This window comes from Cyanistes caeruleus, chromosome 5 (genome assembly GCF_971803275.1).
Source record: "Cyanistes caeruleus chromosome 5, bCyaCae1.hap1.1, whole genome shotgun sequence".
Lineage (NCBI taxonomy): Eukaryota > Metazoa > Chordata > Aves > Passeriformes > Paridae > Cyanistes > Cyanistes caeruleus.
Genome location: NC_141705.1, coordinates 30,903,947 through 31,048,125, shown reverse-complemented (window position 1 = coordinate 31,048,125; position 144,179 = coordinate 30,903,947). Strand labels below are relative to the sequence as shown.

The window sequence follows — 144,179 nt, the reverse complement described above, 5'->3', positions numbered from 1 at the left end:
AGAGTTGGTCATGTTGTCTAGCCAAGTAACAAAGTTCTGGCAGCTGCACCATAACCTCAATAGGATTATACTTGGTACAGCTGAAACAGAAGAAATCACATTGACCTCAATACCAGGCATGGAGCTGACCTCTGTCAGCACAGGGGCAAACTACCTCTGTTGGTAACCTCTCCCTGATGATAAATCAGTTTTGCTAACCTTGCATCTGCAGCCAAAAACAAGCCCCAAACAAACAAACAACCAACCCCATGGTAATATGATATAAATAGACCTTATATTTCAGCACCAGATGTAGAATATCATGTACACATCAGGTTGAATGGGGTTTCTGTAAACCTAAATGAAAAAAGTACATATCCAGTCCAACTTACACAACAAAGGTAGCTGAACCTACCTTTCAGTTAAAGGTGTTAACTGAAAAAAATAATTAATCTGAAACCCTTCCAGCTGCTTAGTCTGTGTTTGCCTAAAGAATTTTAGTGCTTGATCACACATAGAAGTGTTTAAAATCAACTGCTTCTATCTTCTCTCATTTTAGAGAGCAGGGGTTCTTAGGAGAGGGTAGAGTCCAAATGAAGCATTGAAGGACTTTTTTGGAATTCCAGCAATGGAAAAGATGAGTCCTCCCCCACCAAGAAAACCCAACCCACCACCCAGGCCAAAACCCAAACAACCAAATTTAAGTCCCCAACTCAAGCACAGATGAGCTTTATATATATATATACTCTGATATAATCAAGACCTGAATTTTTAAGAAGACCAGTAGTCTAATAGCTGGTCTTCAAAAAAGCATATCCATCTATACAACCTGGCACTGTATTAGGAAATTTATAAAATTAATAGAATAAGCTGAAAATTTTTATTTCAAGAAGTCTGCCTCTTCATTAAAAGAAAAAAAAAAAAGTATAGAACATGAAACTTTTTACACATACTGGTCAGTTATTACCACAAAGCTACTTAGAAGCTATAGAAGTCACTATCTAAATGCTGTAAATACCTTTGCTGATTACTTTCAGTTGCTGTTCGGGAAAAAAAAAAAAAAAGAAAATATTAAGAAACTTGCAGCATGCTTGTCATCCAAATTTAAGTGATGTTCATTTGCATACTTTATCCATTCTTAAAAAACAAAGTAAGAAGTTACAGTTTTTTCTATCATTTAAGGCAGAAACCTTGGTTACCCCACCAGTGACTTCAGGAGGGCTACATTTGGAAAGAACTCTGGATTTGTTTAGTAGCAGCATTTGTATTATAGTCCCAAGCATTACTTAACTATGCATATTAGATGTAATAAACATGTTAACTTGTTCATTCAGTAAGCAAACATTTTTTGCTTTGTTAACAGTTTGTGTTCTGTTATCCTGAGGAATTCCTAGTAACACTTGTCTTTCTGAAACAAAGGTCTGTTATTGTTTCTCAGGAGTGGAATTGTGGTATTTAAGGCAGCTCAGAGATGTGACTAGAAGAAAAACTGCCAACACCAAGGGGGACAAGTCCTTACTGACCTTGCAAAACTGAACTGTGATGCAAAGCATTGAATTGACACTGCAAAGTTTCTACTGCCCTAGGAAAGCAAGCCTCACCAGGGAAACAGAATGGACATTGCCACCCCAGCACTGGATGCCTACTCTTGGCAGCATTTTCTGTCACTAACCTAGACTTGCTGACCATGTCTGACTGCTGGAAAGACATGAAGTATCTATGTTATAAAAGAAAAGTGGATGGCGTGAAAAGAAGTAGGAAAGAGATAAGATCAAAAGCAAATTGGATATTGCTAATGACAAAATTAAAGATGAAAAAAAAACTATATGAGAAAGGGGAAAACACCCAAAAAAATGACTTAAAAGAGACAGCAAATAGAGCATATGAGTGTCACTACCAACTGGCAGCAGATAACTAGAAAAAGCAATGTCTCTAAAAACTTTAAAATGCAGAATCTTGCAAAAAGAATAAATAGCTGAGCTTGACAGACACATTAGTAAGATAAATTATTAATTATTTGAAATACTCACCTCTTTTGGGTCACTAACAGCACAGCATCATTTAAACAAGTCTTTGAAACAAACCTTTGATTCAGTAAATTATTCAATCAAAACCAGTCTGAGGAACAACTTTATTGAAACTGTATTTTTATGCTCAGTTCTGTTCAACAATTGGCAAAATTCAGCATCTCCTCTAGATATTTTCCCTTCTCCCAAACAGCTTACCATTTAATACTGGAAGTTATTAATTTCTGAAATAATGTTCATTGCCATCAACATCTCAGTTTTTATCAGAGCCCTGAATTTGTGCTATAACTTGATCTTCTAAGTTCTCTTCCTTGAGTCAAGTCTTTGTCGGACTACCCATAGTCTCTCAGGGCACAAAATGAAGTCCACGGTTCACCTGTGACAAAAAGAATGATTTCATTAGTCTCAATTCATAAGAGGAGTTTCATTCATTAGATAAAACAATCTTTACTAGAGCATTTAATATTATAATTTTAAAACTAAAAAACAAAACATCATCAAGAACAGTATTTTTCTGAAAAGGCTGATGATATCTCCAATCTGGATATCAAAAGACAGCTCCATCCTTATTTAAAAATTTTTATTCTAGAAAATGCAGTAAGAGAGGAGCACTCTACAACTAGATTCCTACACTGCTTAAATCAAAACCAAGGGCCAGTTTTAAAAGCCTCCAAAATTAAATTCTCACTGATAGATTCCCAACCCTAATTCTGGAACAGCTGTACTATTCAGCAAAGAATGGGGGAAAAAAATAAAAAATAAGTAGCTGTGTTACTTAGTTCTTTCAAGAGTGACTTTACTGATCTTAAGAGATTTTAGAGAGATTACCCTTACTCAAGATTACCCTTGAGTTCATTGTATTCTTTTGAGCACTCACAGAGCTGTCTTCACAGAACTCTTGGGATCTAAAGCAGGTGAGGCAGATTGAGCACAGAACATGGGGGCTTTTTCCCTTTGTCATTGCCATCTCATTCAGAAAAGCAGTTACCACACATAGGTAAGTTTAAGCATGTGTGCAGTCCCAGTGAAATTAGCTGTATCTTGTTGCCCTGGGGCCTCAGCAATGTCAAACTTCCTCTATGCCTTCTTCACTAGTAACAAAGTTTTAGCAACAAAACATTTGGGCCAAGGAAGTGGAAAACTAGAAAAAAGTACAAAAACCCAAATACACCTATCACAGAACAGAGATCAGCGAGAAGCGGGTGAATGCAGCTTTCTGCCCTGGTTTGGTAGGTGCTAGTCACCAGCTTGGGCACCAGTCCCTGGATTCTCCCAACCCAGGCCAAGAGTTAGCAGACAGGACAGTGTTAGCACACAGGAGTGAGGGTGAGACTGCTGGGCCTCCCTTCTCACACTGGACTCTGTTGGAGGGGGTAGCCAGGGAACCTCTGGACCTCAGCACACGAAGAACCCAGAAAAAAAGCAACCCGCCAGGCCAAGAGAACAGTTTCAAAAGGAAGAGAAAGAAGAGCAAGAGGTGTAATACCATTCAAGAAAACTTTCTTCATTGACCTTAAGAATGGTCCAGCCCTGCAATCACTGAGTACCCAAATCCGCCTGTCACCAAAAAGAACGGGTGTGTGTTGACATTTTAATGTCACTACCAGAAAACTAATCTCCACAGTCCAAGACTTAGAACTGCTCCCTCACCTTGTTCTTGATGCATTGTTTTTCTTGGTGTGGGTAACAACAAAGGCATAAGGATACCAGCAATCACCACATTTGAGTGGACTATTACACAAATCACTTAAACGAGCTCCTCGGTTTTCTGAGATGCTCTGATTTGATGTTGACAGTTTCAAATAAAAATTCCACTTGTTAAAAGTACCAAGAGTTTTTTAATACACCTTCCCTATGGGTAGTAATTGCATCTTCCCAGGGTGGATCTGCTGAATGATCTATGAATATTTATAATGGTAAATGAGACAAGGATTTACACAAAACTTCTTTCTGAAACAATCTGTTCTCATTCTTTTTAAAAACTAGTTATTAAAGAAAGCACAACAGTTTAAGGTTCAAGCTGCATGAATATGCTACTGAGATATGGTCATTAAAATCCTTATGCCTTGAATGTTTCCCTTGAACTTTGTTTCAAAGTTAAAAGATTACAGATATCATAAACCAAATTCAGTCTTTGTGTAGGTCAGCTTTAAATTGCAGCTATTCCCATCAGGACTGAATTGGTGTCAGGCAACTCTTGGATTACAAGCCACCATAAAAGAAATAACAGACCAGAACTATTAAACTTATTACAAGTCAAGTACATTAAATAAAAGAGGATCCTACCAGTTGCATCATCAGCTTCTGTGTCTAGAAGAGCATCTATTGAAGCCATGCTTGTGCCTATGAAGGAGTCTGTGGTATCAGACACTCCTCGCTTGCTGAGACCAACTTCTTTGAGTTACTGACTCCTCTGCTTTGATCAGTGTCTTTTACTAACCTTCTGACTGTCAGGAAGGTTACACCACTTGTTGAGAAGGTTTTTCTAGGCCTTCCTACTATTCCCCAATGCACTTTTTAAATCGTAAGTCCACAGGTTCAATTTGTAGTATCTTCCAATAGATATGTATATAATAGGGAGTAGGACAGAGATGCAAGATGTTTTCCCCCACCAAATCCACCTTTTTGTGAAAGAGTTATATACTCCTTATTTCTGTTAGTCCTCTCTTGCAAAGAGGGAAGAAAATCTTCAGTGAGATACATTTTCTTCAGGAGGCATCTTCTGTTCCTCCCTGACCTTTTTCCAGTGGAATTTTCATCCTGTGTCCTTTTTCCTCAATTAATGTGCCAGCAAGACTTAATATAAGTTGTTGCAAAAGTAGAAGTTTCTTTCTTATTACATTTCTGTAAAAACTCATAACTGCCTTTGGCATTACCAAGTTACAAATTAGTTGTATAAAGGTATGTATAAATCAGATTATTGTTAATGTCTCTTCCTGAATAATCTGCATTAGGATAAACAAGACTTGGGAGACTTTAGTCTTCAAACTTACAAATTATAGGCCAGGGTCTTCTAAATACTTATTCCCTGTTACAAATTTATTTGTCTGAGTAACCCCTTCCTAACTGAAGGCCCAATTTAATAGTGGTGCTCACATAAATAAAGTTATGCAAACACTTAGAACACCTTTTTAAAACTCGTGTTATTTCCAAAGAGTCCTTTAAATCCATTTACTAACCCCTCTCCCCCATATTTTAAAGAAAAAAAAAACCCAACAAACTCAAACTTAAGAACTTTAAAAGGTTGCTCCTATTTTTCTCCTAAACCAAGACTAGAAACTATTTAGCACATTGCACCAAGTGTCTATTTGTTTTAATTAATCCTTAATTTCAGAGAGTCAAGCAGTATCTAGTTCATGTTCCAGTCTCAAACAACTTATGTTCAGAAGAATGCTCTATTTGCCTAGCTGTTGCCAGTTTATTGCAGTTCTTAACAGTCACTATGACAGAAAAGGCAAGAACAAGAAATGCAGTAAGAGTGAGCAAGTGAGCACGTGTTGAGATTCAGGAGGGATTACACGGTATCTACAGCAGAGAGTATGCACATACATAGAACCAAGGATTCAGTTTTGTCTCCAGAAAACAGACACCACGTTTATTTCAGACTTTACCAGACTTGTCCATATTGCAAACTACCCACAGAAGTGCTAAAGCACAGATTTATTAATTCGGGAGGAGGAGGAGGAGAATATCACCCATTCCCCTAGAATAACCCAAGTAACATGCCTGTCTCAACCCTTTCTCCCTCCACCTACAAATCGTCCAGGGAACAAGGGTAGTCAAGTGCTCACTGGGACTTGTGGAGTTGGAGTCTCCTCTCAATTACACGCTATTGCACGTGCTACCCTGCCGGCTCCCGTCAATGAAATTTCTGCCAATGAAAGCAGGAAGATACTACAGCTTTCAGAATTTACCTCATTGGCAACTGTAGGGAGGAAAAAATTAAAATCTGTTACTCTTCATTTTGATCTCGTGTGTGGCACTCCACTATGGCAGAATGAAACTGAAGCAGACAATCCACTTGAATTACCTGAATTAACCTTAGAAAGATAAGCATGCCACTGCTTGCCAGAGTCCAACCCAAGATACCTTCCTCAGGCTAGCTCAGAGCAAAGCCCAGGCTCAAAATTCACCCCCTCAGATGAATTTTAAACCACTGACTAATGAACTGAGTGCAGTAGTAATGAAGACCCTGACAGCCCAATTGTGGAAAAAAATAAAAGCAGCTTCTCAGTTGTCAGTGAGTGAAATTCTGCTTTCATTACCAATACAGCTCTCTTCCCATGCTCCTGTATTTTTTTCAATGAAAGATGCATAGGGCTTGGAGTGCACATATTTGGTACACGTGCACAGCAGCTGGTCTGACATGATAAAGCAGAATGAATCTGAAGAAGTTCCTGCCTGTCTGACCAATAATCCATGAACTAAGAGGGATTTACTCAATAGACCAGCACAGATTCTATCCTGTCAAAATTAGAGATTTTTTTTTTTTTAAGTGCCTAAAGCTGTTTTCTGTTAGATGTTTTCCATTCCCCAAAGACCTAGACGGTAAGTAGGAGGTGAACAAAGGTGGGGGAGGGAATTGTCTGAATCCTGCAATGTTTATAACTTCGTATTCGCTTGATTTGAAGCTCCAACCATAGAATTTGTTACTGGAGACATTTCTGTAACTCAAAGAAAATCAATCAGAAGAACAGCATCCAGCATGCACAGACACACACTGTATGCCAAGGCAGCAGCATCCCCGGTACCGTGTCTGAATTTCATTCTTAAATACGGACTTACTTGCCATTCCCTTTTGCTAGGTGGGAACTGCCGAGAGCTAAAAATAACACCAGGATTCAGTGGCGGGAGCTAAAAATACCCTTTCCCGCTCGATTACCGACTCGGCAGGAAAGACGGAGCTCTTGGCATCTGTCACAGCCGATAACCGCCAGCTGGGGACGGAGGCAAAGAGCCCAGCGCCGGAGTTGGGCGCTCGGGGAAAGTTTCAGCGGCAGACGAAGAGGCCGCGGCGCCGCATCCCGGGGCCACGGGACCCCCGCCCACCCCAGCCCGGGCGGCGCCCCCGGGCCTCCCCGCCGCCCCTTACCCGCGTTTCGCAGCTTCTTGTTGCGGTAGACGGAGAGGATGACCAGGAGGTTGCCCAGCAGGTCCACCGCGATGGTGAAGATGAGGATGGCAGCCAAAGCGGAGGTCACCCAGGGCTGGCGGCGCGGGGCGCCCTCGGCCGGCGGGTCCCGCGGGAGGACGGAGCTGTTCAGCTCGCTCTCGTTCACTCTCATCCTGCCGCCGCCTCCCAGGGCGCAACCGGGTACCGGCGGAGCGGGCGCGCTCGCCAGCGCTGCCTCCGGCGGGGGCGGCTCGGGTCAGCTCGGGGCGGGGGTCGCGGCCGCCCTGCGCCGCGGGGCTGCCCGCCCTAGGGCGGAGCGGGGCCGGCGGGAGCGGGCGCGCCTCCCATGGCGGCCGGCGCCGCCACTCCAGGCAGGAAGTTTCCCCGAAGTGTGCATGTGCCGCGGCGGGACACTTTTATAGCCCGCCCGCGCCGCCGCCCCGCCCGCCGCCACCGCTGCCGCCAGGTGACACCGAGCCGCCCCCGCGCCGGCACGTGCGCGGCCGCGGCCCCAGCTGCCGCCGCGGCGCCACAGCGCCCCCCCGCGGCGGCCGCGCCGCCCCATTCACAGCGCGCTCCGCTTCCCCATTCATGCTCCCGGCCGCTCCATTCAGCGCCGGCCGCTCCATTCACCGGCGGAGGCGCGGCAGGGATCCACGGGGGTTGCTGTCTGCGGTTGGGCGGTTTGCGGCGCTCGGCGCTATTTTTAGCCCTCCTGGTTAACGCCGGCTCTTAATTAGGCGCCCGCCGAACTCCCTTCCCCTCCTCCCCCTCCTTTATTTAACATCGCACCCGCACGGTAACGTGAGCGCGGCGAGAAACCTCCCATCGGGGAGCGGGTCGGGGCTGCTATAAAAAGCTCCTCGCGAAGGAGGCTGGCTGGCTGGGCAGGGGGGGCGTCTGAGGACCCGCGTCCCGGGAGCACCACGTGCCGCCGCAGCGAGGGGGCGGCGGGGGGGACACGGCAGCCCCCCCTTCCTCCCCTGCAGCCCTGCTTCCTCCCCCGCAGCCCGGGCAGCGGGGGCGATCCGCACGGCGAAGACACAGGGAGAGGCAGCGGGGATGCCCTGTGCCACCCCTACGAGCCCTGCGAGGTCTGGCTCCCCCGTTCCCCAAAAGCAGCGTTTGCTTCAGACAAAGGAGGGAACGGGGAGCCATTGCCCAGCCGTGAGGAGGACCCGGTTGACTGAACAGGGTATCCCTTCACCCTCTCGTGCGGTGGGCGCTCTGGTAAATAAATAAAAACAACAACAACAAAAAAAGGCGCTTTCTTCTGATTGAACCTTCTCGCTCGCGTGGTATAGAGCTGTTGAAAATCTCTGAGCAAAGCGGGCGTGGGAATCACTCTGCCATTCAGGATAAGGGGCCGCGAGTGCGGATGGCACCGCGCGCTGTTCTCCGCTGAGCGCAGCGCTGGGGGCCAGGATACCCTGCGCACCCTCCGCCCTCCCGGCCGGAGCGCCCGTGGGGGTCCCGCGACTGGAGGGGAGGGGAAGCGGGGAGTCCGCCGAGGGAGCGCGGGGCTCCTCCAGGCGGGGCGCAGCCTGTGCCGGGCGCTGCGGAGCGCGGGCCGTGCCTTGCGCGGGGCGGGAGGGGCCGGCGTCGCGCAGCCTGTGCCGGGCCGCCCGGGCTGGCGGTGTGCGGTGGCGGCCGAGGCGGGGGATAACCAAAGCCCCCGCTGTGAGCAGCGGTTACGTAAGGCGGCGGCTGTGCCAGGACAGCGCGGGAGCGGCCGGCCCGCAGCCGCGGAGGGGCGCGGACAGGCAGGGCGGCGGCGGCGGCGGCACCCCCGACCGGGCGGGCGCCGCAGTCCCGACCTGCACGGCTGAGCGCCGGGGAAACCCCGAGCTTCCCGTTCACGCACGGTTTTCTTACACCACCGCGGGCAGCGGAGCGAGGAGCAGCGCCGCTCGGCTTCCCGCTTGTCTTTCGTGGGGGAAACGCTGATTTATTTGATCACTTATTGACTAACTAAATGCTCAATATTCCGGCAGCGTGTTTTCCCGCCGCCCCGATAAACAGCAGAGCCGGGGAGATGTGTCGGCACTACAGAGCATTCCTTCCAGTGTTCCCGAGGAGGGCAAAGCCCATCCACGGCTGGAGATGGAGAGCAGCAGCCCGCGCTACGGGAGGAGGTTGCGGGAGGAACCCCTGAGCGCGGCGCCGCAGCTGCTGGCCAGGGGGTGGTGGTGAGCACGTCCCGACATCCACATCCACCCACAGCAGCCCCCGCCCTCATCCTCCCCGGCAGCCTAGTGCATGTGTCCGTGTAGGTGCATAACAAGTAGGTTATCAAGCTGTGGGAGAAGATTAAAAATAGGAGGAGCCAGTATCAGGGGGATATCAGATCAAGGGCAGATGCACGTGGAGACAGGCAGAACCGCCTGGCCCTCAGCAGACCTCCACGGGTGTTTCACTGGACAGGCAGGGGCTGGCTGCCCAGAGAGAGCTGTGAAGTTTCACAAGGTCAGGTATTTTTAACCAGGAGGTAGAGCAACGATGAGGATCAGCCCAGAATTTTGCTTCAAAGAAAGGGAATCTGGTCCATGTAGGACCTGCTGTTATTTGTCTCATTCCTGGGGTGTTCAGTGACATATTTGTAATGTAGACCCACAGGGGAATGGAGATATCACTCCATCCATTCCATTTTAGCCTTGTGACAAGAGCGTACTCTGGAGCAAGGCTGCTTATGTGGCGAGAGCAATGCTTAGGGAAGGGAGCACTTCTTGAAAAGGGGACTGAAGATGACTTACCATAAAACCTTGTGTGAAAGATAAGGGTGACCCAAGCGCCTGCAAGGGCCATGGCACATTGAGAACAGCCTTGTGCTGCTGCTCTGTGTTTTGGATTTGGTTCCTGTAGAGTGGGAGACGGGCATCAGGATGAGGGGCAGGCTCCTGCAAGAGCCACCTTCCCATTCCCCACCAGGGAGTGGGACAACCTTCTCTTTCCTCCCTCTCACCTTGACAGAGATGCCTCATACTAGAAAACGCTGCTCTTTAAGGTTTTGCATGTGTTTACTCACATTCTGGAGTTAGACGCTCTAAGATGCCACCCAAAACAAGCAAGCTGAGAAAACTGCAGAGGAGCAGATCTAAAACATCAGGCTTCTTCACACTGATCAACATTCAGAGTCAGTCAGCCAGTCAGATGTTTGGTACATCCTCTGAGGCTGGTCTTTCTGCACTCACATTTTCTACACTTTTTCTACATATGCATTTTTAAAGTACAGCTGAGTGAAGTTAAATGATGCTTTACATGAAAGCAGCATAAGATAAGATCAAGGCACAAGAACAAGCAAATCACTTGGGCCAGCCACTCCATATTATAATAGTTTAAATCAGAGTTGACTTCACTGTAATGAGCAGTGTTGGCAGAGATCTTATTACATGAAGAAACACAGAACTGATCTGTCATAGAAGAGTCCTGATTTAGTTTTGCTTGAGTTAATGTTTGGGACGTGCCTGTTGCTCATTCTGTCTCCAGCCAAGTTTCCTGGCTGATCTTGGAATGATGTTGTAGGTTTGGTTTTGGTCCTGTCTCCTGTTGATGCAACCTGGCCTCTCTGGATCAGTGCTAAGCCTAGGTCTTCTTTTTGTCCTGTCTAGGGCTATCAGTTGTCAGCATGAGTCTGCTGTCAGCATCTGGCTCTGCCTGCTGCTCTTAGGTTCTGTGAGACTGTGGTCTGGTTGGTGTGGGCACTGCCTGGGCTCAGGTTTTCCTTGGCTCCTGGTTTGCCTTTCCTGTGGAGAAGTTCTTAAAACTACACAGCAATGACATTAGATGAGTTGAGGGAGCACTGTCCATCTGAAAAGATAGATGGAAATATAGAAAACATGAGAAGAAATCAACAATTCAGCTGGTTCTCTGAGTCAGTGAATGGAGACTGCCTGGTAGATGGGACTGAGATGGTCAGTAACAGGGGCAAGTACTGAGAGCATGCTGGTGTGGGTGCCTGGCAGAAAATGGAATGGGAGGGCAAAAGGCAGAACATTTATCTCCTCTTGGAGGAGTTTTCACCACGGTTTTCTTCCATCAGAGGAAATAGCTGTGGAGTCTGATGGCAGATAAGGTATCTTGGAAGGGGCTGGCTTGAATACCAATATGAGAGGAAGGCCTTGGAGGGCTGTACTGGAACAGGGAGGTAAGTAAGCTGTGGTGCCTGTGGCAGTGAAGCAGCAGCTTCTGATATCCTGTATGTTTTGGTGCCCTTCTCTCCTTCAGAGAAGCCCGGGAGCTGCATGAAATATATAAATGCAGACTATTCTGCTCAGTCACAATAGGTGTTTCTGTAGTGAAAAGCTGAAACTATCTGAGAGGTGGAAAAAAATGAGGTAAGCCTACTGGCAGTATGTTTCTGTGCTGAGCAGTAGTGTGGAGAGTAGGAGCAGCTGCTCACTTGAATGCTTAGCATTAATTAAGTGGGTGCAGAATCTGTCTGGTGCCATTCCTTACTATTTTGAGACCTTCCTAATTCCCCTGTAATGCTGAAGAAAGTTATGATGCTGATGGTTCTTGAGCACTCTAGGAAAGAAAGGAAACCCAGAGCTCCTCTCCACTGTGGTGCTCAGAGACATTTTCACCATTACATTTGCCAGCCTCTTGGGCTGCTCTCCTGGCACACTGACACAGTCATTTAATTCTCCCCATAAACCTCCCTTAACAGCTGTTGCTCAGTACACAAATCTTGCTGATACATCTACGGGGCAATTCCACTTCCTCAACAGTTAAACTGCTGTGGCAGCAGGTTTGTTGCAGCTCATCCCGTGGCAGGAGGCATCTACTCTTCATTACATCAGACCATTGGTTGTGATGCTGCGCTACAAAAAATCCCTAGCTGTTATTCCTTCTGTCTTTTAGAGGAGTGATTCAGAGTGCTGAAATTTTGCCATGTTTTATTTTGTGATGTGCAGCTTTCTTTCCCTGACAAGTCTTTTATTTCAGTGGTTTTTTTTCTTAGTTACAATCTGTGGCATCTCCTACCTACATGTTATAAGTCATAAAACAGCTCTGTAAATCGCATCCTCTCTGTGAGTATCGGGTTTGGGCAGATGATGTAAGAGATTGATGGGAAATGTGCCAGCTCTTTAATTCTTCATTCAGCGCTGCCTTAGAGCACAGTTTTTGTATTCAGAGAGTGCTGTTATGACAATTCTTGGGCAACACAGTCTGCTTTTGCTTCTGGCTTTGGGGTTTCTAAGGTGAGACACCATTCACCACATGGCCAGGACAGGGAATTTAATTTAGAAATGAAACTACATCCTAGGACTCTTCTCTGCATTAATACTCTCCTCTCCTCCAATATGAAATGTCCTTAAAAGGAAGAAATACTAGCTTCTCACTATAGAATGGCATATTATATAATTGTTAAAGCATTCTTCAGGGTGATTAGAAAATTATCTTTGAAACTTTGCAAGCAGAAAAGATAACTAATCTCAGCTTATCTGTATTTTAGGATAAGAAATTGAAATGCTGTATATTGTAATTGACTGTTTCAAACATGCTACCTCATAATTTTGATTTTAAAGATTAATTTGGAGCTAATTTTGAAGTTGGGGAGATGAGATGGGGTAAGGTTCAGGGCTATAAATCCTGATCAGAAACTGGTACTTTTTGAAGCCCACAGTCACACACCACTATTGCTGAGATAGGTGAGCTAATACTCAGCTTTGTCTTCAGGGGCTCCAAGAATTCTAAATCAGTGCATCTAGTGGTAGATCACACTAAGAGACCTACCTTGCTACATACAGAGGGAGGTTGCTTGCCTCAGACTGTTTTTGTGGTCTATTTGTTTGCCATGTCCATTTTTCTGTCCTGTGATTCTCCAGGATATTGGTCCCCAGCAACAGCTTTTGAGAGCTTATTGACGTAGGTTGTTCCACAATGTGAGCAGTCCAGTAACAAGCGAGGCTGCTAGAGAGAGAGAGAGAGCACTCTGGATTACCACATGTGTGTGCACCGAGGAAACAGAACTGTCCTATTCCTTGTGGTTGCCTTCTGCTTCCTCCAAGTCTGCATTTAAAATGTTAGGAGTAAGGATTTTCACAGTGCTAGCATTTTAGTGTCATGACAACATGTCACTCTTCTGCCCTGCCCTCTGAGCACAGTTCCACAGTTCGTGGTAGATACCATTTACGTGCTGAACTATAGAGGTTTAAATACTCCTGCAATAAAATAAAAGCTCTGCCAGAAGCCAGAATGTACCTGCACATTCAGATTGTTAGCTGGTATTCTTTTCTTGCAAGGCTGCAGCCTGTTTTTATGCTTTTTTATTAAGCAAACTCAGAAATTGCACAGATTCCAGCCCACCCATTTCTCTGGTGTTCTCACTGCTCTGACCAAATTCAGCCTGTCTGCTTAACATTTGAATTTGGTTTGTATTTTTTTTTTTCTATACAGCAATCTATTACAGTCAGGGAAATAGCAAAATAGCATATTCCTTTAACAGAGCATAGAGAATGGTTTAAAATAGAAATAACATTCACTTTCTTGTATATTTTTATATTCACCTTTGAATATTCTGCTGGTTTGTGTTTATTTTTTTTCTCCTTGGCAGCGACTTTAAAACCTTTCAATATCTCCTTGTATTCTTTTTTATGACTCTTTTGTCAGTCTGAGTGAATGTTTTCTTTGGCTTTCCTTTTGTTTAAATATGGGGAATAGAGGGAACATGTCTTGAATTGAAATCACTGAACTGGAAAGGGACTACAAAAAGAATTGACTGTAGTAAGGCTTAAGTATTAAAATCCAGCCAGTGCAGTTCTTACCAAGTGTAGAAAAGCACAAAAATGCCCACAGCCTCAGAGAATGCATGGAAAAGTTACAATGGAAATGGTTAAAATGAACGGGAAAAATTGAAATTGGTAGTCTTAAAACTGGTAGCCTTTGACATGAGGCTAGATGAGAATGAGCCAAGGGAGGGGTGGGGTGCTGAGTCTGGAGGATAGGAAGAGGGTAAAATTCTTAAAATGGAGAAGCATGGGATTGTTGTGTGTAGTCAATATTCTGGTTTTAGGCTGCTATTAATGAACTGAAATCAGTGGAATAAAACTTGATTGAAGCAGTGATGACACAATTCCATGTTGTAATGCTAAGGAGCACTTCACAATGGGACCTTTAAGAAATGTGGAATCATTTGCAATCAGAATTGATGGGAAAACACAAAGATTTAATCTGAATTGAAGTCCTCAGATGCTGTACTAACTATTGAATGGTTTTGTTACTATAGAATCTCACCAAAAAAAAAAAGACTCAGCAACATAGCTGCTTCTAATTTTTTATTCAGCAAATATGGGTTGAGCCATTTTCTTCAATTAGAGTATCATCAGCAAATCAAGGAAGAGATTTTTAGACAGTTTGCCTTGTCTGCAGTGTTTCTAGAAATCTTTTCAGGCTTGAGTCTACAAATAACAACTTCTAGGGGCCTTTTCATTTGTTTGTTTCTGTTTGCAAACACCCCCTTCTTCCCCTGTACGCGCATACACACACACACACACACACATATAGAGACATCCCCACAGTATTCCCAGGGTAGGCTTGGATACGGTTTGTAGATGATAATAGGGTTCATGACAGTGATTTATTTACCTTCCCTGTTTGCCTGTGAAAATTACAAAACTTCCACTAAATCATCCAGGTGACATGCCACTGTGAGCAGTTTCTAAACTTGAATTTTAGAAGGGGAAAATGTTCATGAAGAAATAGAGGCTAGAAAGGCCAAATAAGTAATTTTTCTGAGCTGGCAATTGTGTTCTCCTCAGCAGTTCTTTATATTAATTTTCCTTACTTCTTTCAACAGGTTATTTCATACTTTGTCTAGTTTATTTTTATTTTCTACTCTTTTTGTTTCACTAATAAACAAAAATGGATTTGGTGACAGTTTCTGCTGTACCCTTTTAACTCCCTCTCTGTGTGATGCACTAGAGTTCATCCATATTAGTATTAGTAACTCCTCAGGTAGTTAAGAGTTGTGTCAATATAAAACCTAGTCACAAAATAAACCATGAGTTCAACAAAGGTTACTTAATCTACCCAGGGATCTCAAAGTCACCGAATGTGATGCTTTCCTCAAAGACTGAACAAGTGACACATCACAGGTTCTTTAGAAAGGATTGAACATTTAGTATTGCTCAGTAATCAAAAAACACTTTTGTGTTTGCAATACAGTGCTCTTCAAAGAGACAAGTAACAGCTCTGAGGAATGTTTCCTCTATGTGGAAGAGGTCCAGTGCATCCAGGGAATAGAAATGCCGTCTCTATTACTCTTGTACCTGTATATATATTTCAGAGGCAATGAGGCGTGAGAGGGCAATTCTGCCTTCAGAGGAAGAACTCGCTATTTTTTTTTTTGAAACTGCAACCAGGATACCTGCTATGTTGAGATAGTTAATATTATTCAGAACATGTAAGACATGTCTCGTTTCCTGTATCTGCTCAGGGAAAATCTGGAGTGGTGATGGGAGGCTGTGAAATATTATTGAAGTCAGTGGTCAGCACTACATCACTCTGTCACTTGGTGCAGCTTGTTGCAGGTAACATGACCTGTGTCTTTGATTCCTCACACGTCCTACTCGGGGCTGATTCTCTTCATTTCATCTGCTGGTTTTGCATCCTCATGTCAAGATATTTGTGTGGGCTTGCGCTTATCTAACACTTAATAATCTTGCAGCTTTTTTTAGTATTTGTGTTATCTCCCTCTGCACATCCCATCCTCTTGCTGAGAAATCCAGTTTGTCTGACTTAGTCACAATCCTCATGCTCAGCCACAGAATTTCTCTTCAGTTCTGAGGCAGTTTCACCCTAACATTTAATTTCTGCACTTACAGATTTCATTTCACTTCTTTCTATCCTTGAATCCTCAGCCTGGGACAATAAGACAAAGGTATTTATTATTTTGTGCTCTCTATTTTTTTCAGAGCAAGCTCTTTCTTGGTAATTGCTCCCTTCTTTCAGCAAGAAACCTCCCATGTCTCTCAGAAAAGATGAAGAAAAATGGGAAGACAGTAGAACAGAATAAAATAAATCTGGTGATTAATCATTAAATAAGCACTCCTTGTAGTACACACACGCACTTAGGGGACACCATTTATATTTATTGGCTTAGAAATCTGGCATCATCAATCCGTGGTTAATTTCTGAAAATAAAAATTCTCATTTTGCTGAAACTGTTTTGCATTCTAAAACAAAATGAAAAAAAAGTGACAATATGCAAATCAAAAGTGCATGAGAAGACAGCGTGCATAATGAAAGAGTCAAAAGTAATATAAAAATCTTTACTCCTTAAGAATTGTGATGATTACCATAAAGTGTATTTATTCTCACTAGTTTATTAAAAAAAAGTGCCCAGTTACCTTCTAATCATGAAAACGCTAGAAAATATTCACAAGAGTATAATTATTTATATGCACCAGGCTTCTGGACTAAATTCTCTTAAACTTTTATATGTAATTCTTATAAAATAAGAATTTATAATATTTGTAACTCATCTTGTAATTTAATACCTATTAGTCCGACATGATCAAATGATGTTTTTTTATGGCTCTTGAAAAACAGGCATGAACAGTTACCTCACTCTTGCTGGAAAACCTCAAAGTTATGAAAAAACGTAGGGAAGTACTTAAATTCAGGGTATGCATGTAAATAAAGTGCTAATGGAGGATTTCTTTAGTAATTTTCTTCACTTTGAGGGTAGTGAGGCACTGGCAGAGGATGCCCAGGGAAGTTGTGGACACTCCATCCCTGGAAGTGCTCAAGGCCAGGCTGGATGAGCAACCTGGTCTAGTGGAAGGTGTCCCTGCTCATGGTGGGGAATTGGAACTGGATGATCTTTATGGTCCCTGCCAACCCAAAGAATTCTATGATTCTGTGATGAACTGGGTGAAGCATTTGATCAGTTTGGTGTTGGCAATTTCATCTCATCTAAATTTTTTACCTTCTGGGACTTCAACTATGAAAAATTCTGCAGCAGTAACCTATGTATGAAAGTGCAGACATGTTCAAAAGTCATCTATGCTAGGCAAAGTTATATATTAGCCAGCAATTTTTAGTACCATCCCTTTCAATTGTGTTGATTAGGTGAGTGATTAATTTCAGCAGTGTTTTGCTACAAGGTCTGCTGAAGACATGTTGTCTCTGAAGTTTGAATTTTCTGTCTTTGATAAAATCTCTAGAACTTTTTATATAACTTTGATCTCCATTATGAAAAGACATACTCCTTTTAGGCTTGATTTTAAATCTAAATATAGTAAAACATCATATCAAGTTGCCACGTGTTTTTTATGTGATCTGGGACATAGAATAAAGGCTGTCATTTTGATACTGTGCATTGACTTTGTTGAATTTATCTGAATAATTACTGAAATTGTTACAGTGATCCATTTCAGGGAAGCTTTTTTGATTTAGAATTTCATAGCAGATTCTGGCTATATTTATATCACTGTGATGTCTCAGACAGGTGCACATATCCTTTGGATTTATTTGGAACAAGGGTGTAATTCCATTGCTGAAAATGTTGACCAGCATTTTGACTCTGATTCCTGTGATATTCCCCTGTTTGTGTGAGGAAGTGGTCTACAGCCTGTTGTAAGAGATAAATCCCAGTAATGCTAATCATATTTATTGCTTCTTCAAGAGAGGAGGAAACAGTGGAGCTGTTAATAAGAAAGATTTCCAAAATTGTATATTCTTTAATAATATATTAAGTAGGAGGGGAATACAAAATATCATCTCAGTGATATTAAACACTGAAGGTTTTTCTAAACTCCAGCAGCTGTGACATCATATAAACATATCATCTCCTAAAAAAGACTGATTTTCCTTATCTTTATTCTATCTGACTGATAAATTTTCACCATTCAGTGTTTTATATGAAATAAACTAGTGCTTTTCATCTAGTTAATGGATCAAAACAATGTTCAAAGAAGAAAAACTCCTTTTATTAGCATTTTGTAGCACATTCAGCTGACACAATAAGAAAGCAATGGAGGTGGAAAATGACTTGCTCTTTTATCTGTGAGTGTAGCTCAAGGTTACAGCTAGCATGTCTGAGTGGAAGTTATTAATATTTTTAATTAGTCTGTTGAGAAGTTTTCTATTCTATAGCTAGTGACCCAACAATTTATTTGCAGACTGAATCCACTTGAAATCATCTTTGGTGAACAACTATCTGACTAATAAAGAATACAGATACAATACTTAAAATGTTTTAATTGAGATGGTTGAACTTGGAGCTATTTTGTTATAACTGAAGAACTCTTGTGATTTTATGGAGGAGAAGTAATCTAAATGCCAACTCCTGAGTTTTTTACTTTTCAAATTATGTGGGATAATTTGAACTCAATGCTATTTTTCTTGGCAAGATTTATGTAGCATTATTGACTGGTTTTGTTCAATTAGAATACATTTTTAAATGTATTTCTGGAGGAAATTACCTAAAATAAACACCAGCAAAAAAGCTGTCTGCTGAATAAAGCCAAATAAACAAAATAAATGGTACAAAACCTTCCAGTACGTGTTTGGAGATTTGTTTGGATTTTTTTTTTCCTTTTTCTTTTTTTTCTTTTCTGAGAGAAGTTTTTAAAAGGTTTTGTCGGGTTTTTTTTTGTTTTGTATCACAATTTTAAAGTCTTTCACGATGTGTTCATTTATCTATGAATATGAACTCTAGGAGCTTCTTTCACTGCTATTAACTATCCCTTCTATTTTTGTCCATAATTTTTCAGGTGCTGTAGATTTTTCCTTATATGAGAAAATGGATTGCCAGGTTGCCCTATCAAACAGAAATATATCTGTCATTTTGCCTGCCATGTGAATTGTTAGTTATGAAGAACTGTCTCTCCTATCATACAAGAGGATTTATTTGTATCTCTTGCTTTGATTCTCTCCAGACATTTAGGCCCTGGTCTCAGTGGTATTTCTTGGGATCAGCATGTGCTTTATAATGGGTTTTATTTGCCTGTAACAAAATATCCCAGATAAGAGAATGAACAAAAAAAACATATAATCTTTTATAACTACCTCTCAGTATAGAGAGAAGATCCGTAGTTAGGAAAACGATGGTCTTTCTTTCTCTTGCTGATAAACCTCCTGAAATAATTTGTAAGTTATATAATAGGTTGAAGGTCCTCTTTTTAACATGTACATTCTTACTAAGAACAACAATGTTCACTAAGTTATGGGCTGAGATTTTTCTATTATTTATTATTTTACCTTAATTTGATATAGCCCTGTGGTCTCCAAGTAAAACAAGCGTTAGGCTTTGTTTATGGTGCATTTGTCTTATGCACTGTTAGTAAATTTTTTGTCAGTGCTACTAAAGCCTCAAGAATCACTAAGAAAATTCACCATGTAGTGCTTAGCTATCTTACTGTAGGGAGTGCCAGATCTTTTGATATTTAAAAATTTTTAAGGATTAAACCAAAGAAACAGTGGAAACAGATCTGTAATTTAAAAGATTAATGAAATCCTTGGCACAGTTGTGGATTTCCTTAATTCATTGTTGGATGCCTGTTGCATGTAGGCAACAGGTATATTGAGAGTAAAAGAAAATGAAATGTGTTTGATTTCACACTGTTTTGTTTTTTTTATTTTAGTGAGTTTTGTCATCTATTATGTGAGTTCTTCAAGGGAAAACTCCTTTCCAAATTTTGCTGTCAACCTTTAGGTGATTACTAGAATTGTTTTTAGGTGTGTTCCATCGTCATCCATTTTTTTAAAGGCAAATAAAAATATAGGCAGTAGCAGAAGGAGAACATTTTTATTTAAATATTTTTGAATCTGAAAGTTTGAGTTAAGTGTAATCTGTTTCCAATCTAGTGAAGTCTGCATAAAAAAATACCAGTAAACCTGATGGAATTCATCACTACATCACAGAAGTGAGGCTAAAACATGGGTGGCCCTTAAGGAAGAGAGCAGAGCCATTCTGCCCCACTGTGTTCTTCCCCATATGGATTTTACAGCAATGACAAGCACTGAATGTAAGGTGCACTCCTACCATGCAGCACAGAAACAAGAAATAGAAAACTCTTGGGAAAACAGCACAAAATTAAATTGTTAGGCTTTCCTCACAGGCATACATGCCTACTGATGAGTCCAGAGAGAATCTGTGCCTTTACTCTGTGCATGGGAAAAACAGCCTAGATTTAGAGGACTGCCTAGTGAAGTCATGTGTGTGTTTTTCCAGTATTGTAAGACATATTCCAATGTGTGATCAAACTCCACACATGGGAGCAGGTTGGGTTTTTTTCCTTTCTTTTTTTATTTTTATTGAGTTGCCAGCTGTTTAATGTATCTTTTCTGTGTGACTGTTCAGGTTAGCCTGCATTTGCATGACCATGTCAGTGAGGCATTGCCTTTAATGAACATGCATTGTGAGCTGTAGTTGCACGACACTGACCTATTTCAGAGCAAAGCTGGAGGACACAAGCCAGAAAATATGTTGCCATTGAAGTGCAAGGTGAACTTCAGTGTAGTGGAATTAAAACTTAGAATGAAGATGATAACACGTATTCCCAGTCTGCTGAAAAGCCAAGGAAGCATAAATACTGTCTGCAATGGGTACTGCAGAAGGCTGGGGGAGGAAGGGCTTGTTAATGTTTTGTGTATGTTTGTTTTTCTACAAATTCCATCCTGGATTTGGACATTAAGAACACAGTGGGATTTGAACATATCAGCAAACAGAAGGGATCCCTGGGGTCGTGCAGAACAAGGTGTGGACCCTGGTATTGATTTGAGATTGGGGTTGGAGGAGTTGCTGTGCCCTGCAGATACAGCCAGGGTCAAGGCACAGGCAACCCTGAGACCCTGCACTGCTGGGTCAGTGTAAAACCTGGAGCCTTCCCCTGTTAATGAGGAAAATAGTGTTTATGGAGCTCCACAGGGGAGCTGTGGGATTGCATGGGAGCTCTGAGAGAGACCCTGAACTCCACAACCGTATCCTTCCTGTGAGAAGTGATTGAGCCCACACTGAAGCAATGGTCTCCCCATTCTAGGAGAGGATGTCTGAATTTTGTCAAGATTTCTTGAGGAGGGCATGTTTTGTTCTTAAATGAAATTTTGTGTGAAAGTAGAAACCCGGCATTTCCAGATGCTTTTCTTGTGCTTTTAGGCAAGGTCTGTTCTAGACCCAGATGCCAGAGCCTGGAAGTTTTTCTTGAGTTTTCTCATTTCCTGCATGGAGTTGATGGATGTGAGAAAGAGCCAAATCAAGGTAAATTCTCTTTTTAAGATCCTTTCAGCTTTTTGAAGTCTGTCAGGAGAGGCAGGTTAAAAAATCTGGGAAAGCTTTTTTCTCACATGAACCCTTTGTCCCTCTGTCATATTCTTTGTGTTTCCGTTTGAAATCACTCTGACATACAATAATTTTCTTTTGGGAGACAAATACTCTTTTCAAATGGGTATGAGAAAGAGAGTGCTCAATAATGTAACAAAACCTTCTTTGTCATTGGCTAGACAAGATCCAGCTCTTTCTTCCTTTCTTCTATTACTCCTTTCTGATCACTATAGCCTCTTCAGACTTGCCAGCTGTGCTACATATTCCTGTTGTGTTTGAATGAGTGTGAAGCTACGCTCAGTAAAACCAATATGGTTTAGGTGACTGGACCTTAAGGTGACTTTTCCATGGACACTGCTACTGGGAGAACCTACTCTAAAAGCATAGGAAGCAGATCTGCTGTCAAAATATGCAATTCCTGTCATGCTTCAAGGAGCAAGATCTGTTTGGGCAGGAGTGGTGTTGGAGACCCTGGCACAACTTCATCAGGGAGTCAGTCCATTGTCCTGATGTCAGCATTGCAAGGGAAATCACCCACTGAGGTAGAAGAGGAAGGACAAGCCCTGTATAGATATCACGTCCTCTTTGGTCTTTCTGCTTTTTCTGTTCTATTATTCCTAACACCTATCCTGTTACTTTAGTTAAAAGCAAATGAAGTAATCAATCATCATGAAGTTCATCTTCTGTGTGATGATTTATGGCTTTTATAGCAATTAGATGTCCTTGTTACCATTGTGAGAGCCTTGTCATGGCTCTTCCTTAGTAAGCTAGTTGTGTTCTGGTTTTGACTAGAGTGAAGGATTTTTCAAATGGAATTTGGATTTAAAGTGGCATTTGGGTACACTGGGAACATGGACCTTATAATCCTCTTCTCTAAGGCCCCTCTTGCACTTTGGGAACTGAAAAACAAAGAATTAGATAGCTGAGTTGGAGAAGAAAATCCTGTGCTCTATGAGAGGCAGTTTAAATACCAGAGGCATTTATGCATCTCACTCTGGACAGATATTATATTTATGCATTTCTTAAGACCTGGAGAAAGGAAAAAAAAATAGAAGAAAAGGTAGATGAATCAAGGAAAATAACTTCCTGCTTAAACCAAGAAAACAGCTGAACCAGGGAAATGAACCCTAATATAATATATATTTAATTGTAAGGGAAGAATTTTCCATCTCTTATTACCCTGGATGTTTTTAGCCTTGCATTTTTCTCCAGGGCTAAGAAAGAAATTTTAAAGTACACCAGATGAACCTTAAAGCTTGGATCAATACACATAAAAGAATTCTTAAGAAAAATTCTTAAACTGAGCCTTAGCCCTATTATGGCATGTACTAGAAGACACACTTTTTCTTGGAGAGATGAAGCAACCGATGATTTGCAGATGCTGTGTGTAAGGAGAAAGAAGATATGGTCTTCCACAGTAGAAGAGTGGGACAAAGACTGCTCAGTAGTTACAAGTTAGGAGGAATGAGTGCTTGAAACAAGTTAGATGTGGGGTGGAGAAGAGAATGTGTCTTTTCTGATCAAATATTAATGAGAGGTGAAAAACCTCAGTGGGTTATAGAATCATACCAATGCTTCACTGGTTTAGGGAGCGGCCAAAACACAATATTGCTCTTCATAAAGAGAAATGGGAATTAACTTATTGCCCTCTAATACCCTCATTTGTTCAGCCCTTTGAAGTACTTGTTTTTTGTGGGCAAGTTCAGCTGCTGTCTCACATGGACTCCTTGGTTTGGTTCTCAAGCAGAAGTAGTGTCAGTGTAGTGGAGAGGTGGGGAGCTGGATTTCTCAGGGGCAGGTGAAGGAAAGGGCAGCAGAGCTGGCCAGTGCTGGCCAGGACAGACTGTTGGTACCCCAGCACAGTGCACTGCACATCTGGTCTTGATTCCATTGTCTGAACACAATCAGAACTGGGTTTGATTTTTTTTTTTTGGTAGGTGGGGTTTTTGTGGGTTTTTGTCTTGTTTGGGTAATTTTTACATTTTGCTTTTCTTGTTTTGTTTTGTTGTTGTTGTTGTTTATAATTTGATTACTTGGTTTTTTTTTGGCTGGCTTTTTGCTTGTTTGCATGTTTTTGTTGGTTTTTGTTTTTTTTTCCCCTTTGGTTTATTTTGGTTTTAGTTTTTTTTATTTGGGGGATTTTTGTGAGTTATGGATTTTTTTTTTGGTGGCTTTGAGGTGTCCTTGAAAATGTAGCATCCATGTATCTTGCAAGACTGTGTCCTAGAATAGTTCTGTATCCTTTCTTACAGGCAAAGCCCTTTGGGCACAACTTAACTGTAAAGAAGTTACATAATAGTGAAAAGCTTAAAAAAAAAAGGATGTTTTCCCCCAGTTGATGTAGTTGTCCCTTGCAACCACGTATTATTAAGTGTTGGTGGGTGCTCTAGAAACTTATCCCATTTTCCTGTCTTTTTCTATTGATTTAACTGTGTTTTTAATGGACTGTCTTATTACTGTAGCCTTTTGTCCACATCCATCTTTGTATTTGCTTTTCAAGGTAATTTTCTCTCTCTCTAAATATGTATTCACTGTGCACCCGTAAGGATGCTGTTACAATACAGTAAACAGATATCCTTCATGGTGGAACAGAGTATTAACAATTACAGCAATTACAGCAAAGAGCTGATGAAAGCCTGAGGTGCCTCTCGCTCAGCAATGCAGCATGTTTAGAAAGTGATATGGACAAACAAACTATTTACAGACCAAAGAAATGCCCTCATACACACACACACACAAATATGGATGGGCAAGAAAAGATCTCCAGAAAGATTTTGTGTATTTTTCTCTCTTCTAAATTAAGCAACAACTTCAGAGCACATACTATACAAATACTATATTGTTTACAACTATTATTTTGCTATTTCAGGAAAGCTGTTCTTCGTTTAGTGTCATGTACAACTGTACAGCATATCTGGTGTGAAAGAAAATGTACTGTTGAAACCAATGAGCTGTATATTTTAGAAGCTGAATCAGTCACAAGAGAGTTGGTGTTAAGATTTTTGAGGTTTATTTGCTGGCTGACAGAACTGGAAAACTGTGAACTTTCAACCTGGTTGTAAGAGTCAGTATCTATGGTGGTGGGTAAGCAAGGGCAAAAGTGAACAATTTAAGAAAGGGAATTCTAAACAAACAAATATGTACGTAAAAAAAAAAAAAAAAAAAAAAAAAAAAAAAAAAAAAAGCTGTTATTGCTGGCCCAAATGCAATTATCCGCAGTTAATGTAGGAAGAGAATTTCTTTAACAAGCTAGATGAGTATAACTAGGGGATTTACCAGGGGGTAAATCTTCAAGGATAATGTGGTGTTGCTTATTGTTCTGTGAAGACTGCAAATACACAGTGGCGAGAAGGATGTGTTCAAGCTGGAGATTAGCCAGAGTGGGAATTTGAACAGTGGGGTCATGGCTGAAGGGAATGCATAGAGGTTTTAAGCAAGCTGCAGTGCATATATTTGGAAGGGAATTAGTCTGTCTCATTCTGACATCAGCTTCTGTCTATTTAGATGACTAATAAAGCAAAGGGCTACACTTTTATCTTACAGTTGTTTCTGAGCTGCTTGTGAACAATCCTAATTGTAAAAGGCCTGTTATTTCTTCCCTTTGTAAATGAGTCCACAAACTCCTGAAATCCTTGTTTGCCTTTCCTGTCCCCCCATCCAGATTGTCATGTGAATTTTCTTCAGATCCTTGCTGAAAATTTACTCCAATGAAGCTTTGCATTAAGTACTGCACGTTGATATGAAGGGGTTAATAAGAGTGTCTGTCCCCAGTGTCCTGCATTGCCCCTGAGGGTTGGGCAGGATCAAGGAGAACATGTGGGAAGGTTGGCACAGCCTTCATTTGGGAAGAGGCAGAGAGGAGAAGTTTTGTTGTGGCTAATGCCTCCAGCAGAGGTGAGCTGCAAAAGGGCTGCTTGTCTGGCTGGAGCTGTGTGGGATGTGGGAGTCCTGCAAAGAGCTGAGCTGCTTTGTGGGCTGACTTGAAGGGACATGAGCCCGTATGAGAGGCCAGACTGACCAAGGGATAAAAATCTCTTTATTGTAATCCAGTTTCCTGAAAGGAAAGTGGAGAAGATGTGTGTAAAATTAATCTGATGAAAGAACAGATATTGGTCAGGTCTCACTGTGATTTCCTTGTATTTGTTTTATTATTGTACTGGAGAAGAAAATTCACCACATTTTTTGATTTTGTTTACTGATGCAGATTCTGGACTGACTACTGCTCCTTCTAATGCCCACCTCCAGTCAGTTTGCAGCTGTCAGGACTGTGTGGCAATTTTATAGAAGACAAATCTTTACTAATTTGCTTTTCAGTTTAGATCCTTGTTACCTCAGAGGAATAATATGATCACTTTTTTCACCCTTACTGATGCCTGGTTGTTTAAAATGGGAGAAGGGACCCTTCTCTGCAGCTTAAACCAGAAGTTTGCTGGTATGTGAACAGCAACATGCACTGAAGTTCAAACCAAACAATGTTCTTTAATCCTAGTTCTTGTGAGTACTGTCTTGGGTATTTCTCCTACCCAAGCAACAGTGAGCACCAGAAATGTAGTCCAAAAGGCTGGGTGCAGGCTCCTTCAGCCTGAGAGGCTAGCAATTCATTTGGGCAAGCTCTGAAGTTAATAGTATAACCAGAATAGCAGAGATGTCTTTGAATAGGTCCTTTAAGCACAAGAAACCAGGCTGGTATTGTGATCACAAGCTGAAGAGAAATTGCAGTCATTTTAAAATCCATTTATATTTTCATTTGAGCTAGAAATAAATACTTTTTTTAGATGCTTCAGAGAATAATTATGAGTCAGGTTCAGGTTGAGGTTCCCTTACTGTCTTGCTGCTTTAGTAATACGAACAATCATAAAGGTAGTATTGCTGTAGGTGTGTCAGACTAGGTGATGATTTCTCAGCTGTACAGTTTGATGCCATCCTAAGATCTGAAAGACAATGGTCCCCTGGGTTTATTTTGTCTGTCCAGTGTCATTCAGCATAATATCCTACATTTTGGCTATGACTGAAGCTTGCACACACATTACTTTAAAGTCTTTATGTGCTTGTTTATTCCAGGGATGAGTTTCCCTCTATAATTTGTATACTGGGAAGCCGTGACAATATCCAGTTTCACTAATTCAGGCTGGCATGCCATCTGCACTATCTAAAGGTCAGTTCAAGTATTGTAATTCTGTGGCTTCTTAATAAGCAGCATTGTGCTACACTGGTTCCATTCCCTGATAACAGCAGCAGTAATCTAAATCCTGTGCCAAAAAGTGGAAAAAAAAAAGACATTTCTCGCCTGGAAGAAACCTATATGTCATCTATTTCAGGAGCTGTTCCCGCATTTTTGACCACTCAGTTTCCTTGCTCTGAGGTTTTTCCTTGATGCGGATGCATGGATGGCTTCCCAAGCTCATGTCTGGATTCTAACAGCTAACAGCGGCACCTTGTGACCGCCAGAAGAGTTTTTGGCACTCAGGGTCTCCATCTGAGCAGTGCCCCCAAGCTGCTGCTGCACAGAGAGCAGGATGAGCTCTGGGACATGGCTCTTCTTGCTATTTGCAATATCCACAGCTGAGTTAGGGGCAGCAGTATGGTCAGAGTGAGAAGGGAAAGGGAAGGCAAGGGATTATGCCAATGTCAGACCACCAGCTGTTCCCTGCATGCTGATCTGCTCTGGAAAAAAAACCCCTAAAGGTAGAGTTAGGGAAGTGAAATACCTAAAGGAGAGACAGAACTGGAATTCTGGAGGGGAGAAATGTGAGCAGAAGTGTCATAGAATGGTTTGGTTTGGTTTGGAAGGGAGCTTAAAGATATCTAGTTTTAACCTCCCTTCCATGGGCAGGAAATCTTCCACTGGACTAGGTTACACAGAGCACCATCCAGCCTGTTCTTCAGTACTTCCAACCTCTCTGGGCAGCCTGTTCCAGTGTATCACCATCCTCACAGGAAATTTCTTACTAATATCTAGTGTAAATAATATCCTCCTTCAGACTTACTTCCTTCTATGATTATCTAGTGTCACAAAGAGAAATGTTTTGGAAGGCAGTGACTGGCCAGCAGCAAGGGCTACTTTGGTGTTCTGATCCCTCCATGAGAGTGCACTGTTAGTGTCACACCTAGAACTGAACTCTTGAAAAATACCCAAGATTCCTATTGGGCTCTTTTGTTGGTGGGTTTCCTGGTCAAGTAGTGTACTTTGTAGCAGTTCTGTATCAAAGGAAGATGGGAAATGTTCCATCTTACCAAGTGCAACAAATATTTTTCCACATACTGTGTGTTTTGTGCTGCGAGAGATGCTTCTGAAATGCTCAAGAGGCAGCAGTAGCAATAGATCACAGAAGAACTGGAATTTGAAAAGGTAGGAAGGTCTTTGGGCGTGAGTGCCAGTGTTAGGGATGCCAGTGGTTTCCAAACCTGTGCTGTTAGAGCTGCTCCATTATCCTGTGTGGCTGTTGTGTGTTGATCTGCACTTGTCACATCATTCCTTTGAATGAAAGTGGAGCTGAAATATGAAGATGTTGATGGATAAGATCTTGGTTGAGTCATAAGTGTATCTAACATCGTAGTTATTTGTTGTTAGTATAGAATAGAATGTATATTTGACTTTTTGTAAATCCCAATGAAAGGACACTTCACTGAGTTTGGATTAATTTCTGCTATGTAGAAATAAAAATACTTAGAAAGAATATTAGGGGGAAGAAAACTCTTCCTTTCACTTATGATGCTCTCTGAAAGGGGGAGCAAACATATTTCAATTTTATTTTGTGCGTCCTCATAGTCCATATGCTTTTGAGAGACTAAATTTCATTACTAACTTCAGGCTGTAGTTTGATATCAGCTTCACCAGGGTTTTTTGCCCATGTAAAATTTTATATTTAAAATTAAACAAAGGAGGGATAGCAAAAGGGGTTTAGATTAGAGCTCTGAAGTACTAACAGAGGCTTTCAATTACAACCAATACTTTGCTGCCTATGAATTTCTTTCAAGACTTGACACTGCAAATTAACACATTGAGGAAACCATGCCAGAGTGCTTCAGCAGCAGTGATTTCTGATGGAGGAAATAACATTTCTTCAGTGTTGGGTTGCCTTAAAAAAGCACAGAAGGAACTTCATAGTAGGACACAGCTGACAGCACTGCCATATAGTAACAGAGATGAAGAACAGTTTCAGAAACAGGGCAGTAAAAATAACTTCTCCCTCGTTCAGACACCAAACTGAAAACTTCCTTCAGTACAGCTGTATGAAAGCTCCTGTATCTTGCTGAAATGAACACTGGAAAAAAAAAAAACCCAAAACACCCTTGGGTTAAATGAACTTTCAGTCCATCTTGAAAACATTTTTTTTCATTTATTTAACAGAACAGTGAAGGAGCATTACTAAAATAATTCATAAAAATTGGGAGAAGGCACTACAGCTACAACTGCTTTATTGACTGTTCCAAATTGCTAAAATGGTTTTCTTTCTTGTGGGAAATCTTGGTAAAAAACCCTGGTTTACACACAGGACACTTTTCTACCCCCTTTCTTTTTTTTTTTTCCTAGAACTGGCTGCTGTGTAAGCCTGTCTTTCAGGAAATACTAATCTGATAATGTTTAGGCAGTCATTCTAATCTATTATTTCTACCTGAATCTGAACTTCTGTCCCTGTTCCATAACTGTCTGGTTGACAGCAGAAATAAGTAGCTTTTGTCCCCTGATGTTGATTGTACTCCTAATGTCACAGTGCCCATGGGAGGTCTGCTTTTTTTGTTAGATAAGACCAAGCTGTTTGGTTGAATATTTTTGCTAATGGTCATGTTGGCAGGTGCTCTTTTGTCTCTTATGTTTGGGAACAAGGAAAACATTAAAAGATTGTACAGCGAATGTGCAAATGCCCCAACTGGTGCCATGTGATATGATTCAGTTCTCATTTTACAAGCAGTGGACCGTATTGATGGTTTAACAATCTCAGTTTAACAGTCTCAATTGTCTTAATTTCTAGCTGTTGCTTCTGCTGTTAGTATTTTCATTCTTTCTTAAAAGAATGTGCATCTGAGAGGAGCTGCTACTTGGTTCATCTTGCTCCATATCCTGTCTTTGCCAGTTTTAATCATGTGGTCCTGGAGAGGTTTTAGTTGGTAGCGACTCTGAAGACCTGGGTCTCTAATCCTTAAGTGATTTTGAATTGTTGAGCCAGTGCCATATTGACTTTGATACTGTTCATTCCCGTTCACTAATATCATTTTATTGTGTTATTTACATCTTAAGCCATTTGGAAAGCAGTGAAACATCTCAGCTTTTCCCACAGTGGACACAGATCCAGTGGGGAAGATATCTTGAATCTCATTAGTCTTGAATTCTCCAAGGTTCCTGTTACACCTTGGTCTTCCACTAGTTTCATATTTATAGTTTCTCTGGCAGAACTTTCTGCTTTTAATGTATTTTAAAATAATCTTTAATTTTTGATGTCTGCAAATTGGTCCTCAAACACTTCTGGGTTATCTTACCTGCTAGAGTTTGCTCCTTCTTATCCTCATCTTTGTATGATTTCCACCTCCTGGAGTTCATAGCCTTCCTTGCTTTCCCTTTTGTCTTTCAACTCTTGCTGAAATAAATGGTACAAACTTGCCAATATGACATCTTTGTACACTCTGTGCTCCATTCTAAGAATTGCCTTTTTAGCTCTTTGGCTCTCTTTAAAAAGTTTGTTCACTTCTGTGTTGTTTAGATGGTTTTGATCATGGAAGTTGCAAGATTTGGCTATTGATGCTCCTTCAAAGCTTCATTTTTAAACTCTTTTGTTAAATACTATTTCTTCAGCAGTGTCAGTAGTCAGACACTGATTTGGCTCTTAGGGGCTGTTTTCTGCAGTGAAGGAGCTGCTGACAAGGCTGAAAGGTGTGGCACATTGTGTGGGTGGGCATGAAATAGCCACACAGGTGGGAACAGGAGAGATCATGGGGACCCTGCTGATCCTGAGGCAACCTACCGTACAGTTAAGCTTGTGGTAAATGAACAATATAAGGGAAATATGGAGAAATAAAATCATTAATTTTGTATTGTCCTGAGAAATTCTGTTCAGAGGATTCCTTCTTAAATTTTGTCGTCTCCTTTGAGAATCTGTATGTGCATTTGTTAATGGATATCAACAGATCTAGCCACTCTCAGTTGCAAAGCCCACTTAAACATAGTATAGGAGTGAAATATTTTTCAACTTTTTACACCAGTCCCTGGATGGAACCTTTCATACTGAGAACATCTTTTTAACTCTGTAAAGAGATGGACAAAACCTGTTTGTTACAAGCTTTCCTTTAGACTCTTACCCTCTTGTGAGAGGTCAGCTAAATTAGACACTCCTGAGTCTTTTTCATGAAGATCATTCTTTTCTGTATAGGCCACTAAAATGGATTGAGTCGGACAAATTTTTGGCAGGGTGGTTAAAGAAAATATGAATATGGGGAAAGATATTTCCCAAGTAAACTGAAACAAAGAGCCACAAACAAATATTCTAAACCTCAGGGGTGCTTAAAGTAACATGCTTCACTCCAGATACAGTAGTTATTTAAAATACAGCATAACTGTACATTTTCCTTGTTTGAGAGGTGACTCAGTAATATCTGAATTCAGATACAGCTGGAGCTGAATGTCAGTCCCTTAATGCAAGACCTTTTCTCCACTTGTTTCAACAATGAGTGTGAATACCATTGCCTTCTGGAGATACAAATCCAGCCCTCCCTCCTGTGTGCTTGTGCTGTGGGGCAAAGTGGCTGCAGGCTGTTTAGCAGGACTTTGGCAACAGAATTTATTAACCTCAAATAGAGCTGAAGAAATGGAAGGGAAATGAGCTGCTGTCCCTGTGGGACTGAGAAGGCTTAATTTTGAGTCTGCCTCACTTCCTCATAGTGTTAAAATATTGATTGTGGGATTTTTAGGGTGACCAGTAGAAAACCAAGGGCAGCAATAGTGATGCATATGGATTCTAGTAGCCTTTTTATGAATTGAAATATTTTCCTTTTAGGAAGGCTATTGAGGACAACTTAGAAAGGTTTGCTATCTCCCAAGTAAGATGGGACTTCTTGAGGAACACAGATTCACACCTAGCTCTTGGGAAAGCTTCCACACTAAGGAAGAATTAGCCTGCACTGAATCAGAGGAAGCCTCTAGGCTATGAATTTAAGTGTCTAAAATACTTAAGACATGGCCTACTAAAAGACTTTGAAACTGTTATTAAGATATATTTTCTTGGACTTCAAGCAAAACCTCTCTCTCCTGCAGCTGCTCTCTACTTTTAGTAGCTGTCTTCCTCTAATTTTCAAAATTCCTCACGTTTTGCTTCAATGCATACCTGATGCCAAGCTGGTAAGTTCCTGCTGTTGTTGGCTGTTGTTTGTGTGGTTTTGGTGTTAGTGGTTTCTTTTTCTGCAGTTGTTTTGTTGCTTTTGTTTTCTTGGGACATCAGGTGCATCTTTTGTCTTTATCTTTTCTGTTGCCCGGGTTAGATGGCTTTCTGGCTTCCTCAGCCTTCTCCAGCTCTTGAGGTGGGCAATCAGTGAAAGATGTGGATTTAAACACTTTAGGTGTCTAATCCAACTCAGGCAAAGTGAACTTTGTTCTCACTCTTTCTAGGTGTTTCTGAACAGCTACACTAAGTTTTTGGTGGTGAGTTCTGTGAAATTTTAGCGGAACCGAACAGTGTTTGGCTTTAAACCAAAAAAAGCCCAGTGCATACAATCAGGCTCCAGTTGTCAGGCTTATTATATTTTTAGCCTTTTTCTCTGTGAGTTGAGGTATTTTTTCCCCAGTGAAAGTCAAAGCAGAAGTTTCTGTTACCTAAATGGCCATCATGAGGTATTAGTTGTTTAAACAGGAGGCCCTTGAACTTTTATGCTATAAATTACTGTCAGTGCCTCAAGTTCTCTAGAAAAAGATGAAATTACAAAATAAACTTTTTGATGCAGCAGCATAATCTTTCCCTACGTATTTCTTCAAAGTTAAATTCAAGCTCTGAAAGCAATTCATCTTGCTTAGCATGTTTTCCAATTGGGACCCTGGGGATTAAGGATGGAATGACTCATTCACATAATTGGGCTTCTCAGTGCTTTTCCTCACATTGAAGGTTTCAACTCAAAGCGGATAAGAATATAAGAAACTGAGAAATGACCATCTGTGGCAAAAAGTCTAGAAAGGCCTATGGCTCAGCTTTGATAATGCTGAATGAGACTGTTTGCTCTTGTTCTAAGGTCATGTTCTAACTGAGAGCCTTGACTCTTGGGTGACTGCTTCCAGTGCCTAACTTTTTTGTGTGTGGAGTTCTAGATGTGTGTTACCAGGTTTAGCAATGGATATTGGGCATTGGCAATTAATAAGCTTTTGATTCTCAGCAATTTTTTTCCTTACATGAGGGGAAATAACTGTAATTATCTCTTAAACATTTTCCTGTAAGATCAAAGCAAAGATCCCATTTTCCTGCTTTGCAATTGCACTGGATATTGCACTATGCTTCTCTGATTTTCATTCTCCCCCAGTGCAGCTGTGGAAGAAAGAATAATGCTGCCAAAATTTTTCTGCTTCAGCATGCTTGTTTTAATGGGGACTTCATCTATTTAGTATTTTTATGAAGGCTTGTGGGGCTTGAAAGCCATTTAATGCTAAAAATTGGCAAGAGCTATGAAAAGAAACTGAGACAACCTTGGTTGCCTGATGTGGGGAATGTGTGCAGAGCTTTCAGTGAAACATGTAGATTCCTTGTGTGGAGCCTGTGGGTACCTTGGTGTGGATGTTCACTGCTGATGTGTGCATAGCTGTGATCCAGACAGTGCTTCTGAATCATAGAATCATAGAATGATTTGGGCTGGAAGACAGATAAAAGATTATCTAGTTGCAAGCCCTTGCCATGGGCTGAGACTAGAACCGGTCGCTCAGAGCCCCCTCCAGTCTGGCTTTGAACACAGCCAGACATGAGGTATCCACAACTTCTCTGGCAACCCCTTCTGTTATCATCTTCACAGTAGAAAAAACTGTTTTCTAATAACTCATCTAAACCTACTCTCAGTTTGAAGCCATTCCCTCTTACTCTGTCACTACAGGCTCTTTTAAATATTCTCTCTCCATCCTTCTCGTAGGCTCCCTTCAGGTACTGGGAGGTCACAACTGGGTCACCCCAAAGCCTTGTCTTTTACAGATTAAACAATCCAAATTCTCTCAGCCTTATGTCAAAGAAGAGGTGCTGTATCCCTCTGATCAACTTGGTGGCCTCCTCTGGACTTCCTCCAACAGGTCGATGTCCTCCATGTGTTTTGGGTCCCAGAGCTGGACACAGGTGGGGTCTCAGCAGAGCAGAGCAGAGGTGCAGAATCCCCTCCCTCCCCTGCTGCCCACGCTGCTTTGAATGCAGCCCAGGACCTGTTGGCTCTCTGGGCTGGGAGTGGCTCATATCATAGCTTCTTATTCACCAGGACTCCCAAGTCCTTCTTGGCAGGGCTGCTCTTGATCTGTTCATCTCCACCCAGCCTGTGTGGATACTGGGGATTGCCCCAACCCAAGCACAGCACCTTGCACTTGGTCTTGTTAAACCTCATAAAATTCCCATGGAGCCTCTTCTGGAGCTTGTCCAGGTCCCTCTGGATGGCATCCCATCCTTCAGGTGTGCCAATAGCACCACACAGCTTGGTGTCATCTGCAAATGTGCTGAGGGTGCACTTGGTCCCTTCATCTATGTAATGAAGATATTAAATTAATAGTAGTTTAAAAATATATTAATTATTTAAAAGTTAAGTACTATTAAATGTGAAGTATTACATTATTATTTATTACTTAAATATTAAATAGCACTGGTCACAGTATGGATCCCTGAGGGACACTGCTTCTGATGTCCACCATGACTCTGAGCTGTTGACCATTACCCTCTGGATGGGACCGTTCAACCAACTCCTTATCCACCTAGCAGCCCAGCCATCAAATCCATCCCTCACCAATGTAGAGAAAGATTTTGTGGGAGACCCTGTCAAAGGCTTTACGGAAGTCCAGATAAATTACATCTGTAGCCCTTGCCTTGTCCATTGATATAGTCACTCCAGCACAGAAGGATGAGTAAAAGGCTGAGTTACTCAAGAGCTTTTTTATCTCAGTCTCCAATGGAAAGCTCTTTTCCTACATCTCTCAAGAGGATGAATGTTAGGATGGGACTGGAGGAGCAAAGCCCCTCCAACTCTAAGTAAAGATCAAGTTCATGATCTTCTCAGGAGCCTGAATGTATGTAAGTCTGTGGGACTCAATAAGGTACATGGCAGAGTCCTGAGGGAATTGGCTCATGTAGCTGCCAAGGCACTCTCCATGATATTTAAAAAGTCATTGCAGACAGGTGAAGTCCCAGGTGACTGGAAAAGGGAAACAATAGTGCCTAGCTTTAGAAAGAGTAGAAAGAAGGACCCTGGGAATTACCAACCTGTCAGCCTCACGTCTGTGTCTGGGAAGGTGATGGAAGAGATCATCCTAGAAACTGTGCTAAAGGCACATGGAAGTGATTCAAGGCAATCAGCATGGCTTCTCCAGGGGCAAGGCTGAGTCACGAGTCATGCAAGGCACCTTGTGAACCCCACTTATTCAGCACTGGTCTATCTGCAGACAGGTGTCAGTCATGACCCCTTCATACAACACGGACTAATTCCTGCAGCTGTCTTCCTTCAAGGGCTTTACTGGTAGATTCAAGGTGGAAGTAGAGCATTTCTTCTTGCCCCTCTACTCCAAAATGGAGCTTAGAGACAGATTTCATACCTTCTTTGGCTTGAGTGGGTTCAGGTTTGTACCCCTTGGGCAGTGCAAGAGCTCTCCTCAGATGTGGTTTCTTGTTTCATGAAGGACATGGGTAGAACAGGGAATCGTGGAAAAACAATCTGATTAAATATCCTTGGAAAAGGGGCCCAAATCTGGTACTCTGGTCACGTTCCTTCTACTAAGCATATATGCCTACATCTTGGATTTCTCAGACCAGGTGTGTTAAATACTGAGTGAAAGAGGTTTCATAGGGTTGTCTATTGTTGCTTCTGCCTCAATTACTCTTAATCAGGTAGAACTGTAGTTTGTACTCTGCTTCAAGGCTAAGTGACAATTCATTCACTCAAAATATTAAATGGACAAAACAGCAATGAGCTTGACTCAAATCTGCTCAATAAAACTTTAAATTCTACTATCTCCTAAGTATTTTAAAGTAGAAATAAAAAATACTTCCATGGGGGACTTAACTACAGTTCAGCAAAGGGCCAGCAAGATGATTAAGAGACTGAGGCTGCTTTCATATTAGAGGCTGAGAGAACTGAGGCTGATCAATCTCAGGAAAAAAGAGGGCTCAGTGGGGAACTTGATGATGTTTATAAATACCTGATGTGAAGCTGTAAAGACAGACAGGCTCTTCTCAGTGGTACCCTTTGGCATGGTAAAAGGAACGGGCACAAATTGAAACACATGAAAGTACATCTCAATATAAACCTCTTGCTGTGACAACATGAGGACAGATGAACACTGGAATAGTGAATGTGTGACTGAAATTCCTTATTTTAAAATGTTTGTTTTGTAAAATAAATCACATGGCCAATGCTTCTGAAGGTGCTGGACTGCTGTTGAGTCGAACAGCAATACTCTGCTGTATCAGTTTTAATTGGGTTTAAAATGTCACCAGCTTCATCTGGTGTATTGCTGTAGCTCTGTGTGGGAAAATAGGTTTGATTGCACTTACTGGACCTGCATTAGGTAATCAGAGCTCCCCACAAAGGGAGCATTTGTCCAACATATCCTTGCTTTACACACCAAGAGCAAGGCTGTTGAAAGCTGTGGGGTTGAAAATGCCTGCTATTTCCATAAGTGAGTGTTATGATGCAGCCTTGTTTTCTGCTGTGAAGTATAACCTCGGTGTTGCATGTTGCCTAGCAGCAGTTCTTGTGAAGAGGTAAAAAATACGTACACATATATACATTCTAATCCTTTCAACAAAGCATTCTCTTACACCTACATGGAATCTCATTGTAGAATAATGAGACATTGTTCCTTTTCAGTTTGATGTTCTATATTAGCCTTCAGTTCACAGCACTACAAATAAAAGTATATTTAAGTGTTGATATTCCTGTCCTTCACACCTCTCAATTTTAAAAATCTTCTTCAAGCTTTCTTCTGCAAATGAGTAACTTTAGAAAATGTATTTGTAGGGCAGGTTTTCATCTTTTCTGGGAATCCTTATCAACTGAGAAATGATGCAAATTTGTGCAGCATCTTCCTCTTGCTGACTCCTGAGACTCATTCCTACTGACTAGCAGGTATTATGGAATCTTGAGCAGAACTTCCACTAAGCTTAACCATCCTTGCTCAAGATGGGCCTTAGACACTGATGTGAACTACTACAGTGTGTGACACCCTCTGCTCACAGTTCTGTAAGATTCCTCTAAAGCTATTAATTAAGAAAATTATAACAGCCTGTTGTACAAAAGGCTCTTAGTTATCAGGGTGAATAGTGCAGTGCACAACCAGAATGTGGGTTTAAACCTATTGATTTTCCAGTTCTTTTACATAAGTCATGAGATTCTTAACCTGCATATGGGCAAATTAACACAGGGATGTCAGTGCCTGGCTGTGTCCTGTAATCCACCCAATTTCCATTATACAGCAGCCAAGCTGGGAGTTGTTCCATTTTGTATATAAATAGCACTCCAAATGCAGTACCCTGTTCCCCTAGATGGTAGAAGGCTGAGGCTTAGCTCTCATGACAGAGAGAATCTAATATTGTATATTTCTAGGCTACAGAACTTTATGACAGTAGGAACAAAATGGAGGTGGAGCTGAAAGGATTCCAGGCTATATTAAAAATTCACTAATGTGCCAAGAAATCTGTTCTGAACTTAAAAAGCAACCCTCAAGCAAGAGGCAAAGACAGTTACATTATTCCTTTAGCCTACCATCAGGCCAAATTTATGCTAGAGAACTCTCTTAAGGGCTTTGTTCTTTTTCTAGTCAGAAAAGCAGCTGGATAATACACAGGAAAACTGTACTCCACCTTCACTTCTTCAAGGTAAACTTCTAGTGCAAACTTAATGTAAGAAGTTGCAATTGAAACATAATTTCAGGAAACCACCAACTATTTAGCACAGTCAGATAGTGGCACGACCATTTCAGCATGCAGGTGCACAATCAAGGGGTAACTAGTCAATAAAGTAAGCATTCAGGTGATAAAGGAGAGGAGAAACTGCTTTAAAGATCTTGGGTGATTTTTTTTTTTGGTATATATTTCTGTGACTTGAGAAAAAAAAAAAATACTCAGCAATTTAAACAGCTGATATTGTATGTTTAAAGAAAAATGCAAACTACCGAGAAGGCTACTGCAGTTTGAATACCCATCAATCTTTATTCAGACTGGCCCGATTACTTTTAAAAACACCATTAAGCAGACACACACTGCCATCTCGTGAGCATCTCTAACACAGCTGCAGGCTGACTTCGGAGGAGAGGAAAATGAATTGCTTGGAGCAAGTAACTTAATACAGTACAAAACATATACAGACTTAAAAAAATGCTGCACTGAATGCTTTGTCAATGGTATATTATATAATAGAGATACACAGAGCAAAGCTAAAGTATTTTATTAATAATTTATTGTCAGTAAGAAAGACTGGCTAATGGTAATTTTCAGTAAAAACCTTTACAAGACCATTGGATCACAAATATACAGACACTATAAAAACTGTGTCATGGTGGTTTTGGTTCTAAACTGGTATCCAGAGGGTCCCCAACACACTTTCCAAGAAGGGAAAAAAAAAAATGTTTACAGTTCTAAAATACAGCAACCCATTTAAGACATTTCCATATAGCTGACCCAGAAAAATATCAGACCTAACGTATGTACAATTGAAATTGTGTCAATATGTTGAATGTTTTACAATGAAATGTCAAACCTTAGTTTTCAGGGGAATACATACAGTGATGCCCTGATTATAAGTCAGGGTGCTCATTTTTAATGGCACACTAACATCACTAGTTTCAGTGGAAAACAAATTCACAAAATATCTACAAAATCTAGTTAAAACTATTAAAATCAAAACTGTACATAAAATTTACAAAAAGTAGGAGAAAATTAATTGCATTAGAACTATATAAATATATGCATCATGCTAACATGGAGAAGTGGTATGTGATTTTTTTAAACATAGAACAATGTAAGTACATAAAGGATGTTCAGAAATGGCACAGCCAATGGATATCTTGGAACTTTCCAAATACAGTAGGTCAGGAAATGGAAAGAGGTTCATTTAGTGAAATGAATTGCATGATTCAATGCTGCCATGCCAGTTTAGCTCACTGAAACAAAAGCATTCACCGTGGCTGGAAAAAAAAAAGAAAAAATAAAAAAGCTCTTGAAAATTGTTTTAGATTTGATAAAGTTTGTTAGAGTCCAGGCACTTTTGTTGAGTGTGTCAGACTTCTGTATGTTGCTGGGAATCAAGTGGAGGAATTTTCACATCTTCGAAGTGGCCATCGTCTCCACTCTCATAGTCACTCATCATGACTTCAGACTCCATCTCACAGCATGCCGACACATCCGAGCAGGAGGCTGTGGAAGCGTACACAGACATGGACATGTTGTCTACAGCGGGTGCTTCAAAGTCCTGGCTGAACCCCAGTGAGTACGGAGCGTACGGTTCTCTGTAGCTGCCGCTGCCGCCACTGGGTGTAGTCTGAGGTTCTGACATGTCTGCAGGGTAGTGATGGGGAAGGTACTGATTAAGGTTAAATCTCTGCCTGCTCCTTGTAGAAGAACCCAAGCTACCTACGGCTGGCATGTCTCTGGGTGGCTGTATTGACTCAAACTGGTCGCTGTATTCAGGTGGTAAGGGTGGAAGCTCATCAGGTGCAGGGAAGTCATCAGGTGGAGGTGGAAAATCACTTTCTATGTCATAACCACCGGGGTAATAGTCTGTATCGATGGCATTTGGATCTGTGTAGAGGGGAGCTGACTCCTCAACCACTTCGTAATTTGGATACTCTTGGATACCTGGCAACTGAACACTTGGCATCCAGTCTGATGTATCCCAGTGATAACCTGAGAAGTTATATTAATAAAAAAAAAAAAAAGCATAGTATTACTATCTTGTATTCAGGTTATTCTGAACTGAGAAATCAACACACATATTAAGACAATGCAATCACTGTGATTAGGACACTACTTGTTAATCAGCAGTTTGCCCTGGTTGCACAGAAGACATTCAACACGACTTTATGCCATGCATGAGATAGTGCATCATTCACACTTGAACTTTTACATTTTCTCAGGCATCACCCTAACGTGGGAAGAGCTGTAGTCACCTATGGAACGTGCTGTCACAATACATAGCTGTTCGCTGGATAGCAAAGAAACAACACCCTACCTGGTGCAGCTAAACACTTAATTGATCCTGAGTAATTAGTTAGGGTGATAACAACAGTCTATTTTTTGTAAGAATATACTTAGCATATATAACCCACGACTTTCTTACATAAAAGAAGCAAATCAGCATCTATTTACCAACATCTATTTGGTAAAGTATTCAGACCATTTAAAGTGACTTTGCCACTCAAGCAAATTATAAAGTTAGTTTCACAAAATGCTGTTAGCTCTACAGGAACACCTCTGATAAAAAATTTTTGTTATTAGTAAAGACATTCCACATTCAGCTACAAGAACAAAACAGGAAAATCAAGCTTAATCATGCAAAAATGACTTGATCCTCTCTTGCAAACTCTGTCTGATGGAAACTAGATGTAAGCCTAAACTAACTAAAACCCAGTAATTTCTCTCATCTGAACACCAATAAAAATACACTGTTGTAATATAGTGCAAATCTAGTAAAGAGAAATCACTGCAGATGAATGCATAGCAAGCAACTGATAGTAAGTCTGTGTTAAAACAAAATATTAACAGAAATATTTTGGTGAACATCAATGAACTGCATGCAGAAGTCACCTCTTGAATTGCTGAGGTCAGGAACAGCAAAAGATTCTTTAGGTGGCAGAATAAGAAGAAAAAGGAGAAAACATCTGTAGTTAGGAATCAAATAGTAGAACCAATATGAAGACAAACAATGACTAGTCACTATGACATTCATGCTGCTTTTTTAGCAATACTGAAGTTGGTTCTCTTTAGAATTTTCTCCTGGGCTCCTTATTTGTTAAGACTTGAACTGCAGGAATTAATGTGCAGCCCATCTGGGACACACACGTCTTGTGGTAAAATCTGCAGTCTGGAGTTTACTGAAATCCTTGCGTCAGTATATTCAGGATTTCTGCTAGCCAGGGTAACAGGACTTGATCTGATTTCTTTCTTTCCTTGTATCTACCCTTGTGTTGTGATACAGGGCTCCATCTATTGGCACTTACACTTTGAACTGTCTTTGAGTATCAAGGTAACCCTTCCTTTAGTGTCTGGCTTTCAAACGTAAAGCACTGGGAAACCTGCTTCCCTTCGTGCAGCAATTCCAACAACTCACGCTCTGCAGAGAACTGCCCTGTGTTATCTGACAAATATTAAACCTTTCTTCAGGAATCTATATTCCCTATTAAAGTCTGTAAGGATGAGTGATGCCTATCCCAATAGCGGAATCTTCTCCTAAGAATTCATACTTTCATCTGTAAGAAGACTGAAGGGACAGAGGTTGACTCTTCAGAGAGATGTTCCTGTTTTTTTAAGCTTGCCTAGCCCAGACAAGAAAAATACTGTTCAGACTAATGGAGATGTCAGTCTGAGCTCTGAGACTCTCAAAACATCTCTGGCCTCAACTACAGGAGAAGGCTCTGATCACTACTCTGCTTAGAAGACAACACTCCTTATTTTTCCTAGGAAATTGGGTGCAAAACTAAAGCCAATAGGCTTTATAATTTAGAGCACTTTTACCAAGGATTGGAGGGATCTTGGTTTTCCTCTTCTGAGGCAAAAACCCTTTAACATAATGGCAGAAACAGAAACTAGAACTGGATGTGTCCATCATTATGTGACAATCTGCTAGACTGGAGCTGTATTTTCTCTTGCATTCGGCACTGCTGATTTGCATCAAGCTACAACCTGAGGAGCAGGGCAGAGAATACAGCCTAAACTGTCCTGTGATGAGATTAGCTACAGTTCATGCTCCCAGGATGCCTGTTGGACAGAAGCACTTGCGGAGACTAAAGGTAAGCACCATCTGTCCCAGAACATGACCTAGCTGCACACTTGAGTAAGGATCTCTGCTGCTTGAACCTCCTGAGGGTTCTCAAAAGCAGAAGTCTTTCCCTAAGATGCTTTGAAAGAAGAAATGCTTATTAAGAGCAGAAACTTTCAGATGTTAAGAATCAGCTGACCAGGGAATATTTGATCTCTCTACAACTGCAAAGCATAAAATGTTTGTATTTATCTTATGGTGGTAACACCAAACAATATTTTTACCTTTAAGTTGAGATCTACATCTATAATTTTTAGATTCTGTCAAAATATTAAAGAAAATCTGAATCAGTTATTAAATATTTCCCCTGGTAGATGTGGCCTCTTTTAGTCTTGTAATTCTCCCATTCCCAAGTATGGTACATTGCAATTTTTCTGCACTGAGGACTACTGTCCGTAGGTACACATTAATGAAATGGCACCCTCATTAATGAAATACTCTCAAGTATTTGGAAGCCCATTTGTCTACTTTCTTTTGTGTGTCTGCATAAATTAAAAAGGGTGTACTTCAGATAACAAACCAAAGTGAAACTTTAGCTACTATAATCGATTTTATGATCTTAACAATAGCTTCATTTTAAATAGGACTTAGTAAAAAATGTTATGCTTTCTAGTCTGTATCTAGAAATAAGAAGCATAGGCTGGATATTATTTCATAAGAAACCTCTGCAAACTCATGGTCATGGAGTGAATCATCTGCCTTTTACTGGAACTTAAAGTACTATTTAGTTAATTAAAACAATAGTTAGCATTTGTATAGACTCACTGGCACTTTTATCACTACTATTATATTGTAAAGAGTTTGTGTTTCCCAGAGTGGTTAGTTCTTAAACGTTAGCAGAAATGAAATAAAATACCACTGAAAATGCCTCCCTTGCCTCTTTCTAACTTCCAAATCAATACTACACACACAAATATATGTGTGTACCTATATCCAAAAATACAAAATTTACAAAAATACCAAAGTTTTAGGTACTGTTGTAAGGCTGCAAAGTAACAAACTACTTAAACTGAGGAGGGTGTGTATGGCTGTATATCTCAGCTGCAGACAAAAATAATTTTTTTTCTGCTTAAGAACAGATTGATCTGAAGACCAAGGAAGTGAGTACTGATAGCAGACCATTTTGATTCTGCTCAGCTGGACAAGGTATCAACAGGTGTGGGTGGGAGAAGAAAAGGAAGCAGAGGCTGCTGCTGTTTCATCTGCAGTACTGCATGTATTTGCCTTTGTTGTCTCAATTCTGCTGGCAGCTTTAGTATGAATATTTTCAGAAGAGAGTAAGCACTGAGATGTTTTTATGCCAATCCTTTTTTCCCCCCAAGAAAAACAAGACTTTGAAACCTGTTCATAAGGCATCTACAGCTACGCAAGAAGATATTAACAGATATACAATATAAATATATTTTTGTTATAACTTGTCAGAAAGTCTAAGAAAATAATATTTTATAACTTGCATCTGGCTAGGACTACATTACTAGAAGACAATGTAAGAAGACAAACGTGCATTATGCTGCCAAAGCAGTAAATAAATATGAAAACATGTATATACCTTCTTTTTCCACCGAGTCAACAACAGCATTGACAAGGTGTATTACAGTCACTACGGAAGCTTGTAAAAGGTATAAAAGGAGCAAATTAAAACAAACCTATAGTTAGTATCACTTTAAACAGCAGACAGATACACATAAAAACCCCCATCAACACTGTGAAATTGCAGTTTGTTACTATTTTATAGAGCAAGATTATTGGTGTACATACACATTTACTCTCAATCTAGAGAGTAGCTGCATGTAATACATAAAACACATATCTAAAGCTCAATTTTATTCTTGCTAAACATACAAAAGTAACTACTTATGAAGTACATTTTGCATGAGCACAAGGCTGCTTAAGTTGTGTTAGAATTTCTGAAATGTAGCCTAAATATACTCATTTGCATAATACTTTATCTGCAACAAACTAGACTTTTCTAAAGGTTTGTGTTGGGTAAATTAAGGATTATTGCATTAGACTTCTCCTTTAAAAATGTCAACTATGTTGCCTCCCTACCAATGAAAGATATGGGAAAGAAATTTTCCCGGAAATGAACAAAAAAGGATAGAATATGAAAAATACCTACTGAAAATTTCTGCTACTGATCTACTTAAGTTTTGTATGAAGTAGAGATATCACAGTAGGAATACCAAATTCAGGCTGTTACATGCTTATTTTTTTCAAAAAAACAAACAAATGAATGTATTTTTTATGTCTTCCCTTTCCCTCAAGACAGTTTTGGAAAGGAGAAGGATTTATTCTTATAGGCTAAAATGAAACAAGCACATGCAACTTGTTTGCACAGCTCAGGGATTAAATATCAAGCTAATAAATTCTGAATCTACCGAAATAGAAGGAAGGAATGGTATCTATGATGCTACAGCTATTTCTCTTAAAATGATGTATGAATGAGTACTCAATACATGACAGGAAATGGGAAAAAGGATATACTAAACATATAGAGACAGTGAGGACGGGAGAACAACATGTACAACACGACACTTAAAACCACAGGAGAAAAGTTGGAAGCTGGTATCAATAACTACTGATAAAATGATGAAGACTGTAAGCATACCATTTTACTTTCACCAATCATTAAACCAGATAGGTTTTTTATCATGCTGTTAATAACAAATCACTCTACTTCATTAAGAAGCAGAATGTTCTTTATTCCTAAGCTAAAGGAATTTCAAGTTCTTTTTTACCAGGCAGAGACAAAAGCAGAAAGTGGAATAAAGAGTCAAAGCACACCTTAACTTAGCAAATTAAGTTATGTGTGGACAACTGTGGCTTTGTCCAATCAGTATGACATGTTTGTGAGTATATAGATGCATTCATATCAACTATAAAAGCATCTGTCATCACAATGGAAAGGACATCCAATTAATAATAATCAAACCCACAAATACGTATGCTGATCATATTTTGATGGACTTGAGGTGTGATCAAAATATTTATATTTTTATATTGGCTTTTTTCAATGTATGAAATGTTTTTATGAATTCATTTCAATCATGGTGAAAGCCAAATATACTGCTCTATTATAACAAAATTCTTTATTGTGCAGTTTCCTTCATTACTAAAGTAATCAAACTTACAAGCAGTCCCTTAAACTCTGCTCTCACTCAGAACTGATCTGATCCATATGGGAGCTGAGGTCGCAGCAAGAAAAAGAGAAGGAAACAAATGAAACTGTAACACCAGAAAGCTTTTTACTGACAGCTGAACAGCAAAGTGAAAGTTATATTTGTGCAGAGGCCATTTTTTAAATTCACTGTATTCTTGCATAGGGTGATTTCTAAGGATAACCTAGAAGAGTTTACCAAATTCTAATGTTTTAAACACAAAGCTCTGAGCAACTTGAGTTTCATTTCCACTGTAATACTCTGATAGCAGAATGATTATATATAACTTTAAGGTAAAGTAATTAACAGTTGGTGTAGAGATAGGTAAAATATTTTTTAAAAATTAACAGATCTGGATATTAACATAAGTAAATACAAATATATATTAAATAAGCTACTATTTAATATATATTTAATATATGTAAACCCTATTGTTACTAAGAGATACAGATGCAAAGACAGAACAAATGAACATCAGCAGCAGTACAGAATGACTGCATTTCACGTACCATTGTCATCACATGATTCAGACTGGAAGGAGCTGAGAGACTGCACCTCAGACATGCTTTCTCTAGCACTGTAAGGATGGGAGTTCTTTTCATCCAGAGGCTTCTTGGAAAGGCAGGGGTCAAGATCCACTACTTTAGCTGAAAGAAGAAGTTTCAAGTGAGACAATGAATAGATTCTAGATTAAAGAATCAACACAATTTGAAGTTGAGATCTGCACATTTTTACAGAAATTAGTATAGCATGAAGGCTGGCCAGAGACAAAACCCAGTGAAGTCATAATGCCTTTTGTACTCTACGAGGTATAGACAGAGTGTTTGTACTCTTATTAAAATTGTAGCAGCACACACGTTTAACAGGAAAGTAAAAAATAAGAACATCTCTTACTGTCATAGTCAAAATCCCAGCTGGGTTTCTGTATTGAATCACTGTCCGAAGGCGAGTTGGAGGGAGGTGGAGGTGGCAAATTTGGTGCAACACTGCAAACAGCTACAGCTTTCCGGTGACCATGTACAGAATCTGGGTTAAAAGTACTAAACTCGGGGTGCTCAGGGATAGCAGACCCTTCAAAAGAATTCCTGTCAAGGTTGTTCCTGGAGTCGCTTGGAATGCTTGGAGTGTACGAAATGGGACGAACAGGAACCTGTGGTGGGATGTCAGAATAGATGTTCTTATTCAGTTTTGCATCAAAACACGGTCTTTGCAAGAAGGCTGTCGTAGCTCCCAGTTGCTTGTCTTCGGGTTCTGGCTGGTGCTTCTTCTTTCTACCAACCACTTTGCGGCAAACAACAAAAATCACAACTAACAAGAAGATTCCTGCGATGAAAACAATAATCCCAATCACTTCAGCTAAGCTAATGTTCCAAGATGTTGAAACATATTTATTAAGAACAATGTCTGTGCAGTGTTTGCCTCCAAATCCGTGACTACAGTTGCAGTGATAGGAGCCGTAAGTATTCTCACAAAGGGCACCATTGAGACACGGGTTTTCTGTGCATTCATCGACATCAGTCAGGCACCTGTCAGAAGCAGAGCACAGCAGAAATGTTTAGTTTACATCAGCAGCCTTTCTTGTAATCTTGCTCTGAACAATTTTAGATAATACTTATTATAACGTGCATTTTGCTATTTTATCAACATCCCAGATTCCAACCAGTTTGAACTGTTAATCTGTTAATCAATACTACTAGAACTCAATATATGTGGAATGCTACCTACCTTTCTCCACGAAAGCCTGCTTCACACTCACAAACAGGTCCATCCAAACTGTCAATACACTTGCCACTGTTTTTGCAAGGATTGTCTTTGCAATATGGACCCAGCTGGCATCTGCAAGGGCAAAACAAACAAAAACAGCTGAACATTACCTTACTGCAAGCGAGTTTATAATGTGGGATTCAGAGCTGTAACATAGGGGCTATTGTTAACTCTAGCCAGCTCCAGTGCTCCTCAAAGACTGAGCTTTAAGTAGGAAACAGATGAAAAAGGAAATTGAAAAAGTGTAACATTTATATCCTGTTTTCTAAGGGGTTCATTGCTAATATGAACCATACAAACTTACCTTTGACCTGTGTATTGTCCTCGGCACTGGCAGATAAAATCGTCACTGACTGGGATGCAAGTCCCACCATAAAGGCAGGGGTTGGAAGCACATGGGTTGACGCTTACATCGCAGTGAGTTCCCATAAACAAAGGCGCACACTTGCAGTAGTAACCTGAAACCAAATACAGTCTTTCTGAAAGATACATATGGCTTTACTGGATTTGAGATAAAATCCTCCCTGCCCACCTACAGATTTAAGATAAATTGGTCCCTACCCACTAACCTGTTACAAGAGAGAAAGGAGGGAAAAAAATAGAAATGTTTCTATTGAAAGATGAAGCAAAATGTAACAGTAAGAGTTTCATTAAACACGACTGAAGCATAATTTCCATTACTCTCAAAAAACACAAGTTGTCCCAATGATTTCAGAATTTTTCAAGAAAGACTCCACAGTAGGCATTTAAGAGGATGGACCTCAGATACCAGCACTGAAGATTAAATCCCCACTTTGCTACATGGATTTTGTCTACTTCAGACCTGAAGAAGTTGAATCTAGAAGGCACACACAGCCTTCCTACCTATTCAAAAAGCAACCTTATTCAAGTCTGGGAAGCCAAGAATTAGGCATAAAGTTGTTCTGTCCTTCAAAGCAGAGAAGCTGAAGAGCAGTTTTGAAAACTAAAAGCCGAAGAATAAAGAGCAGCTTACCTCCATTTGACAGTGCGTTGCAGATGCCTCCATTCTGACAGGGGCTGCTTGAGCAGCCATCGGCGGCAGTCAGCAAGCATCCAGGAGTGACATCCACAGACTCTTCCATGTGTGCATAGTTTCGTGGCTTGCTGTTTAGGGGCAGCTCCTGTCCATTTAGTACAATGGAATCCATACAGCCTCTGAAACCATTGCTAACCTGAGGACTTCTACCATGTCTTGTACCTTGCTGACGAATGTGACCACCAAAAAACACATGATTGTCTAGGTTCAGCGTTCTAAGTGTACCAGGAGCGGTACCAGATGCAGTATGCACCCTGTCCAGAACAAGTCGTGCATAGTTCCCATCCACTTCAAGAGATACAGAATGCCACTGGCCATCGTTTATCTGAGTGCTCTGAACAGAGACAATCCCGGGCCCACTGCCACAGTCAAATTTATATTGCAGTCTTCCATGATGGATCTGCAGAGGAAAGCCACAACATCAATAAATGGTCTGCACACTTAAGAGTATAAAATATTGATGCCTATAAAAGTTTACGTTTGCTGGAGAGACAGGATGATGGTGGTGTTCATAAAAAGCAGTTTAATAACACCTTTTTCCAGTCATAGCAATTGTGATTTATTCTATATGGTTCTCTTAATTGAAACATACACTTTGTACATTTTGTTCCTCTAGTAAAGCGGTCACACATCATAATCAAAATATTGCAATACTTCAATATTTTTCATCTTGTGCTTTAAGTAAATTTTCCTGTACGGGCTTCACTATGATAAGCAAATAAATTTAAAGTTGTTTAAAATATATGATTCAGGAAGCTTTGTTTGTTTACACATTTAAAAAATTATATACAAGTTTGTTACCTGGATGTGTAACACACCCTACCTTTAACGTAATTTTCAATTATAACAATTCTGCAGAGATGCTATGACTCAATCTTTTAATCTAACACAAAAATAGTAAGAAGACAGTAGGAAGAAAGGAGGAGATATGCACTAGGAGATTTTAATATACCTCTAAGATACTGTAGTCTGTTCCTCGAGCATACATAACAACTGCATGAGCAGAGTAAGTTCTAAGTCTCATTGTCAGCTTCATTTCCTCTTTGTTCTCATTTTCCATGAGACGATATTTCACATAGCTGCTCCCAGTAAATGTCACAGCAGAGCCAGCTGATGCTTAGGAATACAGAAAAGCATTAAAAAGTATTAGCACAGGACTGGAATCAAATTTATATCTGGAAAGCAATATAGTTTTACAAAGAGTTTTTTTAGCATTAATTCCTTACCAGGACATTGTCCAGCTTTGCTGTCTTGGCAAACACAGGTGTATTTTCCTTCCTTTGGATCTCCTAAACATTCAGTACCTTCAGGACATGGGTTTGCTTCACACACACTGTTCACCAGGGGGCACTTCCCGTCTGTAAAACCAAATCCATTATTTCTTTTCTGTTGGTGGTGATGGTATTTTGTGAAAAGCAACTCTTAAACATAGTAGCTAAAAGGACCCCAAATGATACCCCTGACTATCCAACAAGGAAGTGAGTAACAGTTATGGGGCATGACTGGCACAGACTAGACAAATAGTGTATGGTGGCTGATCCTTATCTTGATTACTCCATTTGACTGGTAAAATTGGGAAACTGGTGTTGTGGTTTAAGGCTTACCATTAGAATCACTCACCATAAAACCCAACATGTAGCTATGAAACACAGACGGAGTAGGTTGGAGAGAGCAGAGAAAAGAATGTCTGCGTTTGAGACAGAAGAGGAACGGGCTTTAAATATTTACTTCATATGTGCAAGTTCACCCAGCAAGGTTAAGTCCTGATTTTAAAAAGCAACGTTGCTTCCCTCAGAGGTAAAGAAAAATTAATCTTCTGTCAGAAATCTTCATACTTAGATATATTTTAATGTATATTTATTTCCCACATTACCCTCTCATTCCCAAGCAACTTTGGAAACTGTGTGGGCTACTCCTCTAAGCAGAAACAAGGAAGTGTTAAAGTACTTTGCAGGAACTTACCTTTGTGCACACAAGACTGAAAATAGCCACCAATATATGATAGACAACAACAAAAAAAAATTAACTTCTTTCATAAAATGGAAAATGAAGCTATAGCTATTAAAAATTAGATTTCTGCTCCCGTAATCTTGTATTATGTAAACTCTTGAAATGGGGTAATGAGATAAAAAAGAATTACTCTTTACTATGAATAAAATTGGGCAAATATTATAAAGAGTTACAGAACATTCCTAATCTTGTCCTGTAATACAAATTTCCATCTTTGGATTACTGCTTTTTAAAACCAGAACAGTCTTTTCATGGATACAGTTTTCCTTACTGTGCTTCTTACCTTTACAAAGACAGACTGCTGTTCTGTGATGACGGGGAGTGACGAAACTCAACCTGGCCGTGCTGTGGGTTGACATGATGTTCTCATCCACTGTTACTTTTTCTTCACAAAATTTCAAAGGGCAATCTAGGCCTGCGCACAGCTTATGAAACACATCAATTATCCGGACACCTAAAATCTCCTCTAGGTCAGGCACAGAAGAGTTTATCTTGTGGAGCAAAATTCTCATTGGGTGGTGAGAGCTACCAGACTTTTCAATATTCAGGAGGACATCCAGATTAGAAGGAGGATCAGAAGGCTGCAAACTAACAATCTGGATGTCATTTCTCCTCACACCCAAAATATTTCTTAATGCTCTCTGGAAATTGCGCCAGTAATCACCGATGAATTCTTCAGGGGACAGGTTTGCAAAGCGTATTGCGATACTGTGATTTAATACATCTTGTGTGATTTGTCTGATGTGTACAGTAATATCAGCTGCAGTTGTAAATTTTCCATCTGTAACAGTGACATTTAGGAGGTACTGTCCTACATCTAACCTTTTATGTGCTATTAGTTTGCCACCAGTGCTGGAAACAGAGAACAGGGATTCCATTTTGGGGTCCAGACTGTATGTCAAGGTATCATAAACATCTTGATCGGTTGCGTGAATTTTTCCAATGACACCACCTGAATATTCTTCCCCAAAGGCTGTGATAAAGATTTCCAGAGGCAGAATTGCTGGAGAATAAATGCTTTCCTCAATAACTCTAATATCAATGTAAGTCAAAGATGACAACGGTGGTTTTCCATTATCTGCCACCTAAAGGAAAGATGACAGATTTACATTTTTGGTTTATCTTAAATTCTGCTGTAGATATTGATACTGTATACAGTAGAGCTGTGTTTTTGTACCAAAAAACCCCCACCAAAAAGTCCTACAGGAAAACACTTTACATAAATTCTGTAACACAATTCATAACATAAAAGTTAACACTGAAAATTTAAAAAGCTTCTATAAAGAGGCACACACCAACATGTTTTCATTTCTCCAAAGATTAAAAGCCTACAGTGCTCTTATTACCTGCAAATGTCAGGAAGCTATTAACACTAGTAGCAAATACAGAGGAAATGCACAGTAGCTGATTTCAGACAGCAGATGGTGCTTGAAGCTTTTTTATATCAAGCATGGAAACACATTACAAACTTGAAATGAGTCATACACTAGAAATGTACAACATGCTTCACTACAGTTAGGAGGTGGTCTGGAAGACAAACTAAATGCACTGTGCCAAACAGTACTTCAAAAAGACAAAAAATGCATGCAGAAAGATACAATTAATTATGTTGTCTTTCAGGATTTTTGGTCACAGAGAGGGAAAAAAGAGGTGGGTACCTGTAGTGCTATTTACTTCAGACTGTTAATCAACTAACTGTATCAGCCTAATTCAATTTTAAAGCCTTTTTGGACACCCTATTCTCCACCCCTTTTGGACAAAGACATACACTGCTGTTGTATGAAGATAGTTAAAAAAAGAGTGGAAAAATGAGTAAAGAGCATTCCCTTGGGTTCACTTTTTTCCTTCTATTTCTCACCTCTTGTTTCCCATCTGCCTTTTTCCAGAACTCTCTCCCAGTTACTGAAAGTGACACTGAAGAAACAGTTAAAGAAGAATTGGAGACAGGTGAAGGTACAGAGGGGATATACAGGGCTCAGAAAAAGGAAGACATTATGCATTGTTTGAAAGATTGTGCAATAATTTTACAGAGTACACTTTGAAGATCTGTGCAGAGAGGCTGCTTTTGATTTTCGATACAAATTTAAGCACAAGAGGACTACCTCCAGGCACAAGATTATCTGTAGATGTGCACATAAACGAGGCATTTTTAAAAGGTAATGTATGTCTCACAGAACTGCATGTCTTCATCTGTTTCTGTTAACTCCAAAGGACAGGCATGGCTAGAAACTTGCCCTCCAGTTACCCAAACAAATAACGAGAGCTTCAGCTCAAGTTGGCAAAGTTTTGTTTTGCCTAGATCTCTGCCTGGAAACAGGACAAGGCAGGCAGTTTAGCTACAGAAGAAATGCCCAAGGGAAACAAGAAAAGGCTCAAAACAAACAGACAAGCAAAATTATAACAAATGGGCAGCAAGTAGGAAAGAAGAGCCCCAGGAGAAATGGTTTTTCAATAGTGCAGATATTTAAAAATGTGCTGTGGTTTTAAACTGAAGACTTCAGTGTGGCATAAAGGACTGCATGACTCATAGCTGAAGATTGTGCACACTAATGCTGTGAGACATTTGTTAATGGATAATCTATTTCCTTTGGAGAGAGGACAAGCAAATATGGGTGGCATGCCCAAATAAGGTGACCATTGGGGGGAAAAAAAAAAATCCTTATTTCTATAAAAATGACAAAAGTAAAGGCTTCTGGAGGTAGTGAGTGCATAGAATGCATATGGGGAAAGTTTGTGTGGTTTTAGTGGTTTTTTTTTTTTGAGGTTTTTTTTTTGAGGGTTTTTTTTTTTTTGGTTATGAGTTTTTTCAAATGAAACTATGCTTGTAAATTAAAAACATCACTACCTCAGCAATCAATTCAGAAAGCACCTAAGGTAAAACCTGTCAATACTGAAAAGCACACCAGTAAATGTCAGTTAAAAACTGAAAGTGGATATCAAGAGATCATAAGCAGCCATTATTAACCTGTAATTTGCAAGATCAAAATGCAGAAATTAACATAATGCAAACTTGAGAAAATGGCTTCATATAGACATTAAAATATATTATTTGAAATTAACAGAGGAAGAATATTTTTCCTCAATAGCCATACCTATAGTTTTGTGTGTATCATTGGAACTGGAGTCTTGTGATAACTGAATGCTAATTTTAGTCTTGGATGATTTCCTACCCAAGGATTGTAAGATAATAGCAAATAATAGCAGTATGACTATTGAAGAAAATCTAGCAAAGTGTAAAATGACAAATGGGAATTAAAAGACAGTGATATATTTCAAGAATCCAGTTGAGAAACTTGGAAATCAACAGATTAGACAGGTCCAAAATACAGACTGGGTAGTGCAGCACACAAAAAGAGGCACATTAGTACAGTCTGCTTTAATGATTTACAGTCTCTGAGAAGTCTTTGTTGTAAGTGAGCACATTTGTTTTAAGACACGTGTTTAGCTACTGGGTGCCATTTAAAATAGTCCATATTCATTCCCTAATAAAAAGGCACCTTTCAGCTGCTGTGCTGAAGACAAGATAGCTGAAGTACTGACAGGCTGTTTACAAGCAGACTAGAGACCAGAAAGTGGCTTAGAAATAAAAGAATTGCAAGAGTTCACCCAGAGGAAGAGGTTAGACAGGTGTCTCACACTTAAGAAGAGCCAGGCACATAAGGAAGTGCCAAAGGTGCAGCTAAATCATGGAATGTGACAAAGTCAGTGTAACAGTCTGTACAGAGTAAACATAACTGCCTATACATGCATTTATAAGAATACATTTTAGAAGCAAAATAAATAGAAATTAGTTATTGCTTAAAAAAGATTTAAAGTAAAACATATTAATCTTGCACTACACTGATTCCACATACAGGAAAAACATCCATAAACAAAAAGGTGACTTTGAGGGATTTGGCATATCATTACTGAGGAAAAAATGGCTAACAGAGAAATTATATACCTGTCCCCATTTTAATCCCAATTCTTAAACCCTAAACTAAAATACACTTAAATGAAACTATATCTGTCCTTATACTGATGGTTCTTGGTTACTAACATTTCAGTGACTCAAACAGCACATTAGAGTACCTGTGTGAATTTTTTCTTCTTTTCCCAAAGAAAACAGGCCTTATGTAAATATGTCACAATTATCCCAATGTGGCCAGAATTCAGAATACACTGTTATAAATGGTATTGCTCTAAAATTCTGCCAATGCATGTTTACTCATAAATTATCTGCAATAGTACAAATAAGAATAATTTGGAGAGTGAAAGAAATTCCTCATGTGAAAATGAAGGTAAGAATTTTTCTTAAAAGCTGAATCTAGATGTAGTTTAAGAATTAAGGCCATCTGTTTTTAGCCTACCAGTTTTAAGTTGTCTGTTCCCAGCTGCTTAATTTATAACTGAATTTAAAAGGACTAGATAAGATTTAAACAACTGGTTTTAACTTTCCTTACACTAGGTTACAAAAAGTATTTGAGAGAACTTAGCTAGGTTATTGTAACCTTGGGCATGGTCTGATCTTTCTGCACAATGGCAAACAGAGCACTATTATAGCACTTCAGGGTCATTTTTTGAGTTTTATGTTGTGGTTTCCACTGCAGGATCCTGAGATCTCAAACTACTGCACTGCAAGTTTCAAAGCTATGAAAAAGATCCAAGCTTAAAAAGATGTTTTCAATTGCCATTTGAAAAAAAAATATGCGACAACTTATGTGGAAAATTTTTCATTACTGCTATATTGTGCAATATCCCTGCTTTCATCATGTGATTTAGTCCAGCACACAGCTTCAAGGGTCAAAATGATAGTGGCAAGAGGAATTCTGCAGTCAACAGTGACTGGCTCAAGGGACCTGTCCCCTGCTGGCTTTTCAACATTGCAAGCAGAAAGCAAAGGGCTTATCAAGACCAGTCAGTCAACATTTCACTTACACCTTACTTCTACTGTGAGTTTAACTGAACTTCCCGTTGTAACCTGTGTAGATTAGCATTTAAACCAACAGACTTTGTCTATGAAGATGTCACCTCATAGGACATGCTCTAAATGACTACTTGGCATGTCAGGATCTCCTAACAGAAAGACAAGTGGTGGAGTGAACATGAGTGGGAAAAGTTAATTAAATACTTACAATGCAAAGCAGTAAGAGGAACATGACAAAATCATCCTACCTTAACATGAAGCAAATAGTGATCTCTCACTTTGCGATTCAGCGCAGCACTTGTGGTCAGAACTCCCTGCTGGGTAATGTGAAAAGTTCTCTCTTCGTTTCCAGTCAGGATGGTGAAGAGAAAAGGAGGGCCGTTGTGAGAAGAATCCCTGTCTGTCACCACTAGCTGCAGCACACTGAATCCAACAGGCTTATTTTCCTATAGATATATAATACACAGTGGTTTGGTTATAACTGGGGATATGGTCTGATGCTGATTTCTTCCTTGCAACAGAAACCCCCAAAAATGACTGTCAAACCAGTTTATCAGTACAAGAGATATCAGAATGACAATATTGTTTCAGGGAAACTACTACCCTCTGAGAATAAGACTCAAAAACAGTAAAAGGAGAAAGGCAGTTTTTTAAACTTCGCATTGTATTTCTGAAGGTAGCTGGGCCTTGACAATTTACATTTTCCTCTTCTGGTCTGAATTAATACTACTGTAGCCTAATTACCAAGTCATCAAAGATTTGAAATTTAGAGAAAACACCTATTAAGAATAATCTAATGCCTTTGTTGGGAGGACTAGAAAAATACACTCCTCCACCTGACCCCTTGTGCCCCTAATTAGAGTTCTACTACAGCCACCATCCAGTTAAAATATGAAATGCAGGTTTTCTACTACAGCCACCATCCAGTTAAAATATGAAATGCAGGTTTTCTACTACAGCCACCATCCAGTTAAAATATGAAATGCAGGTTTTAAATTTTCTTCATAAAATCCCTTCAAGTTTGCATCATGTGGATGTCTGAGGTTTCCCAGACACTTCACATACATTGGCTTATAATATATTTTACACACACATATAACCTTATCTGACACATTTAACACCTCTCCCAGAATACTCATGCTCTACTGTATCAGCTGGATTTTTCTATGTACATACTTATTTGAAAAGTAAAAAAAGCAGAAACATTATTTTGAAGTACAATGATAACAAAATGCTATCCCTTTCAGAGATGTAAAATCTCCTGATAACCTGATAACAATACTCTGTTTCTGAGAGAATAAGTCAATTTAGTTATCAGATACTGCAAAAAGATTAAGCTTTTTCCCTTTAAGCAAAACCAAACCATTGCTTTAAAATACAAATATTTACAGTTGGACATCCAAAGTCATTTGACTTTCCTAAGAGCTAAGTACATTTTCTACTGTGTCCAAATATATCCATCTCCAATACAAGAGGAAATGCACAGCAGCATTCTTGGGCAACTCCTCCAGCTTCTTCTCTGCTATCTTCAACTAGGGCAGGCCCATATGAATGAACTATAAAACAAGAGGTCTTCCTTTTTAATTAAGGGAAATAGTACAGACATTGGCTACATAGTCTGCAGTTTAGGAGAGATATTAATTAATATTTATTTCAAGAAAGACTGTAATTGGGGGAAAGAAGATACATTTGACAGCACACAAACATAAACCTTTTGTTTTAGTTTGTTCTGTTTTTGTTTTTTTTTTTTTTTTTTGTTGGTTTTTTTTTTGGTTGGTTGGGGTTTTTTTAAAGCCAGATCCGGGACATCTTACTTGCATACTGTGATTATATTGTATATACTCATTTTACCCTATTTCAGAAAGCTGCCTTTACAAATAATGCACATGTGTCTCAAAGACAAGTGGTGGTATGTTAGGATGGCACAGTGCATCAGGTAACATTGTCTGATCCTCACTGATCTACTGTACCAGGAAACACTAAAAGGACACAAGGGATTGAGCTCATTTACATTACTAGTCTACAAAGGTCTTAATGCAATCCCTCTGTTGACTTCCATTTATTTCCTGTTGTATTTAGGAAGACAAGAAGTACAGACGCTGATTCTGCTGCCTTTGCTTCAGCAGTTTTCTGAATCGGGCAAGTACGTGCCAGACACTTGAGAATGTGGCCTACTGCTACCATCCTACGGTGTAAAATTAGTCAAAGGATTGGTATGCAGCCATATGAAATTCCACTCTTGTTCTAACTGCTGCTCATCCCAGAGGAGGCCAGTGGGAATTAAGGCTTAACCTATGTGCCATGGTGCAGAACAATAGCTTCACGGTAACAGGTACCTAAAGGATCTTTTTCTAAGCAGCAATTCTTACGACTAAAAAGAAATAGAAAAATTATTATGTATTTTAGCGTCCCTGTATGAGTCTAAGATTGTTCTATGCATAAATGGAATGTATAATATATATATATACATGTACACACACAAGGAATCTGAAAAAGAATCCAGAGAAGTTATGCAGTCTCCCTCACTGAAAATATACAAGAACTGCCTGGACTCAATTCTGTGCCAAGTGCTCTAGGATGAGCCTGCTTGAGCAGGGAGGTTGGACCTCCCACAGATGACTCACTGTGTTCCCTTCCAACCTGAGCCAGTCTGTGATTCTGACAACATGCAGTCTAAGTTTCTACATAACGTGCAAACGGGAATTTTATAACTCTCAACACTTATTTGCTAAGCAGTCTCACTGGCAACCTTAAATAATTAAAAATACAGAAAAATTCAAGTCACAAGTTGACAGACCAATAACATTATTCATTTAACTACTTCACTAGTTGTATTTACCTGGATGATAACACTATAGTTTCCTTTTGAGAACACCGGGGGATTATCATTTACATCAGAAACATCAATGTTAACTGTAGTTGTGTTAAGCTTAGGTGGGCTTCCATTATCTGAAGCTTGTACTGTCAAGGTATATCCTGAAATCTAAAAAAATAATAAAAAAAAATTTAAACATTTACTGAAGAGGAAGAAAGTAACAAACTCAGATTTTGTTTTATGGAAGAATTATTTTAGCATATCCCCCAGTAAAGCTTTCCTTCATATACTTAATCCTTTCTCTTCCTCTCAGAAGTACTGATATAAAGGATGATATAAAGGATGCTTGCACTTTATTATAGCGTATTAATTTTGGAACATGAAATGATAATTTACAAATAGAGTAAGAAAATGGTGGTCATCAATTATGTGTAGGTAAATTAATCCCAGATGCCCTAAAACCATAAAAAACTCACCTTTTCTCTGTCTAGAAGCTTAGTCACTTTTATTTCACCCCTGGTAGGGTCAATTGTGAAAGGATTTCCTTGATTGCCATCTATAATTGTGTAGTGAATGCGGTTGTTGGAAGGTCCATCAGCATCATCTGCCATAACCTAAGGGACATTACAGCCTCATTTAAAACTGGTTGAAATAGACTCCAGCAACTCTCAAATAAACTGATCCTGAAGATGAGCTCTTTTGGTTTAACAAATTCCACAGTTCACAGGAGAAATGCCATCTCATTAGAATATACCAACATCACTCAATTTCCTGAATTTCTTCTGAAAGTTAAGTCATGAGGAAAACATAAAGACATCACAAATTATTATCTACTTTCCCACAGCATCTGAAGTCCCTACTTCTGAAACTTTCAATTTCAAAGTAAATTTTCAATTCACTCAGTGGCAACATCCATTCATTGATGTTCACCTTCAGATCTGTACTTATTCCTTCAATACTGAAAGCATGATCATCATGACAGAGTATTTGAAAGTAAAAAAACAATACATACTGTAATAACTGATTGTTCAAGCGTAGCATCTTCACTGATTACTGCAGTGTAAGTGTCTTGGCTAAACACTGGAGAATTGTCATTGATATCTGTGACATTAATATTCACTGTTACAACATCACTTAAGGAAGGCGTGCCTCCATCTGTGGCTTCCACTGTCAAGTAGTACTCATGAGAACTTTCATAATCCAAACTCTCAATGATAAAAATGGCTCCTAGGGAAGGAAAAAAAAAGAGCCTCACACAAACTCTGCTACTGCTGTAGTATTATTATGTAGTATGATTATGCTTTACACATGTAAGTAAAAAGATGCGAAGTTCCTGCCACTACTGCAAGATTCACAGTTCAAAATAACTCACAAAAGTGAGTTTTTAACTGACTAGATAAGATAGTGCAGTCCCTAGCATACACACTGATTTGCTGGATAAGTTTTTCTGGAAATTTTTTCAAATATATGAAATTTCAAATACATGAAGTCTATCTGGCAAAGTAGATCTATACCTTAGTACCAGCATGTCCACTGGAAAAAGTAGAATTGTAATTTCCACTACACTAGAACAATTAACTACCAAAGTATTTAATTAGAATTAACTTTTGGGCAGAAATCTTATTTTTTAAAAAAAAAACAAAAAACAATACCCAGATGCAAACAACTTTACCAGATATTAGCTCTAGAGAAAGAACTATATAAGTAAACAAAACTACAATTTGTTATTGATAAAATTTGAAGTGTTAACTGATTTTTAACAAAGAATTGTCATTAACAGGAAAAAATTCTCAAGGCTACCTAAATAGTCCCAGAGACTAAATCTGATTATCATACAAGCCTAAAATCTCCACTGTCATGCTGGATATGTTGAACATAATATTCTTTTTCCAAGCTCTCTTTAACGTCTCCCTTTAATATTAAACTTCTCTAGGATTACTGCCTTTGTGGGCCAATGACTAGTCTTCCCAACCTATTTTATTTTTAATCCTTCTTTTGCCAAGACTGTCTGTTCCTTCTGGTTATATACCTTTTGTGGAAAGACTTACATTTTTCATTACAGAAAAACGTCTTTCCAGGGGTCTTTCCATCTGTCTGCCCCCAGAGTGGGGAACTTCCAATTAGGACACCCTTACTCTTGCCAGCTAAATGGGTCTAATCCAATAATCCAATAAATAGAAGCAACAAATAAAGTTCCTATTCTACATTTTACAGCACTTCTCTTAGTAAGCATGCTGGCAAAATGGGTGAAAAGAGCAACAGCAACTTTACAGCCAGGATGATGTCAGTATGGCATCGTGCTTGCTTGGCCTAAAGTATATTTACACTTGTAACCTGTTACCTGTTGTCGAATCGATGCTGAATTTTCCATGCTCGTTCCCACTGACTATTGAGTATGTGATTTCAGCATTGGCTTCAATGTCTCTGCTTGCAGCATAGATCTGGAGAACTTCAGTTCCAACTAAAATGTCCTCTGATACGCTTGCACTATACTCCCTATGCTCAAATACGGGTGGATTATCATTAATATCCAAAACAGAAACTATAAGACTACTTGTTGAAGACAGTCTTCTAGGTAAGCCTTCATCTGTCGCCTTCAAAGTTAATGTGTACACAGCTTGTAATTCCCGATCCAAAGGCTTCTCCAAACGAATGATTCCAGAGAATTCATCAATAGAGAACTGCCCCTCTGCAGAGTTCACCAGTGCATAATGGATTTTACGGTTCAACCCTGCATTTGGAAAACAATTTTCAAGTATGAAGCAGCCATTAAAATACATAACAACAGAATAATCCATCTGATAACTATGGAAATAGGACATGCATGTTAAATACTGTAATTCATGTTAAAAGTAGATTTCAGAAATAGTTAAAGTCTCTTGTGAAGGCCAGAATTACTTCCAAAAAAAAATTAAGCTAACATTTTCATCTCACTGATTTTCTGTCATACAGGAAACATGAACCATGGTTCTGCTTCAGTTACAGCACTAGTTGATATGAAACAATTGTTAATATAAATGTAATTATAACTTTAGAACAAAAGAATCTGCTTAGCAAGCTTATAATAACAGAGGAGGATATGGGAGAGTTAGGTTGCATCAATTAACTAGACTCAAAACCAGTAGGTTTATTTAAGAATCATGCCCCAAAATAAACAGGAGATAATTTCTAGCAACATTTCTTTATAAAACAAAAACCTTACAGATTTTAGGGGCAAGTATTTTGGTCCACCTGAACTTCAAAGACTAGTGAAGTATGAAAACCTGTCTGTTCCCTTCCAAATGAGTAATCTAGCTTTATCAAAGCACAAAACAGGTCAGTTGTTGTAGGAGACTGAGGCAACTATTCATTAATAATATTTGATTAAGAAATTGATGAGATGTGGAAATCATACACTTCTAAAAATACTTTATGCTGTTGTGTTCCTTACAACAAAGCCTATGAACAAATTCTTTCTAATGTCATTTTCACTTCATTTTCACTTAAATATTTGTAACTGAAGAAAGAGACAGTAAAAATCTTAACATCATATACATAAAGCTATAGCTGACCTAGGTTCTCTTGATGCTATGATCATTGATGGCTGTCCTGAGAAGCACACTTTCAAAAATCCATGAATGCCCATTTACATGAACAGACATGGCTTGATACTAGTACTTACATCAGGAGAAAAAGGATGGACCTAATCGATCATAACATTAATACCTTATGACACTAAAAATATCCTACATTTTATCTCTCCCCCATCTCCTCTTTTTTGCAAAGACAGTTAGGGATGTCTTCCAAGCTACTCACATGTGGAAGTAAGGTGTTAAATGATTTAGTAGAAGAAAATATATCTTTCAGGAGTCTAATCCTGAATGGTACTGAAAATCTGTCAGCTCTATTGAAACACTTGACACCTCTCAGGATAAAACTAAAGAAATAATACTGTAAGTCTGAGAGCATGATGAAAGCATCAGTCAAAGAATGCATACCTGCATCTGCATCTGTTGCCTGCACTCTTGTCAAAAGGGTTTTAGGCTCTGTGTTTTCAAATACTGTAATGGAGTAAGCATCAGTTGTAAACTCTGGGGCATTATCATTCACATCTTCCAGAGTTAGGATAATGTTAGCTTGGCAGAATCTTCCTCCTCCATCTGTGGCTTTCACTGTAAGATGATAAACTGCTTGCTGTTCACGATCAAGTGCCATTAATGTTTTCAGTTCACCTACAAACAGCATAACACATAAGTTGATGCAAGTTATAAGGCTTAAGTACCCCTAACATGTTTTCCCCTAAAATCAGAAAAGCTAAACAATAATTTTCTTGTTTACAGTAATTTCATCAGTGTCTAAGTCAACAGCTGTACTGTATTATTAAGCTCCACTCTGGGCAAAGCATGTAAGTGACCTGCCTTTTCAGCTTGAAAAGATTAAGAACTAAAACCTTTTTATTTTTTTTTTCTAATGGTCTTGGAACAGAAATTAGCTGAACTTGGATAGTGCAGAGAGAATGTGTATACATACAAGAAACCATGTATGTTTGTGCAAAGAAGATTAAAATATTACAACTCTGGCTTTAAAAAAATGCAAGATTAAATCCATGTCTGGGTTTTCTGGGCTATTTAGCTGTATTCTTTCCATAGCTATTGGTATTTCCTCCTCTAACATTCCATGAATAAACAGCTATTCACTATGAGGTCGTAACTTCTGCTGCAGATAAACCTCTAGAACTCTAACACATATTTTCTATCAAAAGTGACAGAAAACATGAGAGGCTACTACTGTGTGTAGTCATTGTCTCCTTATAAACAGTTCAAAAAAGTATTATGAAACACTTTTTGTGTTTTGTTTTGGTGTTTTTTTTTTTTAGCCCTACATATTCTCAATTTATGTAACAACACAGTAGCACATCACACAGGTGACATTCAAAGTAGGGGAAAAAAAACAAACCCATGAAATAAGTTCCTTCTCATTTATTTTTTCACTAAAAGTTTTCTAATCTTTTCTACTTGCATTACATTTTTGTATTCATCTTATTCCATTTTTTTCTATACTGTTTACCTTCCTACAGCTTGTCTACTACAGCCTGAACAGTATAGGATTTTGGCAATAGCTGTGATCTATGCTATATACTATACTACAAAACACACAAATGCCATGAAGACCAAAGTGAAGCAAGATGAAAGTTAATCTCATTTATCCATTTGAGTTAATCTCATTCTAATAAAACTGGGGGCACTTCTGGTGTTTGCTACGGAAGGAAGTTTGCTGCTCCATCTAACCTCATCCCATTTAATTTTCCAAAAAAAAGATGGCATAGAGAATCTGAATGAAGATGTGTTCAGTTACAAACCATTATTGTTACTACTACAGTGAATATAAATAGAGAAAAATTTATGGCATACTTTTATTCCAGTCACTTCAGCATGGATGCTTCTGGCTTCAGGGCAATTATTACCCTGTTTATGCTTTAGCTCCTCATATATTAAAAACTTGGCTTTTGCCTGACTTTATTCAATATATTATTAGTATTTGTGCAGTAAAAACTCACATTTTAAACTGTTGTTACAATAAACCAACCCTTAGTGGAAAGTTTTAACAACTGACATTTATGTCTTAATGTAATAGCAAAACATTTTATAAAATGAGGTGACTGGAATCTTGTGTATAAAGTATTATTACCTGTGTCTGGAGTGAGTCTGAATTTTTCTGCTCCTGTGCCATGCAGTGTGTAAGTAATTTCTGCATTGGAACGAATATCTGCATCTGTAGCAGACACCTGCATTATCAGTTTGCCAGGAAGGGCATCTTCAGGAACTGAATCAGCATATGAAGTCTGCAAGATTTAAAAGTTACACTGAAAAACTAAACATACAAAGTAAGCACAGCTTGGATAGGGGGAAAGGAAGAAGGAACGATAGAGGAAATAATGTTCTGACTGAATGTTTGGTAACATATAATGTGAACCAGAGGATGAAATAACTGTAAATTGAATGAACTTAATGATTTTCTAATTAATTACTTCACCTTTATTAGATTATTCAAAAAGGCATTTAATACTGCAGCTATAGGGACTATTGAATATCACTGCATTGCTCAAAACTTGGAATACTTGTAACTGATTAACTGATAATGAAACATGTTCCCAAAATAGGAGTTACAAATTTTTGCTAATCTCATTTCTATGTCTTTTAGTGGATTATCTTTTCTAGGTCTGTCTCAATCTACAAGAAATCGATATCTGCCCTTTTAGTGACACAAAGGCTTCTAGATTAAATTAAAAAAAAAAGAAAGGATTCAGAATTTTAATGGCACTTAACACTCTTACAACTCAACCATGTCAGGAACGTGCATTAGAAGCACTAAGCCTTCTAACACCAATATTAACAAAGTGGAAAATAAAAGGGAAAAAAAGCTAAAAATCTGACTTGCCAGTATTAACTGTGTATAACTGCAACCATTTGCACAGGAGTAACCAACATAAACATCAACTAAGAGGGTTCACTATGTTCACTGTATAGTTGTCCTTCCCAATACAAGGGAAGATTTCAACCTAGTAATATCAAATCTGTGTTCAACTATGAGAAGTCCAAAAGAGGCAATAACACATCTTGCAGAGGCTATCTTCCTGAGTTTTTTCCAGTCCTTATTTTTCACGTCCATTTTTGCAGACTATAAAATCTGGTAAGGCAGACAGCTTTGTAACAAGAAAACATTCATGGCTTACAGAGTTTTGGTGCTGTTGACTGAAATTGCAGGGTAATGTTCCACTCTTTTCAACTCTTTTATCACAGGAATTACACACATATTTCAACTAAACAGTGGGATTCAGCTTTCTTTAAAACTTTGCTTCTTTCATAAAATAGAGCATACAAATGATGATGGCTGCAGTTTAAAAAATACTTTTTTGAAAAGAATTAACATAGGAGAAATGTACTACAATTCTCCTTCTATCTCTCAAACAGCCACAGAGTGTCACTGAATTGTCTCTGGATTTTTTAAAAATCTGTCTGTGAAGTATCTTTTATTTGACAGCATTCTATCTTAATAGTCCAAATTTTTGTTACTGATTCAAAAGGAATAGCTATTTGTCAGTCTCCTGAGAAGCAATTTCAGAGAAAATGTAAATTTTATGTATGAAAGCAGCTGGTAATGGAAGATACAAGACTGCCTACCTTTTCACAAACAGGGCTATTATCATTAGCATCAAGGACTTTAACCTCCACCACAGCTTTAGCTGCAAAAGTCCCATCAGTAGCTGTGATATTTAGAAGATAATTATCCTTTTCTTCCCTGTCCAGAGGCTTTTTGACATAGACCTTCCATTCATTCTGTATATTTTCAACAGCAAACTGTCCCAAAGGATCACCCCCTGAAATATGAAAATAAATATTTATTTTAAGATGGAGATTTCTACTATTATTCTATCAAAATTAAGGTATAGCTCAAAGGAAAAGAAAAAAAAAAAAAAAAAAAAAATTATAAGTAGATGCACACACAGCCAATTCAACAGTGGCAAACAGAAACTATAAAAATTAATGCAGAAATTATTGTAGCATTGTAGAAAATATCGTATCATGATATATGGTAAATGAAAACAATAAAACACTCCACTAGAAATTAACAGCCTATTATTTAGTGAAATTTCTTTCATTTGTTCTTTAAGTACATCACTAATCTAAGTATAGTATTTTTAAATAAAATTCGATATATAAATAATATACAGGGAAAGGCATTTTAAGCAAGGCATACATGAAACCAAGTCAACTAAAACTCATTTTTCCACTCAAGTTTTTAATATTCGTATTAAGACACACACATTCTCTCTTTGCAGCACTATGGTTTCAAACACTTTCCTATCTTTTCAAAGATTAAGTTGTATCTCCCATCATTCCAGCACCAACCAAATGATTATTCTGACATTACCCAAAAACATTTACCTGTGATGTAATAAAAGACTTGTCTATTGGTTTCTTCTGTATCAGCATCTGCTGTACTCAAGATGGCAATTACCCCACCAGGAGGGTCATCCTCACTGACTGTTCCTTTATATATCTCTGCAGTAAACCGTGGAGGATTGTCATTCACGTCTGTGACTGTAACTTCAACCACAGCCATAGAAGACAGCTGAATTTTTTCACCCCGGTCAGAGGCAACCACTGTGATTTTGTACTTGTCTCGTTCCTCGTGATCGAGTTCTCTCAGAGTTGTAATCCAGCCAGTTTCCATGTTTATGGCAAAAGACTCTATAATGTCTAGCTCTTGAGAAGGATCCAAGCTGTAAGTAACCTGCCCATTGAGTCCTGAATCTAAGTCAGTTCCTTTAACCTGTATGACTCTTGTTCCAGCTGGTGTGTTTTCTACAATGAATGCTTCATATGGGTTGGACTCCAAAATGGGTTTGTTATCATTTGCATCTTTTACTTGAATGCTTACCTCCACCGAGGAAACGACATTATAACCTTCATTTACATACTGTGCTTGAACTGAGAACTGGTACCACTTAGTTGTTTCATGATCAAGGTTCTTCTCAAGTTTCAACTCTCCTGTCTGTCGGTCAATCACAAAAAAGTCATCTCTGTTGCTTTCAGGAGTGTTCCCTTTAATCAGACTATATACTAAAGTCTGATTATGCTCTGCTTTGATAACATCTATCACAGTTCCAATTGGAATGTCCTCAGAAACAGTATAAGAATAAAATGGTTCTGAAAATTTTGGAGGAGGCACTTCTGGTGGGAGTATTCTAGCATAGACAGGAACAACCGACTCTTTCTGAGGGGATCCACCATCAATCGCTCTAACAAGGAAAGTAAGAAATTCATTTTCCAAACCAATTAAGCTTTCTTTTGTAGTAATTATACCAGACAATGAATCAATTTCTAAATTCTCTTCTACATTTTCAGACTCTGCTTCAATAGAATATGTGATGTCTGCATTTGTACCTTCATCAGCATCAGATGCCCAGACTTTAATGACCGAAGTACCCCGTGGAACATCAGACCCAATGTTTACTTCATACTCTGTTGCTCGGAATTGAGGAGCATTATCATTGTCATCTGTAAGTATTACATTAAGAGTACAGAAAGCAACTTTGCCTCCTGGATCTTTGGCCATTAAACTAATGGCAATTACTTTTTCTGCTTGTGTTTCACGGTCAAGCTTTTCAGAGGTAAATATCTGCCCTCTCTCATTTGTATAAAATCTGTTTTTGGCAAACTCATTTACAATGTGGTAAGTGACGTGGCCATATGTACCAGAGTCTTCATCTGTTGCTTTGACTTCAGTAACCAAAGTATGCAATGGAGCATTTTCAGCTAGTTCAACCTCATATTCATTCTGGCTGAAAACAGGACTGTGCATGTTGGCACTGATTACAGTTACATGGACTTGGGCTGAGCTTCTAAAGACACCATCAGAAACCGACACATTAAGATTATAGTGTGACTTCAGCGTCTGTCTGCGTAGGTTTGAGATGGTGATAATGCCAGTTTTACTATTAATCACAAAATTCTTCTGATCATTTCCTGTCAGAATGGAGTACTCCAGTTTGTCAACATCTGAACTGTCTGCATCTGAGGCTTGCACACATGTCACAAAATGTCCTCGAGGAGCCAGTTCGCTAATTCTGGCTTCATAAAGCAATTGGCTAAAAAGAGGGGGGTTATCATTAAGATCAGTAACATCCACAGTTACAATAGTATCACTGCTCAAGGGCAGCATGCCCCCATCTATGGCCCTTACAAGCAACTTGTGTTGCTTAATTTGTTCATAGTCCAAAGTTCTTGCTGTAAGAATGAGTCCAGTGCTGCTATCTATGTGAAAGTAGTCATGGCTTTCACTGTTATCCTCAACCAAGTGATAGGAAATTCCCCTGTTGGTTCCAGAATCGGCATCTGTGGCGCTCACTCGTGCAACAGATGTTCCAACGACAGATGCTTCAGAAAGTGCTGCAACGTAAGACTGCTCAGCGAACACAGGAGGGTTATCGTTGATGTCTTCCACTATTATGTCTACAAACACATCAGCATGAGCCCCATTTAGGGAGTCAGTTGCTCGGACGCTCAGTTTATAGGCTGGGTGAGACTCAAAGTCAAGAGGGGCAACAACATTTATAACTCCGGTGTTGAAGTTGATAGTGAACTGATTGAAAGGATCTCCACCTGTGATGCTGTAAAACACCTTGAGTCCTTCAGGGCTGTTTGCTTGTACGTGTACTACAGGACTATGGAGTTGAATGTTTTCTGGTATCTCTGCACTGTAGAAAGGCTTTTCGAACACTGGCATAGCTTTACTCATTACTGTAATTGGGACTCTAACTTCAGCTGAAAATGCAGGGTCTCCTCCATCTTTTGCCACTACTGTGACCAGATACTCCTTATTTAGTGTGTCTGGTTCAAACTTCTTCTTCAGGGAGATTTCACCAGTGGGATCAATCTGGAAATGTTCATGATGCTCTTTGAGATAGTAATGCACCTCTCCGTTTTTGCCTGTATCTTTATCTACTGCTGTCACACGTTGAACAACGTGGCCTGCTTCAGAGTCTACTTTAACAACAGCATAATATGGAAGATTGACAAAAAATGGAGCATTATCATTTACATCTTCTACTGTGACTTTAACTACAACGTGTGCAACAACCGATGGTTTATTTTCCTCCGTCACTTCCACGACCACATCAAAAGATTCTTGCTGTTCACGATCAAATGGTATTCCTGTGGTTGAAAGGACTCCTGAAGTTTGGCTTATTTTAAATCTGCTGTCTGGATTTAGAATATGGTAAAACAAAGGCTTATTTATTTGATTCCCTATAGCAGTTACAACAGCTATTGTTTTTGCCTCTGTGGAATTCTCCTGCACTGTTGCAGAGTAAGAACTCTGTGTGAACTTCAGCTGGCTTGCTTTGCTTTCTTTTACATTAATTTTTACAGATGCAGTGCTTGCAAATCTGCCATCAGATGCTCTCACTGTTAATTCGTATCTGCTTCTTAACTGAGTTGTGTTTTGTACTGTTATATCTCCAGTCTTAGGGTTTACTGAAAATTTTTCTCCAATGTTGCCTTCAATAATGGAATAAATTAATTGGGAAAAAACACCTGAATCTGCATCAGTGGCATTTACGCTGATGACTTTCACGCCTTTGTAAGTTGGAACCAGAAGGGATGTCTCATATAGCTCTCTTGAAAACACAGGAGGGCAATCATTGATGTCAATCACATAAATAGTAACATTAGCTGCATATTCCGCATATAGACGTGGTATCCCTGTATCATGTACTTGCACTGAAAAGTGGAAAATATTTGTCTCCTCGTAGTCCAGACTCATTACTGTCCGAATGGCACCAGTGCTAGAATCAATGGCAAAATACTGGCGGACAGATGGTTCAACAATTTGATAAACAAGCAAAGCATTAGATTCTTTATCAGCATCTGTAGCTCGAATTACTAATGGGATATTCTTGTCAGTCAGAACCACACTGTTAATTGAAGCTGATTCGCTGATGAGTCCTGTATATTCAGCCTGCGTAAAAATTGGTGCATTGTCATTCTCATCCCGAAGATGTACCAAAACTGTTGCGTTGCTGGACAAGCCAGCCATGTTTGTTCCTTGCACAGTTAGAGCATAAAAAGGCAAAGTTTCAAAATCAAGCATCTTCTGAGTAACGATGACACCTGAGTTGGGGTTGATAGCAAAGGCATCATCTGTATTACCATCTTTTATTTCATAAACTACAGAAGACTGACTGTATGCTGCAACCATTCCAACAAAACTGCCAACGTTAGCACTTTCACTGATTTCTGTAGAATATTCTTTGGCTGTGAATTTTGGTGAGGCATTATCAGAAACTGTAACAAATATGTGTACTGAGGTCACTTCACTCATTGGAGGGTGTCCTTTATCTGTAGCTTTTATCATCAGGTTGTATTCTTCCTGGTTGCTACGATCTAATTCCTTTGCAATTTTAATCATACCCAAAATGGGATCAATAAGGAAGGAATTTCCAATATTCCCTGTGAAGAAAGAAAAAGCAATTAAGAAGGAGGTATACAGAATTTAAGGGATGACTGCTTATTTAGCTCTATACTTAAAGAGACACAGACGGAACACAGAGACTAGGAAAGTTTCTTAGTTTTGCTTGATAAACATTTGTTAGCCTGTCTGGAAAGTTTTCTGTAATCAAGATTTGGCAGCAATTCTAACTTTACTTGTGGAAATACTGCATAAAATATAGTTAGCAAAGCCATCCAAGACTTGAAAATAAATGCAAAAACTTCCTTTTACCAAACTTAAATATTGACTGTAGCTAAAAGAAACTTATATTCCGAAGTTAATGTTACTGGAATAAAAGTTCCATTTTATAATCTAAAATAACTGGAATGTTTTGGACAAGAAAAAAAGAAGGGTTGTAACAAACACTTGAGAATCTTAATTGTTTATACATGTATAGTTTAATTCACTGCTTCAAAAACAAACTTTGAATTGGACAAAGTTACATCTCTCTTAACTTCCTATTGATACACAGACAAGTTATTCCCCTGGGATAGTATTAAAATAAAAATAATGCCTGCTGAGAAGAACTAGCTGCCATTTAATATAAACACTTGTTTGCTTCAAATTTTGAAATACACAGATGAACTACACTGCATGCAAGACTCTGGGACTCTGCTCATGTATTAAGTATGCTAAGATTTAACATTTTAAAAAATTACATTATTAAAGCCATGCTCATTAAAGCATTATTAAAGCATGAAAAAAAATCATTAAAAACTTCTGAGTTCTGCACACAAGAAGGCAAGAAGGAGGGTTTGTGTTTTGTTTGTGTTTTTTTTACTGTTGGGTTTTTTTTGGTTGGGTATTTTTGCTTTTTTTAGAGGAGACTCTAAACACAGTGGCATTCTTAGAATATCCCATTACAAATCTAAGCAGCCATTACAAGCATTTAAGGAATGTTCCTTCCATTTGCTTAGAATATCAATTATAATGCTTTGACCTCCCAGTAGATCACAATCCTGTAAAATAAAACTTACAGGTCTTACATTTACTCCTACAAAAAGCTAGAAGAAAGGAAGGGAACAGCATGTTGCTTCATTCAAGACTGCACATACACACATTTTTTTCTTGTCATTGATGGGCATTCATAAAACAACCACTAACAAAATGGAAAAGGCCAGAGAAAAATTTAATGGGCATTGGTGTCCTGCTTAGTAAATGTCCTACTTCTAGAAACAACAGAAAAATCTCGTGTAGTTTAAGCAACTTATGAGACACTCAAAAACATTAATTCTTGTCAGAGTATCATGATCACAGCTTTGTTTAAATACAGTGTTAAAGTATGCTGTCATATGAAAACAGGGCTTTGGGGAAGAAAAAGAAAATATTTATATTAAATAATTCTTATCCTTTACTCAGCAATTTAGGTAAAATAAAAAAAAAATAAAAGCACCTGCACATATCACTTGCATTCAACAGTAACTGAGTAACTTTTTGCCCATTGTTTTTCTCTTTAATATACAGTCCCTTATGCTTGTTACTGGGATTTTTATTTTAAATTAATTTTTACCTAGAAAGTAAGACTTCACATAAGAAATTACATTTAAATAACTTTTTTTTTTTTTCTAGTCATGGTGTCTACAAAGCTCAGGACCTTAATAATGGCAAATATGTATTAATTCAGATTCAATGGACTGAACCAAAACACACTTCTGTCTGGCAAGTGAACTCAATCAATGTCATCTAATACTAGAAACTGCCACCATTTGAATCACATTGTTGTAGGCAAGTTCAGAAAGATATTCTGAGGTTAAAAATAAGGAGCAGCTCTTTCCTGGCCTACAATCTGAAAGGAGTCTTAATGCCAAACAGACCAACTCTTAAGGAATTTCTCAAATATTTTAATAAGATAGAATAGCAGTCCCACTACTAAAATTAGCCAGAGGAAAGTATGGAAAGCAACTCCTTTGCTGCATCTATCAGAAAGTTTACCTTAAAAGCTGGGATTATTTAGAGGTTTGGTACATGCACATTTAAGTTATTTTTGAGCTCCTTACTTCTGCATTATATTGAACATGAAAGCACTTGTCTCAGGCTCTTACTCTATTCATCAAATCCTTGCTTTGCCTATGCCACAGAAAATACAACTTACAGTATCAAAATAGAATGCATTTTTTAGACCTGAATGGAATGATTCTGTAATTTCTAAAGAAATTACTCCTTTTGAGCATTTCAAGATGGCTTTTTCTTCCCCTACTAAAACATGCCTAATTTATCTAGAGGATAACATAAATAGCTAAAGGATACAGATGAATACTTGTAGTTTTCTTTTAAATACTCCAAGGCTGTATCTTCAATACATCTCTCAGAATGTGGCACATAAACCTGCACTGCCCTCCCTTTTTTTTCAGCTATGTTTTTACACATCTACAGTTGAAAAAATATCAGTGAGTTCAATGGAGTGAAAATGTAAGAGAGTGAATATACCTGATTCAATAGAGTACACAACTTCTGCATTTTTTCCTTTGTCCTTATCCAATGCTGTAACCTGGAGTACTGCTGATCCAACAGCTGCTGACTCATACACTCGTCCTTCGTAGGAAGGGCTGGTGAACCACGGAGCGTGATCGTTTGTGTCACTGACATTAATGACGATTCTGGCGTAGTTGCGCTTCACAGGAACGTCTTGGTCTCGAACCTGCAACCGTCAGCACACGCCTAGTAATCAGCACTGCTATTTCAGTAGTTCAGATATTAGCAATAATTCAAGGTGCAATCAGTCAAAGACTGCACACAAATTAATCATACAAGTAAATGTTTGAATTATGGAGACAAACTAAAATGACATTAAAAGGTATCTGTCATTCCCAACAGAAGAAATCTCTCTCATGCGTACTTACCATTATTGTGAGAATATGCTGGTTCATGGTCTCATGATCCAGTTTTTCTGAGGTATAAAGGGAGCCTGTTGCAGGGTCCAGACGAAATTTTTTAAGACTGATGGGATCAGTACTGCCCTGCATAGTATAAATCAGTTTATTCTTCTCATCTCTGTCTGTGGCACTGACTTGCAGAATTTCTGTCTCTGGTAAGGTATCTTCGGGTATAACAACTTCATATTTTGAAGCAGAAAACTGAGGCCTGTGATTATTTGTGTCTATGACTTTGATGTACACCTGAAATGATACAGTGGGAAGGGGAAAACATTGATATTTGGCAAAAAGTAATGACAGAAGGATATTTCATTAAAAATCAGACCATAATACTGAAGTAATACCACTTCAAGACAATTTTATTTTGCTGGGAGGAGGAGAGATTCAAGATGCGTAAGGAAGAAGAATATCACTAAAGCCAAATTTGCCTTACCTTTCCCAAAGTCAAATCAAAAATATGTACAACCAGAAACATCTTAGATAAGACATCTTAAAAGGAATGATTTTTGTCCAAAGTAAGAAAAAAAAAAATTCCCTGTTAAATTTGGAATTAAAAATTAAAAATATACAATATGGATCTTAGAGTGGGTACAAATCCTATTTTGGGGTGAAAACTTACAATTTTAAGCAATGTTTTTTCAAGGTGTGCATGCACTATACTCCTCCTTTCCCTCACATCAAAATAGTCCTCTTTTAGCCCCTCACATCTGCAAGCTTAGACAAGCATAGAAAAGTGGTGGAATTGCTACAAAAGTGCATTATTTCAAAGAACTGCAGGTGGTATTGCTTACTATTCTCCAGCAATACAGCACAATTTCAGCATGGCTTGCTGGTCACCAACACGATTTCTCTGAAGTTGTAGTTGAATTAAAACAGATGCTTCAAATTTCATCTTTGTATAATGTTGCTCACCAGAACCACATAAGATCCCTGCAGCCCTACTTGCTCTTCACAGCACCAAAATTTTGTATCCAAAGGGTACGACAGGCAGCCACCACCCTGCACATACAGCCATGCTTTTATCCACCCAAGGGTAAGGTGCTTTGTATAAATTTGTTAAGGGCTATATATAAATAGGTTTTTAAAAAAGGTACTTACAATACTGTCAGTGGGTTAAATGGCTCTTTGGAGACACTTACTGCTTTCCTTTGGTAACTGGTGGAGTCTACAGATGTAATTTAGACAAGGTACCAAGCTGCTGCATGCAGTAGAAACTAAATTAAATTAATCCTGATGGTGGCAAATAATTAGGAAATGCCATATCTCTTGCTACAGGAAGAGGAAATGTCAATCTTGCAAAACTAGCATCTTACACTAGAATGGAATCATTTGGCACACTGATAAAATCCCTCGCAAGATGTTGCTATGGAGATGAAGGAGTTTGGTTTTGTCATGGATTAGAAACAGATTAAAGGAAAGAAACAAAGAGTTAGAATAAATATTGATTTTCAGTGGGGAGAAATATTAATGGGATGTGACCCAGACTAACAAATTAAATTGGAAAATGAAAAGCTAGAATAAGTATTATGTTAAAAATGTGATCTTTTTACATCGCCATGGTTAGACAGGATGCAAAAAAGCAGCACAAGCACAATTGTTAGTTTCTTTTTAAAGTCTGCATAAATAAAATACATTTTAACACCTCTTGGAAGAAGAAAGACAGAAGGGTCTAATACACTCACAAAGCAGCATTTGAGTAAAAACAGCTGCTCATTGAACAATGGCGCTCAGGAAAATTAAAAAATATACCAAGTGAACAAACAATTAAAAAAGCCAAAAACATAAAACCCCAGCACTCAATACAAATCAAATTATAAAAACATTTCTGCATGAATGAAAGTTTTAAAGGCTGTATATAATTACAGCATTTCATTAACGGATACAGTGCTTTCAAGATAAACTGATCACCAATTATTTTATTAAATTTCCACCTGCAAGAAATTATTAAGGTTAAACACAGAAAAAAAAACAAAGTGAAAAGATAAGGTGTCAAATGCAATGACTTTAAATTAAAATTGCTATTTAAGTTCATGTCTATTTCCACTTCCAAATGAGGAAACACAGAAACTTTGATTAAAACTGGAAGTGAGAAGGTATGCAACTACAGAGCAATTCTGTTCAGCGAATCATTGGAGCAGAAGACATGTCCACCTTGCTGCTGGTAGTACACAAAACAAATAAAGAAAAGCAGCATTTCTAGAATGGAGCTCCAGAAAAAAACACCATGCAAATTACTAAGTTCAATGCCAGGGATGTAGTGACTGTAACACCAGCATCAGTACTTGCAAGACTAACCACGTATCTAACAAACCAGCTTAACCAAAAAGCGAGTCACTGATCATAGCATCAGGATTTAGCATCAACTCTGGTATTAGCTAGCGAAGCAATTAAAATGACACATGAGGAGACATCCTCCAAAAAGTACTGTTGGGCTAAACAGAAAAGGAGTTAGCTCCTCAAAATGTACAGCGTTATTAAATATGAGTTATTGAAAAAAAATATTGCTAAGAAATAAACACGGTGACTCAGTCACTACAAATGGTTAGCTCAGGTATTCCATTACTTGTCACATTAGTTGCTCAGGCTGCAATTTTTCTCCACACTGGTAAGCTCAATTGCAAATATACAACTTCATACCTTAGTGCAATCATTTTAAATGTACGCAAAATCAAAAGTTTATCTTAAAACTCAAGTGAAAAGGGTTTTATTTACATACTCCAGGATTCATTTTTCTCTCAGTGATGCTATTATTTTATGCCCCTGCACAAATTCTGGTGCACAAGCACAATGTGACCTGATTTGTTCCCTTTTGGTAACTTGTCCAACTCTGCACACTGGGCTGATTTAATAAGGACAGAGGGAAGGAATCACCCAGTCCTGTTTGATGCTCGCTGGTGGGAATGCAGATCCACCACAGTGTTAAGTGCAGTCTCTCCTGCAGTACAGGAGAGACACTGACAAAATGAAACAAGTCCAATGACAGGTCATTAAAATCAGTGGGGATTGAAAAGCAACCTGTCCACAGGAGGGGTGCAGGACAGAGAGCCAGACTCTTCTCAGAGATGCACACTGAAAGGACAGGAGGTGACACACACAAGCTCCAATAAGAGAAAATACAACCACACATAAGAAATTTTTTTTTTTTCCAGGAGAGTTGTTAAACACCAGTATGAAAACAAGCCCAAGGAAGAGGTGTTTGTGCCCAGTCATCCCAGGCAGTTAGAACCTGGTGAGTCACTGAAAATCTTGATCAGCTTTGCAGTTTGCTTTGCATTGACCACAAGTTTTACTCAAACTCCAGGGGCTCTTTCCAATGTAAACTACTAAATAAAGATTTAATGAATTTACTCAGGAAACCCTATTTTCAATTCAGGAATTCTTACTGAACCTAAGTGACAGGTGCTAGTTGTGCAATTACTTTTTAAACGTAAAAGGACTGAATTTTCATGTAAACTGTTAAGACCTTGAAGTTAAATGGAAAGCACTTGCAGAAATAATTTGGAGTGTAGTTTTAAAGACCCATACATAAGACTATGGTTTAGTCTGTCTGAGAACAAAACACATGAAGAACTTGAGTTATTCTAACATAACATGTAACATAAAATAAAACTAGCTATTGAACATTTCTCAGTGAAACAATAAGATCCAATTCAAACAAAATATGCCAATATTATCTCTTAAGAGAGAGCTGCACATTAAAGAGGCACAATATAGAAAAGCTTGACATCAGCAGATCATAACATCATCTTTACAACAAAATGCTCTGGAACTAAAGAAATTTCACTCATTCTGCAAAAATAAGCAAGGGCTGTATTGCACAGCTGCCTTCTGCCCACAGATCCCACTGAGAGCAAAGCACACGGGTTATACAGAGAACAAAGCAGCCCAGGATTACTTTGAGGAAGGACTTAAATCTATTAATAATCTGGCAGGTGAAACCTAAATTTGCATAGGAATGTATTGATTGTGACTAAAATGAGATATGTGCCATTGACAAAACATACTCAATGTGCAATATTTAAACATAATGTTCATTTAGATTGCTTTAATATAATTTTTCACTTACTGGTCCTGTGGAGTTTTAAATCTACTCCTCCTATCCTGACATGTTTATAATCATTTTCATAAATTAAAAGTTGTATTCTCCAGAAATAATATAACTTAATTACAGTTCTAAATGTTTCTCTATAGCAGTGTAATCACAAGCTTAAACGTATGCAAAAAATGTAGTAAATGAAGATTATTCAATACTTCATTCCCAAAGTATCATATCCATATACATATTGCATCAAGCAAGATTAAATATTCTGGAATAGTAAAGCAGTAGGTAAAATGCTGCAATTAGCTGTAAACTATCTAAGTATTAATCTCAATGAAAAAAAATTGATATACATAGCAATGACTGCTATAAGTGGCTATAGCTAGAAACAGGACCATTTCTTTTTGTTTTCCCTCAAAAATCAATTCAATAGTTCATTTATCACTACTTACAGCCTGTGAATAACCTTTTCTGTTTCAGTACATAGGTACACTGATTTGTGGGATTTAGTTATTTAGTTTCTGTATTTTTATTTTATTTTAATCATAATCCTTCCAAGCATGACACTAGTAATTTCTAATATCATGTCAAACACCACTACTGTAGGCCTGGAATTTGTTTGTCCTTGCTTTGCCTCATGCATTTGGTATTTAGATGCATGCAAAATTCTAATAGCTTCCACGCCTACTATTGCTTTATTTTTCAAAAAGCTATTTAACTGAAGTCCTGAAAGAGTCAAATGCTCTACAGATGTTAATGGCCCAAAGCCAGCAAATGCCTTCCAGTTTAAAGTCAGATTCAATACACTGCTTTTACACAGTAAGACTTTCATTTCTTGTGCCACTTCCCAGTCTCTTGCAAATGCCATTTCCTTTTTCAAACTAAATGTAAAATTACTTACTCTGCTGTTAATCAAGATCTGTTAAATTTCTTACTTTATATCCAGTGTCTATAGCAGTTACTTTGTAAGCTAAAAAAGTATGGCATATTGTTGTTCCTCATGTATGCACTCAGAATTCAGAATTTCCTTTGCTTGTCACTCCATTTTAACTGTTTATCAGGTCTTAGAAAAATCCAGGGCCACATCAGCCTTTAAATGTTAATCATCAGTATTTCAGCAGTGAGCAATGGAATTTACATACTGGCAGCCATAAATCACACCTTCAGTTTTGATTTTGCATCAACATTTTTAACATGCTAATTTAAGCCTGATCTGAAATGCATCTTTTGAGGGTTATTTTAACAGATTAGAGCATTTGGGTGGGCCAGGAGTTATGAGGGAGATAAGAGAATCAATTAAAATCAGGATCATGCACCTACAGTTGCAGTTTGAACTAGTTCAAACTCAATCTAATATACCTACTAATATATATAATACACCTCGGTGAGACTCCAACAGCAGCAGTGGAACTTGTGCTTATCCCATAAGCAGGGCAAAAAGAAGACAAGGCAAAGGAAGTCTTTGTGCTTGTTTGCAACAGAAAGCACAATCTCTGATTCTGCCAAGCCCAACTGAGAGAGGAAGGGAAAGATATGAAAAACAATCACTGAAAAAGTAGTCACACCAGTGACACAAACTTGAGACTACTACTTCAATTCTTCTGGAGAAGGGTGCTGTGGGGTAAATGTTTATAATGTTCACTTAGCTTTACAAAATGTTAAAATAACGAAGTCATTTATAAAGAACAAAAAGTACACTGTGCATTCCCCCAAGAAGAACTAAATTTATCACATAACTCAGAGGAAGAGAAGGGGTGAGGGTTAAAGTAATTTTTTGACCTTCCAATTCTTGGCTGTTCTAAAAGACATGGCAGATCATGGTTGAACTGTGACAGCTCAGGACATCTGCATAAATCCAGCTATGCAAGCAGCAGCACTGGATAGACTATCTGCATTCACCAAGGCTCCATATTAAACCTTTCCTAGTCCCCAGGCTACCCCAACACACTGTATGTTGGCATTTTTGAATGCATTTTTGGGAAGTTGGGGGAAATGTGTATGGAAAAGCCTCTTACTGTCTTTTTGATTTTTAGCTGAATTTTCATTTCTTCTATTTTTTGTCCTAAGCAATTTCTGCCTTCTATCCAGGCAGGATAGAAGTGAATCTGCTCAGTGTTTTTCTACTACAGGTAGGCAAATTTAATGAATTTACAGCAGGATTCTCCAAACCTTTTATGGTGGTTATCAGCACCAGAGGCAATGACACCACAGCTATAATTGCAGCAATACTGGAAACCTACTGGGAAATGTGTTGCTGTCTTTGAAGATTCATGGTCTAGAAAAATCACTCACAATTGTCACTTTTAAAGGAAAAGGCATTTCTCAAAGGAAACTGCTAAACTTGGTCACCTTCTACTATCAAATTTACCCTGTTTGACCTGTCAAGCCTCCTGACATGCAGTCATATCAACCAAGATTCTGTTAAAAATCCTGAACATTGACAAGAAACATCTTTTCCTCTGGCCAAAAGCATAAGACATTAGAAAAGATAACAGAAAAATGTATGCACTGCACAGAAGCTGAACAAGAAGAAATTGCATTTGTAGCACAGATCTCTATGTACACAAAAGACAGCAGCAACCCACTTATTGCTCTTTGAGAGCCTGAGGGGTAGGTCAATGATAGGGGTAGGTAATGCAGACACATCAGTGTCCAAATCCAACAATCTTTAGTCGGTAAATACAGCCTTGACTTTCTATTTGTCAAGAAAAGAAGAAAAGAGAAGCTCCTCTATAATCATGCCTCTGTTCACACCAACCTCAGCTAAGCTGTACTTTTCATGAAAAGTACACAACATATTTGTGTTCTGGGCTGGGGAAAGAAACTTGATGGGAAAAACAGATGGGATATACATGATAAACTACTTTACTATGAATTATTTCCAGTACTGTAACAAAAGATTTCTGCACTATTAAGTGAACTTATTAGTCCAACTGCAAAGAATTGCCACCCTCACAGAGCCTTAGTTAAAAGGTAATTTTAAAACATTAGTTTGTCTGAGGTTGCTGATTTTTGGAGATTGATAAACAATCTCTACTTCCACCAAAACTGAAATAAAGTATTTGGGACAATATAAAGAGATGTTATAATCTAAACTTTGTTTCTATGTGTACACAATACTGAAAAAGCAGCTCAGTTTCATATAAAACATTACTTGGGCATTGTAGAACTGGTCATCCACAGATCTTCCAGAGGGAGAGGAACCACAAAATTTTAAAATGGCTGTCTTTACATTTCAAGTACAGTAATTGATTTATGTAGTGATTTTGGGGGAGCTTGTAAAGGGGAGTAATTCAAATGAGTAGTATTAATCCTTTTCTTGTGAGAAAGTCATGCATGCAGGAGCATAGTTTCTGTTTTCATTTATTTAGCTGTAGGAACATGTTATAATTTAAAAACTGTTGGTTCAGACTGCAGTATAGTAACACACTACAGCTAAGGCACCAAACAACATGGCTCTGTGAATATCAGAATTCACTTCTGTTTTAAAAAAAGTCCCTAATTTAAATAAACCACATTCATTGTCCGGATTAAAAAAACGGTAAGAAGAAAACCCAACGCCTTCCCCATCCTCCAGCTACATACTCCTTTTATAAGTGCTTCATCAGAAAGTTCATTACCTGAGTGCTGATAGATCTGGTTCCATCTGTTGCTTCTACTGTCAAGTTGTAATTTGATTTCTGTTCTGCATCAAGAGGTCTTGCAACAATGATTGTTCCTGTGCCCTTGTCCACATCAAATCGACTGTCATAGTTGCCACCTTGTTCAGGAAATTGTGAGAGGGAGAAGTTAATACAATGCATTATTGCTTCAATGTTTTCATGTATGATCATGTTCTGTCTTCCAATGCTTAATGAAGGTGGAACTATATATACATATACTTATACATACATTTAGTTTAAATACTTTAGGTTTTTTTCCTGGTAACATGGTATGCTGTTAATAGATATTAAAACTGAGTCATTTTGGACAAAGCTGACTTGCCTGGCTCAGGAAAGTCAGCAGGGATATTCTTATTAGCAAGATTCTCAACTTTAAAAAAAAATAAAAAAAAAAATCCATGGAATTTAATGATTCCATATAGCATACTGAGTCAAATGCAACAGCTCCTTTTGGGCAGATTGTCAGCTAGTAAGTGAAAACATACTTTTTATCAAAATACATTAAAAATCCCAAATCAGACATACAGTCAAATTTTTGTCTTTTGGAGCAGAGTATGTATTATTATATACATATATGACTATAGATAAGGCTGAAAAAGCTGCAGTACCTCCAAAGGATTTTCATCCTAATGTTGAGTACCTAAAGAACTCACTATCTCACTCTTACTGAGATAGGCAGGATTCAGAATAGTGCTAAACGTTTAAATGCCCAATGTTTAAATATGGCCAAATTCCTTTTCTGAAGCAAATTATCTTAATTTCCCTTGTGAAACTTTCAAATTACTCTTTGCAATATAGTTAAATAACTGTGTAGATCAATAGCTACACTCAGTTGCTTAAACATTTAATTGATCATCATCCTGCCACCCAAAGCAGACTGTCCTGAGAATGCAATGTCCATTAAGTCCAAACACTATTAGCGATGATGAATATTGCCATTTAACTACAATTGCTTTAGACCTCTCAATAAACTGCCTAAAATGGAAGAATCAATTTTTATTTTGGTCAAGCCAGTGCTAGATATGGCAAACCAATTTATCCTAATTATGGGCATGTGTTTTTTTAATTATATTTTACAAGGATTGCAGATAGCATTCAGATATCATCTGAGTGCTTTTTTTTTTCCTTTAACAAGATTATACATGCTAAGATTTGCAAATCACTAAATGCCTTTTATGAAAAGCCAAGGTTAGAAGTGAGAGGGTGAAGTTCCAAAGGTTGCAAATTTGAACTTAGTCCAAGAAAAAAACAGTAAATACTGAAATGAGCCCCCATTCACATGTAAAAAGGATTTCACCTTTAGAAGGTTCCACTGCATGACAAACATATCAGTTTAGGAAAGATGGGCAGGGTTCTGCTTCACTGGATATGAGATATTTGATAATGACCAAAATCACATAATTTTTCTAGTTCAATTGAAAGCCAACTCTTCTTACTGGCCCAGCCGCAGTTTCTGAATCACACAAATGGATAGAAACTGGACAACATGAAAGGTAGCAGTTTCTTCTTAACAGATGTACACGATTTTTTTTTTAATAGGCTTTGTTCAGAATGCCAGTTTTAGAAGGTGAATCTAGTTTTTCCTTTTATATCTGTCAGGCAAAACCATTTTCTCATGCCTCAATGAAGTTTTCTACATTTTAAGGGAAGAGTAAAGTGAATGAGCATGAATTGGTACAATCAGTTTTCCTGACACAAAGACAAGCTCTCTAACCAACATTTTTCCCTTTCTAATTAAGAAAATCACCAGGGTCTTGCCTATATTTGTAGCAGCAGTGATATCTGGTGATCCGCTGAAGCAGAACTCAACCCAAACTTCTGCATCTAGTACACTGAAAGTGTAACAGCAACAGTTTTGGCCAAAGCCAAAACTGGATGCTCAGAATTGATGCTGTATAAATGTAATGATGACAAAACAAAACAAAAACGAACCTGTCACAAATGCAACCGTGAGCACTTTGATTTCCGAAGGGTTAATAAAATAAATAGTTTATAAATGTACGCTTTCATTTCAGATCTCATAATCTGGTAATAAATTATGTGATCTCAGCAGATACCTTCTGCTGTACAGTTCAGGTCACAAGCCATCTGTAAGATGTAAAATACTTCACTAGCAAGCTTGTCTCCTGGCTCAGCCAAAAAGAAAGAAAGCATGGAAAGCAAGCACAGAACACAAAGGAAAGCTGTCAATCAAATTCATTCATGCCATTAGAAACAGTAAAAGAGGGTAGCAAAGTGACCACCTGTAAGAGTAGCCCATAACTTCACAACATGATCACATATCAAGTTTTCCAAAACACTTTTACTAAGAAAACCATCAAAATAAAATGGTTTATTTAACAATGCTTGGGCAAGTTGTTTTTTTCCCCATTAAGTTTTCTGTATGTCTTTCTAAAAACAGCAGGAAAAGATCATTCATTTTCTGCATTAGGCATACAATAAAAATATGTAAATGTCCAAACTGTGCTGCATATTTAGAAGGAGCAGATCAAAATAATACTATTATTCAGAATTCTGTTCAGATGTACACACTGTTCAGAGTGCATAGCAGCTGAAGCACACGAAGAACAATAGGAAAGTACATCCCCAATCTAATTGACAAATTTTGCTAATAAAAGGCCCCAGAAAACATCACTGCTGTACCGTGTTCAGGCTCAAAAAGAACCTCTGAGGCATATTCTATCTACTCTCTTTCACCTCCATGAACTGCTCACCTTTTTCTGGCAGCGTCACTTTCTTAACCTTTCCCTTTGATGGACTCATTTTGGTCTACAGATATTTGTTTGCTGTTGACTGGACAGCCCTAATTTGAATTGGAGTACATGACACCTTCTCATTTTTTCCTGCTCACTTATTTTTACACTTTCTGCTTTTCTACTCTCATATCCCTGAGTGTGTATGGGAAAACAGTGAAAAAGCAGCCTCAGTTCCAAAACACCTCTAATGCAGAAGTTTGCTCCTATAAGAATGCAAGAAAGTATTCTCAACTGTTTAGTCCCTCTAGAGAGTTGTACATACCTGCAACCCTTAGATTTGCCTAAACGCTAGCACTTTTTATTCAATTATAACCTATTTGGACAGGAACCTTTTTTTTGTTCAAGAATACATTAGAAAGTACCATTTAAAAATTTGATGTAAATATTTAATGCATTAAATACATGAACTATCATCACAGGTTTTTCATGCATGAAGCATGATTTTAGGGAAGAATTGTATCTGTTTGCGTGTGCTTGAAGATTTTCTGAAAACAAGTATTTGGCATTTATATATTACTGCTATTTGTGTCAGTTTCATAAACTTTATTTTTAACTGTTGCTGTTCTCAGTATGCCTAAGGAAAGACATACCAGCAAAGCAGATGTTTGAAATACTTAAATTATTAAGAAAAAATTTAAAATATGCCCTTCTCAGAAACTTAACCTCATAACCACGGCTTAAGTTTTCAGTAGTAACCAAGATGAAAAAGATCTTTCTCTCATGAGTGTAGCAGAAAAATCACAAATCTATAGAATCACAAGTCTATCAGAAATCTGATAGACTGACAGAAAGTCTATTTAAGACTAGAAGCAGTTCACAACAAGACACCTCTCTCGAACCAAAGCTATGCCATTCTCCTTGATTCTAACACACTTAAAATACAACAGAACTTGGTTTTACTATCAGCTATGCAGTGAACACTGTGTACTACTGGTGCTTGTAAGTCTAGTGACTAAATCTAAAATTCAAAAACTACTATTAATTTTGTTACTATGACATCAACATATTACTGGTTAGAAATCCCCTCTCAATGGTAGAGATTAAAGATTATGATTTAGTGCAAAGAATATGTACAGGAAGAAGATTGCAGGGGTTAGGAACATTGCAAGCTTTCCTTTTAGTACTGGATCAAAGGACAGCAAACTGAGAAGCAGCCCAGAGGAGAAGAAATCCATGTGAACAGTAAAATCTCTTTTGGAGCACACTATACTGATTTACAGAAAACTAGCATCTTATTTCCTTTCCTATCATGCAGTCTATGAGATTTACTTCATTAGTGTTCATTTCAGTGACACAATATTCATAAATCAATTTTAGAACTGCAACACAGCAGATATTTTGCAACTTAATTTTAATCTTTAATACAGAGTGGCACTGCTAAAAATGAAAGAATTTTTACTTATAAAATCCGCATCTGCATTCAAAGAATGTCAAAACCTTGCATTCTTTAGAAGAGTGATTAAAACCAAGCTGCAATGAGCCCTCCAGTATCTCAGACTCCATGCATTTGTTTCTAATAATAAAGGCCCTTAAGGCATCCTTACCCGTTATGTCAAACCAAAGTGGTGTTCCAAGAGGTTCAACAGCTATTACACCAATCATGTGAGCAACTGGGTCACTTTCCATCACCGTAAAAGAAAAAAATGTTTCCTCAAAATAAATAGGCTCTGTGGGTGGGACGGGCTTTGGAATCCATTCTATGTGAAGCCGTGTAGTTGAAGATTTTTGTGGACGACCATTATCTACAGCTTTAATCTGTGAAACAGACACATCTTTTAGGCTACAGGATCACATAAATCATTATGTCACATAAATAGAAAGCAGTAATAAGCTCCAAGCACGTTTGTTCGTGTGAGATATTTCGAAAAAGGTTAAGTGTCTCTCAAAGTGCCACTTGCCCTTCATTATCTGGGCAGCAAATGGAGAAAAAGTATGCAGCACCTGATAGTAGCACAAACAGTTACCATAAATTCACTTTTATTTTGCTTTCTTCCTGAAGGTAAGTCAAACTGATTGTTTATGTTCCCTCATCACATAAATTATCTGTCTAGTTCTGGGAAAGAACAGCAGTTCTTAATACACACTACAAACATCTCAAATCATCCCTTAATAAAAACCGAACAAACACACCAAACAATACTTCTGGATCTGTTGAAGCTTTCTTCCTTCAGATACTGCAGTCACTCACCTGCCAGCAACTGAATAAGAAATGAACAGATAAAAGAACACTTTACATATTCATGATATACAAGATTTTCACTCACTGAAAGGATATCGTAGTCCCTTGCTGCAGAAAATTTCTTTGATGAAACCACTCCAGTTTTTGGTTCAATAAAGAATTTGCCATGTTCATCACCATCTTCAATGCTGTAGGAGATCTCTGCATTGGGGCCTTCATCTTTATCTGCAGCAATAACTCGATAGATCGGCTCTCTCCTAGCAGTTCTCTCTCGCTCGGGCTTACCACGCTCTGGAAGCCGAATTTTGTAGAATTTTTGCAAGAATTGAGGTTTGTTGTCATTCTCGTCTAAGACCTTCACAATCACCCGTGCAATTGTTGATTTTGCAGGAGTACCATTGTCTGTTACTGTTACCTGTTTTTATTAACAAGGGTTAAAGTTAGAGCTCCAACATGGTCCTTCCAACAATGTTCCTCCCTAAATGAGATTTTCCTACAACTGCCTAAACAACTGTACAGATATCCCTTAACTTCAGCTAAAGCACTTCCCTAAAGCTATTAGGTACTTACAAAAAGCATTCAAAGTATGTTCAACTTTTATCTTAATATTTTGACACATGAAATGCAACATGAAATGCAAATATTCATGCTCATCTCTAACAGATGATATAATTTCCACATAAATGAATATCTGTTCCCTTTAGTACTTGTAATGGAACACCACCACATACCCTTCAGTTCAGGAAAAAAACCCAACCACACCCAATGAGAAAACCAAAGCATATCACAAACGAGGAAATTACAAGTGGTATGGGATAACATGTCCTTTAACATAAAATAGGCATTGCCCTGAACCAAGCCAATAGCAAAGGCTAATTTGAGAAACATCTATTTGATTTGAATGCAACATCAGTTTTGAAGGCATTACTGACATGACCAAGAGTATACTAAGATATGAGAGAATAACATGAAGGTAATCTAAAACAAATGCATAAGAAAGTGAGAATTGGAACTCAGAAAACACAAACTGGGAATAAAAAAATGGGGCATATTAGTTACCATTATATAAGAAGAAGTGCAATCAAAGATCAAATTTAGTAGCAAAAAGGAACAAACCCACCAACCCATCTGGTCAATATTTCAATGCTCAATTAAATAGCCAGATGCTCAGCACTTGGGTCATAATACTGTCCACCATTCTGTGCATTTCTGGGTTTCTTTCCAACCTATTATCAGAGTTGTAAACATTAACACATGGGAAAACTGCTACTTTAGGCCAGGCTGTCTCTCAGTACTGCTCAGTACTTAGGGAGTTCCTCTGTCAGATACTTCACAGACTTTTAGTTAAAACTTTAACAACCAGTTGGGATTCAAAATTAACAAAGAACGAAGAATTATAAATTACACCAGGAGGCAATAAACAATATCCCAAACTAAAGAGCAATGAGCTTAAACTATTTTATACAGAATGACGAAAGCAGGAGGATTAAGTACCATTATGTGACATTGCAATCCTAAAAATAAACTTTCTGAGTTTTGTACATGTTAGCTTAAGGTTATAAAGTTAAGTTTAAATTAGCATGACTACTACCAGAAAACTGTCCATAACATTACACCCTGAGTGTGACCTCTGGCATAAGTTTTGGGCCAGAACAAGTACACACAAGGTAAGTTTTGGCCCAGAACACACACACACACACATTTCTTTGCTGCAGCCTGAGAATTCACACAATTTTCAACAGGCAACTTGGATGTGGCCACCTTGTTCCAGGGATAAGGTGTAAGCAATCAAAGCCATATGGACCATGTTCCCTCAGGATCAGGAAACAATCCACAGTTCATTTTATTTACTGCATAAATCTAATAAAAAAAGCCAGTATAATATATAGAGAAATAAAAATCATGATTTACCAATTTGAGAAGAAATAAGACATAATGGACATGAACTGCTTACTGAGACAACTACATTCAAGGAGGCAATTTGAAAAGAGAATGATATAATTACTGTAAAATTTACAGGGATACTATGTCTAGTACTAAATCAGATTTGCCATTTGAATAATTTTGTTACTGTTACTTCTAGAAACACACTGCAGAGGAAATTCTGCCCCATTGCTACTTAGGTACAAAGCATTCTTTTCAAAGCTGACACAGAAATGAAAATAATGATTAAAAAAATTGGTCCAACAGCTGCTTTAATTGAGCTCATAATGCACCAAAGGGATACAAGAGGCCCAGGAAGAATGCACACATACTGCAATTATGCTAAAGGATAGTTTGTGCTATTGGAATAAACACATTCATCTCCACGTCTCTGCAGTCACTGCACTCCTACTGGAACACCTTTCTAAGGTTTTCACAAGTTTGAGTAAGGCTAGAGTTGCTTCTCTGTCTTTAACATTTGGCCAACTCAAATTGCAGTCTTTTATCTGTCATCCAGGACAAGAGGCACAAAAAACATTCCAGATAAATCTTAGGACATAAGGATCACTGTGAATATTAAGTCTTCACTACAGGGGAAGTACCATGCCATTACACTGCTTGACAACATTGTGAAATTGGACTACTTAAAGTTCTCTGTATGTTTTCCTTTCAGACTGTTTGACAGAGAATGAGAAAAGCTCTTAAATAAACCTCAGGCAAATAATTTAATGTTGTTAAACGAAAGCATTATGTCACAAGTTTCATGCTGTTGGACTCAGGCTCTATAATGCATGTCTTGAAACTCATGTGAATGGTAAACATGTTATGCAGAAAATAGGGCTACTCACATACCATCCTTTTGTATTCTCCATATTATAAAAACATTGCACTTTTTCAGATGTCTATACTTTCAGACACCTAAACATTTTCAGAAACCTATACTCAGCAAAAGTTGAGCTGAAATAGCTATTCCACTAATTACACAGGAAGAAGAGGAATCACACTCATTTTAACAAGCATGCCTTTGTACCATTTGAATGTAAATCCCTGTTTCGAGACATAGAAAATGAAAATTGCATTCAATCTGTACCTTTACTTTTTAGCAAAAAAGCCTCAAACACATTGTTTTTATAAGAAAGGTGGTTATTTGCATTGCAACATAATGAACACAGAAGGAAATTACTTCTGAAATCTATTTTTTTTTTTAATTCTTCATATATTAACCAAGCCTGGCAAACTTAATTCTCTGTAAAAGAGCAATGAACTTACAGTCACTGCTTTTCAGCAACCTAAATAAATTATTTACCTCCAATATGTGCTCTCCCTGCTGCTCTCGATCTAGTTTTCTGGATGTGGTTGTAATTAGCCCTGTAAACATAAAAGAATAATTAATCAGATCCTTCAAGAAAATAATCTGAATGAAGGTTAGGTTAAATCAGCAGTTACTGACATCCTCAATATCAATTTCTTCTTAGGTGGCCACTTCCATTTTTGTAGAATTTATGCTTTCACTAAGGGAAGGGGCGAGGGGCTTCCAATCCTTAAAAGCTGTGAAAATATTCTTTGCAATCTGAAAACTAAGCTGTTATAACACTAAAGACAAACACAGTTCAGTGTTCCAACACATCTGTGAGTGTTATGTTTCTGACAGAGTAATGAATGCAATACTCCCACATGAAGTCTTGTTTTCAGAGGGCATTCATATGCCTTTTTCAAAGGGTGCTGACAGACATTATCTGAATTAATTACCAATCTCTTCTGGAGGAACACCTATTTGTAACATTAGTGATAAAGGCAAAAGAAGGATAACCTGAAGAGATGCAATAATAGCAAAAAAAACAGGGCAATTTGTCTGTATTGGCTTAATTTCACAATGAAAAGCAGTCAAACAGTTGCTGTTGGCAATAGCAGAGAAGAAACCACAAGTTTTTGATACATGATATTTTGTCTCAAGACTTTGATACACTCCTGATGCAAGATTAGGAAGGCATGATGGGTTTTCCTTTAAATGAAGGAGTCAAAGAGTGAGAGGTAACAAAAAGACAGTGAAATGGAATACAGAAGGATCTTATTTGAATTAATTCTCCCTAACAGTTCAGAATTTTAACTATTGAGTTTCATGAAAAGAAAACTTGGTCAGCTCTCAATTATAGCAGAATGATTTGCTGTTGTGTGAGTTGACTGTGCCACGGATGCAGCCACGAGAGAATTCAGTTTCTTTGCTGCACAAAAGCCATTAACCTTTCTGCAGGTACAAGCTGGCCCCACAAATACCATTGCTGTGTTCACGTGGGACTGAGCTAGTAAATCTTCCTAGACCCAACCTGGCCTTTCATGAAGAAACCACCAAGGTTTGGATTTGCCCAGCTTAAGCAACTACTGATCAAAACATCCCATATTCTCCAAAGCTGCAACACAGAGGATACTGCAATGTCAGGCCACATTTTATCCAAATATCCCAGCTTTTGACAGTGGCCATCTTGATCCTTAATTATCAAACTGGAAAACAAGGAAGCAATTACCAAATGAAGGATGAAATAGAGATCAAAACACAGGTGGCATACTTCATGTCCCATTTTCTAACTACAGAGTAACTTTTTTATTTATATGACCTTATATAAGGAAAACTAAAATCCAGCTATAAAATTTTCCAAGCTGGTCTGCTATGATAAAAAAGCCTCCAATTTTGTCTTTCAGCTGATAAAATGCAGAGTATGTAAGAAAAGAAATAAAGACTTCAATTTCACTTAAAAGAGAAAGGCCAAGAGAAACAGGATTGTTTTCCACAGGTGCATAGCTACTCAGTGCTTCTGACAAAAACAGCTGTAGTCTACTTATGCCAGCAAAGTAGACAGCCTGACATGGCTACAAACAAAATATAATACAAACAAAACCTATATAATGCAATATTACAGCTGTCAAATGTTCAAACAACTACTCTCCAAAAAACAGATAGTGCAAATAACAGCTGTTTCAATTATGGTCAAATCTGCCCTTGTTTTTCCAGCAATTTTGTTTGCCATCATATCAAATCCATTATTTACCAGTATTCTAGGCAATGATATGTCACCTTCTCCTGCGTTACATTTTTATGCTTTTACAGCACATAGAAAATATATTTGCTATTGTTAGGATATATCTTTTGGTATTATGCAGTAATTGTCCTTAGCTATAAAGAAAGGGGGAATGAAAATTAAAACATACAAAAACACAAAACAAACAAACCAAGCAAACAACAAGGAAAAAAAAGTAGCATTATTATTGTGAATTTAGGAAGGGGAAGAAGAAGAAAGAGAAAATGATGTGACGGTTGTCTGTTAACCTTCTTGAGGTAATATTTTCACATGTGTATTACAGAGCTGTGAACAATGACAATTGAAAATATTTATTGTCACATATTCTAAAAAGCTTTATTTTCTTGCCTGAGTCTGGGCAACACATTTTCTTTTCACAGGCTCTGTGGGGAACAGAATAGTACTGTTAATTGGAGGAGCACAAGTGGCACAGCTGCCACCTCATCTGCTTCTTTCCAGCAAAGGGACTTGCAGGGGACTTCAAGAAACCCAAGTTCTCCTAAAACCTCTTTCTACTGAGTACCTCTGCAAAAAGCCAGCACAAGCCCTCCCATGAAGCACTAATATCAAGGCTCACACCACAGTTACAAGAGAAAAGGGTAGATTGCAGCATAGCCACTAAGGAGGTGACTGTTCAACAGCTGGGTTGAAGATGGGGAAAATCTCAAAAAACACAGGAAAAATAAAGCAACCCTAGCAGAAATACCTCATGAGTCTTGCATTTCCCTGAACATTCAATAGTTAGTCTACATCCTCTGACAGTAATAAGACTCCATCTCTCACAGCAACAGCAAGTGGAGAACTACATGAGATCAGAAAAATGGCACTTTTCAATAGCTTCCTATCCATTTTATTTTTCATCAAGAGCCATGAAGACTAGAGCCACCCCTAAAGATAGCAATTAATACTTGGAGGAAAAAATATCAATAAAAAAAAAAATTCAAAAACTTCTGCTTTAAGCATTCAAAACAAAATTCTACCATGTACCACTACTTTACACACTAGTGATTCTTAAAGGAAGTCTTGTTCCAGATAAAATTCCTGTTAATGAAGTTGGTCAATACCACTCCAATGGGTAAGCAGAAAAATATCCAGCAAGAACAAAACACACATGCTTTGATCTGTTAAATCTCCAGTCTTTTCAGCCAAGCATGCCACACTTCTGTTAAAACACTTCAGACCAATAACAGAAGGGCTTAGTCTTCACCATATATATCCTGTACATTCAGCAGAAACTAATGCCAACAAAGGAAATGTAACACTTCTGGATTTAGAATCACATACACATGCATGACATTCTTTTTATTTAACTCTTTACTGCTAGACACTTTCCTGAGCGCAAATTTAGCCTCAGTGAGGTGTTCCACTTCAGCTTAAGACTATAAAAGGTTTGATTACTGCAATCACTAAATTTTTCTATTTCTGACAGGTTTTCCTATGTTACAGCATGTTTAATGCTGCACCAACAGATTTTATCCATTGTTGAAGAGCTTTCCTGAACTACAGCTGTGATAACAAGGTCAAGTGTTCCTACGCACTGTGACTGCCTGCTAAGAGGGTTGGGGAGAATCTCTGGACCTAACGTAAGTCAGCTCTCCCTGCAACAAAAGCCACCACTCTGCTCTGTTGCTAAGTTTTTTTAGATTGAATTCCTTCACTTTTCTGTAACACTTTTTGTCCTTGCTGTGCCCCTCCCTCTACAAAAATAAATGCATGACCACACTTTTGCACACACCACATCCCCAAAGGAGTGGCAAGTAAAAGATTTCAATTAAGCTCTGAAGAAGTCTGTAAAATATTCAGTTTTGAAATCCTTGTTATGAGGTGGGGAGAATGAAGTAACAGCAAGTGTGAGAAAGAGGCCACTGTGACAAACCATTCTATTTCAAAGCAAAACTGTCTCAGAGCATTGTTTTGTAGTCATATTCTTGCATTTTGCCTCTGCTTCCTTTCATCAGCCCCTCTCTCCCAAACCAAAAGGAACAATAAGCTCCAGTAAGTCCCATCACTGACTATTATTTCACCTGAAATCAATGTCACTGTGGCGGGAGGGGTGAAGCATTCTTGAGAAATGCAGGTTTATAAAAACATTTCTGATATTATGATGAGGAAATGGTATCTTTAGTGAATTGGTACTATTTTTGTATTTAGTAATATTTAAAAACTTGCCTCATCAGAAACATTTTCACAACAGCACCTTAATAACTTAGAGAGTCTTTGGATAAATCATAGCTGTTCTTCCTCACTAGCTGGAGAGCTACTAGAATCATCTGAAACTAACTGCAAACATCTGTAACAAACAAAACAAAACAAAAGTAGTAGCAAATACAACTGTATTCTCCGTTCATTCCTTTTTTGAGTTTACATTCTGCTGTTTATTTGAGGTCTACCCAAAAACTTAGAGAATCACATCCGCATTCACATAAAACTTACTTCAGATTTCTATTTTAAATAATAGCAGAACAAACATACAAAAATACAACTACAGCATACAAGTAAGTAAATGTAAATAAAACTGCTACATTTGGAACAGAAATTAGCACCAGAGATCAGATATTAGCAGGGATTTATTTCACATCAGTTCCCAGCTACATCGTATTTTCTGTTTCTGAAGGCTAGCACATCAACAACGATTTCCATTCAATGCTGAAATGTCAATAGCTTCAAAAAACACATAGAATATTAGGTGGGCACTGTGTTAAGAATTATCTATTAGCTACCTTTATGGCATCGATGATCTCAATGATTAAAGAAGTGGCATCAGACAAAATAGTCTTTGCAAGGGGAGGAGGAAGGCTCAAAGGTTTTATCTCGCTGCATATACATCATGCAATGATTAAAGAAGTGGCATCAGACAAAATAGTCTTTGCAAGGGGAGGAGGAAGGCTCAAAGGTTTTATCTCGCTGCATATACATCATGCATCCCCATGCATTTGTGCTTTCACAAATACCTGCAGACTTTCCAAGTGCTCATTCATCTTTAGATGATGAAGATTCTGGAGATGGGAGGGAGTCTGCCTATTAGACACGGCTAACCCCCACAATGAACCAAAAGACTAAAGCAGATGCCAAATGTCTATGCTGTCTCCAATGAGTTTGAACTGATAGGCTTGAAGTAGTGTAATACTTTGAATTGCATCACGTGAAAAGAAATACATTGAATACATTGGCACTGAAGAATTAAGTAATCAGCTACAAAATTTTTTAGCACTAACTTCAACAGATATAAGTCATAAACTAAATATGAGGGAGGCCATATTTGGACAATGTGCTTTTTGTCCTCTGTGTTAAACGCAAACCATAACTAACCAGCAGAAATGGTTTCTCTGGACTGCATCAGTCAATTATCACTTAAACTCTCAGTCATGATTACTGCAACTTAGTCAATTTATTATTTTAGCTCTCATTCCCCCACTTCAACCCTAAAACCAACAAATTACTAGTGGATGTTAAAGGGTTTTCTTTTCTTAATTTTAACATATTGTTATACCTTCAGATCTTAATGTGTAAATCAGCCTAAGATTTGAAGGAATTTTAAATTCACCTATGGCTGTACTGGTAATCAGGTTAACTACTGCATAACACAGCCCGAGAGCACCGAGCAAATTACAGCAAATAATCTTAAATTGGAGATCAGTTATGTCTCTTCGAGTGGTAGAGATATTGTCTCACTTCAAGGCAGGATTTCCTCATTTAAGAAGTAGTGTATTATATCCAATTCAACATAGCTTTCCCTTCTAGACAGAGGAACATATCTTTCTTCTGTATGACAGACTGAGAAGTTCACAGCCATCAGCAGTTTCTTCCTCACAGAAGTACTAGGTGTTATCAAGCCATGTCTTAGACATCTCTCATAATACAGCGAGATATATAATCAAGTCTCACTGTCTGAAAGATCTCTTATGACATCATTTTAAATTTCCATTCTCAGCACTTCCCAAAATATGAACAAAATAACTGATAAAACAATAATCCATGATTATTTCATCACTGACACATAAAGATGACTATTTTTTTCAGTCTTCTTTCAACTGATTTCAAGCTGTGTTTTACACCTAACTTACCGTACAATCAGTGACCATCAGAAAAGGTCCACATTTTCTCTCTAAAGATGTTCAGATAAGCTTTTAGCAAGACTGTAGTCAAATCTTGTTTTCTACATAAGCCAAAAAACGGCTTCACAACCAAACCAAATGAACAAGTGAATAAAAGCAGATCAATAAAAATTAATAGCAGAGGGATTGAAGAAGAGATTCCAGCTTTGCAGCTGTCAAAAAATAAACTCTGGCTTACTAGCCATGTAACGAGTGATGATGACTATTATAAGCTAGAAAGTCTAATATATCACCACTGTCATACATCACCATAAAGGCAGACTGCTGAGCTAAAAAAAAAAAAAAAAAAAAAAAAGCCAAGATATTGCTAACAAGCTATCATAATGGAGCAAGTATATCATAAAGGAACTGAACTTCGGTTTACATAGTCTTAAAGATAATTCCTTAGCAATTTCACTTGATTTTCATTCCTAAACTCTTCCTTGTTCTAAGCACCTTAATAACTCTCATTGAAACCAGCAACAGAATTGTCACCACTAATTTTCTAATGCTGAAATAGGATTGTAAATATACAGTCCTAAGAGAAACTAGCAATATCATTTAACACCTTAAATGGCTACAAATGCCTCTTCTGCTCAAGTACTACATTCAAAAGCAATCATTACTTTGAAGAAGTTCTTTCAGTAAAGGCCTCAAAAATGAACCACTTTTCAAGAAAGATTGAGAGCTTGGGTTCCTCTTTTAATTCTCCTAGCCATATACTCTCTCCATTAGCTCTGCTGTTACTTTCTTGCTCTCTCTGGCCTCTGGAATTTTACCTTTTTTTGCTATGCAGCTGTTTAGGTAGAACAAAGATTCACTCTGCCTAGCAGAGCTCACAGCCTGTGGCTAGACTTTTCTGGATAGTCTGGACTTATTTTTCACTTCATATATAAACTTCCTGATCAGGGTAATAACACAAATGAGTTACAATACCCTAGCTTTAGAAAAATTAAAATGGAGACCTACTGCAGTACACTCTGATGAAGTCACTACTCTCTCTCTGTTAAGCATAGCATGATGGCACTCAACTAGCACAGTCTTTCACAGTTTTGGTGCCTTTTCCCCTTCAATTCCCATGTATAACCATCCAAGAAAAAGCCAACAGGACACTCCCACAGTGTACAGACAGCTAAGTAAACTCCAGACTGAAAAGTCCGAAACACGTTAAGAACGTCACATTCTATTTGCTCTTCAGATTACCTTTTCTTTTTACTTAGGTATTTCTTCTTTCCTGTTTCAAATGCTGGTGCATATGCTCCAGATTTCATCCACAAAAAACACGGTTGGCACATTTGTCCCAGATGAATAATTCTTGCCCTTTGAATAGTACTACATGAAAAGTCAAGCAATAGTTCAGATCTCAGTCCTACCCAAGTCAGGACTGCATCAAATAAGGGGTAACACCCTGTCCATCAGGGTGCAGCACATCTATTGAACTACAGTAATATCACAGAATATGCTGAGTTGGAAGGGACACACAAGGATCAAGTCCAGCTCAGTGTTTATTAGCTTACTGCTTGTTACCAAGACAGACTGTTAGCTTTGTATATAGGATCAAAAAGTAGGTTACTTCATCCTATGGCTAATGTTTCATACCGCCAGGCACCGTGTTTATCTGTAACCAGGCAATTCAACTACTCAGTCCTACTACTATAAAGTATAAGTGCAAGGTGCACATCTGAAGTTGAGTCACTTACCTGAACTATTTTAACAGCATCCTGGAATTTGCTGAGCAGAGTACTCATTAATCATATTTGTTGTCTTAGCACGAAGCAAAGACGAGCAACCCACCAAAGATTATTTATGTACAGCATAAGGAAGAAAACATAGTTTACACAAATAGCTAAGCCATCCAATACGACAAACACCGTAGAGCTTCAATTTCAACTAGATGTCAAATGAAGTGTAAAATCAGTGTTTATTGATCATTGTAGAAAATTCCACAAACATATCTAACTAAAAGTAAACCATGTAGTTTTGTATACTCTAATTAGTCACTGACTACTTTATTTTTAGTCTGGATTTACAAAGACAGTAGCATTAGCTTTTTCTGCAGTAATAATTTTAGCAGTAAAATTATTTGGGAGATAATGGAAAGAACTATATAATTAACAACAAACACCCAAATAGCTACATTAAAATGTCTATGATCCTGCATTCTCAGTGCATTAAAGCATTTAGCCTAAGTCCAGTTTCACTGTCATTCATATTATTTTGCTATTTTCTGTCATACAAAAGATAAAACCCAGAACTGTAAATCAAAAGCAGTGTAGGATAAAATAAAAAAAAATGTATTTAATAAATAATAGCAAATAGCTAAAATAATTTTGAATGAAAGATTAAACAACAAAACTCACATATGGTTATTTTAAGGAAACTAGTAAGTGATGACACATTTCCTCTAGAATGAACTTTGATCGTACTATCAACAGAACACTATAAATTGTTACCTTTTTGCTTACTCTGTGAAAATATTCTCGCCTTCAAATGCCACACCAATTCAAAGCTCAAATGCCTTCAGTAATTAACTCTAAGTTAATGTCCAACTCTCATTTTTTAATCTCATTTTGAGATATATCATTTTTAGTAACTTAGTACAGAATTATCACCAGAAAATCACACATCAGCTTGAAAGATCTTTTCAAACCTGACATAAACTTTCTTTATAGTACTCTGAACTCCATATACATTTAAACCCCAAAATATTAATTTCTAAGTGAGAATTTGGAGATTTATAAAATGCAGCCACCTCTTCCCTTTTTCCTTTGTTTTTCATTGTATGTTATATCCTACATTTACAATAAGTTAGAATATTTATATTAGAATAATTAATTAATTAGAATATTAGAATAAGTGCACTGCAGCCTTATGTACTGATTTAAAAGGAACTGCTTTTGTAACTGAACCACATACATAAAGAACTTTATGCAATGATCATAAGAGAGATGATCAGGCAAACTGCTGTCAAAGATCTTGTCTTGGCTCTCAGCAAAACTGAGGAACAATTTTATAGCTCATTTCTCGTTAGTCCTTGAACTGCGGCTCTACTGTGAATTTTTCAGAGAGAAAAATTGCTTCATATAGAATGGCTTTTTTCTGGGATTGATCTATTTTCATTGATTAAAAAAAAAAAAATCAAGCCAAGCTGATGTGAATCAAGGCACGAATTCTGAGGAATCTTTTCTTATTATGAAATCAATCAATACTAATGTTATAGTGTTGTTATATACCCAACTTAAAAGTTACACTACTCAGAGATCCTACTAAGCAAAGCCTATTAGCTTTGAAAGCACGTGTGAATGTGGGACTTTGCAAGTGGCTCACAACAGTATCTGATCACTGGCTCTTCTTTGACTAGAATTACAATTTTGCATCTTATGTAGTCCAGCTCTAAAGAACATATGACACAGGGAGAGTCTGGCTCCATTACCATTTCAAATGTACCCTTGGCAAGTCTGCAAAGCTGAGAGGCACAGATGACACAACAGAAGGACTGGATGGCATCCAGAGGGACTTGGACAAACTTGAGAGGTAAGCTCATGAGAAGTTCGGCAAGTGCAAGGTGCTGGGTCAGGGCAACCCCAGATATGAGTCTAGACCGGGAGATAAACTGAGAGCAGCCTTGCAAGGAAGGACCCGGGTGTTCTTGCGGATGAAAAGCTGGACATGACCCTGCAATGTGCCCTTGCAGCCCAAAAGGTCAGCTACATCCTGAGCTGCATCCAAAGCAGCATGGCCAGCAGGTTGAGGAATGGGATTCTGCTCCTCTACACTGCTATGGTGAAACCTCACCTGGAATGCTGCATTCCAGCTCTGGAGCTGGTCCTCAGCACAAGAAATACATGGACCTGTTAGAGCAGGTCCAGAGGAGGGCCACAACAAGGAGCTGAAGACAGACCGAGAGGGTTTGGATTGCTTGGCATGGAGAAGAGAATGCTCTGGGAAGTTCTTATAGCAGCTTTCCAGCACCTAAAGGGGGCTTCTGAAAGAGGAGAGCAACTTTTCACATGGGGAGATAGTGATGGGACAAAGGAGAGGGACTGAGGGAAGATTTAGATGTTAGGAAGAAATTCTTTACTCAGAGGGTGGTAAAGAAATGGAACAGGTTTCCCAGAGAAGCTGTGGATGCCCCATTCCTGGAAGTGCTTAAGACCACCCTGAATGTGTCCCTGAGTAATCTGATCCAGTGGGTGGTATTCCTGCCCATGGCAGAGGCATTGGAACCATATGAGCTTTAAGGTCTCTTCCAACCCAAGCACACATTTCCATGACTGCTGCATCAGAACATGGGGAAACTGAAAGAGGACTTCACTTTCTTTTACTCTTGGTTTACAACACAGATCATGCAGAGCACGACCTGAAGTTTTTATGTAGCTCCAGGGACAAATAAAGGAAAAGGAAAGGACTACTGTGCTTCCCATTTATTTCCCACTTTTTTTTTTTTTTTCCAATGACATGTAAGAGAACAAATAAAATAAATAAATCAATCCCCCCCGCAAGATTTAAAAGAAGTGCTCTGTACAGAAATGCTTTCCAGTAATTTCTACAATAGCTGCCTCTATGATAGCAAAATTTCTGTATTTGTAAATGCTAAATCTCTAAATAGTGTAAAGTGAATGGATATGAAAATATTGTTAGAAATTTCAGATATGAACTTGTCTTCACAGTTACAAAAAAGACCTAGCACTTCAAGTGCTTCTAAGAAGGAAAATCAAAGTAGCTTTTTGCAGAATTAAACTCTTTTTACAAACATCTGGGTTAATTCTGGTAATATTTTCAGTAAAGAAAAAAAACTGTTATAGAGAGAGTAGAATCAAATACTTTACTTTCTCTTCATGTCACAGGTAAACACTTGAGGACATGGAGGCATACAACATACACTTCAAGCTGTGTGACATAAGTGAACAATACTCGAGCCTGGCATTGCTTACCAGCTACAGAAGTTACACAAAAAAATTCAGCATTTTGATTTTTATTTAATTTTAAATCACGTAAGTGAGCAATATACTAACACTTTGGTTTTATCAAAGTTCCAAAAAATATTACATCAATTGGGATTAAAAACCACAAGTAGTTAAACAACAAAGATTACCATTGTTAAAATGAAGCCAGTACTACTCTGTGGTCACTGACCCTTCATTTCCTCACTAAGTAATTCTCCAATGTTATCGGAAACCCATGGAAGTTGTTTGCAGCTGTACCCATTTCCTACTTCACTTCAGTCTCCAAATCAGACAGACACACACACCGCTTTAAAGGTTACTGTGTAAAATGCACAGGATACAGTTATATTCTGAAAGGGCAATTATTCAAAGCTTCTGCTGAATTCCCTAACTAATATCCTTATCTAAATGGACTACCTCCTACACTGTAAATTACTAATTTCCTCAAAAGTATGTCCAAAACATTCTCATAATAATACCACAGTGCTTCATACATAAATTAATATATCTTTACAACACTCCCAAGTAATTAGGTCATGCAATTATTTCTATTTTATACCTGAAAAACCTAAGTATGGGAAAACTAACAACTCAAAATTAATTCTGGCGTCCTCCTGTCCAGGTTGTGAACCCAAGTCTAGTTTCCAGAAGTATGCATCTCTTTCATACCAAGTTTTATTAAAAATATAGAATGCAATCTATTTCTATTCTATATCTATAGAATGCAATAATCGTTTGCAATCAGCATTCCTGCCAATCTCAGTCAAAATTGTTACTTGGAGCAATATTAAGCACCTCTCTTCCTCATTTGCTATTATTGGTTTAAATTTCTGAGGTAAGGCATAACTTCTCAAGAAAGTGTTTTCTGCTACCCAGACCTGATTCCTTCCACAAGCCAAATCTGGTTGGCACAACAAATGTAACAGAAGTTCTGGGCAAGTGGAAAGAAGCGTTCCAACTGGGCAAAAGACCAGAAATTATTTCTAGCCTGAACATATGCGCAAGGTAATACAAAAAGAGTATAAGGACCCTATATGGATACCTGGTTAGGATTCCATTTTCTTGCTCAGTAATACTAAAGAGAGCTGGAGCTCCTTTTCCTCTGCAAATGCAGATTTTGCCATTCTAGTGTACATGCTGCCTCTTACAAAGCAGCATAACCTTCTTTCAGGCACCTTAACTCAGCAATATTTAAGATATTCATCATATGAGCCTGTAACACTGAGCAGCAGATATTTAAAAAACATGGTATAACAAAACTATTTAATCCATATGGAAACTGATACAGAGTTCAGGGAATTCAGTTTTAGAGACAGTTCAGTCTAATGTCTCTAGTTGTCTACAGCAATTAAGGAAGTTCTCCCTAGCTCTTCAATCTCAATGTTTTATATATGACTTGCTGAGTTATTGTTATTCATTTAAAAGTTAATACCTTTCTTCTAATTTCACATGATGTTTGCCATCCCACAATTTAAAAAGTAATGCTAGAAGAAAAATACAAAACAGGAAACAACGATAGGAAATTAATTTGATGGACAATGTCATTCTGGGGAACTGTAAGCAGACATTTTAAACTGGGGAGATACTTTGCAAACTACCCTTACAATTCTTACTGGGTGCAATAAAAAGCTCATATTTAATGCATGTCCTACCCTTCTCAAACAGAAAGAAATTACATGGTTTGATTGAAAGCTTTTAGTAAAATGAATACAATAACTCTTTCGAATAGGTACTAACAGATCCATTTCTAAATATATAATTTCTAAATAAAAATAGATTAGAAATTATAAAATCGTAATTCATCAACTCATAAATGTACACTTATATACAATGGTATCATCAGCTACTACTTGTAGATGCCATACTAATTACCTGTTCCACTTTCTCTAAGAAAGCAATCCTGCTATCAAGTATCATCCTTCCAACACTTTTCAAAAGCAAAAGAGTAAACTAAGATATTTTAATATGAAAAGTGCAAAGATGAGGAAAATTATAAATTTTTCTACTCAATATGACCATGTTCATGTAAAACAGAAACATTGAGTAGTTTATTCTAAACATTAAAATTATCAGTTGTGTTTTGTAAATATAGCCATGGAGTTTACATCTATGACATGTAAAACTTTTCAGTTCTACAAGTACCCAAATAGCTCACAAGCGAATAAACCACACCTGCAAGATACAGAAATAATAATAAACCACTGTTATACATATCTTATATATTACATGTGCTTATAAAAGCACTGTATATGTATTTTGAGCTCCAAGGCACAAATCCCAGAACTTGTTTACTGCTATATAATGCTTTGTTGTACATGAGTGTTGCTAAATGTGCAAATCTTTTCTGAGCCTCAGTGCAATAGCTCTAGTGTTAAGTGCTGAGATTAACCACAGAGTCCCAGGATATGTGTTCAGAAAAGCCATCAAATAGTGCAACTTCAACTCTTTCCACCTAAACCTATCAACACGAGTTGCAACTCTTCCACTTTGTCAATTTACTTCTATATTTAATTACAAGCTATGTTGCAAGAAGTTAAGCAGATATAAAGTAGTTATCATAATTTGCATGTTGGTCTACAGTTATGTTCAGATTGAACATGAAAGTTCTGGAATTAAATCTTTGCTCTCATTCCTTCTGGCAAATATTATTATGATAACTATTTATATTCAACCTGGACAGCTCATATGTACAGCACTTTTTTTTCATTAAATGGAAAGTCCAAAGATAAATAAAATCCTATTTCATTTGCTTTCATGAGAGATCAAGTATATGTGAAAAGGTTACAAAATGTGCTGTGATGTAGCATGTTATATACACTGTTCTAAGAAGTGAAATAGGGTGCAAAGAAAAACTCAGTAGTGTTTCCTTAAGTTACTTTATAATTATTTGAAATATAAAAGTTGTTTTTAAGTGTCAGTGAAGATTTACTGAAGGGGATACTTGGAAACAGATTGCAATTAGAAGCCTGCAGACACTACTTAAGCCAGTAGCATTTCTGAGACACACATCAGTCAGTCAATACCTCTCATTGTGAAAAGAAATCTCTTTTTGTGAAAGATGAACTATAACCTACAAAGATCCATGTCAGTGAGTTTCTCAAAATTCAAGATTATTGCATTAAGACACAGACATCTTAGTCTGGAGTCCACAAAATTCTAGAAACACATTAGCTGCATCAAGAGAACAGAATGCAGTGTTTCACTTGATACAGGTTATGTGTAGGTTGTTTCTATTTATAATCTGTATTACTACTATGTGTGGGAATTCTAGCCATGGACCAAAATACCATAGCATTAGATTTTATAAAGAGAAAGGAAACAATGGATCCTTGACCAGGAGAAGAGATAATAACACATTACCACCTGAAACATATTTTTAACACTCACCACATATTTTAAGAATCCCAACACTAGCTTTTAGCTGACTTGAACTGAATGCCATTACAGTCCTCCACTCACCTTTGGGGATGCAAACCAGCACATACTTAACACATACTCTCACTTTCAATGTTACAACAGCACACAGTTAAAAAGACTTGATTTGTATTCCAGCCCTATCTCCCCTGTGGTTTGAAGCTAAACCTGGGGCTCTGGGGAAGGTTTCTCTTCCTTGGACAAATAGCCTAAGGTGTGTAACTTCACAAGGTACAACAAGAATAATATATACACACAAGAACAAACAAGACAGGGCTTGATCTCTCCAATTCTAGTCAAAGGAACTCTTCAGCTGAGCCCTCTTTTAATTGATTGAGAAACATTAAATACACTGTGTTATAACTAGAACAATAACCAGTGTCTTTTAAAGTGTTTTAACAGCTCCTTAACATGCCAATTCTATTGAAAACACTTTCACACCAAGTAAGATCTATTCAGACTAAATATATTTGATATCTAATAGACAGAAGAGAGACTTGAGAACTTATGAACCTGATAACCTCAGTCGAAACTCATCCACTATGTTAGTGCCCACTGCAGACTAACAGTTTCAGACTGGTCATGTACAGGACAGGCAGTATGGCACATCAGAGCAATGAAACTCAGGGTCCTATTTCATGGGAAGACAACATATATGAGTTAGCTTTTTAATATCCATTAAATTATCTGAGTGCACTCTAGGAACAAGTTTCCTTTCTCTCCTCTGCCCACCTTTTCTCTTTCACTATGCTTAAGACGTCTGTCTAGAAGCATGTCTATCTAGCATTACAATTTTAGCAGTAATAGACACCAGTAAAGGGTGATATGAATGGCACATGAAAGGTGAATACCTAAACCTGCACTTTTAATTATATTGATGGAAAAAAATAATTTTCTTCTGATGAATGTAAATCAGAGGGACATTTTCTTATTCCCAGTGCTTGTGTTCTGTAATATAATGATTTAATTATTTCCAGTTGCCCTTTTGCTTATTTTCTTGAACACCAAGCTGAGAAGGACTGAGGATCATGATGCTTGCTTCTACTGTATGCATGCTACAATAAAGGCAGGTAAGAAACTTTCTTGACAGAAAATCTTTATTTCTCTTCTATTAAGTATTCCTTATCACTTCACCAGCCAGTGTGTTGAGCTCTCTCTCTCAAGGTCCCTTTCTAACCTAAATGAGACCACAGTAAGCTACTGACATGGGAAACTGCAAACTCTGGATGAAGACAAGTCACAATCTCCCAGTGCCCTAATCCTTCTACCCATTAAATAGGAATAAAGATATTTCTTTAAGTCAAAAGTTTGGCAAGGGAGGTACAGAAGTGTCTTTTTTCAAAACACAGTTTGGGAAAATGTCATCTGCTGATACATGGGACGGAAAGGGGAGGAAAAGAACAGAAGAAAGAGGAAGAGAACATTCCTGACCTGCAGGAATATTTATGGAAACAATAACCAAAAATAACTGGCCAGTTATACAGCAATGATGAAATGAATGGAGGTAGAATTTATGTTCCTTTGCAATTTGAATACTATAGTCACTCACTTTTGTCCACCCAACTCACAGGCAATTTTATTTCCATTTTATCAGTATTATACTGAGAAACAAAAAAAATTAAAGTGGCAGGCTTTTGAAAAGTACTTTTCAAAATCAGAATGGACAAGGAAGCAGATTAAAAAAAAGCAGATTTTTTTTCCTTTTACATCACGTAAAATGAGAGAAAACAGAGACATAGAGTAAAGCAAATAGAAATAAAGCACACAAACACTTTCTGCATTCACTTTAGAAGACTGTGGTTGAATTTTTCTTTTTTACTTCTCAGGCTCCCTTTTCTCTAAAACCAACATTTTGTAAATATAGTGTTTAGATGAATGCTTTAACTATACTAAATACCTTCTGTTTCTATAGCTGTTTCAGATGTCCCTCCTGGCAGTGTTTTCACAGATGCAGCACATGCTGACAAAGAAGTTATTGGCAGAAATAACTCAAATAACATACCTGTGTTTGCACTCAGAGCTTTGCTGACACAGCAATTACAATTGATAAAGCACACAAGTCTTTCATACCCTGAGCTGAAAGAACTACAAAACAAAATGAAAGCCACAGCCTCCAAAACACATTTTTTTCACTCCATATGTGTTCCTTTAAATCTCCTGGGATTGCTTCCATAAATGGACAATAGGTAAATTAATAAAGCTTCTATTGCTCCCTTGTGCTTCCTGGGTTTGTAATAGATTACTTTCTACATCTCTGCAGGACCTCTAATCTCAAACTCTCTGAATTGTGAGGGAAAAAAAAAAAATCTGGTTGAGTGAATCAGAAGCATCTCTCATAATTTTTGCTGTGAAATAATACCTAAGCAAAATATATAAAAAGATAAGCTGGGCACAACCTGGCAAAAAAAAAAAAAAACCAACAAGCTCTTTTCTAGGCATAAACTGTGGGAAAAACATCCAGTACATGTATTACTTTCTCCACATTCAGAAGGAAGGGATGGTAGGCAACCCTTAAAATATTTTCAAGATTACTGTGTAGCTTCAGTTAAGACTGATTATTTTACTTTCCATCTGTCTGTCCTACACACCTTTCAGTATCTGCAATTCAGTTAATAAGAAGTTCTTGTGTTTGTACTCCCTTGTAAAAACCTCAGGTTTTTTTCTGAAGCTTCCCAAATGACCAATGAACTCAGACTCTTTCTTTTCATTGCATGAAAATAATCCTCCAGATTATGTATTTCTAGCAGCACCAAATAGTTAATTACAAAGAATGTATCTTTAGACTGTGGAACAAATGAGTGTGCAGGTATTAAATGGCTTATTTTTCCTAGACTAAGGTGACATCCCCTCCCATCTCCCCCGCAAAAAAATTAAAAAGGCCTAACAAAAACACTATGCATGAAACTTTGAAGACAACTAAAACAACTTGGATGAAACTAAACTAAAATATGGATTTTTACGGTATACTTACTGCACTATAAAAATGCATGGACATTGACCAGTGTAGAGTGGAGCTACTCAGAAGTAAGCCTTCACAAAACATGCCTGATACAGATGTCAAGTACTTTGAACCAAGTGCTTTACTCTCATATCCTTTTCTACATGTTTTTATAACTTACTAATATTGACACAGCTCAAGACAACAGCTGAACTCCAGCTGTTGTGAAAGCATGTTTTCAGTGGTAAACCAAAGCTTTTTATTTCACCTGGGTTGTGCATTTATGCAAATACATTAATTTATTAATACATAAAATAAAACACTGTATTGTGCTTACCAGTTTTGGGGTTTATTGAGAAGAATCCCTGTGGATTTCCACTTGTAATCTTGTAGGTTAATTTTTCGCTTGAGCTCGAATCTGGATCAAATGCCTCAATCTGAATGACAGATACATCTTTAGGTGAGTTTTCCATGACCTCTGGGTAATAAACTGGTTCTGTGGTCTGAGGAGCATTATCATTAACATCTCCAACTTCTATGTAGATTTCAATGAAGGATGATAAAGGCACAACGCCTTGGTCTGTTGCGTAAACGGTAAGCCAGTAATGTGAAGTAGTCTCACGATCCAGATGATCTGCAGTCTCAATAATACCTGTTTTATAGGAAGAAAGATAAATGGAAAATGCTCAATAACTATGCAGAAATGTGTAAAAATACAGTAAGCAACAAGTTTAAATATATGAATAAATTAAAATGAATACAAGTTCTACATGAACATTGATTCTACGTGTGCTAACATACACACACAAACATATTAAGACTAATCTGAAGCCACAAAAATTTTAACAGTTTTCAACAATTATGCATCACATTTTACAACAATATATTACTTGATTTCCTTTCCAACATCTTTTGAAATACATCAGGCCAGTTAACACTATTCATAAAATTGGTTTTGCCTAAAAGACTAAATCAAGTATGTAATTCACAATCTTTTGGGTCCTGAATGACCCTCTTTATTCATTACAGTAAGTTTTATACCATACTGAACTATCTTCTTTAGGTGCCAAACTCTTGAGGTCTTTACTATTATCTGTATTAATGAACAACTACTTAAATGTGAAACATTTTCATCTCTGCGCCCAAATGAATTATTTGGCTGAACTTTCTTAATGTGCTGATTTATGCTCACACAGACAAGTCACAGAAAATAAAACAAGTTATACCAAAGCTAAGCTTTGCCAAGGTAGGACTAACCAATGGTTGCCATTACTCTAGAAATGAAGGCAGCAAAAATAGGGGCAAAAATCTGCTCAGCCTTACAAACATAAAATGAATTACCAAATAAGGAACTACTATATAATTCACAAACTTAACAAAAAGCTGTCTGCTGAGCCTACAGGAGATTGTCTAAGCCAGAACTGACTAAAGAATTTATGCAGCACGAAGAAATACAACTTAACTTTTATAAGCAGCTTACTCAACAGGTACAGCCATATTATGCATGTGTCAAAAGGGTATGTGGTATGGTGTAACCCATAAGATGGGGGATGAATATTAAATAGTCATGGAGCTATGGCACAATGAAACTTTACACTTTTCTTTTCCTGATCTAGCCAGTCCTACAGGGTGTCTGTTTTGAGACAGTTTCTTAATAGAACTTAAAATCAACCTGATACATGTCAGGATGAGGATAGAGTTAAGCCCATGCAACCATTTCAGTGGAAATTTTGCAGGGCTTTGTCATGGCTCTTACTATTTGTTATATGCTCACACACCAGGACTAATCGGGACTGGAGCCAAGATGAGTCAAACTATCACCATGACAGCCAGTTTTGGACTCTGCATAAAGCCACATAATGTGAGTATGCATGATGTGGCACTTCTACTGAGCTCATTTACCTCACACAGATACATATTTATGTGTGTGCACACACCCATCAGTAAAAACAGGACCTCAATAAAACTATGTCACTCTTTTCACAGGAATTCTTTGGGAAAGGAATTAACTCTTAAGTGTTGTGTCCTTCACAAACTATAGACACTTTTTTTAATACATTATACTGACTGAGCAAAATATTAAGGAATTACTTATTTATTCATTATTTTCTTTGCCTTGTGAGAAGCTGCATAAAGGTCTGACCGTGACAGTTTAAAATTTTAAGACGTCAATAAGATCACTTCAGAAAGGCTGGAGGGGATTGAAATTGATGCTCAGACCTATAAATTCCCATATATAGCATTTCAAGCAACATAGCATTTTAGAACTACCACCAGATGTCAGTGTGGAAATTGGTTTAATACAGTGTCAAAGGCTACAGAACTGGGATAAAAAGTAGGGGAAATGCAATTTCAAAATATACATGCATTACATGCAGTCTGTAAGTTGTCCTGAAAGTAAACTACTCGCTTTATGATTTCCTTTTTTATTTTTTTGTGGAACAACATCATCAACAACTAAATTCAGCTGTTAATTAATACTGATATTTTACATTTCCAGTCTCTCTCTGCCTCAGTATTTATATTGTGTTTGGTGACAGTTTTACTATTAAAATAAAAAGGTAATACTACCCAGTAGTCACTGGATTTACCTGAATAGTTTCTGCATAAATTTGCTCTTAAAGATGTACACAGCCTTGGGCACTCAGTTACCCAGATTCTACTTTGTAACTCATGGCACATTTTTTACATGACTCTACCTCAGCCAGGAGACTTGCTCGAGAATAAACAAATTTGCTACTTACCGTGGCCTCACTTCTAAATCTAAATGCTGGATGTAGCACACAAGTGCTTAATCTTAAGTCTGGGTAGACTCTATGTATGCCTTGGAAAGTTGTGTAAACCCTTCATGTCCTACCAAAGAGAAGACTGGACTGTATAAATTCCCTTCTAGCAAGGGTTCCAGCAATGCTGCTTTACTGCTTGTGATTCATGCTGAAAAGAGCAACTGTTTTCATTTTACATGTCCCACTTTCTAAACAGTAGCTGCATCAGAAGTGGCAGATTAATTTTAACATAGCCGTGACTGATTCTAAAGAAAGATAAAAAGAGACTCCTGTGAAAATGAAGCTCACTTCCTGCAATCTGCTCACCTAACACAAATTCTACCTCTCTAGTTATTAAAGCTCCCCTCAAGTAAAAGGATGACTGAACCTATTTTGCTTCTGTAGTGTATCTGCTCTCAAATGTCCACTCCTTAAGTCACATCTCTCAAGGAATGAAAAGGAAAAAAAGTACCACACCAAAAAAATAGTATCTCAAAAAGTGTGAAAACTCACAGTATGATACAATTCACATGGGCAACTTTGTCTTTTGGTTAATTTTAAATTTCAAATTAGATCTGCATATATAAGGTTTATTCTGTATATTTTACATAGACTTTGCAGAGTGTTCAATAAAAGGTTTAAAATCTGTCTGATGATCTGACCACTGGATGCATCATGTAACACAGATTGCCCAATAGAATAGCTTTGGCTTTCAGAATGTCCCAATTTCCTACAGAAGCACTCACACTCTGGGCATACATTAGTCCAAGTAACTGGGAATTTCATTATTTTTCCATTTTTCTCATGTTTCTCACTCAACTGATCCTGAATCTTAGGGTGAAAATTTTTTCTTTATGTGGCCTTTACAATTCTAATCTGAACTAGAAAGCACCCAGGAAAACAATTTTATGATCAGTCAGCTATGCAAAATTGTCTAGCTAACTGTTTTACACTAATCAACAGATTAACTCCTGAAATTTAATTTTTTTACTTTTTTTTTTCTAAGGCACAAGGCACACAGTTTAAAATAGATGCAACAGACAGATACAATATGAGTATGCAAGTTGCATTTGTGGATGGCCTACCTCTGGAAGTGTTCAAGGCCAGCTTGGACATGTCTTTAAACAACCTGGTCTAGTGAAAGGTGTCTCTACACATGGGCACAGAGTTGGAACTAGATGAACTTAAAGATTCTTTCCAAACTCAAACTATTCTACAGTTCCACGATTACTAGAGACAGGCATTGCAAGTAAGTGGGTAAGGAACAAAAATTTCCCTTCAGCCTGCACATATTGAGGGCTATGAAGAAGAGGCCACCACACCTAGCTCTCCTCATTGATCAAAGCTGCAAGGGAAAGGATGACTAATCAATTAATATGACTCAGTTTTCTTCTTGATGTTTGAACCCAGCAATAAAATGGAATAGATATACTGTGGTTTACCAGCACACATCTAGGGGTGAGGGCAGGCTCAGACAATGAAAACTTGAATTTCTTCTGGTTCTACATCAGCTTTTATGTCACAAAATACAGTCAAAACTAAACACACATAACTACATGAAGTACTTCAGGTTTTTTCTGCCCCCGCAACAATCTGATCTTACATCAGTAATTACAAAACACCATCCCATTGTCATTACTCTAGTTGAAATTTCTCCTGCTTCTGCAAGTTAAACACTAAATCCTTCCTGATTTTGCTTACGAGAACACTAATAGCTTCATTTTTAATTTCTGAGCAACAATAATGAATAAAATTGCATTGAAACTTCAGTAGCCTACTACACCTTCTAAGGAGCACAAGCTCAAAAAATTTGACTGATTACTTCTTGTAACAATGATAACAATCATTCTCATACCAAATCACAGGTCTAGAACCAGTCCTTTAAGTACCATTGGTCCTTGTCTCAGTTTTCTGCTTTTGCACATGTTGACTGCAGCAGGCTATTTTACATATTAGGGCAGCATATGACTGTGTACTGCCTGAAAGCCAGAACTCAGCACTTGTGGAGTTTATAAATTCATTGGTTTCTAGTTCCAGTGGTTCTCAAGGTAACGGAGAAAAAACTGATCAGTACTGCTACATTAAACAGAAATAATAAAACCAGTAAGAGTCGATTTGTTTTAATCTTGCCAACACCTAGATCCATTAAGCATCAGTAAGATGCCGTCGCACCACCAGTTTCAACAGCTTGTTTTGGCTCCTAGAAAGAATTTGTTCTTTTTATTTCAAGTAGTGCAAGGCACATTTAAGGAATACCCCTTAACTGCCTCTATTGTATTTGCAATGCTGTAAAAGCTCCATCTCTGCTCTAACTCTTCTCCCATTCACAGAATATCTTTAATCAGCAGATTTCCCATCCATCCATCCTCTAGGCTAAGGCAGTTGGCTAATTTTGACTCTTACACACCATTTGCTTTTTATGTAGCAAGACAAGTTGAGAAATATACTAACAAATCTTTCACATGTATGGTAATCCTGGAGACTTGCAAACATTGTTATTCAAAACATAAGGTGAAGTGAGGATTTAAAAAGCATTTTTCACCTGACTGGCTGTGCAATCTTGAAGCCTTTCAGGTAGTCAGGATAAAAAGAAATTTAAATTCAGTCACTAACCACCAGAGGGGTGCACAAAAGAGCTCTGATGAAACATTTCTCAGGCATCTGCAAGAGGACATCAGAACTTATTTTACAATATTCATATGTCTGAAATTTTAGACTAGATATTGTTCCCACTCGATGAAACAAGACTTTTCTATCAATTTCATTACAGGAAGGCAACAGTCCTAAGTGACTACTGTAGAATATAACTTGGACAGAATTTAATGTGGAGGAACAGGATGGTTTATGAATACAGCAACTGAGGAAAAAGTCAAAACAGTAACCCAACTCTCAACAAGAACCAACACTTCCCCCAGGTCAAATCCCACAACACAAATCACTACAACCAAAGTCACTCTTAAAAATAAGCATAAAATACACCTTAAATCTGACACGCTTATATATGCCAATTTTATCTAATTAACACATGCTCAAACTATAATAGTCTCAATTCCCAGGGATGATCCTCCTTAAGCATACTTATCCATAAGAACTCTAATTAACAATATTAATGATTCCATAATGGAAATCAAAACCTGCGATCATTTCTCAGCAAAGCATGAAAATGCAGTTTAGCAGAATTTGCCCCGGGAATGACATTTCAAATAAACTAAGAAATCCCTGGCCTGGAACATGATGCTTGAAATCTGATTACAAACTCAATTAATCTAACTCCTAATAAGTTGGGTAAATCAAAAAGCCTCTTCAGCTGCTTTAAAAGCCATTTGGGGGGCTAGGGGGGAAGCAATGTTTTACAAATTGGACAAACAAGACTTTTGATCAAATATGACCTTCAACAAACAACCAATTCAAATCAAAGTTTTAAAAGCCAGTGGATTAAGCCTGTTATAAAGACAGAGACATGCTGTCCTCAATGGCACTAGAGTTCCAGCACACCAACCCAGACTGCATCTGTCCTGAATTCTAAACAAACTGCAAGTCACTGCAGGCTAAACTATCACTAAGGCCTGCACACTCTTTTAAATTAGACATGAAGTTGTTCAGCACATCCTGCAGTTTACTACGTGAATCTCTGCTACCTCGAGATAGGCAACATATATATTTTCCAGAAGTTAGGTGAACAAGGGTCCAAAGGATCCCAGCTCCCAGAAGTTTACTGGCCAGTTTTGCTGGGAAAATTTCTGCTTTATATTTTGTGAAACTTTGCTTAAGTTATTGTTAAAAGAAAGAAAAAGTCACATCAGCCTCATTTGTTAGTGGTTTGGCTACTTCCCAAGTAAAGTCTTATTTAATATAATACTATCATACTTTGGCTTCTAATGTCACACAATTCAGGACAGAAAGTTTTCTGGTTTTTACTAAAATCTCCACAATTGCTTGGCCAGAACAGGCCAGAAAACAAAAGACCTTTTATAAAGCCTATATAAAAAGTATTTTCAACTTTTGATTTTTTGTGCAGCTCATTTTATTTAAAATAGCATCTATTCTAACCAATACTTTGTTAACGACAGTGCAGTTCTTCAAACATATCAAGATCAAACACAGATGAACATAAATTACTTCTATTCATCTCTTCTTATATGCTCTATTTTTCCTAGATTACTTTCTTACATTATTACCTACCATGATGTGATAGCATTTCCCTGAGCTGTATAAATTCAGAGGCTATAGCAGAGAAGACAGGATTAAAAATACAAAAAACAGTCCCCCACCCCTCAAAAACCTGCATCCACAAGAAACCAGGAAAGAGCATCTGGCAGAGGAAAAGATGCAGACCCCAGATGCCTTAAAGAGGAGTTATATCCACACTCTTTTACCCTCCTTTTCCCCTTGAGTTACTCCTAGAGGCACAGCCAAATGAGGACAGTTGGCAAGCGCTGCCCTGTGTGCTCCTGTGTGTTACACAGAAGGGTTTTTTACTTGTTTTTATCCTTCCACTTTATGATTCCTGACAGAAGTGCTAGGAAGAAGGAAAGTGACTTGGGAAAAAAAAGTGCATTTCTTAATATTTATGGTATCTACCCACACAAGATAAAACAGACTACAGCAGACTAGAGTGCACTATTTACAAGTACTACACCCATCCGAAATACTAATTGTGGCCAGTGTCATAGCTCAGATTTTTTTCCACTTTTACAGCAATTAAAAAAAACCTCTATCTGTGTTTCTGTTAACTTCTCAACTTCCTTCTGATAACTTCTGAATCTTCTGGTCACGACTATAATCTGACTTTGGGAAATGCCTTGAAGCAGTAGTCACAACCCTACATATCATAAAGTGTTTCATAATTTGAAGGTTTTGAAACATGTAACCTATTGAACTCTGAAGAAAAAAATTATTCTTTCCCTGAGGCCATTGTGCTACTGTAACTCAGGCCTCTACCAAGCGCCAGTGTGTAAGAGACAACTAAACTTTAAGCCTAGCAGGCTTCTAAAATAGCATCCAATGCTAATGTCAACAATATTTAATAGTATTTGATCACTCAAGTGTAATAAATAACCACTTAGTAAAACCAAAACAAAGACAGCACAATATCACATCAGCCCTGATTTTACACAAACCAAATATCCTTAAGCGCTGAAAATTTTACTTATGTCCTGCCACAGAGAAAATAAACTATTCAGTACATAAAACATCAGCTGAAAAGACCAAAATCTCCATCCTGGTAACTCCATGAAACAATCTCCTTCAAAAGAAGGAATGGAATGAGATTCCACTTGCAAAAGTGAAATGTCAGCTCATCCATTCTATAAACACAGCAGAATGCCAAGAGAGGCATGGCACTCTAACTCTTGAAATATTAAAGACCTGTGGCAGGCAGAGTGAACTTTTTAAAAGTATAGACAATCTCTTCTTTTAAGAAAAGTATTATTTTTGACAAATAAGCTGAGCTGGAAAAGTTCCTTGCTTTTACTACATGTGTACTTTGAACAGGAAGCATTACATGATTATGCCTCTATGGAACAAAGTGCAAAAGCCACCCAGAGAAATATGATTTGCTCTTCAGCTCCATAGCAATTTAAAGCTTATCACTGACAATGCAAGCCACTCATATCAGACTTCTTGCATTTGAAGATTCACACAGACTAAACTGTACTGTTTCAGAATGTAAATAAACCTTGCTTGCAGCCTTGAAAGAAAGCAAAAAGTTTTAGCAACTCTTGCTTGCCTTTGAATCACACATGAACAAGAGATGTTCACCGCTTTTCACTCGCCTCTTCTTCAGAAGCATTAATTAGGCAAAGGCAGAAAGGCTGTAACCTGGCAACAAACCATCGATGCTGTGTTTTGCACACCTCAAAGTGAGGTGACCTGTCTGCAAACATGTCTGAGGAATATGAATGTGCAAAAATAATTATTCAGTCTAGTTTGAAATAGTTTATTTTTTCCTTTTCAAATTAACACAAATTAACACATTCTGATTTAGTTTTTAAATAATTTGGTGCTTTACCTTTTACATGCCTCCTGGTTAATTGAATTTTAATGTTAGGGGAAAACAAAAACAATCAACCAACCTAGAATTTTCTCATGTACCCCACAATATTGTCTAACATACAATATAAACAGTATAATCAATATAAATGTTCATTCTCAAAGGTAATGCTTGTCACATATATTTTACAGATTTTACACATTTATTTCTTTAAATATCCAATACGTAGTGGTATTGATATGTATTTATATGATAAATATTCAAAAGTGGTTTTAATTCACTTTTATATAGATGTAACATTTCTTCTTTATCATAAATACATTTCTTCTTTATAAGAAAGGCTATGAAAAAACCTAAACTTTACAATTTCAGCTTCAGAGAATGCACAGAAAAAATTCTCTCAGGAAAAGCTACAAAGAAAGTACTTAAAATAAGCTGAAAGTATCATATTGGAACTACAAGTCTTTTGTCAGCATGTATAAGGGCAGATTGCAGAAAATGTAATTAAATTTTGTTTATAGCTCTTTGACATAGAAAGCTATACACATTTCAGGTTGTGTCTTGTGTACTACCAGCTGAGAAATCACGCTTAGCTAGAACTATTAAATGGAAAGCAAGTCCTGTTGCTGTTTCAAAGACAAATTGCTCATTTTCTAACAAATCAAGGCCTGGAAAGTTTCAAATAAAATCAGTTCCAGTAAGCTGATGGAACAGAAGCAGTTGCAAGACCTTAAACATGTAGAGTCCACCACTGCTTGCTTTCTTTCCATGGACCAGTTATTGCAAGTTCTGGGAGATGGAAGGGGACGAGAATCATTGAAGGCACACAGAACCCTTAAACACCCTTAAACAGAGTAGAGGAACCATCACCAGCAGAGCAGATTTAAAATTGTAACAAAAAAAAAAAAACCCACCAAAAAAACAAAAAAAACCCCAAAAAACCCACAACCCAAATGGAACAAAGAAAAACTTCAATCATAATAAAATGTTTTGCATTTCAAATTCAACTTCACTGAACTGACTAGATGTAGTGAAATATATCACCAAAACTAGTTTTGCAGCAGTATCTTAAGTAAATGTGATATTAGTACAAGCTCTCAAACCCCCCAGGTTTCATTAAAAAACTACTGTATTTGAAATTAAAGAATTTCTATGACACTAATGGAACAACAGCAAGAGTAGCCAGTGAAACAATCAGACACTGTCAGTGTCCAGTAAAACCTGTCTCACTTTTCCAAGCTAACAGAAGTTACCAAGTCTGTTCTTTTAAAATATTTTTCAGGGACAAAAAGTTGGCATCCAAAGAGCCTCAGCATGCAGTCAAACCCAAACCTTGACCTGAAAGTTAAAACACAGAACAGTTTATGCATCACTTCTGTGCTATGAACAAACAGCAGGAACTTGAACTGTGCTCAAGTGAAGGGAGAGAAAGGGTCACTAGTGTCCTCTGCCATGTACAGCTTATAAACCAGGTAGGCAGACAGATTTGAAGAAATGCAGAATGTTCAACAGTTAAGAGTAGCAATCCCTTAAATAAGCATCTAGAGATAGTATAAATACCTAGAAATAAAGATGTGCATAGTTAAAACTACACCAAAACCAGACTATATTTTAAAACATGGAAAAATGTAGCACTTAAATGGGTAAAGTAGAATAAAAAATGGGGCAAAAAGAGAATTGTAAATAATTAGATACAGTTGCATTTTAACTTCTAGTTCCTGCCACTTTACTTTCTGCACATTTCTACAAAAAACAAGTCAAATGAACAGAAAACACAGGGTGTTCAGACTGTTTAGAAAAGAGAAACAGTTTTTACGAATGTTCCCAAAACTGTCTACATAAAATACTGAGCCCAGAAATGATGATTTGGTACGAGGTAGTCTGGGTGACAAGCAATAAATCTCCTGAGGTCCACAAAGATTGTGAACTTCCTTTCAGGAAGTTGGGGGGTTGGCGAGGGGGAATTTTCGCAATTAGAAGATCTGTGATGGCGCTGCCTTAGAACTCAACTGATTACTTCCAGTTCAAAAAATCTTTTGGGACAATGGCAGACAGCTCCCATTGTCAGCCTCATTTATGGTTATTTTAATAGTTCCAGCTTATTTCTGTCAGCTAGGCAGCTTGTATGTCAAGCTTTCGGACAGGCAATATAATTGCTATACAGAGGAACAGTACCATGTTGCTAAAGCTCGATATGGAGAGACATAAAAACCCCCTGATGAGTCCACATTAGGGAAATGTAATGTTGACTCCTATGTCAATAGCAAAAATTATTGTAATACAACCACATAGGAGCTATGTTTCCTTGAGAGAGCAAGAAAAGCAAGCATTGCTGTTACCATGAGCAGTCAATCATGATTTGAGAGAAAGCTTGCTGAAAAAAACATGACTGCACCACAGCACCAACACTACAGCAGGTCTATAAAATACTAGAGAAAGCAGAACAAGCTGCCAGCACGTTCTGGGCCAAGCATGTGGGATTTCGGTACCCGCAAAAGCAGCTTCTCTTACTGCGTTACATGAGCAAGGTTTGCAGGATCTGAGGCAAGCCATTGCTCCGGTCACCCATCCCTTATTCAGGACAGTTTTTTGTCTTCAGATAAAGACACAACCAGCCTCTATGTCCCAAGAAACTCAGTTACATCGTATTACAAAATTACAATAAGAAACAATATTTAAGCAAAACACTATGCCATAATATTGTTGAGCTGTGTTAAGCTAAGTTACCTTCATGACCAAGAAAACTTCTACTAAAATGTAGGTGATTCACAAACAAGCAAAGGTTTTTGCAGGCCCAAAATTGTTTGTTTACTTATGAACATCATTGATAAAGAAGGAAATCATCTAATTGAATTTTTATAAAGAACGTGTACTTGCCTCTGCATGAGAAATGCAAAGGATGAATTTCTACATTCTTTGTTAAAGTTTGTAAGAATTTCTTAAATACACAAATGAAAAAGGATATGCTCTTTAGAACCCTGGCTTCACCAGCAACTGCAAAGTCCCTCTTAACTTCTCTATCAGTCTTCTTACTACTAAGGAATTGTTGACAATGAGTGTGGCAAGTCTAGTAGTTTAGCTGGGAAATGGGGAGCCTCTGAAGGGGAAATTCCTCTGCAAATGGCCCCAGGAATTTCAAAACTAACTGGAGTTGACAGATTAACCTAGGTCCCCCTTAGGCAGAAGAAGAGTCTACAAGGAAAATAATGAGACGCATGGGAAGCCAATTATGCACAACAGCAACACATTTAATTGTTCAGAAACTGGTTTGTTGATCCAGAAGGATCTAGCTGTTTAGACCTCCACAAACTATTAAAGCCTGGACAGTTCTGCAACAAGTATACTTTGGAACTATCAAATTTTACAGATTACAGATTTTGTCTGTTAATCTCAGTGTTTAATGACCATCTTAAATAAGGAAAATTGTTCCATGTATCCCAATAATACTTTTCCTGCACACACTGCATTTCTCCCAGACTCCCTTTTTGGGGGCAATTTGAAACTGCAGCCTACCTCTTATTACTTCTGCAAAACACTGAAGGCCCAGCAAGTCCAAGAGAATAGTCCTATCCTCCAGTAAGAAGCAGTTACAGCTGTGTTCCACAGCAACTCTGGCTCATGACCAACCCATGACAAAAAATTGTTGTTTAGCACATGTGTGTGTTATTTGTGCATGGCTGTGGTTTGGACTACTGCAATTTTGGTTCAAGCTTTCAGTCTCCAAAATGTTTTCAGTTGCAGAAGCTGCTGGTTAGCAATGACAGTTTCCAGACCAGCTCTGAACAAGGAAAGATACTGATATCTATCAAAAGGCAGGTAGCATGCTGAGGAATACTGGAAATCAGGCTAATACTGCTGTTCATGTTACAGCACCAGGTAGCTGTATACACAATAGCACTTAATTACTGCCAACAGAAATGCTGCTCCCAAGCTGATTTCTGTGTACAAAGAAGATCTGATATACCTCTGGGCATGCTAATGCTAGGAGAACAAAGCAAATTCACAAAGTCATGAAATCAAAGCATCTGGGATCCAGTGACATCAAAAGACATTTTCATCCTTGTTCTGACAAAGTCAGATTTATTAACTTACAAAGTATCCATTTATTTATTCAGACTTTATTTCTGCTCGTGTTTCCAGAGGGGATTCTACATTGATCAGTACCTGTTAAACAAATTTTATTACCCTTTGCAAATGTATCAAATTAAACACAAGGCCATACAGAGAAACATTTCTGAACTTGTCTGGTTTTGAGTAAAATTTTAAAGCTAGGAGAATCAAGAAGGCAAAGAGTTTTGGTACCATAAAATTATGTTTACTCTCTTTAGTTATGATTACTGTATCAATCAAATGAGAAATCCTCCATTTGTAAGCAAATTCTCATGAGCATACTGATGAATCAATACCTAACACCTAAAAAGATGACTCGTAACTAGAAAACTAGAGATTACTTACCAGATGTCAAGTGTACTTATTTGTGGGGGCATTGAACACTAGTTGGGAAATGGTTTCAGTCTTTCTTACATAAATAATGGATAACTGCACATACAGTTTTAATCAACACTGTCCAGAATAAAAAATTACTAATGGTAGTAGAAATGAATGGAAGTTACAGTCAAAAAGTATAAAAATCCATAAATTTATTTCACTTTATTGCTTACTAGCCAAACCTGCAAGCATTTGGATGAACAGAGACCACAGAGTCTCTCTGACAGAACTTCCATTGAAAAAGCTTTTAATTATTCTTCACAGAAACATTCTTTGCTGAAGATAACTGCACCCCTTGTAACAATACCTAAGAGAATGAGTAACACTACATAAAACAATAATTTGTCATAAAGCCATAACAGAAGTAGATCAACTCTGTCAATACTCTGTAAATGAATGAACAATTTGATATTGTAGGTAAGTAGTAGATCATTAGGACACAAAATGCTTTTTGCTCCTAAACCACTGAAGATTTTTTCCTTAAGAAATTCACAGGATAGACAGCAACTAGACAGAGCTGTAGCAGGAGACCTTCTCCAATCTCTGTCTGTGCATAGCTGTTGTCAAAAAGACACTCTCGAATGTTGACCATTCTTGTGTTTGACTAGACTGAATGACTCAGTTTCCAAAGTATTTTTTTATCATCCCTGGAATTACAGACATAGAATGGCATGTATTTCTTATTCCATTTCCTCCCATCATTACACAATGGATCAATATTCACTCAGACATTTACTCCAATGATCAGAAGAAATCTTGTTCTCACTCTAATTGTCACTCCCTTCTTATTAAACAACACACATTAAAACTGATGTGCTATTTGAGTCAATGACAACTCATTTTCCACTAACAATTTTTGAACCTTTTCACACTTTCCTCCTCTACCTTAACTGTGAAGATTCAAATCAGTACAAAATTTCAGTACAAAATTTCACCATTCAGTATGACCACCCTGAAGCAAGCAAAAAGCTAATTGAAAAGCCCATGTTCTATGATAGCTTTTGATTTTATATTTACAGGCACAGTTCCTGACCTGTTGGTTTCTGTATGGCCCCCCCATTCAGAAATCTGATTAGGAACGGTGTAAAATAGTTTGGACTATGAACTGCTTAGATTTTATCACTTTTCCTTTTGAGCTATATCCATACACAAGTAATCCATTTATTAACAAATTGTCATCTCTTCTTACATCTTTTTTTACTTTAAAACTACTGTCTGGACAAACACAGGCAACCCAAAATATTACTGTACTAACTAAAAAGACAGGTAGAAAGCATGTAGGTATAACCAAACATCAATGAAAGGCACAGGTCATTTTCCCATTTGATTTATCTGCTGAAACTGATCCTGTAATATTTAAATTACCTTCAAAGTGAACTATTAACACCAGGCTTCTTATGTGAAGAAATAACCATCTTTCTTTCCCTCCTCCCAAAGTAAGTAACATTCCTTGCACAGGCAGCTGCACATTTGTTAATCATTAACTGCTTTTGAAATAATGATGGAGAGAAACTGTTAGCTATTTCTCACAATGGTACACCAATGAAATCCTTAAAACAGAAGATGAAGTGAATACTGTAAAATTATTTACAGTAAGAAAAAGATGCTGTATTATCACAGCTCATTCAATACCTTGCTGACAATATTAGTTGTTGTGAGCAAGACTTTGTGTTCAAACCTAAGTAATTAACTCAAACTTCATCAATAAAAAAATAACACTTTTAGCTAAAACAGAAAGAGATATCTTTTTAAGAAGATGAACTATGCCATTACTATCTCTAATAATAAAATAATACATATGGCCAGAATTGCAACACCAAATATAATAAGAGGCATAACCAATGCACACATTCCAATCTTATCTAGAATTACTTTGATTCACTCTACCTTGCTTTCATTACAGGAAGGGCACAGCAAGGGCATTCCTCTTAGATCAAACAGAAAATTCCACAGACAGAAGTTTCCACATGTCTGATTCGTTGCAGATTAAACCCTTATCATTAGACAGCAATCTCTAATTTTCATAGAGACAGGATATATCCTGTCATGGCAAATCTACAGGCAAAGGGGGGAGAAGGATTAAAAAAAAATAAATACAAACCCCCTGTAGAATGGAGATGTATTCCCCATGAAAGAGCTATGCATGCCACTCTCACAACTTTGGAGAAATGGAGGGGAAAACATCCCAACATTAAAGATCACATTCATAATTCCATAATCCATAATTCCACCATAAACTTCTTTGCACTGGAAGTCTTTCAAGCTGAACTACCAAACTCCCTCTCTCTTGTAAATACAATCAGGACTAGAAGCAACATCCAGGAAGTCTGCATTCATTTTTAGCATACTATTAATTCACTTTATTCACTTTCAGCATATTTTGTTACCAGTATCTTCATTTTTTTTACCCACATGACTGGATCAACTCTGTAATGCCTACATACATTACAAGTAACACTAAAATCAGAAGGCTATTCCATAATTATGCTTCTTGCATTTTGAAATTTGTAATATAATAACCTTTTAATCCTTAAATCCTACACAAGACATGAACAAGCACTCTACAATTAGAAAATGCAAAACCAAAACTCAGTAATTTTAACTTTCTGGTGTATACAGGCTTTTTGCATCAGCAAAATAAAAGACTGTTTTTTATATAAATACCCAAAATGACTGATTTAAGAAACATGCAGATTTTGGAAATTATTTATGTTAGAGAGGATTATTCCAGGTAGAAGACTTGTCAACAAAGCAATGCAATTACTGTATTTTCTATGTGTAACTTTCCCAAGATACAAGCAGATATTCAGCTCTGTTAGAAGCAATACCACAAGTCTGCAAAGACACAGAACTCTGAGACAAATGAACTATTAATGACCACCACTACTAGTAGGTCAAGTCAATTTATATCCACTAACTCAGCAGTTTGCTTTTTAACCCTAATGCCAATCCAAACAATGCTTGGTTCTTATAAGAACCATGAATGTAGTGATTATCCTTGTTCACAAATAATTTTAAATTAAAAAGAAGCAGTGATTAGATAGAACAGAAGGAGTTTGGGGAAACTTTATTTTTGAACACCGAAATTATTTGTTGCACTCCTGTTGCTAGATTCTTTGGACACTTCTGTTTTTCCAAAAATCCCTCTCTGATGACAGTGGAATGCTAGAGATTTTCTTTTCTTGAGCCACATGGAGAGTGATGAATTGAAAATTCATTTTTGGTCACATTCAGTTGTCCAGTGTAATAAAGTCGCAGATGCAGTAAGAATGATATACAGATTAAAAAACAGACCTGCAAAACCTAATTTCAGCAAAGCCCGAAGTATTTTTAAATCCAGGTTCTAAAGCTGCAACTACCGAATGCAATAAGTTCTGGAAGTTTGCCAAATGCTCATGTAGGTTTGTCCTTTGTTAAATATGTCCAAATGCTGTATGATTAAAGTCTAAAATCTTCAAAGGAAAGAATAAACATTATGCAATCATTTCAAGCTCCCCTCCTTTGACCTTAATATGTACTTCAAAAGCTGAGCAGATGCTTAGTAGGAAATAAATCCCCAATTCAACAGATGTCCCAACAGTGATATAGCAAGATGCACCTTCCATAGCTTTTGGCAACCCTTCCCTTTTATTATTCCTCTGCTCAAAAGCACTTTCCAAGTCAAAGGGAGACCCAAGCAAGCTAACAGGCCGTTAATATCTATTCTGCTGCCTGAACTGATTGCTGTTTATAAGGTAACCTTTGGGACCACATGTGGCTCAGCCCCAGTTCATCTCCTACAGAGACACAGCCCCCAGGCAGCTCTGTTTTCATCAAACCAAGCTGTAACCCAAATCAACACCTTTCACAAGAGAACAATCCCTTACTTTCAGCATGCCTGCAGTAGAGGGGAGCCTCAGCTTTTGTATGGGATCCCTATTTGGCAGCTAAGGTGATGTTTTACTCAGTAGGATACCTAAGAAAACTCAAACTACTTTGGAAGATGCCCCTGCCAACAGAAAACATAAGATGAATACGTTTGTCTACAACTAATTCAGCTTTTTCCAAAGACACATTCTAAAAGCTGCATTAACAACCTAATAGCACTTTGGGAGTTGCCACCATCACAAATGCAAATTACATGGTTTTCCTCAAGCCTAAGAAAGAAAAGTAATTCCCTAGCTCCAGGCTGCTCAGGACCTTGGTCCAAACCCAGGCCTCCTTAACCTCTGCCAAACTGAAACTCAAATGCCAGGCTTAGTTTGATGCACCTAAAAAGAAACACAAATGCAACAGCATCATATCACAATTTTACTCAGTGGCACCATTAGTTCTAGACCTTAGAACGAACATAATCACACCCTCAGTGCAGTAGTACAAAGCTGCAGTCAAAAGCAGATGGTCCCTGACAGGCTAGCCTGGTAACCTCTTCTGAATTGGAGTTACTATCATGCACTTAACTAATTTTGGGTGTGAGATACTTTGCTTGATGCTGGTACCATGGCTGCCTGAAACCTGAATTTAGTCATCTCCTAGTAAAATACTTTCTGTATTGCTTTCTATGGATAGCAGAGAACTCAGCTCAGTCTGGAGCTATCAGTCTAACAGGCAGTGGGTCCCTGGCTCTTTTATTTCTTTAATCAGACACAAATTTTATTAAATTTGGTTTATACTCTAAAGAAAAATTTTTTGATTTCTCCTAATACTAGAGGAGATCTAGAAGTACAAAAATCATACTTAGTAAGCTGGTGTTACAACTATTTGTACTGTCTCATAAAAGAGAATCTATGTGCCAAATGCCTCATTTTTAAAACCAAAACAAATTGGCGGAAAATATATTTTAGTCGCATGAAATCTTAAGCAAATGTTTTTTAAACTCAAAATAATACTCAACTGAGGCAGTTGCTTTTTTTTTTTTTTTAACATAACTAATTTTTTCTTGCACAATGGCCCAAGTTTGCCGGAATGCCACAGAAGAAAAATCCATAAAACCAAAATGAAGCCATACAGATCATCTTCTGCGTCAGCTTCACTCTCTTTTCAACATCATACTGAACACATGCAAACCCACTGGGTTACCCTTAATTAGAAAGCAGAAAATAATACCCCATTTTAGAAATAGTCTACCCAAGTTTTTTTAGTATCTATAATTAACAACCACAAGTATGCCGCCTCAATTTAAGTGTCCCACACAGATATGGTTGTCTCTCCCATCTTGCAGACTAAGCTAGAATTTCAGCTCTGCTCCATATATAGCATGCTTGATTACCACTGAAAATTATGGTAGGAAACAGAGGTCATAAAAACAGGGGGATAAATGCTTTAAACCATAGGTCCTAGTGTTTGGGTGGGCAGAGTACCATAAGTGGCTTTATTATTTGTTGTCACAACAAAACCTTTTTTTCTGGTGGTTCTGGAGAAGCTTGATAAGGACTCTCCTGCAAAGGATTCACAAGAGTGTCAGCAGGAGAGCTGAAATGTGCAGACCTGGTCTAGAGTCAGAGAAGTTGTTCTCATGATGCTCATCTTTCTCAATTCAACACCAAAGGGAGAGAATACCCAAAGAACAAAATATACCACAAAAAAAAGTCCTAAACATGTATCAGCATTGAAGTATCTTTCCAGAGCAGCTAACTACCCAAGTAATCCTTACTTGCCCTGCTGCCTTTCTTTAAGTAGTGATATTTTTTACAAAACTATCCTCACAGAGAAGTCTAAAGGAATTTAAATTTCTGCATCTCTGACCTAAACTAATTCATGCTTCCAGAACAGCTGTTTTTTTTATTATTTTGCTCAGATAAACTAAAACTTCTTGAACAGATATGTTCCCAAAATTTCTCAAAACACAAAAAAAACCCAACCCAACATACACTTTTACAGAGATATGCACAAAAATACGTCTCTCAAACTCAGGAAGTGTTACGTTAATTCTTTCACGAGCTTTAATTACACAGTAGTCAAACAAAGAGATCCTTCCCCTTGTACTGTTTTAATCAAAGAAATAAGTTTAACAGTTTCTGTTCAAATTCCCGGTGTTGAGCTTAAATTCTGTTCCAGATGCCATTGTGACAACTAACCAGCCAACTCCAGAATCCAAAAATAATCTGCATAAGCCCTTTGATTACAAAAAAACTCCCGCCTGCTGACTAGAATGTCATTCAAATCTCCAGCATACATCAGAATTAGGTCTTCTCTTAATTGCAAACTGAAGTGCTGATGCAACCCCTCATTTAAGCAATTAACCTTCCAAATTAACATTTATAAGCTTAAGAATTTAACTCTAACTTGGAGTTTACAGAACCTAGTAATCATTCTGGGTTTTTTTGTTTGTTTGTTGTTTGTGTGCTGTTTTGCATGTTCAGGGTTATTCAGGTTATTTTTTGTTGTTTTAGGTTTGTGTTTTGGTTTCTGGTTTTTTGGGGTTTTTTTTAGTTTGGTCTGGTTTTGTTGGTTTTCTTCAAACTGCATCAGAATAATCTAAATTCTTACAATAGGACATGTATGCCTCAGCTATTGAAGAAATGTAACTGCTATAGCTACATGGGCAAATCATTAACTTCAGTGCAATGTAATGCAGCCGTTCAGAATGCAGTGTAGGATGAAAAACATTTGCCCGAAAAGCTAATTAGATACCTGGGAGATTAGTCTGTGCTCTGAGCTTCACTCATGATTGTACCTGAGCTAGCTAGGGTAAAACTTTATTGCGCAAAAAGCTGCAGCCTTTTTGCAGAAATACAGAACCTCTTAATTCTCTCTCTTCAAACGTAGTGGGAAGAACCACAGTGCTTTGCAGGAGTAAAATACTATCAGAAGACTCTATTCCATAAGGGTCTTCTTTCTAGTTCTCACTTTTAACTGGTCAAAATACTCACAGAAGGAGTTTTAAATACAAAACCTATGTGCCAACAAGACTGCAGTGTGGACAGAAGCCAAGCAGGAAAGGCCATTGTCACAACATTTGTAAACAAACTTAGTCTATGTGAAGATACTCTAAGAAAATTCTAGTGGGTTTAATATGATTGATTAATTCTTTCTCTAGTACCAACATCACCTGATCAATTACAACTTTTAATTTAATGTTTCATAGCTTTCATATGAGATTTACCCAACATATTTTTCTGTTCATAGTTTTCAGCAACTACAGTCTGACAGATCTTCAAAGACTCAGAAAAAATACTAAGCCAACACATAAAATGGAATTTGTATAGTAGAAGAATGAAAATTATTAAGAACTTCTTGGTGTCTTTTTTTTTTCCTTTTTTTTAATTTTAAACTGAGAGAAACTAAGTTTTTGCATATCCTGATGTTTTTATCCATGACTTATACAATAAGGTTAACAAAGTATACAGAAGGAGCAACTTTAAGATGAAACATTCAATAAAAGTGTGAAGAAAGTCATGTACTTTTAAGTTGCTTAACTACAATTAACTTAAAACCAAATCATCCTAAACTTAGTTTTGATTTAAAATGCCTCCCCTATCTCCAAGTATTTTATGACTGTATCTTCACAACAGACAGACAGAAAACATTCCCAAGCATCTGAACTTGTGTACTGTTAAACTGCACTTGGCTTGTGCCAACTACCATTCTTCAAAGAGCAGGGGGCACAGTTAGGAGTGATTAGGATTCCTAACAGATGATCTGAGTACAGTCACCCCTTCTGGAAGTACAAGAGTTGTTGGTATAGATGCAGGCCAGTTGTTTTCTGTTGCAGAAAATGGTGCTGGTTTAACAGCTATCCAGCGGGTGGTTACGTGTTCTGCTCCACTGATGATCATAGCATTTAAACTTTGCTAATCCAACTCTTAGAAAAGCTCAGAAGACAAAGACCACTGAAGAAATGGAACCTGAAGCAATCCCTTATGTGCAAATGTCAATGATATCCTGTATTTAAGTTAGTGTATCTACATGAACACTACAAAGCAATGTTAAAATACTTATTACATGTTAGCCATGTTCTGTTCCTTTTATGAGTATAATTCAGTACTTTGCTTTACACTGTTAAAATCTCATTCGTTCTCCTTAATAAATGTCTTCTCAGCTGGAAATAGTTCTGGTAATACTAAAAATAGCATCCTATAGCCATTAAGATTTATTTGACACTATTTTATGCATATAGATATAGTGCAGTAAAATTAATTTTCTTCCATATTGCCCTGCTAATTTTTTTTTGCTGCTCCTTTAATATTCTTTACCAAAACAATTCATTTTTCCTTATCACAATAGCAAGGTTACACTTGAAAATTACATGGTTTTAAGGGAAGACTACACAAAAAAGATAAGCATCTGAATATTACAACCCATGTGACTTGAAAACTCCCCAAATACAAACTAACCAGAGACTGGGAAAATATTAGAAGAAAGTATCATCTCTATGCCCTGCCTATGCTACTGGTGATAGCATCTCAGGCTAGACAGATCTTTGTTTTAATAAATCACAGTCATGCATCTTTTTACATCAGCAAATTAGTTTAATCACCTTTGTCCATATCGTTAAAGCAAAATTACTGTTCTTCTGTAACACTTATGGCCTAATAACTCAAATTCAGGTTAATGAAAGAACAAGTAAAATCCTTGGTAACAAATAAATACACACTGGAAACACAAGCAATAAGGTTATCATATGAGAGGGACATCCTTTACACCATTCTGGAACTAGGTTACATACTGAGAAATATCCTTCATTGCGGAAGTTTAGAAAACACCTGCTGGTGGCCTTGCAAGTTGAACTGGTTGCTAAGTTTAATTTATATAATTTATAATATTCGCTGTGGCTTGAAATCTTACTGTGCAGGGCCTACATGTAACACACAGCACCTGCATGTATAAGGATTGTAAATGCAACCACTCAACTGGTTAGTTATAACAGACACCACGGAATTCATTACTTAAACCTTCCTTCACTTCTGAGCATCACTTTCCAGCATGGGCTCCCATCTTTCCTAAACATTTCAATGAGACCTTTCTTAGGCTAAAATACCCATGGCATCTACACATCCAGAGTCTGCTGCCTCCCTTAGTTATCTAAATTTTGAGCACTAGAAAGAAAAGCAAAACCATAAGGAAAGAACCTTGAAACAAGGTAAGAACACCTCTCAATAATAAGCTAGAAGTTCTGATATCTCAAGGAAAAGAGCAATCTGCTTGGCAAAAATTCTTTGGAGAAGACCAGATAACTTCTACAAGTTTTTCTCAGTCTCATTCTCAGAGCTGAAAATCAGCATGGACACTTGCTCCCTACATGCTGGTGCTCCCATGACAGTGTCCCATCCAGCCCCGTGAGTGACACTGTTCACATGCCTAAACAACTGGAAGAAGAACTAAGAGCTCCTTCCAACACAGTTTTTACAAACTAGAGCTTCCATCTTTCTGTTAACCTTTGATGAGTGCAAGTACTCAATGGAAGTGCACCATCCTTGAATTTGAAAACCAAAAAGTAAACAGGAAGACATTCTTCTTTTACCCTCCTTGCCCGCTGGAATAAAAACTGGGACGAGGAAGTTTCAGTGTTGCCTTGGTCCCACAGAGCTTCTGCTTTAGGTTCTGCTCCAGCAATTGCTTCTGTAATTCTTTAGAGTTTTTCTCAATCGAAGTAGCAGCATGGTACTGACATGATTTATCTCACTTTTACTGTTCTGTGCTAATGGGATTTAGATGGTGCATGGGTTTTTTGTGTGGCACACTGAGATCTGCATCAACACAATGCCTTCTATTATTAATACACACCGTTGTGCTCAACTCCTTATCAAATTCATTGTTAAAATATTTTACTGCTGCTTTAGCAGGCAATTTATATAGCCAATTGATCATCTCAATTTACAGCCTTCAGTTCTGCTAACAAATAAAAAGCGATCTTAAATTCCAAGTTCTCCTGAACACATACCTAAAGGATAAACAAATGGCTTTGTTATATAAATTCACAGCACAAAAATCTCATTTTAACATTTTTCCTCTCATAAAATATCCCAAAGTCTTCATTTATCATGCAATTTAAATTTTATTTCTGTACAATACCAGGCACAATGGACTATTGTACTTCTGAATCATATACTGAGCGATGACCTCTAATCTCTCTCCCTTACCCCCTTGGCTCCCAGTTAACAGTTTATGAGCTGAAGATAGCATGAGGCTGAACCTCAAAACAATCTCATTAGTATCATTTATTTTCTTTAGCCATACTTTCAATCTCTATAACTTCCTGAGGAAATGGGTTTCATGACTCTATTATACTTCATGTGAAAAATACTTCCTTTTAGCTTAGGAAAGGGAGAATACTTTAAAACCTGTTAACTGTGTGTGCCCTATTTCTTGCATTACAAAAAATAGACAGTGATACAGGTGCTACAGAAACCATTGCAATTTTCTAGACTTTCATCATCTTGTTCTCCTCCTTTTCTGACCATTACTGCCTTTTCAGGATTTAGAATACTAAGAAACCTAAAATATACTAACTACCAAATTCACCCCTAACATATCTTTTTTCTGTGTTTACTTGAAAAGCATCAGAGCAGTCAGGGAGCTGATAATCAAAGCAGCTCCTGAGTTTGGAAATACTTGGTTTAGTGCTCCCTGCTAAGAGATTCACTGCTAATGGTTTGAGCACAACTTGCAGAAAACAGGACCTATGAAAACCCGCTGACCAAAAATAAAGGTAAGTGTTGGAAAACAAAACTCAAGTCGTCATGGCAAAGATATATTAAATTACCTTGTGAAAATACCAGAATTACAGGTAAAAATATCAAACACTAATACCATTTCCTACCTTTTGAACTGTAAAATTAAAACAAACAAAACATGGGAAACACAACCTAAAAGTCAACAAAAATCAATGCATGGAACTAGCTATTCAATGTTTCTATCATCATCTAGTCTACCTGCAAATATGATTGTTGTCCTTAATTTCTTATAAGAAGGGGATAAAAGAGCCGCTCTGAGCCATGGAATAGTTAAGTGTTGATTTGAAATAAGTTCTTAAATCTGATTTATCTGTCTTTGAACTGACAGTGTAGTATGATGCTCCTCAAAGACAAGCAGGAGCATGTAGGCATGTATCTGGGGTAAAGGCAGAAGAACCTTTCAGCAAGCTGAAAAAATTAGCAAGTTGCTTGGGAAATCTTTTGCATTGAAAGAAATTTCACAAATTCTTCAGTGTGCTTTGTCGGCTGATAATCAGTCTGCTCCCTGTACCAAGGGCAGTCCATTTTGAAAAATATGACAAGTATTCAGACACTGCAGTACAAAGAATGCCTTCAAGAACAATTCTGATAGCTTTTTACCAAAATAAAGTGTAAATCCAAAATTGAAGGTATATTGTCAAGTTTGTACATACTCAATGTCCTTTCCTGAGTTCCTAAAGATCAACATTTGATGGAAAAAACACATCAACCAAACTGAAATAAACACTTTCTTCCCCACACCAGTGTCATAAGTTTGTTCAGTAAGATTAAAAACTAGCAACCCTTCTTTACCACCACTCCATTCCCACCAAATCCCTCTACTTTCATCCCCAAAGAACTCCAAACAGTAGATACCAGATATGAATACAGACAATGCCTCTCCCTGGCCTTGAAAATACAAAGCCACTGTTCTGGACATTATTATTAAATAGAAGCTTTGGCCCAAGCTCTGCCAACTTTGTAAACCCATCTGATAAAAAACAACTTACTTGAACTCACACTAATTCGTTAGTCAAGTAAACTAGCTTTGTGCCAAAAGAGTAGAGAGGCAGCACATGCAGACACCCAATTCTGCCATGGTACTACCTACCCTTAAACAGGTACATTCTCACTTACTGCTACCTACCACTCCAACAATAAATTGACAAACTCAGACTCATCCTATAGGACAACTAGAGACACTTCTAAAATACCATAACACACAGCGAGCTCTAATATACTTATGTCAAAAGAAATGCATAATGATAGACAAATTAATATTATGCACAGATACCAAATGGACAAAAGTGAAACTACAAGGTCTTGGAAAGAAAGTATTCAATTCTCCACTTTGAGAAAATCTGTTTCACTCTCTTAGCTATGTGGTTTGTTAAAAGCAAAGCTAAGGGAAGCATTGCTACATTTCAATCTGTACAGTTTGTTCTTTAGCCACAAAACAGGTAATTTGGTAACTGACTTTCTAGAGAAGAAAAAATAGTTAGGAACAGCTGGTTCACCCAAACCCTAAGGAGTAAAGTGGCTTCATGAGTCTCTATTATCCACATTCACGACTGTGGGAAGAATATAGAACACAACGAGTGACTATTGGATGACTCAGACATCATTCCCACTTTTTATTCTCAGTTACAAGCTTTTTTTTCTTTGACATTGATCACATACCTCATCATTTACCTACATGTAACTTGTAGACAAATGTAGCACCAGATTCCTCCTCAAATTATTTCAAGATGCTTAGATAATTGCAAAATATCAATGTTCTGTCTTTATCAAAGACATAAATGAATAACTAGCTACATAGACATCCAACCAAAATGTTAAAAGCCAGCACTAGACTGGAAATAAAATTACATTTCTTCTGAACACATGACACTGGAAAAATTCTAATGCTGCTCATCAATGTATGCGTTATTTATTAAATAAGTCAACAGTTCAGTCTGTTTAATATGAGGTTTTTCTATGGCTGCATCAATGTTTTCTTTGGTAGAAGCCTTCTGATGAAGAAGGCACTGGTTACTGAATTCTAGATTCTAGAGCACCTGTAAACTCTGAAAATAACTAACAAAACCAGCACGAATGGCAATATCACATCCACGCATAAATCCAGTAAAAGGAGCGAAAGATAATGTCACTTAAGACTGGAAAGAATGACAGTGTCACTGTCCACAAGACACTGTGTGTGTGTGCTTACATGAGGCAGATCTCCATTTTATATCAAGAATATTCCTACTTTTTCTGGGTGGTATAGATTTTAAGACTTAAACATGGCTTAAGGTAGGCTAGATGGAAGTGGGAATATTAGAGAGAAATTACTTATCAAATGTATAAAAATAATTTCACTTAAGTAGCAGACACAACTATACACACTGTTGGTGACATCTTTTTGTCCTAACAAGAACTATTGTCAACTGTGACAATGCTGCTTCTCTCTTTCCTGGCATTTGATTTTATTTACTATATGAAAATAACAAAGCCACCTTACCTTTTTCTTCGTCTATTCGAAAAACTCCTACACCAGATCCATCTCTGATGGAATATCTGATCTCCCCATCTCGTCCTGCATCTTCATCATAAGCAGATACTGTCATTACTGAGGAGCCAACAGGAGCATCTTCTTTTATAAAGCCTTTATCTGCGAATATGGAGAACTGTGGCGGGTGCAAGTTTTCATTCACATCAACTATCTCAACCTCAACGTAACACGTAGAGGACAATGAGATGGGTTTTCCTTTGTCCTTGGCCCGCACTGTCAAGTTATAAAGTTGCTTCTTTTCATAATCCAGTCTTTGTACAATACGTACTGCTCCACTTATTTTGTCAATGTCAAAGGTGCCGTCTCCACTGTCCAAAAGGCTGTACCGTACTTGACTTGACTGGCCTAAATCAGGATCATAGGCTTCTAGCCACGTAATAATAGTTCCCTCAGGAAGATCTTCTCGAATTTTCACATGGTAATTTGAAGGAATAAACTTGGGAGGATTGTCATTAACATCTTCTACAGCCACTTTCAAAATAACTGTTGAAAATAACTGAGGTTCTTCAGTAGGCTGGTCCCTAGCCTCAATTTTCAACAAATAAATGTGCTGTTCCTCCCGATCCAGGACCCCTACAACTTTCACAACTCCTGTCACAGAATTTATAGTAAACTTGTCTGTATCTGTAAGAAGAGAGTATTTCACTTCTCCATTAGCCCCCAAATCTTTATCAGTAGCTCCAATTTGAATTATTGCACTGTTGGGCTCTTTATTTTCACTTACATCAACAAAATAGCTGTCTTGGAGGAACACCGGTGGGTTGTCATTAGCATCCAAAATTTTTATATCTAAAAGGGTCCAGGCAGACTTCTGTGGAATTCCAAGATCATAGACAGTAATATTGAGAATATATTTATCTTTTAGTTCTCGGTCAAGGGGAGATAGAATTTTCAGCACTCCACTTTCCATATCAACAATGAAACTACTGTCTTCGTTACCTGCAGAAATAACATATACTAGCTTTCCATTGAAGCCAGTGTCAAGATCAGTAGCATTCATAGATATTATGCTGGAGCCCACAGGCTGGTCTTCTTTTATCTCAATGCTACTGGGGAGAGTACTTCTAAACTGAGGTGCATGCAGATTGACAGAGTGAGTATCAAAGAAAACATCCTCAACTTCTCCACGATTGTGCAACTTATTTGCTTGTAAGAGTTTCTCTGCAAGCATTTTGGCAACACCAGTTTCTTCACATTGCAAGTTGACAGGTTTGCGACTACTAGCTACAGTTATGTTGATATACAATGGTTTTGCAAAGTTCTCTCCATCTGTAGCTGTAATTTTCAAACTGTAAAAAGACATTTTAGCACCTAGGCCATCTATTAGTGACTGTTTGAGGGAAAGGACTCCAGAATTTGGGTTCAGGCTAAATAAATCCAGTTCATTTCCAGATTCAATTTGGTATCTCACCAACTGGAGCTCATCAGCATCAATAGCAGATACAGTCGTTATTTGTTCTCCAACACCAAGATCCCTGGGGATTATTCCCTCACAATTTATTTTCTCAAACAGAGGTATATTGTCATTCAAGTTATTTAAAATAATAGTAACAGGAGCTTCAACTTCTCGGCGATATGGTATACCCCAATCAGAGGCTCGAATCCTTAAATTGTAAACCCTTGGCATCAATTCATAATCCAAGTCTTCTGAGGTACTAATAATCCCACTGAAATGGTCAATCACAAACGGCAAAGGATTTAGGTTTGCAATGCTATAGGTCACATAACCATTTTCCCCTTCATCAGGGTCTTTTGCACTTACTCTCATGACACTTGTACCTATTGGCACATTTTCATCAAAGGAGGCTTTATAGGATGTCTGAGTAAATTCAGGAGGATTGCTATTCATGCCTAGTACCTTAATTAATACTTTTGCAGAAGCTCTTCTGTCACTTGTCACAACTTCAAGTTCAAAATGGGATGCATATTGTGCTTTTATGGGTTCTAACGTGGTAATAAGACCAGTGTGAGTGTTCAAATTGAATTTTACTTTTCCTGGTGTGTTTTTAAATACATATTTTAAATGAGGGTAACTAGGCACAGCTTTCACCATTATCACAGGTGTGTTTGGAGGAGCAAATTCACTTATTTCAGCTCTATATATCTCTTTTTCAAACCTGACAGGACCAGACTTAAATTGTGGTGATGTCACATGAACAACTTTTACAGAAGAAAACTGGGGGGGATTCCCTTTATCTTTAGCTTGAAGGGTAAGGTTGTATCCAAAAGGGTGACTCTCCCAGTCAATGGGACCAATGGCTTTTATTCTGTATTCTTTGCCACCTGGAACAGACCTGACTGTTTTGAACTGTTGAAGCGCATCTCCTGCAACAATATTTAATGATGCTATTTCCCCATTTGAACCCTGGTCATTGTCCTCTACGGTTACAATTGCATACGCTGGATCTGTGTCTGATTCTGACGGAGTCAATGGAACAGCTGTAATCACAGGGGCATGCTCATTCGCTTGCTCTACATGAACAGTTAGTTTTGCCATACTGCTTATGCCACTGCTACCATACAGCTTCAGCCCACGGTCCACAGCAAGAATTTCCATCTCGTAACGCTTAGTGTCCGAGTAGTCAAGTCTACCAGTTAGAACTACCACTCCACTAGTTGGATGTATAGCAAACACATCTGTTCTTTCTTTAAAGCTATAGTAGAACTCTCCATTTGTTCCTATATCTGCATCTGTCGCACTGACTCTTGCGATGCTGGTCCTTATTGCTGTGTTTTCAGGCAAAGAAACACTGTAAGATGTTGGAGAAAACAAAGGCCGCAAGTCATTTGTATCCAGTACCTGTATCCTGACCTTCGTGCGTGTTTCAGCATTTGTATTTTTTTCAACTGCTTTAACAGTCAGCATATAATGATCCTTCACCTCCCTGTTAAGGATGGCTGTGTTTCCTCCCTTGGTCCGTATTCTCAAAAAGCAAAAGTTTCCAAGAACGTACTCTTCAGCTTTGAACAAGTTCTCACTGTCACCAGAAATAATTTTGTATCTTAAGTCCCACAATGGATTTGTAATGTAAATGCCCATTTTCACTGGATGCCCAACGTAAGTCTTGGCTGCAGAATTCTCATACACAGTGGCATTATACTGTACTTGTGTAAATTGCATTGATGGAGCATGGTGTGGCCTTTGATTTCCTTCACAGTTTCCAAAATGCTGCACCAGCAGCATCAGCAGCAACAGCATAGTCAAGTATCTTCCCATGGCAGCGATTACAAAGAAACCCTGAAACAAGAAAGAGATGTAGTAAGACTTACGATTGTTCAAATGTTTATCAAATAAACACTGATGCTTAGATCAGAATTCATACTTGAAAGAAAGCTGTAGGTTACACATTTAGGCTATATCCTTTTCTTGCAGAAAGCATCAAACTTATTTGCAGTGATAAAAACACAGATAAATTAAAAACTCCTAAAAAAAGCCAAGAATCCATTACATTAAAAGTCTAGGAATTAGTAATGCAACACAAGAGGAACACAGAATTAAGTTCAAATGAACATTCCCATTAAGCAACATGCTAGAAGAAATACGTCAATGCTGTCTGCTAGGAGCAAACTAACTAGATCTGAACTAATCTGGAGTAGTGAACATTCACTCCAGTTCTCTACTTCACACATGACAATGATGTCTAGTAGAAAATTCTCCTCCCTCATTTAATTTAGATTGTAAAATGGTTGATGTCCAGCTATGTGGAAGTAAACTGCAAGAGCTGGCTTGATATTACCATCAATTCTTATAGTATCCTATGTACACCTGTTCCAAGAATTACAAATATTATAATCAGAGAATAGTACTGTACTGTATTCCCTCCAGCTCTGACTATCCTTGTAAGAGTAGTTCTTACCATAAAAAAAATACAATAAAATCAAGCACCACTAAGGTGTAAAGCCCATAAAGGATAAGACATATTCCTTTATTCCCCTCTCAGAAGAGATCCGAAACAAACTAGTATCAAGAGCTATGGGAACAAGAATCTATCAAAATTACTGGTGGAATATTTCAGTCAGGTTTCTCCAACACACTCCAGAAATGACAGAGAAAGAGCCTGGAACAGCAAGACAGTCATAGAGGCACACGTTCACTGGATTTGCCTTTTGAAGCCAGTATAACATTTTTGCTATGTAAATCGAGGCAAGACTGCAGTAGGAAGAAAGGCAGAAACCTCAGGAACACGACGTCCGGGACCCCCTTCTTCATGCGGGTTTACGGCAACCGTCTTTACTCCTTCAAGTCTCACAGTATAACAAACCAAAGCTTCAGAAAGCTCCCTAAACAAGCCCAAGCTTTCAAGATCTTGGGGGCATAATTTCTTTCCACCAACTAGAAAGCAATCTGACATTGTCTTGATTACTTTGATTAAGTAGTATACATTTATTTCTTTCTCCTTTCCCTGAGTTTTCTTCCCTGGCCAATCTGCTACACAAATCAAACTAATTACTCACTGTGTCATTCTTTTATTGTTCCTGACCTTTTTCTCCCCACATTTTAGCCCTAGTTTGCCCTTATCCCATTGTTTGGCTGTCAATCTCTCCCAAGTGCCTATCTTCATGCTAGTTCTGCTCACCACTGCTAAAATAATACCACATGTTGTCTCCTTCCTCCACTCGCATTTTCTCTTACAGTAATTTCTCACTTCCCTACTTCCTACCTCCCCAGGTAGATATGTGAAAGACCACACTGGCTGACATTCCATGGACTTACTCTGCCCACTAGCAAACATCAGAGCAAATTAATTTACTTGTGTCAACAGTTCACTTCAAAACCTTAGAAGGAATTCAGTCACAGATATTACTAAGTAAATGATTTTGACAGGAATTTAAGACTCAGATTCACACAAGCTATAGGAAGCATTGCAGAGAAGTAATGAAAAGGAATATCCTTTTGGAAAGAGAAAAAAAAAACGTGCCTTTTCTTCCAAATCTAGCATTTAAGTTGCACAATTAAAACCATAAATATAGCAAACAAAAAGTGAGTAAGCAAATAATGGAAAGCATTAAAGCTCCTTGAAGTAAGTAACTAGCTGGAACCAATATTTACAAGGTCTTAACACTGAATGAAGAAAAGGTTGGGACAGCAAATGAGTGAGGCTGGAACAGTCACCACTTCAATGGCTTCATATTATTCCTCCCTATCTGCTTTCTTTCCCAGGCTATGATATGTCCTGGGAATACAGAAACATTTGGGTCACCAGGGCTTTATGTCCCAGCATACTGCCAAGTTAACAAGTATTCGCTTAAAACCAAAAAAAAAACCAAACAAACAAACAAAGCAAACTCTTAAACACAACCGAATCATTGCAATAAACAGCTGATATCACTAATTCCAAAACTTTGAAAATTTTAAGATGCCACCAGACTGGCCTAAAAGGCAATGTTAAGAAGATTGCTTAAAACATCATTTTAAAGCAATCAAAAAACCCAGCTTTTCCTCCATCTTGCTGGAATTTTGGAAGCCATCTATTACCAATGATCTGTTACTCAATGATCAAATTGATCTTCCCACAGATGCTTCCCTCTTTTCTCCCTCAGCTACACTAGGATTTTTTATTATTATTTTTACTTTATACTTAAGTCCAAAACCCAGTTTTACTTCAGATGCTGCAGCACCTGCTAAGTCACTGCCTATGCTTATGTTTGGCAACAGGCTATTTGAAGCGGTGGATTTATAATGTAAAACAGTGTATCTGTTTGTATCTTTTATCTTTTGCCTCTCACATCTCAGGCACATTAGATGGCACGTGTACCACACTGAGATGCATTAAACTGCATTAAGATATCTAAACTTGCCATTAATATTCAAAGCTGAACATGTGTAGGTTTCACTATTACTGTAAGTATTTTTCTGTGCCATAATACCTTGAGCACTTCTTGCTGCTCTTCTGAAACAACTTCATGTCTGCTCGGATCCAGCAACAGGCAGCCCATTACTAACAACAACCACCAGTGTGAGAATCCAATCCTCAGCAGTAACCCCCACGACTTGCTGAGTCACAACCAAGAATGTTAAAGTATCTCTCAACTGAACAGCGAACCATGTCAGATAAAAACAAGTTAGCAATTTCTTTCTGGATAACACTATTTCCATCTTGTCATAATTTATACAGCTACTAAAAACTAAAAAACATTGATTATGATCATCCAATAATCAACATAGTATATTCTTGAAAAATATCTAAAGTATTAAGCAATCCCAGTTATAAAGACCACTAACTACTAAGAGAAAGTATGAAAGCACTAAGATAAAGTGATAATGTGTTAGATATAAACTCAGATGGCTCATTACAGCGTGCCAAAATGACTGAATTTAAGAAATATTTTAGCCAAAGGCTACACTTTGAACTCCTAAATTTTTATTATCTTTGGAATATGACCAGTTTAGGATTTTCTGTATCCATGCTCAATATATAAGACAACCATTTGCTTACCAAAACATCATAGCCCTAAATTCATAAGAAGTGTGCTTTTTATTTTGAAAAGCTACTTTCAAACAAACTTTATTTTCCTATCTGGAAATTATTATTCAAATAATTTTTATTTATATGCAAATTTGGCACTGGGATATGTAAGACAGTTTTACTACTTAGTTACAACATTATCAAAACTATTAACACATCATAACATTAACATAACTTGTGCATAAAAAAAATATTAGTGCAACTTAGAAATATGAACTATCCTCACATTAAAGGTGTAAGTATAATTTTGGAGCTAGCAGAGCTCAAATTGATAACTGATAAATTAAGATGACTGGATAAGATAGCAGTAATACAAAAGACTGTTTCTCTTAGCAGGAAATTTATGTAGTAATATAGCAGTATGTAGATTTCAAAGTTTATAGTTTGAGATTTAAAAGTTTTAAGACTAAAATACAGAACTTAGTAAACAGCAATTTCAATGCCAAGCAAGCAAAAAAGAAGACCAAACCAAGTTTATCTTGCTTATCATAGATACATTGAACCAAGCTTACCATATATCAGTGGGGAGCACACTCTGAGATATTTACTCCCCCACCAATAGAAGTCACAGGTAGAAAAAGGACCTAAATCAGGCCATATAGTCTTAGTCTCATTGCTATTCTTTTTCTACATGCAAGCTCTACCAGTTAAGTCCAGAATAACCTACCCACCAAGCAAAACATTAACTGTTTACCTTAAAGGTCAGTTTTGATCAGCACACCCAACTGATGCTGTCTGACAGAAATGCACTGTGAAACTAAACAGTCATGACAGAATTTCTAGTGTAGCAGTCTAGGAGAGACCGTGTGACTTTGCAAACTGCACTAACTGTAGTCACACCTACCCTTTCAATTGTTTAAAAGCAATTATTTATGTAGTCTGATGGGAAAAAAGAAATACCAGGTTTAGCTATTTCAACGCACTTAACAATCAAACAAATTAACAGTGTATTTTGCTTTTCAGAGAGTGAAGGTGTTTGTTTTGGTATTCAGAAAATTAACACATGATGAGAGTCTACGGTAGCGTTACTTTAGTAAAGCTGGTAAGTTATTCAGAAAATGTACATTGTCTCAGAGATTAATGTAACAGATTCAACTTGTGACTAAAGTCCAGTAAGTTTTATGTTTGTATTCCCCCATGAGTTAATCCCATGAGCTATTTTGATTTATGTTTTCGAGATATTAGCTGTTAAAAGAAAAATGCAGCAGCTATATTCCAACGGCAGGCAAAGATTCTGAAACCAGAATGATTTGATGACCTAAGATTCACATGGAGAATTTCGACTATTTATCTGTAGGCAGCTCCTGGTGTATCTAACATGAACTCATCAGCTGTGCAAGTAAGAGTTTGATTGAAATTTAGCATGGCACCCTAAAATTTGTGATAACAAAAATAGTTATACTGATTTTGAATTCAGTTTTAAACTTAAAAAAAAAAAAAAGGAAATCTTCGAGAGTTTAAAACCATCTTACACTTGTTTACTTGAACTGATAGCAGAGTTAAGGTAGCCATACAAAGTTCTTTAGCAGGCTTAATTAAAAAAAAAAAACAAAAACACCCACAAAACCAAAACTATCCTTCCTCTGGGATGACTACTAAAGCTCGCCTTTCAGTCTTCTAAAATAAATTTTAGGATATCAGGGTGAATAAAACAAAAACTTGAAAAATAATTCACAGCATGCAAGTAAGATATTTACTCGCCAAATAGTTGCATTACTTCCACACGGTTAGAAAAGCAATTGGGAAATACACATCTATTAGACAACGTTCTTTTCTTTCACAGACAGCAGAGGCTGGTAAAAGAATACAGGTAGTATTTCCTCCGCCACTCCCTAGGAACAACTTGTCTCCAAGTACTTAAACCGCAAGAAAACCTGCTGCTAGAAGGCAGCATTTCTTTAACTTAGTAATGCGTTTCCGAAAAAAAAAAAAAAAAGTTTACAACAGAGGGATACTATCAGCGGTAACACACGAGCCAGATTAAAAAGTGCATCTTTCAAACATAATTTTGTTCTGCTTCAACTGCCCTAAAGAAGAATAAAAGCAGCAGTGGAAGCCGACTGGTGAGTGCAGCCGGGCTCTTCCGGGGAGCCGCTGCCAAACGTCGGGTCCTGGCGGACGCTGCCCTTTACCTTTCGGAGCAATCCGGTTGGGAACGCAACGAGGGACGCGGTGTGGAAGTGCGAACAAAGGAAGAAATTCATCCTAAGGTACTTCTCACCCGCGGCGAACCGCCCCTGCCGGCTCACCCGGGAATGAAGTTTGCAATGGCCCATCAGAGGCACTCAGACACCTTGCCTCGGGGAAAAGCACCACCGCCAGCTCTCTTCCCCTGCCCAACTCAGGCGGAACCTGCCCGCTCAAGTCCCGCTGGCTGTCCGGGAGCGCGGCCCCGGCTCCAGCCGGCCGGGCCGCCGCCAGCCGCGGGGGGAGCGGGGCGCCGGGGCCCGCGAGCGCGGGGAACAGGGGAGGGGGCGGCCGCCGCTCGCAGCGCGTCCCGCCGGGGCCCGCAGCACGAGGCGGCCGCTCGCCCAGCGACTCCGGGCTGCCTCATCCCCGTCCCGGCCTCGCCTCGGAGCCTCAACTCACCAAGGGGTCCGCGCCGCCCGTCCTTTCCCCCCACCGCCAAACTTCTGCCAACTTCGGGCTGTCCCGGCGCTCACCTCTGTGCGGCTCGCCGCCTGCGGGGCGCGGGCCGGGGCCAGCCCCGGACAGTGCCTGCCGCGCCGCTCCCCCTTTCTTCCCCGGCCAGCAGCGCGCCTCGCCGCTGCCTCTCCGCCCCCTGCGGCCGCGGCGCCCCCCGCCGCCGGATTCCTCCGCGGCGCTGGACGGCCGCCCCTCCGGAACTCGTTTCTGCGGCGTTCGGCTGGAGCGGCGGCAGCTCCCGCACCCCTGCCCGGCCCCGCCGTGGAAGGACGAAACGCGGAGCAGAACAGCGGGGGAAGGGCGAGCGACGACCACAAGGTGTTCCTCCCGGTGGCCTGAGGCTGGGGGACCCCTCACCTCCGCCGCGGTCACCCCGCTCCTGCACGACGGGAGCGGCAGGGAATCGGCTGCCGGTCCAGGAACGCGGGCGACTTCGCGTATGGCGAAGTTCTACCCCAGAAAGGCTACTCAGAAACTTCGGAAAGATGCTGCCGGGGATGTCTTACGGGGATGGCAAGAAAGACCGTCAGAGCCCGCGGGAACACGCGCTCTTCTGCCGTCCGAGGAACATCGGGTGGCTGGGACAAGTCCCGCATCGGTGGCACCCAGGAGCGCCCAGCGGCGACCGCAGCGCCTCGGCCACCGCTCTCCTTCCCACAGGCGGCCGAGCTGCCGCCCCCGGACCGCGCCGGCGGGCTTGGGCTCACGCCTCCCCACCTCGGCCGGGCTGGGCCGGGCTGGGCCGGGCTGGGCTGGGCCGGGCCGGGCCGGGCCGGGCGGAGGAGGGAGGTCGCGGCAGAAGCCAAAAGCGACTGGCGTCTCCCGTGTTCCCCGGCACCGCTGTAAGGAACTGCGCCCTGCCCCGGCGTCGGGAAAAGCAGCGGCAGCGAGAGGGAGTGCGGAGCCGGGTATACAGCCGGGGAAGCGCAGCGGAGAGCACCCTGCTGCCCGCGGAGGGGGTGTGGGCTACCTCTCCGTGCCCTCAAGCGGAGAAGCGCCCTGCCGGATCCAGGCTGAAGGGATATCTGTCACTCCCTTTCCCTCCGTTGAAGAGTAATACTCCGAAATGGTCCTTGAAGGATTCCCCGCTCATTAATAAGTGATCACACATAATAACGATTAAATGTTTGCCTGGGGAATCCTGTCCCAGCGGGCTCACTACGAAGCCGGGTTGCAGGCAAGAGCCGCCAGCGGGGGCGCATTTACCACGCATTAGCCCCGCCACGTCTTTTATTAGCCACATAAATAAATACAGCCAGCGGCGGAGGGAGCCCCTCTTCAACCACAGCCCCACCCGCCCAGGTCAAAAGGAGCCAACGCCGCCAGGAAGCGCTGGCTCTCAGGGTCAGCAGCCCGCAACCGGGCGGCTCCGCCCCGTAGCGCCCGCGCCCCCTCCCCGGGGCCGGCCCTGCAGCCCCCGGGCCGGGCACCGGCTGCCCCGCGGCGGCGGCGGCGGTGCAGTTCCGCGGCGGCCGGGCAGGGGGCGCCGCGCCACAGCGCACGGGCGGCGGGCACTGCTGCCAGCCCCGACTGCCAGCCCCGGCTCTTCCGAACGGAGCACAACCGAGCCGGCAGCCCCGCGGCGACCAGCCCGTGTCCGGCTGCAGGGCTTCGGATCGGAAAACTTGAGCCTCGGTCTCCCCCGTGAAGGGGGCGGTAAAGCTTGGGGTACCTTCAGCTCCAGGTGCGCGTAGCTTGGCATGGAGTCGACGTGCGGTATATATACACGTATATATAGATATAAACGTACACACTCTACACAATTAAAAACCGAGGGCTGAATCCAAGACCTTACTGTTTTCAGTAGCGCAACAAATTAGAGCACCAGAACTCTCGAGGGAATCATCCTTCTCAGCGCCCTGCTGATAATAAACTCATTAAACAAAGAACTCACCAGACCAGCTGGACTCGGCACTCTTCTCACAAAGTCCGCTCCAGCTCAGTTCATCTCCGCACGCTTCCTCCCCCCGCTTTCTTTTTTGTCCTCAGGAGAAAGCGCGGTCAATGCTCCGGTGCCCGCACGCCCCTAGAGCGTGAAGCCCGCGGTGGCCCTTTGGCTCAGCGCGGCCCCGGCGCGCAGCCAGCGCGGCGCCCGGCCCCGCCGCCACAGCGCGGCATGCCGGCTCCGACCCATCCGCTCCTTCAAACTTCAGCGAGGGGAGAAAGGAAAAAAAGACGGGGAGTGGGAGAAGAAGAAGAAGAAAAAAAAAAAAAAAAGAAAAAAAAAGAAAAAAGAAGAAGAAAAGCGAGAGGGAGGGAGAGATCCAACTTTCTTAAGACATGTCCAGGCAAAGAACGGGCAGAGTTGAGGAGTTACAGCAGCGGAGAGAGTGAGAGTGGAGACGCTGCGCCGGATCGCCGACTCCTTCCCTCCCTCTCTCCTTCCCCCGCCTCCCTCCCTCCCTCCTTCCCTCCCTCTCCCTCCGTTTTCTTTCGCACTCTGTCCGTCCCCCTCGGACCCTGCTCACGGCAGCACCACTCCCCCTCCCCGCTCTCGCCGCTGCAGTCGAGCGCGGCGGCGGCAGGGAGCAGCGCGGAGCTCTGCGCGCCTCCACGGCTCCGCGCGGGGTCTCGGGCGCAAACCGGGGCTGCTGCCGCCCTCCCTCCCTCCCTCCGCAGGTGAGGCGCCGTGCTCGGCTCGCCCCCGCCGCCCCGGCCTCCCTCCGCCGCAACTCTCCGTGGCCGCCGCCGCTCGGAGGCCCCGCTGGCTCCGCCGCCGCAGCGCCGCTCGACTCGGCGGGACGGCGCTGCCCCCGCCGCACGCTGCGGGCTCCCCTGGCGGCTCCTTCCCGGCGGGGCACAGCTTAACCGGGAGGCTCCGAGTGGGCTGATACGGGAATCTCTCACTCTCTCCCAACCACCTTAAGAATAGTCTCTCCTCTCCTCTCCTCTCCTCTCCTCTCCTCTCCTCTCCTCTCCTCTCCTCTCCTCTCCTCTCCTCTCCTCTCCTCTCCTCTCCTCTCCTCTCCTCTCCTCTCCTCTCCTCTCCCCTCTCCCCTCTCCCCTCTCCCTTCTCCCTTCTCCCTTCTCCCTTCTCCCTTCTCCCTTCTCCCTTCTCCCTTCTCCCTTCTCCCTTCTCCCTTCTCCCTTCTCCCTTCTCCCTTCTCCCTTCTCCCTTCTTCTCCCTTCTCCCTTCTTCTCCCTTCTCCCTTCTCCCTTCTCCCTTTTCTTCTTTTCTTCTTTTCTTTTCTCTTTTCTTCAAGAGAGGTGTATTTCTCATAGCACAGAAAAAAAAAAAAAAAGCAGAATGGCAGCTCATTCTCCCAAATAAGCAAGTAAGATTTATTTATAATGTGGTTCTCCCTCATCCAAAGTCAGCCCCAAACAATTACTCTTCTTCGACAAAAAGTTCAGGAGACATTGCACTGCCCAGTGGCAGGGATCAGCTGAAAGAAGCAGCCTTGGAAAATCCTGAATGGTGTTGTT

General features: G+C 38.6%; 2 protein-coding genes across 13 annotated transcripts in view; both read right to left on the bottom strand.

Annotated features, from left to right (window-relative positions):
• Positions 1–7,520, bottom strand: part of LOC111927977 (melatonin receptor type 1A-like) — an 11,687-nt gene extending 4,167 nt beyond the window's left edge. Inside the window, exons 1-2 of the mRNA XM_086889738.1 lie at positions 7,099–7,520; positions 1–2,382 (exon numbers count right to left, since the gene is read on the bottom strand). The exon at positions 1–2,382 is cut by the window's left edge and continues 4,167 nt beyond it. Coding sequence (XP_086745864.1) covers positions 2,339–2,382; positions 7,099–7,291 — 237 coding nt within the window. The 5' untranslated portion in view covers positions 7,292–7,520 and the 3' untranslated portion in view covers positions 1–2,338. The remainder of the gene's footprint in view (positions 2,383–7,098) is intronic.
• Positions 7,521–37,721: 30,201 nt separating this feature from the next.
• FAT1 (FAT atypical cadherin 1) lies at positions 37,722–143,177 on the bottom strand. 12 transcript variants are annotated; one of them, XM_086887978.1, is made up of 30 exons: positions 142,648–143,177; positions 131,590–134,878; positions 105,548–105,862; positions 88,051–88,112; positions 84,907–85,236; positions 84,187–84,397; positions 81,944–82,012; positions 79,845–79,984; positions 72,153–72,428; positions 71,740–71,950; positions 65,205–69,272; positions 64,440–64,636; positions 62,947–63,100; positions 61,257–61,490; positions 59,621–60,010; positions 58,292–58,506; positions 57,756–57,893; positions 57,304–57,447; positions 54,713–54,910; positions 49,842–50,643; positions 48,775–48,906; positions 48,501–48,664; positions 47,486–47,948; positions 46,796–46,949; positions 46,453–46,563; positions 45,622–46,253; positions 45,237–45,374; positions 43,119–43,178; positions 40,339–40,374; positions 37,722–39,438 (listed from the first exon to the last, which is right to left on the bottom strand). In XM_086887978.1, exons 2-30 carry the CDS (start codon positions 134,855–134,857, stop codon positions 38,813–38,815), a joined length of 13,938 nt encoding a protein of 4,645 aa, XP_086744104.1. In that variant the 5' UTR covers positions 134,858–134,878; positions 142,648–143,177; the 3' UTR covers positions 37,722–38,812. The 12 variants fall into 12 exon arrangements, 11 of the variants coding, with proteins under 11 accessions (XP_086744104.1, XP_086744103.1, XP_086744105.1 ...); XM_086887977.1 differs by lacking the exon at positions 142,648–143,177 and adding an exon at positions 140,771–140,893; XM_086887979.1 differs by lacking the exon at positions 142,648–143,177 and adding an exon at positions 140,697–140,864.
• Between the last annotated feature and the right edge of the window lie 1,002 nt (positions 143,178–144,179).

What these genes read in the sequence shown, in the direction of transcription:
- FAT1 (XM_086887978.1), bottom strand. Translation starts at nt 134,857, where the DNA reads ATGGGAAGATACTTGACTATGCTGTTGCTGCTGATGCTGCTGGTGCAG. An exon ending in AGCTTCTAGACAGAGAAAAG is followed by an intron (nt 57,448 to 57,755) that starts GTGAGTTTTTTA and finishes TTATTTTTTTAG; the next exon opens with ATTTCAGGATATACCTTGAC. An exon ending in GCAGGCTTTCGTGGAGAAAG is followed by an intron (nt 46,254 to 46,452) that starts GTAGGTAGCATT and finishes TGCTTCTGACAG; the next exon opens with GTGCCTGACTGATGTCGATG.